At 40.2% G+C, this 134155-nt stretch overlaps 2 protein-coding genes and 3 pseudogenes across 3 annotated transcripts; all 5 read right to left on the bottom strand.

Annotated features, from left to right (window-relative positions):
* Positions 1-29599: 29599 nt before the first annotated feature.
* Positions 29600-30537, bottom strand: LOC125107384 (olfactory receptor 7C1-like). Its single transcript, XM_047742442.1, is given in 2 exon segments — positions 29600-30453; positions 30456-30537. Coding segments are annotated over 2 exon segments (936 nt in total).
* A 5096-nt stretch (positions 30538-35633) lies between these two features.
* Positions 35634-37179, bottom strand: LOC125083399 (olfactory receptor 7A17-like; annotated as a pseudogene).
* A 16322-nt stretch (positions 37180-53501) lies between these two features.
* Positions 53502-54425, bottom strand: LOC125083394 (olfactory receptor 7A10-like; annotated as a pseudogene).
* A 9015-nt stretch (positions 54426-63440) lies between these two features.
* LOC125107318 (olfactory receptor 7C1-like) lies at positions 63441-64033 on the bottom strand (annotated as a pseudogene).
* Positions 64034-81684: 17651 nt separating this feature from the next.
* Positions 81685-118149, bottom strand: LOC125083379 (adhesion G protein-coupled receptor E2-like). 2 transcript variants are annotated; one of them, XM_047699842.1, is made up of 20 exons: positions 118000-118149; positions 116004-116057; positions 109482-109631; positions 107450-107500; positions 107018-107152; positions 103082-103237; positions 102359-102523; positions 101812-101858; positions 101600-101677; positions 101000-101177; positions 93157-93264; positions 92776-92999; positions 92393-92572; positions 90914-91111; positions 90406-90641; positions 86425-86491; positions 85926-86017; positions 84783-84951; positions 84588-84698; positions 81685-83838 (listed from the first exon to the last, which is right to left on the bottom strand). In XM_047699842.1, the coding sequence occupies exons 1-20, from the start codon at positions 118133-118135 to the stop codon at positions 83788-83790; spliced, it is 2586 nt and encodes an 861-aa protein (XP_047555798.1). In that variant the 5' UTR covers positions 118136-118149; the 3' UTR covers positions 81685-83787. The 2 variants fall into 2 exon arrangements, with proteins under 2 accessions (XP_047555798.1, XP_047555804.1); XM_047699848.1 differs by having other exon boundaries at positions 85926-85969.
* Positions 118150-134155: the final 16006 nt, after the last annotated feature.

Raw genomic sequence — 134155 nt, 5'->3', positions numbered from 1 at the left:
TCAGAGAGCGTCAAATGGACCCAGCAGGAAGCATCAATGGGAAGATTCGAAGGTAGGTGTTGGCAAAGAAAGCAGTTGCTGCTTACTCTTGTAAGTGGGTTTTACTGGAACGACACTTATCTCTCCAGAATTGTCTATGGCCTTGTTTATGTTCTGAGGACAGAGCTGAGTGGTTGCCACAGAGACCATAGGACCCATAAATCTGGGAATATTGATTATCTGGCCATTTATGGAAAAAGTTTGCTGACCTTTATGCTTAACTCCGTAGGGAGAATAGATGGCCAGGGCTTGCTGATGCAGCTGAGCACTTGTGTCATCAAGATAGGCACATAGTGTGAGTGCCAGACTGGATGGGACCCCATTTCTGCCACCAACCAGCTGTGTGACCTCAACCACATTAGTTAATCTCCTTGTGCCTCAGTTCCTCATCTGTCACATGGTCCAATACCAGTTTCTACTGCACAGGTTGTTGGAGGGATGATTTGTGCTAACAGATGAAAACTATTTAGTACAGTGACTATACATCAGAAATGATTTTTGAATTTTAGCTATGGTCACAGTTATTTTGTCATCCAAATGACCATTTGTTTATTTTAAAATTAGGATAGAGAACCAATTTACACAAATCATTGTCTTCCTTTATGTCAATTTTGTTTCCTGGATTTTAAAAGAACCCCCTCAATTAATGCAATGAATATTTTATTAATAGGAATATACTAATATATGAGATTCAATTAATATTTACTAATATATAGTCATCTATATAATATACACTGAATATTTAAAATATTTGAAGAATAGAGAACCTAGAAATGGACCTTCAACTCTATGGTCAATTAATTTTTCAACAAAGTGGGAAAGAATATCCAATGGAAAAGGGACAGTCTCTTCAGCAAACCATGCTGGGAAAATTGGATAGCCACATGCAGAAGAATGAATGTGGACAGGTTTCTTTCTTTCTTTCTTTTTTTTTTTTTGGATTGATAATTTTATTTTATTTTATTTATTTTTTATGTTTTTAATCATTTTTAAAATTTATTTTCAGCATAACAGTATTCATTGTTTTTGTACCACACCCAGTGCTCCATGCAATCCATGCCCTCTCTAATACCCACCACCTGGTTTCCCCAATCTCCCACCCGCCCACCCCTTCAAACCCTTCAGATTGTTTTTTTTTTTTTTTCCCTTCAGATTGTTTTTCAGAGTCCATAGTCTCTCATTGTTCACCTCCCCTTCCAATTTCCCCCAAATGCCTTCTCCTAACTCCCCATGTCCTCCATGCTATTTATTAAGCTCCACAAATAAGTGAAACCATATGATAATTGAGTCTTTCTGCTTGACTTATTTCACTCAGCATAATCTCTTCCAGTCCCGTCCATATTGCTACAAAAGTTGGGTATTCATCCTTTCTGATAGAGGCATAATACTCCATAGTGTATATGGACCACATCTTCCTTATCCATTCGTCCGTTGAAGGGCATCTTGGTTCTTTCCACAGTTTGGCAACCGTGGCCATTGCTGCTATAAACATTGGGGTACAGATGGCCCTTCTTTTCACTCCATCTGTATCTTTGGGGTAAATACCCAGTAGTGCAATGGCAGGGTCATAGGAAGTTCTATTTTTTTTTAAATTTTTTTTTTATTTTTTCAGCATAACAGTATTCATTATTTTTGCACCACACCCAGTGCTCCATGCAATCCGTGCCCTCTACAATACCCACCACCTGGTGCCCCCAACCTCCCACCCCCCACCCCTTCAAAATTCTCAGATCATTTTTCAGAGGCCATAGTCTCTCATGGTTCACCTCCCCTTCCAATTTCCCTCAACTCCCTTCTCCTCTCCATCTCCCCTTGTCCTCCATGCTATTTGTTATGCTCCACAAATAAGTGAAACCATATGATAATTGACTCTCTCTGCTTGACTTATTTCACTCAGCATAATCTCTTCTAGTCCCGTCCATGTTGCTACAAAACTTGGGTATTCATCCTTTATTTTTTCTTTTTTTTTTTCAGCTTTATAAACATATATTTCTATCCCCAGGGGTACAGGTCTGCGAATCACCAAGTTTACACACTTCACAGCACTCACCATAGCACATATCCTCCCCAATATCCATAACCCCACCCCCCTCTCCCAACCCCCTCCCCCCATCAACCCTCAGTTTGTTTTGTGAGATTAAGAGTCACTTATGGTTTCTCTCCATCCCAATCCCATCTTGTTTCATTTACTCTTCTCCTACCCCCTCAACCCCCCATGTTGCATCTCCTCTCCCTCATATCAGGGAGATCATATGATAGTTGTCTTTCTCCCATTGACTTATTTCACTAAGCATGATACCCTCTAGTTCCATCCACGTCATTGCAAATGGCAAGATTTCATTTCTTTTGATGTCTGCATAGTATTCCATTGTGTATATATACCATATGGAAGTTCTGTTTTTAATTTCTTGAGGAATCTCCAGTGTTCTCTAAAGTGGCTGCACCAACTTGCATTCCCACCAACAGTGCAAGAGAGTTCCCCTTACTCCACATCCCCTCCAACACATGTTGTTTCCTGTCTTGCTAATTTTGGCCATTCTAACTGGTGTCAGGTGATATCTCAATGTGGTTTTAATTTGAATCTCCCAGATGGCTAGTGATGATGATCATTTTTTCATGTGTCTGATAGCCATCTGTATGTCTTCATTGGAGAAGTGTCTGTTCATATCTTCTGCTCAGTTTTTGATTTGATTCTCTGTTTTGTGTGTGTTGAGTTTGAGGAGTTCTTTATAGATCCTGGATATCAATCTTTTGTCTGTACTGTCATTTGCAAATATCTTCTCCCATTCCGTGGGTTGCATCTTTGTTTTCTTGAATGTTACCTTTGCTGTGCAGAAGCTTTTGATTTTGATGAAGCCCCAAAAGTTTATTTTGGCTTTTGTTTCCTTTGCCTTTGGAGACATAACTTGAAAGAAGTTGCTGTGGCTGATATGGAAGAGATTACTGCCTATGTTCTCCTCTAGGATTCTGATGGATTCCTGTCTCACGTTGAGGTCTTTTATCCATTTTTTTAAAGTTTTTTATTTATTTATTTGACAGAGAGAAATCACAAGTAGGCAGAGAGGCAGGCAGAGAGAGAGAGGAGGAAGCAGGCTCCCTGCTGAGCAGAAAGCCCGATGCGGGGCTCGAACCCAGGACCTGGGATCATGACCTGAGCCGAAGGCAGCGGCTTAACCCACTGAGCCACCCAGGCGCCCCTCTTTTATCCATTTTGAGTTTATCTTTGTGTACGGTGTAAGAGAATGGTCGAGTTTCATTTTTCTACATATAGCTGTCCAGTTTTCCCAGCACCATTTATTGAAGAGACTGTCTTTTTTCCACTGTATATTTTTTCCTGTTTTGTCGAAGATTAACTGACCATAGAGTTGAGGGTCCATATCTGGGCTCTCTACTCTGTTCCACTGGTCTATGTGACTGTTTTTATGCCAGTACCATGCTGTCTTGGTGATCACAGCTTTGTAGTAAAGCTTAAAATCAGGTAACGTGATGCCCCCAGTTTTATTTTGGTTGTTCAACATTTCCTTAGTGATCCGGGGTCTCTTCTGGTTCCATACAAATTTTTAGATTATTTACTGCAGCTCTTTGAAGAATACCGGTGGAATTTTGATCAGAATGGCATTAAAAGTATAGATTGCTCTAGGCAGTAGAGACATTTTAACAATGTTTATTCTTCCAATCCAAGAGCATGGAATGGTCTTCCATCTTTTTGTGTCTTCTTCAATTTCTTTCATGAGTGTTCTATAGTTCCTCGAGTACAGTTCCTTTACCTCTTTGGTTAGGTTTATTCCCAGGTATCTTATGGTTCTTGGTGCTATAGTAAATGGAATCGATTCTCTAATTTCCCTTTCTGTATTTTCCTTGTTAGTGTATAAGAAAGCCACTGATTTCTGTACATTGACTTTGTATCCTGCAACATTGCTGAATTGCTGTAAGAGGTCTCGTAGTTTGGGGGTGGAGTCTTTTGGGTTTTCCATATAAAGAATCATGTCATCTGCGAAGAGAGAGAATTTGACTTCTTCCTTGCCAATTTGGATACCTTTTATTTCTCTTTGTTGTCTGATTGCTGTTGCTAGGACTTCTAATACTATGTTGAACAAGAGTGGTGAGAGTGGGCATCCTTGGCATGTTCCTGTCTCAAAAGGAAGGCTGAAAGCTTTTTCCCATTGAGGATGATATTTGCTGTGGATCTTTCATAGGTAGATTTTATGAAGTTCAGGAATGTTCCCTCTATCCCTACTTTGAAGGGTTTTAATCAGGAACAGATGCTGGGTTTTGTCAAATGCTTTTTCTGCATCAATTGAGAGGACCATGGGGTTCTTCTCTCTTCTCTTATGATTTGTTCTATCACATTGATTGATTTGCGAATGTTGAACCATCCTTGTAACCCAGGGATGAATCCCACCTGGTCATGGTGGATGATCTTTTTAATGTGCTGTTGGATCCTGTTTGCTAGGATCTTGTTGAGAATCTTAGCATCCATATTCAACAGTGATATTGGTCTGAAATTCTCCTTTTTGGTGGGGTCTTTGCCTGGTTTGGGGATCAGGGTAATGCTGGGTTCATAAAAAGAGTCTGGAAGTTTTCCTTCTGCTTCAATTTTTTGAAACAGCTTCAGGAGAATAGGTGTTATTTCTTCTTTGAAAGTTTGGTAGAATTCCCCAGGGAATCCATCAGGTCCTGGACTCTTGTTTTTTGGGAGGTTTGATCACTGCTTGAATCTCGTTACTAGTTATCGGTCTATTCAGGTTGTCGATTTCTTCCTGGTTCAATTTTGGGAGTTTACAGTTTTCCAGGAATGCATCCATTTCATCTAGGTTGCTTAGCTTATTGGCATCTAACTGTTGATAATAACTTCTGATGATTGTTTCTGCTTCCTTGGTGTTAGTTGTGATCTCTCTCTTTTCATTCATCATTTTATGAATTTGGGCTTTCTCTCTTTTCTTTTGGATCAGCGTGGCCAATGGTTTATCGATCTTACTGATTCTTTGAAAAAACCAGCTTCTAGTTTCATTGATACGTTCTACTGTATCTCTGGTTTCTACCTCATTGATCTCAGCTCTAATCTTGATTATTTCACTTCTTATGTGTGCAGTTGGTTTGATTTGTTGTTGATTCTCCAGTTCCTTAAGGTGTAGAGACAGCTGGTGTGTTCTGGATTTTTCAATTTTTTTTGAGGGAGGCTTGGATGGCTATGTATTTCGCCCTTAGGACCGCCTTTACTGTATCCCATAGGTTTTGGACCGAAGTGTCTTCATTCTCTTTGGTTTCCATGAATTGTTTCAGTTCTTATTGATCTCCTTGTTGATCCAAGCATTCTTAAGCAAGGTGGTCTTTAGCTTCCAGGTGTTTGAGTTCCTTTGGAACTTTTCCTTGTGATTGAGCTCCAGTTTCAAAGCATTGTGATCTGAGACTATGCAGGGTATCATCTGTCTTTTGGTATCAGTTGAGTCCTGATTTGTGACACAATATGTGGTCTATTCTTGAGAAGGTTCCATGTGCACTTGAGAAGAATGAGTATTCTGTTGTTTTAGGGTGGAATGTTCTGTATATATCTATGAGGTCTATCTGGTCCATTGTGTCATTCAATGCTCTTGTTTCTTTATTGATTTTCTGCTTCGATGATCTGATCTGTCTATCTCTGAGAGAGGCATGTTAAGATCTCCTACTATTAATGTACTCATATCAATATGACTCTTTATCTTGATTAACAGTTTTCTTATGTAATTGGCTGCTCCCATATTGGGGGCATAGATATTTACAATTGTTAGATCATCTTGGTGGATAGTCCCTTTAAGAATGATGCAGTGTCCTTCTGTATCTCTGACTACAGTCTTTAGTTTAAAATCTAATTTATCTGATATGAGGATCACTACCCCGGCCTTCTTTTGAGGCCCATTGGCATGAAAGATGCTTCTCCATCCCTCACTTTCAGGCTGGGTGTATCTTTAGGTTCAAAATGGGTCTCTTGTAGACAACATATGGATGGGTCCTGTCGTTTTATCCAATCTGCAACCCTGTGCCGTTTTATGGGCACATTTAGGCCATTCACATTGAGAGTGATTATTGATAGATACATTTTTATTGACATTGTGTTACCTTTGAAGTCTTTCTTTCTGTAGATTGTCTCTATATTTCTGTTCAATGATATTGTTAGGATTTTTTCAGTTTTATAGAGCCCCCCTTAATATTTCCTGTAGTGTTGGCTTGGTGGTTGCATAGTCTTTTAAGCCTTTCCGGTCTTGGAAACGCTTTATCTCTCCATCCATTTTGAATGTCAGTCTTGCTGGATAAAATATTCTTGGCTGCATGTTCTTCTCATTTAGTGCCCTGAATATATCTTGCCAGCCCTTTCTGGTGTGGATCAGTTTCTTATGCCAGACACAAAGACAAGCTCCAAATGGATGACACACCTAAATGTGAGATGAAATTGATCAAAATCCTAGAGAAGAACACAAGCAGAAACTTTTTTGATCCAAGCCATGGCAACTTCTTGTTAGACACATCTCCAAAGGCAATGGAAACAAAAGCAAAAATGAACTATTGGGACTTTATGAAGATAAAAAGCATTTTGCACAGCAAAGGAAACAAGAAAACTGAAAGGCAACCTATGCAATGGGAGAAAATATTTTCAAATGTTTTATTAGGTAAAAGGCTAGTAGCCAAAATCTACAAAGAACTTATCAAACTCAAAACTCAAGAAACAGAGAATCCAGTCACGAAATCTGCAGAAAACAGGCATTTCTCCAACCAAGACATACAAATGGCCAACAGACACATTAAAAATATGCTCCACATCACTTGTCATCAGGGAAATACAAATCAAAACCACAATGAGATACCACCTCACACTGGTCATAATGTCTAAAATTAACAATTCAGGAAACAACAGAGTTGGTGAGGATGGGAAGAAAGGGGAACCAGTTTACACTGTTGGTGGGAATACAAGCTGGTGCAGCAACTCTGGAAAACAGTATAGTGGTTCCTCAAAAAGTTAAAAATAGAGCTACCCTATGACTCAGCAACTGTACTACTGGGTATTTATCCAAGGGATACAAACATAGTGATTCAAAGGGGCACTAGTATCCCAATGTTTATAGCAGCAATGTACATAATAGCCAAACTATGGAAAGAGCCCAGATGTCCACTGAAGGATGAGTGGATAAGGTAGAGGTGGTATACATATATATACAATGGAATATTACTCAATCATTGAAAATAATGAAATTTTGTCATTTGCACCAACATGGATGTAACTTGAGGGTATTATGCTAAGTGAAATAAGTCAGTCAGAGAAAGACTAATACCATATGATTTCAGTCATATGTGGAATTTAAGAAACAAAACAGATGAACACAGAGTAAGGGAAAGAGAAGTAAAATAAGATAAAAGTAGATAGGGAGGCAAACCATGAGACTACAAGAAACAAACTACAAGAAACAAACTGAAGTGGAGGGAGACAAGATGGTGGAGAAGTAGGAGGTGCTGTTTCAAGTGGTCTCCTAAAGTGATCTGATTACTTACCAAAGAACTCTGATCACCCATGAAATCAGCCTGAGATTAGAATTATATACTTTTGGATCTGTATGGGGGCAGAAGACAGGTAAAGTGGAGTGGGAACATCGGGCTGATATCAGAAGATAAACAAAAGGGGGGGAGCCACCAGAAGGGACCCATTGCGAAGTAATACCCCAATTCGAGAGTGCACTGTGATTGGGGACCAGCATTAACTTGGAGTCTGCTTGAAAGCACTCAAAAAGAGCATAAGAACTTAAGAAAAAATTGGCAGAATTGGGCGGTTAGGGACAGGGACTTAAGCCCATGGACCCAGGAAGGCCACCAGAGTTGAGGAACCAGAGAGTGCAGCGAAGAAGCCAGGTCTTGGTCCCTGAGCCACTGGTGTGCCTGAGAGCGTCTGGGTGGCAGTGCCCATGAGGGAATCTGGTGTGGACGCCAGCCTGCGCTCTCTAGAACCACAGCCTTTTGCACTCTACACGTGCACTGTGAGACCAGGGTCTAAGTCGTGCTTCATACCCTCCACTGAGAGAGGTCCTTGCAGGCGCTAGCTGGTGCTCTCTAGGACCGGGAGATTCTGAACACTTCCTCCCTGGGCCAGCATGAAAATCTCAGTGTGCTATTTCTGGTTGGGACCTCTCTGGCGGTCTCGACCTGCCCAGAGAACCACAGCTAGTATTTCTCGTGGTTTTGTGTACAATATGGAGTTCCTGTGACCCCAGAGAGCATGACTGGGGATGTGCTCTGCCAGTGGCAGAGGGGGAATTTATGTGCTCTGGAGCACCCAGAGGGGAATGGACTGAGGATTCTCTCCGAGATGGAGGTCTGGGTGCAGTTTGCTTTCCTCTAAACCTCCAAAGAACTGCCAAAAGCCACCAAGGGGAGAAACAAACAAACAAACAAACAAACCAAAAAAACCCTCCAGAGAATGAATGCCTGAAAAACCAGTTTCCTCAGAGCCCAAACCCTTGATGGGGTTGGGGGACTCAACTCTAGCAAGACTCCCTGAACAACCATGTGGCAGAAAGCCAGGCAAAAAACAAAACAAAACAAACAAAACAAAACAAAACAAAAACCCAAAAGAACTACCAAAAAACAAGAGGACAAGTACCATTACCTCATATATACAACTTCTATTTTTAACTCGATCCCACTATTCTTCCTCTTTTCATTTTTAATATAATTTTTTAACTATTTGCCATCACAATGAGATATTCAGTACATCAAATTCCATAATAACCTTTTAACCTGAACTTTTTTGATACATATACGTGTGTTTTTCTTTTGTTTTTTTTTTACTTTTTTATTTTATATTTTTATTTTTATTTATTTTTTAATAAATTTTTAAAAAGATTTTATTTATTTATTTGACAGACAGAGTTCACAAGTAGGCAGAGAAGCAGGCAGAGAGAGAGGGGGAAGCAGGCTCCCCACTGAGCAGACAGCCCAATGTGGGGCTCGATCCCAGGACCCTGGGATCATGACCTGAGCCGAAGGCAGAAGCTTTAACCCATTGAGCCACCCAGGCGCCCCCCCTTTTAATATTCATATAGAGATAAGCTTCAAAGTAATCCCCTTTCCCCAATCAATGCTATCCCTATGTAAACCAGTGTTAATCCCCCTTTATCTCAGGAAATTTGAGTCCTTTAACAAAGATATCAAGATACATCCAGGAAGAACGAAAATAACCTTCCTCTGGTCCCATTCAGGCTGAGTCTTCTCTTTTATTTTTTCTTTTTTTCCTGTCTCTCTCTCTCTTTTTCCTTTCTCTTTCTTTTTGGTGGGGACTCTCGATTGCTCAGAAGCATTCCAGGGTGCACCTTGCCTGCACCATGGTTGATACGTTCAGCTACACATCCGTTCAGCCATCTCTCCCAAAATGACTAGGAGGAGGAATGCCCAAGAGAGGAAAAATTCAGAGACTGGTCCCTCTCCATCCCAGCTATTGGATATGGACATAAACAGTATGTTGGAAAGGGAATTCATTCTAACAATTATCCAGGCAATAGCTAGGTTGGAGAAAGCCTTTGATGACAAAATGGAATTGATCAGGGCAGAAGTGAAAGCCACCAGGGATGATGTTAACAATGCTCTCAATGAGTTCCAATCTAATCTAAATTCTCTAACAGCTAGGGTAACTGAGATAGAAGATAGAATTAGTGATCTGGAGGACAAACTGATAGAGAAAAAGGATCAGGGGGAAGCCTGGAACAAACAGCTTTGGAGCCATGAAAACAGAATTAGGGAAATAAATGATGCCATGAAACTGGAATTACTGGAATCCCTGAGGTGGAGGAGAAAGAAAGAAGACTAGAAGATATAGTTGAACAAATTCTCCATGAAAGTTTTCCCAATCTCACAAATGGAACCGGCATTCATGTACTAGAGGCAGAATAGTCTTCCCCCAAGATCATAGAATCTACAAAAACCTCAAGACATCTGATAGTGAAAATGATGAATCATAATTGTAGACAGGAGCTCTTGAAAGCAGCTAGGGGGAAGAGATTCCTTATGTACAGAGGAAAGCCCATCAGAATAATGTCAGACCTATCCACAGAAACCTGGCAAGCCAGAAAGGGCTGGCAAGAGGTATTCAGGGCACTAAATGAGAAGAACATGCAGCCAAGAATATTTTATCCAGCAAGAGCAACATTCAAAATGGATGGAGAGATAAAGAGCTTCCAAGACCGGCAAGGTTTAAAAGAGTATGTGACCACCAAGCTGACACTGCAAGAAATACTAAGGGGGGTTCTATAAAAGAGGAAAAAAACCAAGAATATCCTTGAACAGAAATTTATGGAGACAATCTATAGAAAGAAAGACTTCAAAGGTAACACGATGTCAATAAAACACATATCTCTCAATACTCACTCTAAATATGAATGGCTAAAATGCGCCCATAAAACAGCACAGGGTTTCAGATTGGACAAAACAGCAAGACTGATCCATATGTTGTCTACAAGAGACCCATTTTGAACCTAGGGATACATCCAGACTGAAAGTGAAGGGATACAGAAGTATCTTTCATGCCAATGGGCCTCAAAAGAAGGCTGGGGTAGTGATTCTCATATCAGATAAATTAGATTTTAAACTAAAGACTGTAGTCAGAGATACAGAAGGACACTACATAATTCTTAAAGGGACTATCCACCAAGAAGATCTAACAATTGTAAATACTTATGCCCCAACATGGGAGCAGCCAATTACATAGGAAAACTGTTAATCAAGATAAAGAGTCAGGGTGCCTGGGTGGCTCAGTGGGTTAAGCCTCTGCCTTTGGCTCAGGTCATGATCTCAGTGTCCTGGGATCAAGTCCCGCATCAGGCAGTCAGCTCCACAGTGAGCCTGCTTCCTCCTCCTCTCTCTCTATGCCTGCCTCTCTGCCTACTTGTGATCTCTCTGTCAAATAAATAAATAAATAAATAAATCTGTTTTTTTTTACATTTAATTTTTTTATTTTTTCAGCATAACAGTATTCATTATTTTTGCACCACACCCAGTGCTCCATGCAATCCGTGCCCTCTACAATACCCACCACCTGGTGCCCCCAACCTCCCACCCCCCACCCCTTCAAAATTCTCAGATCGTTTTTCAGAGTCCATAGTCTCTCATGGTTCACCTCCCCTTCCAATTTCCCCCAACTGCCTTCTCCTAACTCCCCATGTCCTCCATGCTATTTGTTATGCTCCACAAATAAGTGAAATCATACGAAAATTGACTCTCTCTGCTTGACTTATTTCACTCAGCATAATCTCTTCCAGTCCCGTCCATGTTGCTACAATAGTTGGGTATTCATCCTTTCTGATGGAGGCATAATACTCCATAGTGTATATGGACCACATCTTCCTTATCCATTCGTCCGTTGAAGGGCATCTTGGTTCTTTCCACAGTTTGGCGACTGTGGCCATTGCCGCTATAAACATTGGGGTACAGATGGCCCTTCTTTTCACTACATCTGTATCTTTGGGGTAAATACCCAGCAGTGCAATTGCAGGGTCATAGGGAAGTTCTATTTTTAATTTCTTGAGGAATCTCCACAGTGTTCTCCAAAGGGGCTGCACCAACTTGCATTCCCACCAACAGTGTGAGAGGGTTCCCCTTTCTCCATATCCCCTCCAACACATGTTGTTTCCTGTCTTGATAATTTTGGCCATTCTAACTAGTGTAAGGTGATATCTCAATGTGGTTTTAATTTGAATCTCCCTGATGGCTAGTGATGATGAACATTTTTTCATGTGTCTGATAGCCATTTGTATGTCTTCATTGGAGAAATGTCTGTTCATATCTTCTGCCACTTTTTGATACGATTATCTGTTTTGTGTGTGTTGAATTTGATGAGTTCTTTATAGATCCTGTATATCAATCTTTTGTCTGTACTGTCATTTGCAAATATCTTCTCCCATTCCGTGGGTTACCTCTTTGTTATCTTGACTGTTTACTTTGCTGTGCAGAAGCTTTTGATTTTGATGAAGTCCCAAAAGTTCATTTTGGCTTTTGTTTCCTTTGCCTTTGGAGACATAACTTGAAAGAAGTTGCTGTGGCTGTTATCGAAGAGATTACTGTCTATGTTCTCCTCTAGGATTCTGATGGATTCCTGTCTCACGTTGAGGTCTTTTATCCATTTTGAGTTTATCTTTGTGTACGGTGTAAGGGAATGGTCGAGTTTCATTCTTCTACATATAGCTGTCCAGTTTTCCCAGCACCATTTATTGAAGAGACTGTCTTTTTTCCACTGTATATTTTTTCCTGTTTTGTCGAAGATTAACTGACCATAGAGTTGAGGGTCCATATCTGGGCTCTCTACTCTGTTCTACTGGTCTATGTGTCTGGTTTTATGCCAGTACCATGCTGTCTTGGTGATCACTGCTTTGTAGTAAATCATGAAATCAGGTAACGTGATGGCGCCAGTTTTATTTTTGTTTTTCAACATTTCCTTAGCAATTTGGGGTCTCTTCTTGGAAATCAATGAGAATGAAGACACTTCGGTCCAAAACCTATTGGATACAACAAAGGCAGTCCTAAGGGGGAAATACATAGCAATCCAAACCTCCCTCAAATAAACTGAAAAATTCAGAATACACTAGCTGTCTTTATATCTTAAAGAACCTGATAATCAACAACAAATTAAGCCAACTCCACACACAAGAAGGGAAAATAATTAAGATTAGAGCAGAGATCAATGAGATAGAAACTAGAGATACAGTAGAATGCATCAATGAAACTAGAAGATGGGTTTTTGAAAGAAATCAATAAGATCAGTAAACCAGTGGTCACACTAATTAAAAAAAAAGAGAGAAAGCCCAAATTCATAAAATTATGAATGAAAAGGGAGAGACCACAACTAACACCAAGGAAATAGAAACAATCATCAGAAATTATTATGAACAGTTATATGCCAATAAGTTAAGCAACCTAGATGAAATGTATGCATTCCTGGAAAACTATAAACTACCAAAACTGAACCAGGAAGAAATTGACAACCTGAACAGACTGATATCTAGTAACAAGATTGAAGCAGTGATCAAAACCCTCCCAAAAAACAAGAGTCCTGGACCTGACGGATTCCTTGGGGAGTATTACCAAACTTTCAAAGAAGAAATAACACCTATTCTCCTGAAGCTGTTTCAAAAAATTGAAGCAGAAGGAAAACTTCCAGACTCTTTCTATGAAGCCAGCATTACCTTGATCCCCAAACCAGACAAAGACCCAACCAAAAAGGAGAATTTCAGACCAATATCCCTGATGAATATGGATCCTAAGATTCTCAACAAGATCCTAGCAAACAGGATCCAATAGCACATTAAAAAGATTATCCACCATGACCAGGTGGGATTCATTCCTGGGCTACAAGGATGGTTCAACATTCGCAAATCAATCAATGTGATAGAACAAATTAATAAGAAAAGAGAGAAGAACCACATGGTCCTCTCAATTGATGCAGAAAAGCATTTGACAAAACCCAGCATCCGTTCCTGAATAAAACGCTTCAAAGTGTAGGGATAGAGGGAACATTCCTGAACTTCATCAAATCTATCTATGAAAGACCCACAGCAGATATCATCCTCAATGGGAAAAAGCTTGCAGCCTTCCCGTTGAGATCAGGAACACGACAAGGATACTCTCACCACTCCTGTTCAACCTAGTATTAGAAGTCCTAGCAACAGCAATCAGACAACAAAGAGAAATAAAAGGTATCCAAATTGGCAAGGAAGAAGTCAAACTCTCTCTCTTCGCAGATGACATGATTCTTTATATGGAAAACCCAAAAGACTCCACCCCCAAACTACTAGAACTCATACAGCAATTCAGTAATGTGGCAGGATACAAAGTCAATGTACAGAATTCAGTGGCTTTCTTATACACTAACAAGGAAAATATAGAAAGAGAAGTTAGAGAATGGATTCCATTTACTATAGCACCAAGAACCATAAGATACCTGGGAATAAACCTAACCAAAGAGGTAAAGGATCTGTACTTGAGGAACTACAGAACACTCATGAAAGAAATTGAAGAAGACACAAAAAGATGGAAGACCATTCCGTGCTCTTGGATCGGAAGAATAAACATTGTTAAAATGTCTATACTGCCTAGAGCAATCTATATTTTTAATGCCATTCCAATCAAAATTGCACCGGTATTCTTCAAAGAGCTGGAGCAAATAATCCAAAAATTTGTATGGAACCAGAAGAGACCCCGAATCGCTATTTTATTTCTTTTAATTTCTTTTCAGCATAACAGTATTCATTGTTTTTGCACTATACCCAGTGCTCCATGCAATACGTGCCCTCCTAATAGCCACCACCTGGCTCCCCCAACCTCCCACCCCTGCCCCTTCAAAACCCTCAGGTTCTTTTTCAGAGTCCATAATCTCTCATGGTTCACCTCCCCTTCCAATTTCCCTCAACTCTCTTCTCTCCATCTCCCCTTGTCCTCCATGTTATTTGTTATGCTCCACAAATAAGTGAAACCATATGGTAATTGACTCTCTCTGCTTGACTGAATTAACATAATATATTATTTATTTCAAGGGTACAGTTCTGTGATTCATCGGTCTTACACAATTCACAGCACTCACCATAGCACACACCCTCCCCAGTGTCCATACCTCAGCCACCACATCCCTCCCAGTCTCCTCCCCTCCAGCAACCCTCAGTTTGTTTCCCAAGATTAAGGGTCTCTTATGGTTTATCTCTCTCTCTGGTTTCATCTTGTTTCATTTTCCCTCCTTTGCCCTATGATCCTCTGTCTTGCTTCTCAAATTCCTCATATCAGTGAGATCATATAATAATAAGCTTTCTCTGATTGACTTATTTCACTTATTGTAATCCCTCTAGTTCCATCCATGTCTTTGTAAATGGCAGGATTTCATTCTTTTGATGACTGCATAGTATTCAATTGTGTGTGTGTGTGTGTGTGTGTGTGTGTGTGTATACATATGTATACTCCACATTTTCCTTATACATTCATCTGTTGATGGACATCTAGGCTCTTTCCATAGTTTGGCCATTTAGCTCTATTCTTAATCACTTCAAACTGGACACAATCCAACGTTCCCTCAATGGATGAATGAATAAATCAACTGTGGTACAACTGTACGATGGAATATTATTTAGCAATAAAAATGAGTGAACTAATCACCAAAATTTTCATTGAAACTTTAAAGAAATACACATATTGAGCTCCATGTCTGGGCATGATTCAGTATATCTCAGGAGGGATGGTCCAGGCATCTATATTATTAAAAATACAGGATGATTATACCAAAGAGCCAGAAATGAGGGTTACTATATCCTTCTCTCTAAAACAATGGTCTGTGGAGTAATGTGATGTGTGTATCTAGCAACAGATTATAATTTTGCAGTCCACATAGGGGAAATAACTTTATGCAATTGTACTATTAACCAAACCCAAGATTCAGATAAATAGGAGAAAAAAACAGTCACTGTAAAGCCAGGCTAACTGTAGGCAATTTTCTTTCTGGAAAATAAAAACGTCAAAAATGGAGGAAAAAAGGAATAAACTATCGGTACACAAAACAATATGGATGAACCTAAAAAATGTTACACTTAGCAGAAGGAATCTGACTCAAAAGGCTACATATTGTATTGTATTTTTCCATCCATATAACATTTAGAGACAGTGTTACAGGTGTAAGAAAACATCTGTAGGTTAGGGGTTGCCAGGGCAGAGGGGTGGGGTGACTATAAAGGAACAGAAGGTAGGAGTTTTTCGAGATAATGGAAGTAATGAGTCTGGATCCCGAATATAGTGGTGGTAATCTGAATCTGTACATGTGTGAAAATTCATAGAACTTTTTGGGATACCTATCTGGCTGAGTTGGAAGAACACATGATTCTTGATCTTGAGGTTGTACATTTGAATCCCACTTTGGGTATAGAGATTACTTAAAAATAAAATCTTTAAAAAATTCATAGAACTGCCCATCAAAGAGAAAAATACGTTGATAAAAAGGCTCTGCAAAGTGAATTGGGGGAAATCAGAGGGGGTGATGAAGCATGAGAGACTGTGGACTGTGAGAAGAAAACTGAGGGTTTTGGAAGGGAGGCGGGTGGTGGGATGGATGAACCTGGTGGTTGGTATTATGGAGGGCACGTATTGCATAGAGCAGTGGGTGTCGTGCATAAACAATGACTCTTGGAACACTGAAAAATAAAATAAAAAGAGGCAGGCTCTGAAGTGGCATTGGTACAGTGGGCATTCTGTGGGTATAGAGCACAGGGAGCTGTGGAGAATGGATATAGCGATTTGAAGGCCCTTAGAAGATGCCAACTCCCAGATGAGAACACGAGATGGAAGGAAGAGAAGGATGCAATGCCTGTCTTCATACAAGGAATTGTCTTCAAAGTTTGGGGGAGAAGCAGGGTCAAATTCTCAAAGCAGAGAAAGACTATTCCCAAGAAAAGACCTTTGCTAGTGTGAAGTCCCTTTCCTCAGCTTCAGGTTATGGATGGGGTTTGTTACACCTACTCACTTCTGTTCTTGTGAGCAATAGTTCCCAGTGATATTAACAGGACACAAAGCCCTAGAACAGAGAGAGAAGGTAAGTATGGTTGAGAAATGAAATTCAAACCATCCACAGACATAGCTACTACAATCTGGTTAAGGCAACTCTCCCTTATAACCCCATGGCTTTTAGAGCAGTCCAGTGTTTCCTTCTGGTCAGTCTCCTAGACTTTCCCAGAGGACCTAGGGGGGCACATGTTTTCTCTCTCTTTTATATTCCAGAAGTCTCCTGAGGAATTGATAGCAGCAGGCTTTTGGTATAGGGATCAAAATCTGCACAGATGGAAAGTAATAGACACAGGTTTTAGAACCTCTTTCCCCATCCATTTTATGACATACCCGTTATGAAGAAAATTCCAGATCTGTTTGTCTTTATTCAGATACTAATATTAGTTTTTTACAGTCAGGATCTTTCTTCTTTTCAAGTGGCTTAAATCCATTTTCACTTCCTAGCTGGCCTGAGAGTACAGCCCTGGTCTTGGAGTTGAATGCAATTAAATTTGAATTTTAGTTCTGCCACTCATTGGCTCTGTGACTTTGTGCAACTTGATCTTTATTTAAAATTTTTTTTAGTACTTCAAAAAATAATGAGGTACTGTATAATGATTAACATAACATAATAAAATATTTTTTCAATTTAATAGAAAGTTCCAAACACAGTAAAATGTAGAAAAACAGTCAACTCAACCTGTGTGTATTAATTAGCCTGCTACAATAATTATAAACTTATGGTCACTTTTATTTCATCCAAACTTTTACTCAGTCCCTGACCCCACTGGATAATTTGGGGGCAAATTACAGACACCATATTATTTCATATGATTTATTCTAAGAACAAAATTATTTATAGGTATTAATAACAAAAAATATAATCATAAATTGAGGAATCCCAAAATAGGTCCCATATTTTCCCTTGGCTGCAGATTCAACCACTTTCTTCTTGAAAAAAAAAGTCTTAAAAAAAAAGTCTTTTTTGGTTATAATCCTTCCGGAGAATAGTGCAAGAACAAGCTGTGAATTAAGCAGAGGAAAAAGACATTTCTCCAAAGGCACAGAGAACACTAAAATGGTTTTAGTTGAAGATTCTCACAATTCTACCTACCTGAATGAAATGCAAAATTCCTGCCCCTCATGGTACAGAAACATGAAGCCTCAGCAGTGGGGGAATTTGATCTTGGGATGTGGACTAATAATATTTCCTGTTGAAGAAAATATGTATCCTAGAAAAACTGACTTGGCAAACAGCTAGCCTGAATGCTTTCTTCCCCTTTTCCCCACCAATTTAAAATTACCAGATCTCCCTGTTCTGCTTTTTATTCTTTGCCTGGTATTACCACTCTTGCACTGCGAGCCACTTTGCTGATGTTTCTTAATTTCTAATGATGAGAGTGAGTGATGGTGAATCTATTTAGAGGGTCTTTCTAGAAGAGTAAATCTGCTGGTCCCTGGCCAATGATGCAGTTCAGGATTATTGAATAAGACCACTGCCTGGCTAATACCACTGAGTACCTTCTACAACCTGAGATTTGAGCCATATAGGTTACTCTTCTTCATTTTTAATTTTATTTATTGCTTTCACTCTAGTGACTCCAATCAAACAAGAATGCCTAGAGGTGGGAAGGCTAGCGAATTTATGTTACTAGTTATATAATACCAGGCACATATACCCCTTAAGATTTTTGTAAGTTGAAAATACTTATTCTCACTAAGATATTGGGATCATTCAATGAGATAAAAGAGGTAAAGCTTGGACCACTGGGTGTGGTGCATAAACAGTGAATCTTGGAACACTGAAAAAAATAAAATTAAGATGCTAAAAAAAAGAGGTAAACTACATGGCACATTATATGGTCTACTGGAAATACCTAATAAACAACATTCTTCATATCTTCCTTTGTGAAAGTTAATCATGCAAATGTTTGTTATTCCCATTAATTCATTATATTACCTTTATTAATTTTTTCTTTTTTTGAAGTTCCTTAAAATTACTGAGCTGTCCCCAAATTATAATTCCAAGATAAATATACCTGATATTGATATTCCACTTAAATGGCTTAAAATATTTATTTAAGATAGCTTTTCATTGACAAATTATATAACTACACATTTGATTGTTAAAAAATTTCTTTTTAAAAAATTATTTATTTTTAAAAGTTATTTATTTATTTTTAAAGATTTTATTTACTTATTAGACAGAGGCACAAGTAGGCAGAGAGGCAGGCAGAGAGAGAGAGAGGAGGAAGCAGGCTCCCCATTGAGCAGAGAGCCCAGTGCAGGGCTCGATCCCAGGACCCTAGGGTCATGACCAGAGCCAAAGGCAGAGGCTTAACCCACTGAGCCACTCAGGCACCACTTAAGCCTTATTTTAAACTGTTTCCTTTGCTGTGAAGAAGCTTTTTATCTTGATGAAGTCCCAAAAGTTCATTTTGCTTTTGTTTCCTTTGCCTTTGGAGACATGTCTTGAAACAAGTTGCTGTGGCTGATGTCCACGAGGTTACTGCCTATGTTCTCCTCTAGGATTTTGATAGATCCCTGCCTCATGCTGAGGTCTCTTATCCATTTCTAGTTTATCTTTGTGTATGGTGTAACAGAATGATCAGGCTTCATTCTTCTGTACATAGCTGTCCAAATTTCCCAGCACCATTTATTGAAGTGACTGTCTCTTTTCCATTGGATATTTTCCCCTGCTTTTATGAAGTTGAGGATGTTCCCTCTATCCCTATACTTTGAAGCATTTTAATCAGGAACGGATGCTATATCTTGTCAAATGCCTTTTCTGCATCAATTGAGAGGACTGTGTGGTTCTTCTCTCTTTGCTTATTGATTTGTTTTATCACACCGATTGATTTGCGAATTTTGAACCACCCTTGCAACCCAGTGATAAATCCACTCAGTCATGGTGGATAATCTTTTTAATGTGCTATTGGATTCTATTAGCTAGGATCTTGTTGAGAATCTTAGCATCCATATTCATCAGGGATATTGGTCTGAAATTTTCCTTTTTGGTGAGGTCTTTGCCTGGTTTGGGGATCAGGGTGATGCTGGCTTCATAGAAAGAGTCTGGAAGTTTTCCTTCTGCTTCAATTTTTTGAAACAGCTTCAGGAGAATAGGTGTTACTTCTTCTTTGAAAGTTTGGTAGGATCTCCTAGGGAATTTGTCAGGTCCTGGGCTCTTGTTTTTTGGGAGGTTTTTGATCACTGCTTCAATCTTGTTACTAGATATTGGTCTATTCAGGTTATAAATTTCTCCTGGTTCAATTTTGGGAGTTTATAGTTTTCCAGGAATGCATCCATTTCATCTAGGTTGCTTAACTTATTTGCAAATGACTGTTGATAATAATTTCTGATGATTGTTTCTATTTCCTTGATGATAGTCGGGATATCTCCCCTTTCATTCATAATTTTATTAATTTGGGTCCTCTCTCTTTTCTTTTGAATTAGTTTGGCAAATGGTTTATCAATCTTATTGATTCTTTCAAAAAGCCAGCTCCTGGTTTTGTTGATTCATTCTACTGTCTGACTAGTTTCTATCTCCTCGATCTCTGCTCTAATCTTGATTATTTCCCTTCTTGTGTGTGGGGTTGGCTTAATTTGTTGTTGATTCTCCAGTTCTTTAAGGTGTAAAAAAAAGTTGGTGTATTCTGGATTTTTCAATTTTTTTGAGGGAGGCTTAGATGGCTATGTATTTCCCCCTTAGGACCGTCTTTGCTGTATCCCATAGGTTTTGGACGGAAGTGTCTCCATTCTCATTGGTTTCCATGGATTGTTTAAGTTCTTTGATTTCCTGGTTGATCCCTGCATATTCTCAGATCACAATGCTTTGAAACTGGAGCTCAACCACAAGGAAAAGTTTTGAAGGATTTCAAACACATTAGGAATGCTTGGATCAAACAGGAATTCAAAGAACTTAAACAATTCATGGAAACCAATGAGAATGAAGACTCTTCGGTCCAAAACCTATGGGATACAGCAAAGGCAGTACTAAGGGGGAAATACATAGCCATTCAATCCTCCCTCAAAAAAATGGAAAAATCCAGAATACACCAGCTGAACCAAACATTCTTGACCAAGGTGGTCTTTAGCTTCCAGGTGTTTGAATTCTTTCTGAACTTTTCCTTGTGGTTGAGCTCCAGTTTCAAAGCATTGTGGTCTGAGAATATGCAGGGAATAATCTCAATCTTTTGGTATCGGTTGAGCCCTGATTTTTGACCCAGTATGTGGTCATTCTGGAGAAGGTTCCAGTTGCACTCGAGAAGAATGAGTGCACGTGGAATGTTGTTTTAGGGTGGAATGTTCCATATGACTATGTTTTAGGGTGTAATGTTCCATATGACTATGAGGTCCACCTGGGTGGAATTTTTTTTTAGGGTGGAATGTTCCTTATGACTATGAGGTCCATCTGGTCCAACGTATGTTCAATGCTCTTGTTTCTTGATTTTCTGCTTGGTTGATCTATTACTGAGAGTGGTGTGTTAAGATCTCCTACTATTAATGTATTCATATCAGTATGACTCTTTATCTTGATTAACAGTTGTCTTATGTAATTGGCTGCTCCCATATTGGGGGCATAAATATTTACAATTTTTAGATCTTCTTGATGGATAGTCCCTTTAAGAATGATGTAGTGTCCTTCTGTATCTCTGACTACAGTCTTCAGTTTAAAATCCAATTTATCTAATATGAGAATTGCTACCCCAGCCTTCTTTTGAGGCCCATTGGCATGAAAGATGTTTCTCCATCCCTTCACTTTCAGTCTGGATGTATCCTTAGGTTCAAAATGGGTCTCTTGTAGACAACATATGGATGGGTCCTGTCGTTTTATCCAATCTGCAACCCTGTGTCATTTTATGGACACATTTAGGCCATTCACATTGAGAGTGAGTATTGAGAGATATGTTTTTATTGACATCATGTTACCTGTGAAGTCTTTATTTCTAAAGATTGTCTCCATAATGGAATGGGAAAAGATATTTGCAAATGACAGTACAGACAAATGGCTGATAGCCAAAATCTATAAAGAACTCGTCAAACTCAACATTCAAAAAACAGATAATCATGTGAAAAAATGGGCAGAAGACATGAACAGACACTTCTCCGAAGAAGACATACAAATGGCTAACAGACACATGAAAAAAATGTTCATCATCACCAGGCATCAGGGAGATTCAAATCAAAACCACATTGAGATACCACCTTACACCAGTTAGAATGGCCAAAATTTAACACGACAGTAAACAACGTGTGTTGGAGAGGATGTAGAGAAAGGGGAACCCTCTCACACTGTTGGTGGGAATGCAAGTTGGTGCAGCCACATTGGAAAACTGTGTGGAGATTCCTTAAGAAATTAAAAATAGAGCTTCCATATGACCCTGCAATAGCACTACTGTGTATTTACCCCAAAGATACAGATGGAGTGAAAAGAAGGGCCATCTGTACCCCAATGTTCATAGCAGCAATGGCCATGGTCGCCAAACTGTGGAAAGAACCAAGATGCCCTTCAACGGACGAATGGATAAGGAAGATGTGGCCCCTATACACTATGGAGTATTATGCTTCTATCAGAAAGGATGAATACCCAACTTTTGTATCAACATGGATGGCACTAGAAGAGATTATGCTGAGTGAAATAAGTCAAGCAGAGAGAGTCAATCATCATGTGGTTTTGCTTATTTGTGGAGCATAAGGAATAGCACAGAGAACATGGGGAGCTGGAGAAGAGAAGTCACTTGGGGGAAATTGGAGGGGAATATGAACCATGAGAGGTAGTGGACTCTGAGAAACAAACTGAAGATTTTGGAGGGGAGGGCGGTGGGAGGTTGGCTGAGCCTGGTGACAGGTATTATGGAGGGCATGGATTGCAGAGAGTACTGCGTGTGGTGCCTAAACAATGAATTCTGGAACCCTGAAAATAAATTTAAAAAATAAATAGAAAAAAAAAAAAGAGAAATGATAACATGTGTTGGCAAGGATGCAGAGAAAAAAGATCCCTGGTGCGCTACTGATGGGAATATAAATTGGTAGAGCTCTTATGAAAAACTGCATAATAATTTGAAAAATGTATAGCTACCATAGGATTCAGCATGATAATTTTTGCATATGTATCCCAAGGAAATTATGTTGGTATCTTAAAGAGATATCTGTACTGCCATGTTTATTGCAACATGACTCACAGTAGTCGAGATATGGAAACAGCCATGTGTTCATTGATGGATAAATGGATAAAGAAAATATGGATATATATGTATATTTATGTGTACACACACTCACTCATACACACACACACACGCACACAATGGAATATCGTTCAGTGTTAGAGTTGAAGGAAGTCCTGCCATTTGTAACAACATGGATAAACCTGGAGGACAATATGCTCAGTGAAGTAAGCCAGACACAGAAAGGCAAATACTCCAAGATCTCATTTATATGTGGAATTTAAAAATGTTGATCTCTGAGAAGCAGACAGTAGGCAAGTGGGTAGCAGGATCTGGAGGGAGGGGCAAAGGAGAAATGCTTGTTAAAGTGTATATGACTGGATATCAATCCTTTGTCTGTACTGTCATTTGCAAATACCTTCTCCCATTCTGTGGGTTGCCTCTTTGTTTTCTTGACTGTTTCCTTTGCTGTGCAGAAGCCTTTGATCTTGATGAAGTCCCAAAAGTTTATTTTGGCTTTTGTTTCCTTTGCCTTTGGAGACAAATCTTGAAAGAATTTGCTGTGGCTGATATCGAAGAGGTTACTGCCTATGTTCTCCTCTAGGATTCTGATGGATTCCTGTCTCACGTTGAGGTCTTTTATCCATTTTGAGTTTATCTTTGTGTACGGTGTAAGAGAATGGTCGAGTTTCATTCTTCTACATATAGCTGCCCAGTTTTCCCAGCACCATTTATTGAAGAGACTGTCTTTTTTCCACTGTATATTTTTTCCTGTTTTGTCGAAGATTAACTGACCATAGAGTTGAGGGTCCATATCTGGGCTCTCTACTCTGTTCCACTGGTCTATGTGTCTGTTTTTATGCCAGTACCACGCTGTCTTGGTGATCACAGCTTTGTAGTAAAGCTTGAAATCATGTAACATGATGCCCCCAGTTTTATTTTTGTTTTTCAACATTTCCTTAGTGATTCAGGGTCTCTTCTGGTTCCATACAAATTTTTGGATTATTTGCTCCAGCTCTTTGAAGAATACTGGTGGAATTTTGATCAGAATGGCATAAAAAGTATAGATTGCTCTAGGCAGTAGAGACATTTTAACAAAGTTTATTCTTCCGATCCAAGAGCATGGAATGGTCTTCCATCTTTTTGTGTCTTCTTCAATTTCTTTCATGAGTGTTCTGTAGTTCCTCAAGTACAGATCCTTTACCTCTTTGGTTAGGTTTATTCCCAGGTATCTTATGGTTCTTGGTGCTATAGTAAATGGAATCGATTCTCTAATTTCCCTTTCTGTATTTTCCTTGTTAGTATATAAGAAAGCCACTGAATTCTGTACATTGACTTTGTATCCTGCCACGTTACTGAATTGCCGTATGAGTTCTACTAGTTTGGGGGTGGAGTCTTTTGGGTTTTCCATATAAAGAATCATGTCATCTGCGAAGAGAGAGAGTTTGACTTCTTCCTTGCCAATTTGGATACCTTTTATTTCTCTTTGTTGTCTGATTGCTGTTGCTAGGACTTCTAATACTAGGTTGAACAGGAGTGGTGAGAGTATCCTTGTCGTGTTCCTGATCTCAACGGGAAGGCTGCAAGCTTTTTCCCATTGAGGATGATATCTGCTGTGGGTCTTTCATAGATAGATTTGATGAAGTTCAGGAATGTTCCCTCTATCCCTACACTTTGAAGCGTTTTATTCAGGAACGGATGCTGGGTTTTGTCAAATGCTTTTCTGCATCAATTGAGAGGACCATGTGGTTCTTCTCTCTTTTCTTATTAATTTGTTCTATCACATTGATTGATTTGCGAATGTTGAACCATCCTTGTAGCCCAGGAATGAATCCCACCTGGTCATGGTGGATAATCTTTTTAATGTGCTATTGGATCCTGTTTGCTAGGATCTTGTTGAGAATCTTAGGATCCATATTCATCAGGGATATTGGTCTGAAATTCTCCTTTTTGGTTGGGTCTTTGTCTGGTTTGGGGATCAGGGTAATGCTGGCTTCATAGAAAGAGTCTGGAAGTTTTCCTTCTGCTTCAATTTTTTGAAACAGCTTCAGGAGAATATGTGTTATTTCTTCTTTGAAAGTTTGGTAGAATTCCCCAGGGAATCCGTCAGGTCCTGGACTCTTGTTTTTTGGGAGGTTTTGATCACTGCCAGGATCTATAAAGAGCTCCTCTAACTCCACACACACAAGACAGATAATCATATCAAAAAATGGGCAGAAGATATGAACAGACACTTCTCCAATGAAGACATACAAATGGCTATCAGGCACATGAAAAAATGTTCATCACCACTAACCATCAGGGAGATTCAAATTAAAACCACATTGAGATATCACCTTACACCAGTTAGAATGGCCAAAATTAGCAAGACAGGAAACAACATGTGTTGGAGAGGATGTGGAGAAAGGGGAACTCTTTGCACTGTTGGTGGGAATGCAAGTTGGTGCAGCCTCTTTGGAGAACAGTGTGGAGATTCCTCAAGAAATTAAAAATAGAACTTCCCTATGACCCTGCCATTGCACTACTGGGTATTTACCCCAAAGATACAGATGGAGTGAAAAGCAGGGCCATCTGTACCCGAATATTTATAGCGGCAATGGCCACAGTCACCAAACTGTGGAAAGAACCAAGGTGTCCTTGAATGGATGAATGGATAAGGAAGATGTGGTCCATATACACCATGGAGTAGTATGCCTCCATCAGAAAGGATGAATCCCCAACTTTTGTAGCAACATGGACGGGATTGGAAGAGATTATGCTGAGTGAAATAAGTCTAGTAGAGAGAGTCAATTATCATATGATTTCACTTATTTGTGGAGCATAACAAATAACATGGAGGACAAGGGGGAGATGCAGAGGAGAAGGGAGTTGAGGGAAATTGGAAGGGGAGGTGAACCACGAGAGACTATGGACTCTGAAAAACAATCTGAGGGTTTTGAAGGGGCGGGGGTGGGAGGTTGGGGGAACCAGGTGATGGGCACTAGGGAGGGCACAGATTGCATGGAGCACTGGGTGTGATGCAAAAACAATGAATAGTGTTATACTGAAAAGAATAAAATATTAAAGAAAATAATCCTAGAGGAGAACATAGACAGTAACCTCTTCTATACCAGCCATTGCAAGTTCTTTCAGGATATGACTCCAAAGGCAAAAGAAATAAAAGCAAAAGGGAACTTTTGGGACTTCATCAAGATCAAAATCTTCTGCACAGCAAAGGAAACAGTCTACAAAACAAAGAGTCCACCCATGGAATGGGAGAAGATATTCACAAATGACACTAAAACAATATTTAAGAAAAGAGAAAGAACAACTGTTGGCAACGATTTGCTGAAAAAGAAACTCTCTTGCACTGTTGGTGTGAATGGAAACAGGTGAAGCCAATATGGAAAACAGTATGGAGGTTCTTCAAAAGTTAAAAATAGAACTAATTTATGATCCAGTAAACACTTCTGGTTGGGTAACTACCCCCAAAATTCAAAAAAAAATTATTCAAAGGATACATTTTTATAGCAGCATTATTTACAGTAGCTAAGCCATAGAAGCAAACCAAAAATCCATTAACAGATAAATGGTTAAAGAGGATGTCATATAATTATACATAAAATAGAATATTACTCAACCATAAAAAGAATGAAATCTTCCCATTTGCAATGCATGGACAGAGCTACAGAATGTAATGCTATGTAAAATAAGTCAGCAATAGAAAGACAAATACCATACGATTTCACTCATATGAAGAATTTAAGAAACCAAGCAAATGAGCAAAGGAAAAAGAGAGAGAAAATCAAACTGGAAACATTCTCTTTACTCTAGAGAACAAACTGATGGTTACCAGAGGGGAAATGGGGGGCATGGGTGAAGTAGGTGATGGGGATTAAGGAGTGCAATTCCTCTGACCAACACTGGGTGATCTATGGAAGTATTGAATCACTATATTGTACAACTGAAACTAACATTACCCTGTATGTTAACTACACCAGATCAAAACTTAAAATAATTTAAAAAATAAAATTAATGGTGAAAAAAAACAGGCAATGGACTCAAATAGCTATTTCTCCTAAGAAGATAAGGAATTGATACTTAACACAAAAACGGTGTGCAACATCATTAATTATTGGGGAAATGTAAACCAAAACCATAATGTACTACCACTTCACACAAACAAAGGGACACTTCTCCAAGGAAGATACAGGAGTCAATACTTAGTACATGAAATATGGGTAACATGACTATCTTTAGGGAAATGCAAACCAAAACAGTAATGTAACACCACTTCACAGACACTAGGATGGCTATTTTCAAAGCTAAAACAGAAAATAAGAGTTGGTGAAGACGTGGGGAAATTGGAACTTGGTGATGTTTAGCTGATGAGAATTTAAAAAGTGGAACAGATTCTGTGGGAACCCGTGTGCCAGTTCCTCAAAAACTGAAACATGGAATTATCATATGATCCAGTAGTTTCACCAGTGGGTATATGCCTACTTATATGCCCCCTAAGAATTTATAACAGTGACTAGAACAGATATTTGGACACCACTTGTCATAAAGCTTTATTTACAGTAGCCAAAATGTGGACACAACCCCAATCTCCATCAACAAAATCACAGATGAATAAAGCGTGGTGACCACAGAGAGTGGAATACCATTTGTCATTCATTCTATTCTGTAAAAAGAATAGAATTCTGGTACCGGCTATGACATAGATGAACCTCTCCAACATTATGCTAAGTGAAAGCAGCCAAACACGAAAGGACAAATAGTGTAAGTTTGATCTATATGTGGCACCTACGGGATGCACTTTTATTATTATTATTATTATTATTTTTTAAAAGATTTTATTTATCTGACAGAGAGAGATCACAAGTGGGCAGACAGGCAAGCAGAGAGAGAGAGAGAGGAGGAAGCAGGCTCCCTGCAGAGCAGAGAGCCCAATGTGGGACTCGATCCCAGGACCCTGAGATCATGACCTGAGCTGAAGGCAGAGGCTTAACCACTGAGCCACTCAGGTGCCCCTTATTATTATTTTTTAAAAGATTTTATTTATTTACTTGACAGAGAGCGAGATCACAAGTAGGCAGAGAGGCAGGCAGAGAGAGAGAGGAGGAAGCAGGCTTCCTGCTGAGCAGAGAGCCCGATGCGGGGCTCAATCCCAGGACCCTGGGATCATGACCTGAGCTGAAGGCAGAGGCTTAACCCACTGAGCCACCCAGGCGCCCCCAGGATTCACTTTTAGAGAGAGAAGTTAAGATGGTGGGAGTCAGGGGATAGTCAGAGAGGCAGTGGAGAGTTAGTGTTCTATGGGACCAAAAGGGTCAGTTTGAGATGATGAGAAAGTTCTGGAGATGGATAGGGGCTGTGGTTGCTTAATAGGGAGAAAGTCTTTAATGCCACATAACTGAATGCCCCAAAATGTTCAAAATAATAAATTTAATTTATATTTTACCATGACAAAAAAAAAAGGGATGAAAAAATTTGGCATACTCTAAGAATGTCAATGCCATAAATAGCTTTATATGATGTAGAGGGAGACAAGGGTGTTGTGATGTGATAAACCTATGTTATGTGATTCAACACCTCAATCCCAAAGTATACCCAAAATAAGGGTTCAGAGGTCATAAAATAAAGTCATTGAGAAATGACTTGGTGAGGCTGTAATGGCCTCCTTGACAAGCTCTACAGAACTTCTCCCCTGTAGGATAGTTGCCATGAACATGCTCAAATTGAAATGGATTTGTCCTGTGGTCAGCCCATCCTGAACAGGCGGATGTCAATAGTCAATGTCAACAGCCCACAACTCTCTGAGGTTTGATATTCATAGTTCATGTAAGAATTCATCATTCTCATCTAAATTGTGAGAGCCACATGGATTTCTCAAAATGGCAAATTATTCATGGTGTCTCCATAAAACAAAAATGATGGGCAGCTTACTAAAGACTCATCCAATTTGTGTAACTAAGGAAAACAAAACAAATCAAAATCCCTCTAAAAATAATGAAAAAAAGAGTGACTGTATCACTGCACTGCACTGCACTGAAATCTCCATTTCACTCTCAGACCTGAGATCAATCACTGACCCAGATCTTCAATTGATGGATCCAGTTTCCCCTGAGTGAAGATTGTAAAATAGCAATAAATGCAGTACTTTTTCCTCCAAACTGAACCCAAAGACGCTAAGGTGATGTTGCTGGCCAAGTTACTATGGCCCACTAAGACTGTGATTGGAAATAAAATTGGTAGCTTAAAATTGGGCAAGATATGGGGCATCTGGATGGCACAGTCTGTTAGGCAACTGATGCTTGATTTTGGCCTAGGTCATCATCTGCAAGTGGTGAGATCAAGCTCCGCAAATGGCTCCACATTCAACATGGAGTCTGGTTAAGATTCTCTCCCTCTCCCTCTGCCCCCTCAACTCATGCTATTTCTCTCTCTCTCTGAAATAAATAAATAAATCTTTTAAGAAAACTTAAAAAAAAAAAAAACAGACCACAATCAGACTCTTAAAAACGGAGAACAAACTAAGGGTTTCTGGAGAGGATATGGGGTTGGATGCACTAAATGGGTGATTGGGATTGAGGAGGACATTTGTTGTGATGAGCACTGGATGTTTTAAGTAACGGATAAATTAATGAATTCCATTCCTGAACCTAATATTACACAATCTGTTAACTAACTGGAAAAATTTTTTTAAACTTTGAACTGAAAAAAATAAACAGATAGTTGCTTGTTATGTATGAAAAAAATTAAAGACTGAATAGTGTAGAAAGATGAACTGTAGATCATCTTTCCATGAACTGATACAAAAATCATGATCTGGGTCATCTAGGGTCTTGAGCCCTGTTACTCACATCTTTATCTTGAAACAAAGGATCCTTCTATGCAGAGACTGTCTTCCTGCTCAAGAGCTTACTTAGTGCCAGCTTTATGTCTCTGTTCCTCAGACCATAATTGAAGGGGTTCAGCATGGGTGTGATCACTGTGTACATCACTGAAGCTATGGCCGTTGTCCTCGAGTTTTGCAAAACAGCAGAACTAAGATACACCCCAAAGCCTGTACCATAGAATAAAGAGACAACCAAGAGGTGAGACCCACATGTGGAAAATGCCTTATACTTGCCCCCGGAAGATGGAATTTTCAAAATAGAGGTTACAATTTTAGAGTAAGAAAACAGGGTACCTATGAGTGAAACAAAAGCCAGAGGTATATTTGTAAGATAAATTGCCAGGTTATTGAAGAAGGTGTCAGAACAAGCAAGGTGGATCACCTGATTAAGTTCACAAAAAAATGAGGGATTTCTAACTGCGTACAAAAGGACAATTGCAAAACCAGTTAAGTCATGTAATAGAGAGTCCAGAACACTCAACACCCAGCACGCCAGAAGCAGGCTGCCATAGAACTTGGGGTTCATGGTAACTATGTAGTGCAGTTGGTGACAGATGGCCACAAACCAGTCATAGGCCATCACTGTCAAGAGAAAGTTGTCTACTCCCATAAAAACCATGAAAAAGTATATCTGGCTGAGGCAGCCTGCATAGGTGATCACTTTGCTCTGTGTCTGGAGGTTCAGCAACATCTTGGGGATGGTGGTAGAGGTGAAACAAATGTCTACAAAGGACAGGTTGGAGAGGAAGAAGTACATGGGTGTGTGGAGGCGGGAGTCTGTGACAATGGCCAGGATTATGAGCAGGTTCCCACTGAAGGTGAGCAGGTACATGGACAGGAACTCCACAGGAGCAGTGGCTGCAGTTTTCCCTCCTCTGAAGGTCCCAGGAGGATAAATTCTGAAACAGCAGTTTGATTCCTTTGTTCCATGTAACTGCTGAAAACAGCTGGAACAGAGACAAGAGCACAATAAAGTCACAAGCAGTGAGCACAGAATTAAAAGAAATGCCATGGTTGGGGTTCCTAGGGGGCTCAGTCAGTTCAGCAACCAACTCTTGATTTCAGCTCAGGTCATGATCTCCTAGTGATGAGTTCAAGCCCCATACTGGACTCTTCTGGGAGCAGAGGCTATTTCAGATGCTCTTCCTCCCTATCTCCTCCTCTACCCTCACTATAGATAGATGAGAGAGAGAGGGAGAAATGCTTGTATTTCTCTGCTGAAATTTTTGTTTTCAAATTGCTTCACTCATTAATTCTACATTACCTATCCATCTAGAATAATTAGCTAAAAATTTCAAGGACTTCAAAAGCTCCATGTTTTCCATGATACTGAAAAAAGTTGCAGTCCCGAATTGAAACATATACCCAAAGCAGTGCTGTCCTCTATAAATTTCCTGACATGTTTTTTGTTCATTTAACAAATATTTTCACCAATTATCTTGTGGCAAGCATTGTTGAAAGCATTATAAACTGGTGATGTGTGTTTGACCTTAACAAGATTGAGTCTGATATGTGTGTGTCAGAGGGAGCAATAAAATATTAATGAGTGAGCAAATGACATTTCAAGTGTTGGTTTTCACTAATAAGTAAAATAATACAAGACAAGGTAGTGCCACACTGAGGAGAAAACTTTCCATTGTATCTTCTCTGATAAGGGGATTTTGAGCAGGAAAGCTGAGGATAGTGGATTCGTGAACCATGCACATAATTTTGAGAAAAACATATAAGGCAGAGAAAGAGCCTGTGCGAATAGCTGTAGACAAGAGCTCACCAAAACCACAGGGCAACATCAAAGAGAAAGCTGTGAGCAGAGTAGGTAACACAACAGAACAGGTGCTGGATGTAGGAGAGAGAGGATGTCAAAGTCTCCTACTTCTTTGGAAACATTCTAAGGAAATGGACACTCACTTTATACATGTGTGTGTGTGTGTGTGCACATATGTATGTACCTATATGTATGTGTATATATGTGTATATATGTACATATATATAAATATAAGTGTGTATATATATATATATATATATGATGTCTACAACAGCAAAAATTTTCTGTCATATATACAAATGGAACAAAATTCATTCCTCTATAATTCTCTCTCTTTCTTTCTCTATCCTCAGTCTATAGTTGGTCTATACTCTGCATTTTTTATTGCCTAAGACAGCTTCGGCTTGCTCTAAATGTTTAACCAGTGTGTACTATAATGATAACTTCTCTACTCCCTACACACAGACACACACACAGACACACAAGCATGCATGCATGCAAGCACAGAGTGCAGAGAAGGATTAAGGCAGTGTTGTCCATTATTGCAGTACTGTGTACCCCTTGTAGCTGAAGCATAACTGTATTAGAAAGCAGAGGAAAGGTATACCATGAGTCACAGAGCTTCTTTCTCCTAGGAGGATTGCATTTTATAATGTCAACTATGAGGTCCATCTGGTCCAATGTGTCATTCAATGCTCTTGTTTCTTTATTGATTTTCTGCTTTGATGATCTATTTCTGAGAGAGGCGTGTTAAGATCTCCTACTATTAATGTATTCATATCAATATGACTCTTTATCTCAGTTAATAGTTTTCTTATGTAATTGGCTGCTCCCATATTAGGGGCATAGATATTTACAATTGTTAGATCATCTTGGTGGATAGTCCCTTTAAGAATGATGTAGTGTCTTCTGTATCTCTGACTACAGTCTTTAGTTTAAAATCTAAGTTATCTGATATGAGAATCGCTATCCCAGGCTTTTTTGAGGCCCATTGGCATGAAAGATGCTTCTCCATCCCTTCACTTTCAGTTTGGGTATATCTTTAGGTTCAAAATGGGTCTCTTGTAGACAACGTATGGATAGGTCCTGTCGTTTTATCCAATCTGCAACCCTGTGCCATTTTATGGGCACATTTAGGCCGTTCACATTGAGAGTGATTATTGATAGATACTTTTTTATTGACATTGTGTTACCTTTGAAGTCTTTCTTTCTGTAGATTGTCTCTATATTTCTCTTCAATGATATTGTTAGGATTTTTTCAGTTTTATAGAACTCACCCTTAATATTTCCTGCAGTGTCGGCTTGGTGGTTGCATAGTCTTTTAAGCCTTGCCGGTCTTGGAAACTCTATCTCTCCATCCATTTTGAATGTCAGTCTTGCTGGATAAAGTATTCTTGGCTGCATGTTCTTCTCATTTAGTGCCCTGAATATATCTTGCCAGCCCTTTCTGGCTTGCCAGGTCTCTGTGGACAGGTCTGACGTTATTCTGATGGGTTTTCCTCTGTCAGTAAGGAGCTTCTTTGTCCTAGCTGCTTTCAAGAGGGTCTGCCTACAATTATAATTCCCCATTCTTACTATTAGATGTCTCGAGGACTTTTGAGAATCTATAATCTTGGGGGGAAACTGTTCTGCCTCTAGTATATGAACGCTGGTTCCATTCGTGAGATTGGGAATATATTCATGAAAAACTTGTTCCACTATATCTTCTAGAATTCTTTCTTTCTCCTCCCCTTCAGGGATTCCAATAATTCGGATATTGGAATGTTTCATGGCATCATTTATTTCCATGATTCTGTTTTCGTGGCTTCTAAGCTGTTTGTTCCAGGCTTCCTCCTCATCCTTTTTCTCTATCTGTTTGTCCTCCAGATCAATAATTCTATCTTCTGTCTTAGTTACCCTAGCTTTTAGAGAATTTAGATTAGATTGGAACTCATTGAGAGCATTTTGAACATCGTCCCTGGTGGCTTTCCATTCTGTCCTAATATTGTGAACATCATCCCTGGTGGCTTTCAGTTCTGCCCTAATCAATTCCATTTGGTCATCCATGGCTTTCTTCAACCTAGCTATTGCCTGGATAATTGTTAGCTTGAATTCCCTTTCCGACATATTGTGTATGTCGATAGCCATTAGCTTTGTTGCAGAAGGCCCATCCTCTATATTTTTCTTCTGTTGGGCATTCCTCCTCCTAGTCATTTCGGTGAGAGTTGGCTGAACGGATTTAGCTGGATGTATTGACATGGTGCAGACAAGGTCCACCCAGGAACGCTTCTGAGCAATCAGGATTCCCCACCCAAACAAGAGAAAAAAGAAAAGAAAAAGAAAAAGAGAGGAAGATACAGAGAGAGAGAGACAGGAAAAAAAGTGAAGATAAAAGAGAAGGCTCAGCCCAAATGGGCCCCAAGGTATGATATATGAAGTATATAAACAACACCAGACAAACAAAAAGAATGATAAAGTATATGCCAATAGAAAAAAATATATATATAAAGCAAAAAATGGAAGAACCTCGTCAAAAAGAACCCCAAGTATAAGATTTATATACTATCTGGACAAACACAAATGCACAGAAACAATGGAGGATGAAAAAGAGGGGAGAGTGGTTGTAAATTCTCAGTGTGGGTGAGGAAGGTTATTTTGATTCTTCCTGGATGTATCTTGATATCTTTGTTAAAGGACTCAACTTTCCTGAGATAAAGGGGGATTAAAAATTGGTTTACCTATAGGGGTAGCATTGATTAGGGAAAGGGGATTACCTGGAAGTTTAACTCTATATGAATATTAGAAAATAAAAATAGAAAAAGAATAAACTAGACTAAATTAAACTAAAATTTAAAAAAAATTTAAAAATATAGAAATGCAACAGAAAAACACAGGTGTATGTATCAAAAAGTTCAGTTTAGAAAGTTATTATGGAATTTGATGTACTGGACATCTCACTGTGATGGTAAATAGGTTAAAAAATTATCTATGTAAAAAAAAATGAACCAGAATTGTGGGAACGAGTTAAAAATAAAAGTTGTATCTGTGAAGTAGTGGTGGTTGTTCTCTTGTCCTCTTTTTTTTCCTGGTTGGTTTTCTGAGGGAGGGGCCTGACACTTGAGTTTTCAGTTAATGATGTTCCCTGAGTTAACTCCCCCCCACAAGGGGGTGGGCTCTGACAAAACCAGTTTTTCAGGCTATTATTCTCTGGAAGTTTTTATGTTTGTTCATTTTGTTTTCTCTCGCCTTGACAACTTTTGATGGTTTTTGGAGGTTTAGAGGAAAGAAAACTGCACTCTGACCTCCCTCTCAGAGAGAAGCCTCAGTCTACTCCCCTGTGTGTGCTGCAGGGCACATAAGCTCCCCCTCGGCTGCTGGCAGAGCAGGTTCCGAGTCACGGTCCCTGGGGATGCAGGATCTCCTGCTTGTATGCAAAATCATGGCAGCGGCGGCTGTCTGGGCAGCTCCAGACCACCAAAGAGGTTCCAAGCAGCAATCACACACTGAGATGTTCCTGCTGGCCTGTGCTGGGAGTGCCTGGTCTTTCTGGGTCTGAGAGCACCGGGCTATTGCCTTTGTGCACCTCTCTCAGGGGAGGGTCTGGGGCGCACGCGTCTCAGGCTCTAATAGTTTGGTGCAGCATTCTGCCGGCTGGCGAGGGCCCCAGGCCCTCATGGGAGCCAGACCCCATGCATTCTCAGGCGCACTGCTGGCTCAAGGACCAAGACCTGGTTTCTCTGCCTAACTCTCTCTGGATCAGCGCCAGGGGAGGCTGTCCTGGGTCTGGGGACTTAAGCCCCTGTCCCTACTGCCCCGATTCCCACAATTTCCCCCGTGATCCTTTGCTCTTTTAGAGTGCTTTCAACCAGACTCCAAGTTAATGCTGGTGCCCAGATGCAGGGCACTCTTGTATTGGGGTATTACTTTCCAATGGGTCGCCTCTGGTGGCTCCTTCCCCCTTTTGTTTATCTTCCGATATGAGTCCGACGTTCCCACTCCACTTTACCTGCCCACTGGCGTCTTCTGCTCCTGTAGAGATCCAGATGTGTACAATTCTGATCTCAGGCTGATTTCATGGGTGATCAGAGTTCTTTGGAAGGTAATCAGCTCACTTTAGGGTACAGGTTGAAATGGTGTCTCCTCCTACTTCCCCGCCATCTTGTCCCCCCATGAATTACATTTTTCTTTCTTTTTAAAAGTTTTTATTTATTTATTTGACAGAGAGAGATCACAAGTAGATGGAGAGGCAGGCAGAGAGAGAGAGGGAATCAGGCTCCCTGCTGAGCAGAGAGCCCGATGTGGGACTCGATCCCAGGACCCTGAGATCATGACCCAAGCAGCTTAACCCACTGAGCCACCCAGGTGCCCGTGAATTACATTTTTAACAATAACATGAAAATGCAGATGCTACTTCCTGTGGTTCTTTTCAAGTTATGACAAATGAACCCACACAGTGTGTATGTTTAATTCAAGTATAATCCTTTTAATTCAGTAAATGTACATTTAATATATGTGCAGCTTACTGAATGTAATTATATTCCAAAAATTAGTGAGAATTTAAATTCTGATGGTGCAGGACTCATGTTGAATCAAAAGCACATGTAGCGTTTTGAAGGGGCAGGGGGTGGGAGGTTGGGGGATCCAGGTGGTGGGTATTAGGGAGGGCACAGAATGCATGGAGCACTGGGAGTGGTGCAAAAACAATGAATACTGTTATGCTGAAAATAAAAAAATAAAAATAAAAAAATGTGTAGAGAAGTTGAATTCAAACAAATGGAATTTCCAGAAAATAAACGGAAGGAGCAGATTCTATTTCCACAGGCTGGTCAATGAATAGCAGTTCCAGCTCTGAGACTGTGAGCCCTGAAGTTATGGTTGCTTCGTCAGTCACAGGACCATTGGCTCTTATGTTACTGGAACCCCAGTGATTCTTTTTAGAGCCCTCTTTATTTCTCTGTTCCTCAGGATGTAGATAAAGGGGTTCAGCATGGGTGTGAACACTGTGTACATCACTGAAGCCACCACACTTGTATGGGAGCTCTGGGTAGCAGCAGAGCTAAGATACACTCCTAGGCTTGTACAATAAAATAAGGGGACAACTGAGAGGTGAGATGCACAGGTGGAAAATGCTTTATATTTGCCGTGATCTGATGATATTCTACATATGAAGGAAATAATCTTAGAGTAAGAGTAAAGGATCCCAGTCATGGGAACACCAGCCAGCAGCACAATTACAAAATACATCACCATGTCATTAAGAAAGGTGTCAGAACAGGCAAGATGGATCATCTGATTGAGTTCACAGAAAAAGTGGGGTATTTCCACCTCTGTACAGAAGGACAGCTGAAACAGCATTGAGCTCTGTAATGAGGAATTAAGAACACTGATGACCCAGGACACCAGAACCAGCTGTCTACAGAGCTGGGGGTTCATGATGACTGTATAGTGCAGGGCATGACAGATGGCCACAAACCAGTCATAGGCCATCACATCAGGAGTAAATTGTCCAGGCATCCAAACGGAATGAAAAAAAAAATCTGGCTGAAGCAGCCCTCATAATTTATGACTTTGCTCTGAGTATGGATGTTCCATAGCATCTTAGGAATGGTGGTGGAGGTGAAACAGACGTCCACAAAGGACGGGTTGGCCAAGAAGAAGTACATGGGGGTGTGGAGGTGGGAGTCAAAATGGACAACCAGGATGATGAGCAGGTTTCCAAACACAGTGATCATGTACATGGAGAGGAAAAGCCCAAATATGAGCAGCTGCACTCCTGGTTCCTCTGATAAGCCCAGAAGAATAAATTCTGAAATCCATGTATCATTTCCCGATTCCCTGTGGTGTAGTTGACTACCAGGAAAGAAAGAAAAATAACATAATAATTTTCAACAAATGGACTTCATTTATTTATTTATTACATTTTTTTCATTTTTAGGTTTTTAAAAAATTTATTTTATGTTTTCAGTGTTCCAAGATTCATTGTTTATGCACCATATCCAGAGCTCCATACAATACATGCTCTCCTTAATACCCACCACCAGGGTCTCCCAACTCCCCATCCCCCTCCCCTCCAAAACCCTCAGCTTGTTTCTCAGAGTCCACAGTCTCTCATGCTTCGTCTCCCCCTCCAATTTCCCCCAACTCCCTCTCTCCTTCACCTAATGTCCTCCATGTTATTCTTTATGCTCCACAAGTAAGTGAAACCGTACAATAATTGACTCTGCTTGGCTTATTTCCCTCAGCATAATCTCTTTCAATCCTGTCCATGTTGATACAAAAATTGGGTATGCATCTTCTGATGGAGGCATAATACTCCATTGTATATATGGACCATATCTTCTTTATCCATTTTTAGGTTTTTATTTAATTCCAGTTAGTTAACAGAAAATGTAATATTAGGTTCAGGTTCATCATAAAGTGATTCAATACATCCATAAAACACCTGGTGCTCAGTACAAGTGCCCTCCTCAATCCCCATCACCTATTTTCCCCCATCCTCCACCATCTTTCCTCTAGTAACCAGGGGTGTGTCTCTCTAATTAAGAGTCCATTTCTTGATTTTCCTCTCTCTTTCCTTTTCCCTTTGCTTATTAGTTTTGTTTCTTAAATTCCACGTATGACTGAAATCATGTGGTCTTTGTCTTTCCCTGACTGATCTATTTCACTTAGCATGATACTCTCTAGATCCATTGGTGTCATTGCAAATGGCAAAATTTCATTCTCTTTTAGGCTGACTACTATATATACAACTTCTTCTTTTCCATTCCTCTCTCCGTGGACACTTGGGATACTTCCATAATTTGGCTATTATAGATACTGCTGCTTTAAATACTGGGGTGCATGAATCCCTTTTGAATTAGTACTTTTGTATTCTTTGGGTAAATACCTAGCAGTGCAAGTTCTGGATCATAAGGTTATATTTTTAACTTTCTGAGGAAATCCCATACTGTTTTCCAGAGTTCCGACAACATTTTACATTTCTACCAACAGTGCAAGAGGGTTCCTCTTTTCCACTTACTCTGCAACACCTGTTGTTTCCTGTGGTGTTAATTTCAGCTTTTGCGACAGGTATGAGGTGATATGTCATTGCAATTTTGATTTTTGTTTTCCTGATGATGAGATATTTTGAGCATCTTTTCATGAGTCTGTTGTCCATCTGTATGTCTTTGGAAAACTGTCTATTCATTTTTTCTGCACATTTCTTAACCAGTTATTTGTGCTTTGGTTGTTGAGTTTCAAAACTTCTCTATAGATTTTGCATATTAACCCTTAATCAGCTATGTCATTTGCAAATATCTTCTCTTATTCTCTAGGTTGCACTACTTGGTATTTACCCAAAGGATACAAAAATACTAATTCAAAGCAATACATGCACCTTGGTGTTTCTATCAGTATTATCAACAATAACTAAACTGTGGAGAGAGCCCAAATGTCCACCATCTGGTGAATGGATAAAGAAGATGGGGCACAATGTGTACCCCAATGTTTATAGCAGCAATGGCCACGGTCACCAAACTGTGGAAAGACCAAGATGCCCCTCAATGGATGAATGGATAAGGAAGATGTGGTCCATATACACTATGGAGTATTATGCCTCCATCAGAAAGGATGAATACCCAACTTTTGTAGCAACATGGACAGGACTGGAAGAGATTATGCTGAGTGAAATAAGTCAAGCAGAGTAAGTCAATTATCATATGGTTTCACTTATTTGTGGAGCATAACAAATAGCATGGAGGACAAGGGGAGATGGAGAGGAGAAGGCAGTTGGGGGAAATTGGAAGGGGAGGTGAACCATGAGAGACTATGGACTCTGAAAAACAATCTGAGGGTTTTGAAGGGGCGGGGGATGGGAGGTTGGGGGATCCAGGTGGTGGGTATTGGAGAGGGCACGGATTGCATGGAACACTGGGTGTGGTGCAAAAATAATGAATACTGTTACGCTGAAAAAATAAAAAATTAAAAAAAAAAGAAGATGGGGCATATATATATATATATATAATGGAATAATACTCATCCACTAAGAGGAATGAAATCTTGCCATTTACAATGACCTGGATGGAGTTAGAGAGTATTATTGTAAGTGAAATAACTCAGTCAGAGAAAGACAAGTACTATATGATTTCACTTGTGTGTGGAGTTTAAGAAACAAAGAAAATGAACATAAGGGAAAAAGGAGAGGAAAATCAGGAAGAAGACCCTTAACTATAGAGAACAAACAGGGTTATTGGAGAGATGTGGGTTGGGGGATGGGTGAAATAGTTGATGGTGATGAAGGGCACCTGTGGTTATGAGCACCAAGATGTTGTACAGAAGTATTGAATCACTCAGTTCTATATCTGATACTAATATTGCACTGTATTCTTACCAACTGGAATTTAATAAAAACATGGAGAACAAAGAAATGTCTATAGAATCCAATGATGAAGAAAGAAGATAGAGAAAAAAAATAAAATCATCTACCATGTCAGATGGTGACAGGTGGTGCTATGGAGGAAAAAATAATCAGTATAAAAAGGAGTATATGGGAAGAGTGCTAAGTTTTAATAGGAGTTCAGGAAGATCCACAAAGAAGGTGGCATTTTAACAGGGGTTTCCAGAAAGACAAAGCATGAGGCAGGAGGATATCTAGGAGAGGTGTGTGTCAGCAGAGAAAACAGAGCAAAGACCCTGCAGAAGGCACTTACTTCACATATGCAAATATCAAAATGAAGTCAATGTGTGAGAGAATGAGCAAGAGGGAGAGTGATGACAGGTGGTGGCAGAGAATGTTGAGGAAGGAGATGGCTTTCCTGCCAGAGGGAATACTTCCTTCACACGATGTTCTTTGCATTTTATTAATTGTGTTTCAAAGAGTTCTGGGAATGGAGATAGATCCCTTCCTTATCTCCATCTGTTGGTTAACATTATGGCATTTAAGGGTCACATACTGCAGTATACAAACTCAGGTATCATTGCCCTGATGATTGTTTAAGCCCCACAACACACACACACACACATGCACCCACACACACACGACTCACACACAGATGCACAAAGTGCATTCTGACCTCCTGGCACTGTGTTACTATCATGCTTTTCTCACCCCGGGCACAATAATGTTGAAAGAAATGGCACAAGGCAAGCTGTCAACATCAGATTACCGTTACTCTGAAGAATGTGTAAATAGTACATAAATTCTAGTTAATAAGCCTCTGAAGGACATGGAAACATGAACTCCATTTTAATACAATAATCTTGTGTCCTGTACTTACAGAACATAAAAAAGCAATTCCAGAAATACAGAGAGGAGGAAATGGCCACAAGGGGGAAAAGAAATCTAATAAGTTCGTGGAGTCCCTGAGAGACTGTGATGTGCAGAAATCTTCCCTGGTTCTGGCAGCATTCCAGCCCCGGGTCATATCCCCTGATGCTCAGAATAATTAACAACGAAGGAAAAAAGTGCATCCAAACAAGGAAAGAGTTGTATTTTTATGATGTCAAAATATATTACTCTAGAAAAATGTGCAAAAGGAATAAACCTGCAATTTAGAACAGAAAATACACAATGTAGGACAGTAACGGGGATTTTTTTTTGTCATTATACATATATATTTTTTTCAATTTTTTTAAATTTTTAAATTTTTATTTTTTATAAACATATAATATATTTTTATCCCCAGGGGTACAGGTCTGTGAATCGCCAGGTTTACACACTTCACAGCACTCACCATAGCACATACCCTCCCCAATATCCATAACCCCACCCCCCCTCTCCCTCCCCCCATCAACCCTCAGTTTGTTTTGTGAGATTAAGAGTCACTTATGGTTTGTCTCCCTCCCAATCCCATCTTGTTTCATTTACTCTTCTCCTACCCCCTCGACCCCCCATGTTGCATCTCCTCTCTCTCATATCAGGGAGATCATATGATAGTTGTCTTTCTCCGATTGACTTATTTCGCTAAGCATGATGCCCTCTAGTTCCATCCACGTCCTCGCAAATGGCAAGATTTCATTTCTTTTGATGGCTGCATAGTATTCCATTGTGTATATATACCACATCTTCTGTATCCATTCATCTGTTGATGGACATCTAGGTTCTTTCCATAGTTTGGCTATTGTAGACATTGCTGCTATAAACATTCGGGTGCACGTGCCCCTTCGGATCACTACGTTTGTATCTTTAGGGTAAATACCCAGTAGTGCAATTGCTGGGTCATAGGGTAGTTCTATTTTCAACATTTTGAGGAACCTCCAGGCTGTTTTCCAGAGTGGTTGCACCAGCTTGCATTCCCACCAACAGTGTAGGAGGGTTCCCCTTTCTCTGCATCCTCGTCAGCATCTGTCATTTCCTGACTTGTTAATTTTAGCCATTCTGACTGGTGTGAGGTGATATCTCATTGTGGTTTTGATTTGTATTTCCCTGATGCCGAGTGATATGGAGCACTTTTTCATGTGTCTGTTGGCCATCTGGATGTCTTCTTTGCAGAAATGTCTGTTCATGTCTTCTGCCCATTTCTTGATTGGATTATTTGTTCTTTGGGTGTTGAGTTTGCTAAGTTCTTTATAGATTTTGGACACTAGCCCTTTATCTGATATGTCTTTTACAAATATCTTCTCCCATTCTGTCAGTTGTCTTTTGGTTTTGTTCACTGTTTCCTTTGCTGTGCAAAAGCTTTTGATCTTGATAAAATCCCAATAGTTCATTCTTGCCCTTGTTTCCCTTGCTTTTGCCGATGTTCCTAGGAAGATGTTGCTGCGGCTGAGGTCGAAGAGGTTGCTGCCTGTGTTTTCCTTGAGGATTTTGATGGTTTCCTTTCTCACATTGAGGTCCTTCATCCATTTTGAGTCTATTTTCATGTGTGGTGTAAGGAAATGGTCCAATTTCATTTTTCTGCATGTGGCTGTCCAATTTTCCCAACACCACTTATTGAAGAGGCTGTCTTTGTTCCATTGGACATTCTTTCCTGCTTTGTTGAAGATTAGTTGGCCATAGAGTTGAGGGTCTATTTCTGGGCTCTCTATTCTGTTCCATTGATCTATGTGTCTGTTTTTGTGCCAGTACCACGCTGTCTTGATGATGACAGCTTTGTAATAGAGCTTGAAGTCCGGAATTGTGATGCCACCAACTTTGGCTTTCTTTTTCAATATTCCTTTGGCTATTCGAGGTCTTTTCTGGTTCCATATGAATTTTAGGATTATTTGTTCCATTTCTCTTCAAAGTTTAGGGATAGAAGGCACATACCTCAATATTATCAAAGCCATCTATGAAAAACCCACTGCAAATATCATTCTCAAGGGAGAAAAACTGAAAGCTTTTCCACTAAGGTCAGGAACACGGCAGGGATGTCCATTATCACCACTGCTATTCAACATAATACTGGAAGTCCTAGCCTCAGCAATCAGACAACAAAAGGAAATTAAAGGCATCCAAATTGGCAAAGAAGAAGTCAAACTATCACTCTTCGCAGATGATATGATACTATAATTGGAAAACCCAAAAGACTCCACTCCCAAACTGCTAGAACTTGTACAGGAATTCAGTAAAGTGTCAGGATATAAAATCAATGTACAGAAATCAGTTGCATTTCTCTACACCAACAACAAGACAGAAGAAAGAGAAATTAAGGAGTCAATCCCATTTACAATTGCACCCAAAACTATAAGTTACCTAGGAATAAACCTAACCAAAGAGGCTAAGAATCTATACACAGAAAACTATAAAGTACTCATGAAAGAAATTGAGGAAGACACAAGGAAATGGAAAAATGTTCCATGCTCCTGGATGGGAAGAATAAATATTGTGAAAATGTCTATGCTACCTAAAGCAATCTACACATTTAATGCAATTCCTATCAAAGTACCATCCATTTTTTTCAAAGTAATGGGGATTTTTAAAGATGAAATAATAAAAGACAATTTCAAATGTTTTTAAATTCAAAACTTTTGGAACCAGAAAACCAGGTTTTGAATGTCATATCTACCACATATAAGCTCTTTGAACTTGGGAGAGACAACCAATACATTCCAAATTGAATGTCCTTACTCAAATAGTGGGGATAGCAGTATCCATCCTCCTAGGGTGGCAGACATCATTAATCAGTATATGTAAAGAGCTTACCATATAGTTCTTTCTTGAAAGTAAATGAGTGGTTATCACACCAGTAAAGAGATTTGGCTGAATTTTTTTCTTCCACCTCACAAATGTCCCCATTGTTTCAACAACCCTTGGTAATGAAGTATTGCAAAGTGAAGCGAGTTAGCATACCCTTTTTGTATATTAAATACAATTTTTATGTGAATACTCACCTTTATTGAGATGCTGAGAAATGGATGTAAATATAGAACTGCTGTTGCAAAGAAATAGCTGCCTGCATGGGTCTGGGGCTTTCTATAAATACAGAACGTACTCAAAACCACCACATGGTAAAAAGCTCACAGCTCACATCTCCAATCCTAATACTCTGTTTTCCTGCTCCACTTACCTGCAAACTCCTTGGATATATTCTAATTTAATTGTAACAACTTTAGGTCTTCTATTCCCTTTCTCTGTCTCATCTAACTGGTCTTCCATTCTAACCACATATTGTCAACAATGTCTGTATTGCTGAGTCCAATGAACACTTCTCTTTTCAACACACTACATAAATAATTATAAATGAGTCTACCTTATAAATGAGTCCTAGGTGACCTCAGGCAAAACTTATTCGACTCCTTTCTCTCCAACCTTTTCCTGAAATACCTGCTGAGCTCTCAGACTCAACTGGATGTTGTCTATAATATGAAAGTCTCTATGTGAAGGCCCCAATTTCTCCCCGGATGGGTGATGATGGAGATCAAAGTTCTGTTTCCAGAAGGGATAACAGGAAGCAGTGAAGCATGGGTCCCCCAGCCAGACTTAGGAACCCAAAAGCAACAACCATGTCCTGGTGAGTCCAAGGATTCTCTTGCTTAAGGTCTACAGCAGAGGAGATATTTATAGCTCCCTGTGTCTGATCATTAGGCACTGTTTCCATTGTTACTTCCACCACAGAACACTTCATTCTCAGTGGGCCACTGATGTGGACATAAAGGAAACATTCCCTGCTGAGACTCTGCTCCAAGAAGGCCAGATTAGAAGTCAGATGAATTCAGTTTTGTAGTCCTCATTCTCGCGAACTTGCCTGCCTTCTGGAGATCTAAACTCCTTGCACATGCCTTTAACCTTGAGATGATATTGAATTGTTTTAGTTGAGGGTTTACTTTACCAGTTATATCTTTGGGGTGATATTAATAAATAAGCCATGTGTTCCTTTTCATGTGTGGTTTTGAATGAAAAGTCTAAGTATTCACCCTGGAGTCTGAAATAAATTCTGTGTTTGATTCTTCAAAATGAAGATTCCTAAGTGGACAGAAAATATACCTCTAAAAAAGACTTTCAGTAGGCAGAATAATGTCCCCAAAATATTTCCACATCTTAATCTACAGACTCTGTGGATATGTCTTTTGTCATGGCAAGAGAGAATTGAAGTTGCAAATGGTATTAACATTAATAGTCAGCTGACCCTAAGATAAAGTTATTCTGATTACCCAGGTGGACTCAATAGATTACAGAGACAATAGAAATGTGGAAGTGGGAGACAGAATCCTTAGGGTTAGAGAAAGATTTTGAGGTGCTGTGTTGTTGGCTTTGAAGATAAAGGGAAGACACATGAGCCAGGGAGTACAGGTGGCTCTACAGCTGGAATAAACAAGAAAACATATTCACCCCCAAAGCTCCAGACTGAACACTCTTCTGCAGACAGTGATTTTAGCCCAGGGAGACCTATTTCAGACTTGTGACCTCCAGAACTATGAGAAAATAAATTGATTTTTTTTTTAAGGCAGCACCATGGTAGTTTGTTACAACCACAACAAAAATCGAATCCAGATATTTATCCAATAACACTTTGTTCAAGGGCAATGAATTCTGCCTTGGCTCTTATTCATTTATATTATCTTGTATAAGGATATTTGGTATTGAGATCCCAGTTTAAGTAGAAGAAATCTGAAGTCACTTTGGAGTTGTTCAACCCCAATAGCTGGTACAGAAAAAAAATCTTCCATGCCATGAATCATACTCACTTACAGGAATTAAGATAGAAAAATTGAATCATTAGGGCCACTTGTTCTATGTTAAATCTTTGTGTCCAAATTTTTACACAGTTTTACTTTCACATTAATCCAAAATTTCATTATTTTTATTCTTATCCTATCTTAGTTTCTCTAAAGTTTGCTTGTGATATGAAAGATACCCTAATAATGAATCTCTGTGTGTGTATATGAGTGCCAGCGTTTATTTGAAAGAAACGTGTATAAACACACACACACACACACACACACACACACACACATCATGCGCCTCCACATTGAATATTTTGATTTCAGCAAAGGCAGTCCTAAGAGAGAAATATATTGCAATGTAGGCTTTTCTCAAGAAACAAGAAAAGTCTGAAATACAAGACGTAACATTACACCTGATGGAGGTGGAAAAAAAAACACAACAAATAAAACCTATATTCAGTAGCAGAAGAAAAATATGAAGGATTAGAGCTGAAATCAATGATACATAAATCAAAGAAATATTAGAATAGATTGATGAAACTAGGAATTGGTTCTTTGAAAGAATTAATAAGATCAATAAAACCCTAGCCAGATTGATCAAAAGGAAAAAAAGAAAGCACCCAAACAAGTAAATCATGAATGCATACAAAGGGCCAACAGACACATGAAAAAAGTGTTCAACATCACTTGGCATTGGGGAAATACAAATCAAAACCACAATGAGATACTACCTCACACCAGTCAGAATGGCTAAAATTAACAAATCAGGAAACAATGAATGTCAGTGAGGATGAGGAGAAAGGGGAATGTGGAATTATTCTTAGAAAATATATTGTAAGCCCTAAGGGGTGATTGTGGAAGCAGCTGAAATGTCAGCAGTGTTCCCGTTTTTGGGCTATTGAATGCAATGGCCTGGCAGGAGCAGGATCCCTAAATCCCCAGAGCCCAGGCATAGATTAAGAGCTATTAAGGATTGTAATCCTCAGTACTCCTTCCTGCATTTGGCAACTGCTAGCCCAAATATCCTGCTCCTCCCTTATCCCATGGTTGGCTCCCTGAGTGCCTACACATTGGACAGAGTCCTGGCCTGCTTTACGGGTTCAAGATATTTACTATCCATTTGTACTTCTTTCCCATGCTTTGAAGTATCTCTCCTTGCTTTTCAGATAAAAAAAAAAAAAGCTCTGCACAGGATTCGGCTGCTGGTGCTCTCCCTTGCAGAGGCAGCCCTCCACAGCCACTCAGATTGGTGTCTGAGAACTTTATTTCAGTGCATGATGACAGGGGAATCCTCCTACACCTTTGGTGGGAATGTAAGCTGGTACAGCAACTCTGGAGATAGTTTGGAGGTTTCTCAAGAAGTTAAATATAGAGGTACCCTATGACCCAGCAATTGCACTACTAGATATTTACCCAAATGATACAAGTGTGATCTGAAAGGACACCTGCACCACAATGTTTGCAGCAACATTATCCACAATAGTGAATCTATGGAAAGATCACAGATGTCCATTGAAAGATGAGTGGATAAAGAAGATGTGAGATTGTATATATATAGCCATCAAAAGGGATGACATCTTACCATTTACATCAACATAGTTGGAACTGGAGGGTATTATGCTAAGCAAAATAAATTAATCAGAGAAAGACAATTATCATATGCTCTCAGTGATATGAGGAGCTTGAGAAATAAGACAGAAGATCATAGGGGAAGGGAGGGAAAATGAAACAAGATGAAAGCAGAGAGGGAGACAAACTATAAGAAACTCTTAATTTCAGGAAACAAACTGAGGGTTGCTGTAGGGGAGAGGGGTAGGAGTGATGGAGTAGCTGGGTGATGGACATATGTGCTATGGTGAGAAAAAAAATACCCATCACTAAAAAAAAAAAAAATGTCAGTCAGAGAAAGACAATTATCATATGGCTTTACTCATATGTGGAATTTAAGAAACAAAACTGAGAATCATAAGGGTGGGTTGGGAAAAATGAAATAAGATGAAATCAGAGAGGGAGACAACCCATAAGAACCTCTTACCTACAGGAAACAAAAAGTGTTGCTAGGGGGGATATGGGTGGGAGAATGGGGTAATTGATGGGGTTTAAGGAGGATACATGATGTAATAAGCACTGGGTCTTATATGCAACAGATGAATCATTGACCTCTACCTCTGAAACTAATTGTACACTATATGTTAACTAATTGAATTTAAATGAAATGATTAAAAAAAATAAAATCATGAATGAAATTGGAGAGTTCACAACCAACATCGAAGAAATACAAACAATCATAAGAGAATATTATGAGGAATTATTTGCCAACAAATTAGGTAATCTGGAAAATTGGATGCATTCCTGGAAACATTAACTACCAAAACTGAAACAGGAAGAAATAGAAAACCTGAACAGATCCATGACCAGGAAAGAAATTGAAGCAGTAATAAAAAATCTCTCAACAAACAAGATTCCAGGGCCAGAAGGGTTTACAGTGGAATTCTAAAATGTTTAAAGAGTATCTATTCTTCTGAGGCTGTTTCAAGAAAAAGAAATGGAAGGAAAACTTCCAAACTCATTCTATGAGGGCAGCATTACTGTGATCCCCAAACCAGACAAAAAACCCACCATAAAAGATAATTGTTTGTTTTAGCAAGCTCCATGCACAGCATGAAGCTGAAGGCAGCACTTGAATTCAGGACCCTGAGATCAAGACCTGAGCTGCGATCAAGTGTCAGGAGGTTAACTAACTGAGCCACCCAGGGGGCCCAAGAAATTTGGTCATTGATATGGATATTAATAACAAACAATAACAATAGCACTCCACCAGCACTGTTTAAGTGTTTATACCTATTATCTCATGTAAGTTTTCAAATTACACTTATGTGATTAGTATCATTCCCCCCTTTTTTTCTTTTTTTAATATGTTCAAGTAGCCAACATAGAGCACATCATTAGTTTTTTTTTCATTTTTTAAAATTTATTTTCAGCGTAACAGTATTCATTGTTTTTTGCACCACACCCAGTGCTCCATGCAATCCGTGCCCTCTCTAATACCCAAACACCTGGTTCCCCCAGCCTCCCACCCCCCCACCTCTTCAAACCCCTCAGATTGTTTTTCAGAGTCCATAGTCTCTCATGGTTCACCTCCCTTTCCAATTTCCCTCAACTCCCTTCTCCTCTCTAACTCCCCTTTTCCTCCATGCTATTTGTTATGCTCCACAAATAAGTGAAACCATATGATAATTGACTCTCTCTGCATGACTTATTTCACTCAGCATAATGTCTTCCAGTCCTGTCCATGTTGCTACAAAAGTCAGGTATTCATCCTTTCTGATGGAGGCATAATACTCCATAGTGTATATGGACCACATCTTCCTTATCCATTCGTCTGTTGAAGGGCATTTTGGTTCTTTCCACATTAGTTTTTGAAGTAGTCATTCCCATTTTATTACAGAAGAGGAGGCACAGTTTATGGTATCTGGCTGACTCACTCAAGGTCACAGGTGTGCTGAAAAGTCTCACCCCTTCTAAGGTCTGTGGAGGGCTGCCTGATTCCGATGGTCTCCTAGGGATCACCTTATGTTGCCTCCAGCCAAATTATATAAAGAGAAATGTTCTCTCTCTGGGGGCTGCAGCCTTAGAAGTAAGTCCAACCCCACAATGATATTTATTAAGGTTTCCTTAATATTATAATTTCACTTCATTTAATCCTTACTAAGATTAGCACATTTTCATGTTTATATATTTATTCCCATGTATTCTTCCTATAGTTTTGGTTTGCATCCTTAGATCATTCCTCATCTTAGGTATTTTTATTTTAATTGATTTAAAATAACTTTTTTTTTGGAGAAGTGTCTGTTCATGTGTTCTGCCCATTGTTTGACGTGATTATCTGTTTTTTGGGTCTTGAGTTTGAGGAGTTCTTTGTAGATCTTGGATATAAGCCCTTTGTCTGCAGTGTCATTTGGGAATATCTTCTCTCATTCCATGGGTTGCCTCTTTGTTTTGTTGACTGTTTCCTTTGTTGTGCAGAAGATTTTGATCTTGATGAAGTCCCAAAAGTTCATTTTTCTCTTTTGTTTCCTTTGCCTTTGGAGACAGGTCTTGAAAGAAGTTGCTGTGGCCCATGTTGAAGAAGTTACTGCCTATGTTCTCCTTTAGGATTCTGATAGATTCCTGCCTCATGTTGAGATCTTTTATCCATTTCGAGTAAGAGAATGGTCAACTTTCATTCTTCTACACATAGCTGTCCAATTTTCCCAGAGCCATTTATTGAAGAGACTGCTTTTTTTCCATTGGATATTTTTTCCTGCTTTATCAAAGATTATTTTATGATAGAGTTGCGGGTCCATATCTGGACTCTACTCTGTTCCATTGGTCTATGTGTGTTAGTTATCATATTGTTTCACTTACTTGTGGAGCATAAGGAATAACATGGAAGAGATTAGGATAAGGAAACAAAGATTGAATTGGGGGAAATCAGAGAGAGACAAAGCATGAGAGACTGTGGAGTCTGAGAAACAAACTTAGGGTTTTGGAAGGGAGGGGTCAGGGGCTTAAGTGAGTCTGGTGGTGGGAATTAAGGAGGGCGTGTATTGCTTGGAGCACTGGGTGTGGTGCATAAACAAGGAATCTTGGAGCAATGAAAAAATAAAGTAAAATTTAAAAAAAGTAAAAGAACTTTTTACATGTCTACACTTCATGCTTTGTAGTAGACCATGTGTTCCAAATATTTTCCTGGTTTCACACTTGCTTTGAAACTTTCTTAATTGTTGGACCTATGGGTTTTAACAAGCTGGAATTTGTCAATTAATGCTCTCATTTCCTTTACTTCCACCTGGCTTATGCTCAGAGGATTAATCTAATTTTTCTTCTTGAAATCAGCTGATATTTCACTTTTAAAGGATCAGTACTCAAGGAACTACAGAACACTCATGAAAGAAATTGAAGAAGGCACAAAAAGATGGAAGACCATTCCATGCTCTTGGATTGGAAGAATAAACATTGTTAAAATGTCTATACTGCCTAGAGCAATCTATACTTTTTATGCCATTCTGATCAAAATTCCACCGGTATTTTTCAAAGAGCTGGAGCAAATAATCCTAAAACTTGTATGGAAACAGAAGAGACCCCGAATCGCTAAGGAAATGTTGAAAAAAAAAAAAAATAAAACTGGCGGCATCAAGTTACCTGATTTCAAGCTTTACTACAAAGCTGTGATCACCAAGACAGCATGGTACTGGCATAAAAACAGACATATAGACCAGTGGAACAGAGTAGAGAGCCCAGATATGGACCCTCAAGTTTATGGTCAAATAATCTTTGACAAAACAGGAAAAAATATACAGTGGAAAAAAGACAGTCTCTTCAATAAATGGTGCTGGGAAAACTGGACAGCTATATGTAGAAGAATGAAACTCAAGCATTCTCTTACACCATACACAAAGATAAACTCGAAATGGATAAAAGACCTCAACGTGAGACAGGAATCCATCAGAATCCTAGAGGAGAACATAGGCAGTAACCTCTTCGATATCAGCCACAGCAACTTCTTTCAAGATATGTCTCCAAAGGCAAAGGAAACAAAAGCGAAGATGAACTTCTGGGACTTCATCAAAATCAAAAGCTTCTGCACAGCAAAGGAAACAGTCAACAGAACAAAGAGGCAACCCACGGAATGGGAGAAGATATTTGCAAATGACAGTACAGACAAAAGATTGATATCCAGGATCCATAAAGAACTCCTGAAACTCAACACACACAAAACAGATAATCATATCAAAAAATGAGCAGAAGATATGAACAGACATTTCTCCAATGAAGACATACAAATGGCTATCAGACACATGAAAAAATATTCATCATCACTAGCCATCAGGGAGATTCAAATTAAAACCACATTCAGATACCACCTTACACCAGTTAGAAAGGCCAAAATTAGCAAGACAGGAAACAACATGTGTTGGAGATGATGTGGAGAAAGGGGAACCTTCTTACACTGTTGGTGGGAAAGTAAGTTGGTACAGCCACTTTGGAGAACAGTGTGGAGATTCCTTAATATTCCTTAATTTCCTTAAGAAATTAAAAATAGATCTTCCATATGACCCTACAATTGCACTACTGGGTATTTACCCCAACAATACAGGTGTAATGAAAAGAAGGGCCATCTGTATCCCAATGTTCATAGCAGCAATGGCCATGGTCGCCAAACTGTGGAAAGAACCAAGATGCCCTCCAACGGACTAATGGATAAGGAAGATGGGGTCCCTATACACTATGGAGTATTATGCCTCCATTAGAAAGGACAAATACCCAACTTTTGTAGCAACATGGATGGGACTGGAAGAGATTATGTTGAGTGAGATAAGTCAAGCAGAGAGAGTCAATTATCATATGGCTTCACTTATTTGTGGAGCATAACAAATAACATGGAGGACAAGGGGTGATGGATAGGAGAAGGGAGTTGAGGGAAATTGGAGGGGGAGATAAACCATGAGAGACTATGGACTCTGAAAATGAATCTGAGGGTTTTGAAGGATCGGGGGGTGGGAGGTTGGGGGAGTCAGGTGGTGGGTATTATGGAGGGCATGGATTGCATGGAGCACTGGGTGTAGTGCAAAAACAATGAATTCTGTTATGCTGAAAAGTAATAAAAAATGTCACACAGGAAGACTATGATAAAAGTACCATCAAAAAAAAAAAAAAGAATTCAGCTTAAGGAATATCACGGAAGACATGGGAGCTTACAGCGGAGAAGGGAGTCGGGGAAATTGGAGAGGGAGATGAACAATGAGGGATTGTGGATTCTGAGGAACTAACTGAGATCTCTGGAGGGAAGGGGGGTGGGAGATTGTGTGAGGCTGGTGGTTGGTATTGTGGAGGACATGTATTGCATGGAGCACTGGGTGTGGTGCATAAACAATGAATTCTGGACCACTGAAAAGAAATTTAAAAAATAACAAAAATAAAAAAAAAGAATTCTAACTTGCTGCATACAAGATGTAGAATTTCCCCAGCATTTTTGACCAAAAGGGGGAAAATTATGGGATTGCACGAAAATGGACAAAGGGAAAACTGTGTATATATAAGATAGTGCAGATACTTAATAAAGTAAGAAGGGAATGTGATGTGACAAGCACTGGGTGTATACACAACTAATGAATCATTGAACACTACATCAAAAACTTCTCCAATGAAGACATACAAATGGCTATCAGACACATGAAAAAATGTTCATCATCACTAGCCATCAGGGAGATTCAAATTAAAACCACATTGAGATATCACCTTACACCAGTTAGAATAGCCAAAATTAGCAAGACAGGAAACAACATGTGCTGGAGGGGATGTGGAGAAAGGGGAAACCTCTTACACTGTTGGTGGGAATGCAAGTTGGTGCAGCCACTTTGGAAAACAGTGTGGAGAGTTCTCAAAAAATTAAAAATAGAGCAACCCTATGACCTGGCAATTGCACTACTGGGTATTTACCCCAAAGATACAGATGTAGTGAAAAGAAGGGCCATCTGTACCCCAATGTTTATAGGAGCAATGGCCACGGTTGCCAAACTGTGGAAAGAACCAAGATGCCCTTCAACAGACGAATGGATAAGGAAGATGTGGTCCATATACACTATGGAGTATTATGCCTCCATCAGAAAGGATGAATACCCAACTTTTGTAGCAATATGGACGGGACTGGAAGAGATTATGCTGAGTGAAATAAGTCAAGCAGAGAAAGTCAATTATCATATGGTTTCACTTATTTGTGGAACATAACAAATAGCATGGAGGATATGGGGAGTTAGGAGAAGGCAGTTGGGGGAAATTGGAAGGGGAGGTGAGCAATGAGAGACTATGGAATCTGAAAAACAATCTGAAAGGTTTGAAGAGGTGGGGAATGGGAGGTTGGGGGAACCAGGTGGTGGGTATTAGAGAGGGCATGGATTGCATGGAGCACTGGGTGTGGGACAAAAACAATTTATACTGTTATGTTGAAAATAAATTAAAAAAATGATTAAAAAAATGTAAATTCCTGGTTCTGGGGCTCTGATCCCTGCAATCATGGGCACTTCTTCATGCCTAAAACAATTTTCTTTTACATCAGTGGAACTCCAATGATTCTTTTCAAAACCCTCTTTATGTTTCTGTTCTTCAGACTGTAGATGAAGGGGATCAGCATGGGTGTGATCACCGTGTACATCACTGAGGCCACTGCACTTGCTTGGTAGCTCCGGGTAGCAGCAGAGCTAAGGTACACTCCTAGGCTGGTACAATAAAATAAGAAGACAACTGATAGGTAAGACACACATTAGAAAATGCTTTATAGTTGTCCTGAGCTGATGAGATCCCAAGTATGGAGGAAACTATCTTACAATACGAGTAAAGGATCCCAGTGAAAGGTCCACCAGCCAGCAGTGTAATTGCAATATACATCACCATGTCATTAAGAAAGGTGTCCGAACAGGCAAGTCGGACCACCTGATTGATTTCACAGAAAAAGTGGGACATTTCCACCAATATACAGAAGGACAGCCATGATACCATTAAGCTTTGTAATAAGGAATTCAGAGCACTCATGATCCAGGATACTAGAACCAGCAGTGCACAGACCTGGGGATTCATGATGACTATATAGTGCAGGGGGTGACAGATGGCCACAAATCAGTCATAGGCCATCAAAGCAAGCAGAAATGGATCCAATCCTGCAAAGAGTAAGAATAAGTATACTTGAGTGATGCAGCCTGCATAGGTTATAACTCTGCTCTGAGTCTGGATGTTCCACAGCATCTGGGGGATGGTGGTGGAGGTGAAGCAGATGTCTACAAAGGATAGGTTGGCCAGGAAGAAGTACATGGGAGTGTGGAGATGGGAGTCAAAGCTGATGGCCAGGATGATGAGTAGGTTTCTAAACACAGTGATCAGGCACATGGAGAAGAAAAGCCCAAATATGAGGGGCTGCAGTTCTGGTTTCTCTGGAAATCCCAAAAGAAGAAACTGAAATTCTGGTATCATTTCCTGGTTTTATGTGGTAGAGGTGACTCCCAGGAAACAAAAACTAACATGACTAATTTTTTCAATAATGAACATTAAAAATATCATTGAAATTACACAGTTTGTATTTTACATTCAAAAGTGAATATACACAGGTTTTGTACAGAAATTGTCCCTTGTTGGGACGCCCCCTCCCATGCCAGCTCTGATTAGGAATGGACATCCCACACATGCTCTTTTCCCCAAGTAGTCATGTGTCCTATACTTTCAAATACAAATTCTGTCACATGTTTGAGGAATAAACTTGAGTACTCTCTCATGTCCAGGCAAAGAGTATAGGTGTCCCCAAAATTAAAAAGTCTGCACAGTTTAAGGATGGAGAAGGTAAGCAAATAGAAGATCAGATAGAATATCAGAAGGTGATAGGTGCTATGAAGAAAATGTTGGTATGAGGGAAAGTGCATGGAAGTGTTGTTTTCTTACTGGTTTCTCGGGTAGACAAGCACACGTTTCCACAGAGGTTCCAAAGGAGAAACAGCAGGAGAAACAAGATTATCCAGGGAAGTATGTGCCAAACAATGGAACAGTGTGAAGGCTTTGAGAAAAGATTGGTGTTTTTAAAATTAATTTTTAAAACTTGAGTGTGGTTGACACAGTATGTTATATTACTTTCGAGTGCACAACACAGTGATACAACAAGTTTAAACGTTGCACTGTATTCACCACATGTGGAGCTTCCATCTGTCACCACACAACACTATGTTGATATCACTGACTATATTCCCTAGGCTGTGCCTTTTATTCCTGTGATTCATTCACTCTTTAACTGGAGGCCACTCCTCTTCACCATTCTGCTTTTCATTTGTTCATTTATTATTTTAAGAAAATCAGGGGCGCCTGGGTGGCTCAGTGGGTAAAAGCCTCTGCCTTCGGCTCAGATGATGATCCCAGGGTCCTAGGATGGAACCCCGCATTGGGCTTTCTGCTTGGCAGGGAGCCTGCTTCCACCTTCTCTCTCTCTGCCTGCCTCTCTGCCTACTTGTGATCTCTGCCTCTCAAATAAATAAATAAAATCTAAAAAAAAAAGAAAATCAAAGCTCAAGCTATGAGGAGGCAAGATGGCAGAAGAGTAGGGGACCTCTTTTCATCTCGCCCATTGAATTTACTTAGATGACTATCATATCATTCTGAACATCCATGACTTCAACCTGGGATGTAAGTAAAGAATACTGGAACTCTACAAATAGAAAAGTGACCACTTTTTGAAAGGTAGGAGGTGCGGAGAAGTGAATCTGAGGGGAGATATCAGAAGATAAATGGTGGGAGGAAGGAGTCTCCTATTCCAGCTTCCAGAAAGTGATATAGCCCCAGGGGCCTAGGTTAGAACCCTTATAAATCTGCTCCATCCCTGTCCCCAGAGAGACATCCCTGTCTGAAAGGTGCTCAGGTAGAAATGGGCAGAATTCTAGGTGGGACAGCATGGTCTCAGGATTCCTGGAGTCACAGAATTAGCCAGGGTGTCTGAGCCATTAGGGTTCCCAAGCATTGGAGCAGGAAAACTGGTTATAGTCAGCGAATGCATGAGGGGGTTCTTGGCTGGGTTTGTCATAAACTGTGACCTGGGGACTACTGGGAGACTGCTCTCCACCTCAGGACCCTACAGAGGACTGGAACATGTGGACCCTCTACCATCCCCAGGGCAGGCTGGGATGGTGATGAACATGGAAGCAAAAATTCTCACCAAGATTCTAGCCAATAGGGTCCAACAGTACACTAAAAGGATTATTCACCAAGACCAATTGGGATTTATTCCTGGACTGCAAGGGTGGTTCAACTTCTGCAAATTATTTAATGTGATACTACATAAAGAAGAGAACAGAACAGAACAGAGAAGAGAAGAAAAGAAAAGAGAAAGGAAAAGAAAAGAAAGGGCAAGAAAAGTAAAGGAAGGACAGGAATCATACGATCCCCTCAACTGATGCAGAAAAAAACATTTGGCAAAATACAATGTCCTTTCTTGATTAAAACTCTCCAAAGCTAAGATAGAGGTAACATACCTCAATATCATAAAAGCTCATAGGGAATATAATTCTCAATGGCCAATAACACAGCGGTTTTCCCCTAAAGTCAGGAAGACGATAGGGATGCCCATTCTCAACACTTAAGTTCAACACATTACTAGAAGTTTGAGCCTCAGCAATCAAAGATATAAAAGGCATCTGAATTGGCAAATAAATAAAACTCTCACTCTTTGAAGATTACATGATACTTTATGTGGAAAACCAAAAAGACTCCACCCCAAAATTGTGAGAACTCACACAGCAACTCAGCAACATGGCAGGATACAAAATCAATTCACAGAAATCAGTTGCATTTCAATTCTCACCATCTTCCCACTCATGCCACCTCACCCATATCGATTTCACAAACATTGAACATGAGTTGTGAATTCATCTGAAGCCCCAGTCTCCAGGCTCAGAGACTCAATATACCTGCAGCCCTCTGCTGGGAGTCACCCACTGATCTATCTGGGATCATTCACCTCCTCTCTAATTTCACAATCCCATTGCCCCTTTCAGACTCCAATGGATCATCTCCCTCATTAATCTGTTTTTGTTTTGCTGTTTTTTTAAACATTCCCACAGAAAAAGGACACTTTCTCTTGAAATAAGTTAGATGTAGGAGTTATCAGTGTGTAATTTTTATTTAATTCTATGTATGTTTCCCTGCTAGAATGTAAGTGCATGGTGCATGTTATACATAACTCCAGACATCATTTGGTTAGGACCAGTAAGAATAAGAATAAATACATATTCTGCATAGGAATGAAAGAATCTGTGCCCATGAGAGATTCTGTTGCCAGTTTACAGAAGCAGGGAGTTAGCCCAGAAATGGAGGATGTGGGAAAGGAATTTTCCATATTCTGAGCTTGGGACCATTTGTGGGCCAGGCTGTGGTTTGTAAGAATAAAATAGAACAGAATAAATAGGCATAATAAAAAAATATCAGAGTGCACCATATCTAGGGTGTATAGCAAATCATTTTTGTGCCAAATTAAACAGATATTTCTTTAACATATTAAATTATTTGACTATAAGTGAATGAGTTGACCCACCAACAAACACAATGATCTCTTGGTTCTGGGCTAGGCTGGGTAGGGTTCGAGGCGAACACTGATAAAAGCTTTCAGCTTCCATTCTCTCTGAACCTTTCCTGAAATACCTGCTGAGCTCTGAGACTTACCTGGATGGGGTCTCTGAGAGGAAAGTCTCCATGTGGAGGTCCAAACTCCTCCCTGAATGTTTCATGATGGAGACCTAATTTCTGTCCCCAGACAGGACGGCAGGAAGTAGTAAAGCATGGGTCCTGCAGACAGACTTAGGTATCCAAAAGCAAAAACTATGTCTCCTCCAGCTCAAGTTTGAACAAGCTCAGGGGCTGCAGTAGAGGATATATTTACAGTTCCCAATGTTTGCTGTAACTGTTCCCTATCCTTAATCATTAGACACATTTCCCATTATTACTCCAACCCCTGAGTACATCATCCCATTGCAATTTATCTGTACTGGATGAAATTCTTTCCTGTAGATTTTCTGTTCCCAAGAGACCAGGTAGCATTCAGGCACATGCAATGTTTATTACTACTCCCTGAAATTCCCCGGCTTCCAGAACTCTAACATTGAAACTTTCCACAGACCTGAGTGAAAATTTTTTCTCCCTCAAATCTAAGACTGAGAAACCTGCCTTGACTATATCCTTTGGGTCTCCAAGCCATTGACATGTGGTGGGAGCACAACTCCTTACAGCTCCAAAAATTTGTCCTTCCTTCTTCAACAAGCAAGAGTGTGTTCCTTTGCTATAAAACCACAGGTAAAACAAATCCTTGGATTCATAATTCTTTTTACAAATCAATTAGGAACTTTGTATGTTTAATACAAGTTAAAAGTTGACAGTTAGTCTTTCACTTTTAAAATATTTGATATAAGAAATCTACTTAGACTACTTAAGGCACTAAGGGATGAGCTTAGAATCTTATTGGATTTCTTTTATTTTGTGCAAAAACCATTCTATGAGGACCATAAAATGATGAGCCTCTTTCCACATCTATAGAAATGTGGTTTGGAATGGTTGAGTGTCTGACTCAGAATTGTGAACTGGGTCATTATGAACTAATGTACTTTGATTGGAATGCAACAAGATAGTCCGGGGGTTCTCAACCAGGGATGATTTTGCCTCCAGAGGACATTTGGAATTGTCAAGAAATTTTTGGTTGTCACAGTGTGGGAAGTGCTACTACTAATTTGGCATATCTAGGGTGGCCCAGAGAGTTTGCATTTGTAACTAGCTCCCAGTAATTGATGTGCCTTATCTTGGTGTGTAGACACATTTGGTTTTCAAGGCTGCAGTCCAGTATCAGAATTAGTTGTGTTCTTCTTCTCCCAGAATCCCCTACCCACTTCAGGTCTGACCTTAGGTGGTCAGGAAAGTTGACAGATATCTCTTTTCCCTCATGACAGGAAATGAACCTCTAAAGTCTTTGTTTCCTGCCCATAGAAGAGAGAAATTTCATATAACGATTTTGTCTGAGAACTTAGTAATATTTTAGAGTTCACAGGAAATTCTGTGAAACAGAGCAGGTACTCTATCCATGAGGACTATTATGACCATCTAAGTACCACGTTTCCTAAGCTCATGATGACACCAAAAAAGGTCTCTTGGGATAGGAAGTGAATCCAGGATTACTCTGCCTCTGGGACAGTTTTCTGTGTGGGTTGAGAATGAAGTGGGTGTCACTGACAGCATCCTGCACAGCTGGGAAAGCCAAGGACTCACTCACACACTCACATTCATCCATAGGAGAAATTCCTGGCCAAGAAGATCTCCTGTTGCACTGAGTGTGTTGCCTTGAGTTAGAGGGTAGGTGGGTAAAGTGTAATTGTTCCTCTCAGTCTCCTCAACATGTTCAATATTGGTTGTTTTTTGTGCCATGTTGGGATTGTTTCTTCATCAGACCCCTGGACTTCCATGAAGGACTCTAAACCATGAGTTACTGTCAAAAGTGGTACTTTTTGAGAAAAAAGATTAGAAAACACCTATTCACCATTTTGAGGATCTATTTTTTTTTGTGATGAATCATCTTTTTTCATTTATTTTAAATGTGGCTTAATGACTACACCATAATTTATTAATCATTATGGACTATACTATATTTTTACATATGTATAATACAAATATATGTATGTGTGGGTATAATTGCATTTATTTTTTATAAACATATATTTTTATCCCCAGGGGTACAGGTCTGTGAATCGCCAGGTTTACACACTTCACAGCACTCACCATAGCACATACCCTCCCCAATATCCATAACCCCACCCCCCCTCTCCCAACCCCCTCCCCCCATCAAACCTCAGTTTGTTTTGTGAGATTAAGAGTCACTTATGGTTTGTCTCCCTCCCAATCCCATCTTGTTTCATTTACTCTTCTCCTACCCCCTCAACCCCCCATGTTGCATCTCCTCTCCCTCATATCAGGGAGATCATATGATAGTTGTCTTTCTCCGATTGACTTATTTCGCTAAGCATGATACCCTCTAGTTCCATGAGGATCTATTTCTTTTTCCAATTTGGAAAATGCATATTTACCTAGAAACTCCACTAACAGATTTCAGCTCACGTATATTTGGGCACATTTGTGTTCAAACACAGATAGTATATTGTGTCCAAACATGGTATGATAGGGAGAATAATGGCCCTCCCAAACTGTCCACATCCCAATCCTTAGAACATGTGAAAATAGGTTACCATAAGGTTATCATAAGAAAAAGGAAGTAAAGTTATAGAAGGAATTTGGTTTTGCTAATCACCTAACATTAAAATAGAGATTAGCTGAAGTTATCTGTATGAAGCCAGTGGAATTATATGGGTCCATGAATGGGAAAAGGTGGCAACATCAATAAGAGTCTGAGAGATGAGACATGAGAACAACTTAGCCTGCCAATGCAGGCATTGAAAATGAGGGTGGGGCTATGGGAAAAAGGATGCAGGCTTCCTCTAGAAGTTGAAGGCAAGAAGGTGGGTTTCCCCCTAGAGACTCTAGAAAGATATACAACCATGCAGACAACTTGACTTTCATCCCAGAAAGACCCATTTTGGACTTCTGATTTCCAAGACTGTAAGGTATTTTCTTTGTGCTCTTTTTAAGCCACCAAGTCTGTGGTCACTGGTTATCATAACAACAGTAAACCAAGGCACCTGATCACCCCTATATTGATGTTTTCATCTGAATATATTGCCAACCTTATCAAATCACTGTCCTGTCACTAGGAAAAGCAGAGAATCCATATTAGAAAGTAACCTTGCCTCTGTTTAAGAAACAAAACAGAAGAACATAGGGGAAGGGAAGGAAAATAAAATAAGGAGAAAATTGAGAGGGAGACAATCCATAAGAGATGCTGAACTGTAGGAAACAAACTGAGGGCTGCTGAAAGGGAGATGAGTGGAGGAATGGTATAATTGGGTGATGAGCATTAAGGAGGTCACTTGATCTAATGAGCACTGGGTGTTATATGCCACTGATGAATCCCTAAATTCTACTTCTGAAACTAATAAAAAATTGTGAAATTGGCTTAAGCTTAAATTGGTGTCATGACAAGAGAATGAGAAAAGACAAATCTTATAAAATAAAAAGTTGTTATATTATAAAAGTGGTATTGAAAGCAGTAAGTAAACATGCTTGGGTAGCTCAGTCAGTTGTTTCCAATTCTTGATTTCAGCTCAACTCACATGTTCTCAAGGTTGTGAAATTGAGCCCTTGGTAGGTTTCCCTGCTGGACTTGGGTCCTTCTTAGAATCTGTCTCACCCTACCACCCCTCTCCACCCCCCTCTCTCTTCTCTCTCTCTCTCTGTCTCTCTGAAGAAGAAGAAGAAGAAGAAGAAGAAGAAGAAGAAGAAGAAGAAGAAGAAGAAGAAGAAGACAACAACAACAACAACAAATGAATAAAAACCAATGGTCTTCTACATATAGCTATCCAGTTGAAAGCAAGTTTTTGAAATAAATGGTGCTTGGACATTTTTTATTAGTTGAAACCAAAATAACATTAAATTTCTCTCTTTAATGACAATCACTTGTTGGCATAAAGTAAGTGAACTTGTAGAAAAGTAAACTGACTAAAATAAGCTTGCAGAAAAAATATAAAATTTGTTGCTGATATCTGGAAGACAGATTAGATTAATACTCTGAGCATAAACCAAAGGGAAATAAAAGAATTGAGAATAAAAATGAATGGATTCTACCACATGAAAACTATATGTCCAAAAATAAAGAAAATTTAACAACAAGTGTAAAACTAGGGAAAATATTTAAACACTTTGCCTATCACAAAGCATAAAGTGTAGAGATGTAAAAAAGTTCTTTTAAACCAATTAGAATAAAAATACCTATGATGCAAAATGATCTAAGGATGCAAACAAAAAATGTGGAAAATACATGTGAATAAGTATATAAATATGAAAATGTGCTAAACTTTATAACAATCAAATGAAGTGAAATTATAATATTAAGGAAACCTTAATATATCTCAGTGTCATGTTGGTTTTATTTCTAAGGCTGCAGCCACCAGGAACAAAACACTTCTTAGCTGGGGAGCTGAACTTCTAGAAGTGGACATTTATGTGTTAGAGCTTAAACTGTTATTATAATAACATTTGGCGGAGGCAACATAAGGAGATGCCTGAGAGAGCATCTCAATCAGGCAACCTTCCACACATCTCAGGAGAGGGGAGGCTTTTCAACACAGCCTTGACCTTGAGTGAGTCAGCTGGATGTCATAAACTCTGCCTCCTCCTCCATAATAAATGAGGAATGATATTAATTCCATAAGTATTTTGGAAAACTTACATAAGATAATGTGTACAAACACTTAAACAGCATCAGAAGAGTGCCACTGTTATTTTTTGTTAACAAGATCCATGTAAATAACCAAATTTTCTTTAGGCACCTAGGTGGCTAAGTCAGTTAAGCAGAGGACTCTTGATTTCAGCTCAGGTCTTGATCTCAGGGTTGAGAGTTCAATCCACAGTGGGCATGGAGGCTACTAAAAACAAACAAACAAACAAATAAACAAAAAAAAAAAAACAAAAAACCCCCACCAAATATCTTTTCTAGCTCAAAAATTTTCAGTTCATCAGTACATTTTTTTTCTTGTCCTGACTGTATTCAACTACCCACCCATCTATTTTTCACTCAACAAATACTCACTGAGCGTAAATTCATTCTGAGAACTATACTAGGCCCTGAAGTTTCAAAGGTAGGTAAGAGACAGTTCTGAAACTCAAGGATTATATTTTGTGGACTAGTAGAGAAATTCAGTAAAGTTGATGTGACTGGATGGAAAGTGCATCAGGTCAGGAAAAAAAAGGGTTTGGGCGCAAATCTTTGAGTTCATTTTATTCACATGATGCAAGAAAACATTTCTGTGGGTGCCTGGGTGGCTCAGTGGGTTAAGGCCTCTGCCTTCAGCTTGGATCATGATCCCAGGGTCCTGGGATTGAGCCCCGCATTGGGATCTCTGCTCGGCGGGGAGCCTGCTTCCTCCCTCTCTCTCTCTCTCTGCTTCTCTGCCTACTTGTGATCTCTATCTGTCAAATAAATAAAATCTTAAAAAAAAAGAAAACATTTCTGTAAATGACTTTTCAGGACATTTCCAAAGTTGGCACACATCCTATCACTATGAGGTTCAATACATCAGATTTCACTTACTTTTTTAAGAAATCCAAACATTTACCAAAGATAACTGAGAAAATACCAGGTTGTATTCATACCAAGTGAAAATGACTGGTTATAAAATGAAAGGGGGAACCCAGGTGATAACCTGAAGAAAAATAGAGAAGACAAGGAAACCCCAAGGAAAGAACTGCTTTAAAATGTGTACACATGGGGTAGAAAATAAAAATATTGTTTGAAAGAAGCCAGGATCTCTGGGCCTCCATATTGTGTGATGAGCTACTCATGAGAGTCCTGTAATGATCCCAACACTGAGAGTCACCACCCGGCTGAGGAGCTGCAATGAAAGGGAATGACAATGGTGTACATCACCGATGCCACCAGACTCATCCTAGTGAATGAAGTTGCTGCAGAACTGAAGCCAACCCCAAAGCCAGTGCCATAGAAAAAGGAGACCACTGAGAGGTGAGACCCACATATGGAAAAGGCTTTGTACTTCTCCACAGCTGAGGAAATGCTGAGTATGGAGGAAACAATTTGATAGTAAGACAACAGTATTTCATGGAAAGGAATCGTGGCCTGAAGGCCAGTTGCAGAATACACCACTTCATGAAGGTGTCAGAACAGGTGAGTTTCAGGACTTGAGGAAGATCACAAAAAAAAGATGTGGAATTTCCATGTTTGTATTGAATAACAATCTCAAAAGGGTCAAGGTCTCAAGCAGAGAGCCCCTGACACTGATGCAGTAGGACTCCAAGGCCAGCAGCCAACAGACTGGGGGTTCATGTGACTGAGTAGTGCAGGGAGTGACAGATGGCCACAAAGCAGTCATAGGCCATCATGGTCAGGACCAAATTGTCCAGGATTCCAAACACAATGAAAAAAAAATATCTGGCTGAAGTATCCTTCATATTTACTGGCTTATACATTAATAGTGGGGGATCTTAACATGCCACTCTCAGTAATAGATCATCCAAGCAGAAAATCAGTAAAGAAACAGGAGCATTGAATGACATATTGGACCAGATGGACCTCATAGATATTTACAGAACATTCCACTCTAAAACAAGAGAATACTCATTCTTCTCCTGTGCACATGGAACCTTCTCCAGAATAGACCATATACTGGGTCACAAATCAGGGCTCAACCAATACCAAAAGATTGAGATTATTCCCTGCATATTGTCAGATCACAATGCTTTGAAACTGGAGCTCAACCACAAGAAAAGTTCGAAAGGAATTCAAACACCTGGAGCTAAAGACCACCTTGCTTAAGAATGCTTGGATCAACCAGGAAATCAAAGAACTTAAACAATTCATGGAAACCAATGAGAATGAAGACACTTCAGTCCAAAACCTATGGGATATGGTAAAGGCGGTCCTAAGGGGGAAATATATAGCCATCCAAACCTCCCTCAAATAAACTGAAAAATTCAGAATACACTAGCTGTCTTTATACCTTAAAGAACTGGATAATCAAAAACAAATTAAGCCAACTCCACACACAAGAAGGGAAAATAATCAAGATTAGAGCAGAGATCAATGAGATAGAAACTAGAGATACAGTAGAATGCATCAATGAAACTAGAAGATGGTTTTTTGAAAAAATCAATAAGATCAATAAATCACTGGCCACACTAATCCAAAAGAAAAGAGAGAAAGCCCAAATTCATAAAATTATGAATGAAAAGGGAGAGACCACAACTAACACCAAGGAAATAGAAACAATCATCAGAAATTATTATGAACAGTTATATGCCAATAAGTTAAGCAACCTAGATGAAATGTATGCATTCCTGGAAAACTATAAACTACCAAAACTGAACCAGGAAGAAATTGACAACCTGAACAGACTGATATCTAGTAACAAGATTGAAGCAGTGATCAAAACTCTCCCAAAAAACAAGAGCCCAGGACCTGACGGATTCCTTGGGGGAATATTACCAAACTTTCAAAGAAGAAATAACACCTATTCTCCTGAAGCTCTTTCAAAAAATTGAAGCAGAAGGAAAAGGCTTCCAGACTCTTTCTATGAAGCCAGCATTACCCTGATCCCCAAACCAGGCAAAGACCCTACCAAAAAGGAGAATTTCAGACCAATATCACTGATGAATATGGATGCTAAGATTCTCAACAAGATCCTAGCAAACAGGATCCAACAGCACATTCAAAAGATTATTCACCATGACCAGGTGGGACTCATCCCTGGGCTACAAGGATCGTTCAACATTCGCAAATCAATCAATGTGATAGAACAAATCAATAAGAGAGGAGAGAAGAACCACATGGTCCTCTCAATTGATGCAGAAAAAGCATTTGACAAAACCCAGCATCCGTTCCAGATTAAAACACTTCAAAGTATAGGGATAGAGGGAACATTCCTGAACTTCATCAAATCTATCTGTGAAAGACCCACAGCAAATATCATCCTCAATGGGAAAAAGCTCACAGTATTCCCGTTGAAATCAGGTACACGACAAGGATGCCCATTCTCACCACACTTGTTCAACATTGTATTAGAAGTCCTAGCAACAGCAATGGGACAACAAAGAGAAATAAAATGTATCCAAATTGGCAATGAAGAAGTCAAACTCTCTCTCTTCGCAGATGACTTGATTCTTTATATGGAAAAGCCAAAAGACTCCACCCCCAAACTACTAGAACTCATACATCAATTCAGTAATGTGGTAGGATACAAAGTCAATTTACAGAAATCAGTTGCTTTCTTATACACTAACAAGGAAAATACAGAAAGGGAAATTAGAGAATCAATTCCATTTACTATAGCACCAAGAACCCTAAGGTACCTGGAAATAAACCTAACTAAAGAGGTAAAGGATCTGTACTTGAGGAACTACAGGACACCCATGAAAGAAATCAAAGAAGACACAAAAAGACGGAAGACCATTGCATGATAATGGATTGGAAGAATAAACATTGTTAAAATGTCAATACTGCTTAGAGCAATCTATACTTTCTTTATATATATATATATATATATATATATATATATATATATATATATATATATATATTTATAATTTATTTATTTATTTTCAGCATAACAGTATTCATTGTTTTTGCACCACACCCAGTGCTCCATGCACAATCTATACTTTCAATGCCATTCTGATTGAAATTCCATGGCATTTTTCAAAGAGCTGGAGCAAACAATCTTAAAATTTGTATGGAATCAGGAGAAACCCCAAATTGCTAAGGAAATGTTGAAAAAGAAAAACAAAACTGGGGGCATCATGTTGTCCTATTTCAAGCTTTGCCATGAGTCTGAATGTTCAGCAGAATCTTGGGGATGGTGGTAGAGGTGAAACACATGTCAGTAAAGTACAGGTTGGAGAGGAAGAATTACATGGGCGTGTGAAGATGGGAGTCTGAGCAGATGGCCACGATGATGAGCAGGTTCCCAGTGAAGGTGACTATGTATATGGACAGGAACAGCCCAAAGAGCGTGAACTGAGCCTCCAACTTCATTGAAAATCCTAGGAGGAGAAATTCTGAAGCACATGTTTGATTTCCTGATTCCATGTGGATGAAATAATAGAAGGAAAGAAAAAAAATCAGCATTCAATGATCACCACATTGATAGCAGAGAAATGTGACTGCCTTTCATTTCCAGTGAATGGATTAATAAAACTACCCTGTTTTGCCATGGTTGGTGAATTTGAAATGATTCGGTCCTTCCCTTGGTACCACTGCCATATGGAAATGTAGTCCTAGGTCCAAAGCACTCATGACCCTAATAGCCCAGTTACTAAGAGTGCAGTCCATGGACCAGCAGGATCAGTATTGTCCAGAGCTTCTTTGCAGTCTAAGGTCACATTCAGACTTGCTGAATCAGAATCCACATTGTGTCAAGATCAAGGGGGATTCCCCTGCTTATTCATGACTGAGTAGCATTGTTCTAGAACATCTCTGGCTTTCAGTCCTTCAACTTTTATCTCCTCATATTTTCCCTTACTACTTTCCTCAAACCTCCTTACTTCATATGTGGACAAGTAAAGGAGGACAATAATGAATTCTTTTCAATGCCATCTGTGTGGAGTCAATAATTTTCAACCAACAGTCTAACTATTCCAAACACTGTGTATGACTTACATTCGGTTTTTCAGTGCAAATATCTTTAACTTTCACAGTGATTTGCATTGCTTATGTGGCCAGATTATATTATTTTGCATAGTCATTTTGTGGCACTCTTTTCTATGTCATTGGAAAGCTCACATTATGTATTCTTTCATCTTTCTGTAGAATTTCTTTAAATATAATTTTTAAAAGTCTTATAAGTACCACATCTTAGGCTGATACTATATTTCAGCATTTTTTTTGTTCATTTTCAAGGTAAGGATTCAGAGATTGAGGGGTCCCTGGGTGACTCAGTTGTTAAGCATTTGCCTTTGGCTCAGGTCATGATCCCAGGGTCCTGGGATCCAGCCCTGCATCGGGCTCTGTGTTCTGCAGAAGACTGGCTTCTCCCTCTCCCACTCCCACTGCTTGTGTTCCCTCTATCGCTGGGTCTCTCTGTCAAATAAATAAATTAAATAGTAAAAAGAAAAATAAAAGGATTCAGAGATTGGTACACATGTGTAATCACACACCCACACTTCAAAAAGACCTGTCTGGGTACCTGGGTGACCCAAGTCAGTTAATTGTCTAAGTCTTGTTTTTGGCTCAGGTGGTGATTTAAGGGTCATGAGATAGAACCCAGTGTCTAGCTGGGCTATCAGTGTGGATATTAAGACTATCTCTTCTCTACCTCTGCCTCTACCCACATGCTCTCACTTAAGTAAATCAATAAATCTTTAAAAAAACTTTAAAAAGAAAAAGTGCCCACAAAATAGTTAAATAATTAATGTCAGAAAATACTGATGGAGTAGGGAACTCCAACTCACAAAAGCATTGAAAATACTGGGGACAACTGTCAGTATCAATATTATCAGGAATCTTAAATATAGTTGATGGTTTTAAATGAGGAAGTGAACCTTTAGTTCCTCATTAAGTTCCCTTACTACATGTGTGAATCCACAAACAGAGGAGTTCGTTTATAGAGGGAGCAACCTTCTTCAGCTTTGGCCTCTCCTTTGAAGAATGCCTAAAGAAACAATCCCAGAGTCCCTGAGATGGGGTTTCTCCACACCCAGAAGGAATGAAATACACATTGGTTTGATGCCCAATGAAATCCTGGTACCTTGGTTCAGAGCTATGCTGATGCCCCCTGAATGCACCCAACCTCACCTAAAACAATCCCAAGAACATTTCCATGTCTCTTATGTTGATCCAGTAAGGGAGAACCCCAAAACAGAAATTGTTTCAGGTTGAGAGACAAAGAAAAATGACACCCATCCAGAATCTGATAATGTTTTCAGGTTATAAACTACAGGGTGCTGAGATCTGTCTTGTCAAATTCAGGTAGGATCAGTATATAAAAATTACAACAGTTCCAGGCTATATTAATTTGAATATCAAAGTAGGATCAGAAGGTGACTTGTTATTTGGAGCCACCAAAATTAATATTCATGCAGCTAACCAAGAAGGCACCACTAGTTGTTACAACTCAGGAATCTGAATACTCTTCTAGCTCAGATGCAATAGGTACCTTTATTTTATTATTTTTTCTTCATTTTATTTTATTTTATTATTTAATTTAATTTAATTTCTTTTCAGTGTAACAGAATTCATTGTTTATGCACCACACCCACTGCTCCATGCAATACGTGCCCTCCATAATACCCACCAGCAGGCTCCCCCAACCTTCCATCCCAGACCCCGCCAAAACCCTCAGATTGTTTTTCAGAATCCACAGTGTCTCATGGTTCATATCCCCCTCCAATTTCCCTCAACTCCCTTCTCCTCTCCATCTCACCATGTCCTCCGTGTTATTTGTTATGCTCCACAAATAAGTGAAACCATGTCATAACTGACTCTCTCTGCTTGACTTATTTCACTCAGCATAAATCTCTTCCAGTCCCATCCATGTTGATACAAAAGTTGGGTATTCATCCTTTCTGATGGAGGCATAATACTCCATAGTGTATATGGACCACATCTTCCTTATCTATTCGTCCATTGAAGGGCATCTTGGTTCTTTCCACAGTTTGGTAACTGTGGCCATTGCTGCTATGAACATTGGAGTACAGATGGCCCTTATTTTCACTCCATCTGTATCTTTGGGGTAAATACCCGGTAGTGCAATTGCAGGGTCATAAGGAAGCTCTATTTTTAATTTCTTAAGGAATCTCCACACTAGGACAAAAATACACAGAAACACTGGTGGAAGAAAAAGATGGGAGAGTGGTTATAAATTCTCAGTGTGGGTGAGGAAGGTTATTTTGATTCTTCCTGGATGTATCTTGATATCTTTGTTAAAGGACTCAACTTTCCTAAGATAAAGGAAGATTAAAAACTGGTTTACCTATAGGGGTAGCATTGATTGGGGAAAGGGGATTACCTTGAAGTTTAACTCTACATGAATATTAAAAAATAAAAATAAAAAAAGAATAAACTAAACTAAACTAAAATTTAAAAAAATTAAAAAATAGAAAAGCAAAAGAAAAACACAGGTATATATATCAAAAAATTCAGGTTAAAAGGTTATGGAATTTGATGTACTGGACATCTCACTGTGATGGTAAATAGGTTAAAATTTATCTATAAAAATGAAACAGAATAGTGGGAACGAATTAAAAATAAAATCTGTATCTATGAAGTAGTGGTGGTTGTTCTCTTGTCTTTTTTTTTTTTTAAAGATTTTATTTATTTATTTGACAGAGAGAGATCACAAGTAGATGGAGAGGCAGGCAGAGAGAGAGAGAGAGAGGGAAGCAGGCTTCTTGCTGAGCAGAGAGCCCGATGTGGGACTCGATCCCAGGACCCTGAGATCATGACCTGAGCCGAAGGCAGCGGCTTAACCCACTGAGCCACCCAGGCGCCCCTCTCTTGTCTTTTTTATTCTTTTTTTTTGGTTGGCTTTTTTGGGGAGGGGCCCGCCAAGTGGTTTTTCAGGCAGTGTTCCTTGAGTTAAGTCCTCCTGCCCCCATTAAGGGGGTGGGCTCTGAGGAAGCCGGTTTTTCAGGCCTTTGTTCTCTGGAGGTTTTTTGTTTGTTTGTTTGTTTGTTCCTTTGTTTTCTCTAGCTTTGGCAGCTTTTGATGTTTTTTGGAGGTTTAGAGGAAAGCAAACTGCCCCCAGACCTCCCTCTCAGAGAGAAGCCTCAGTCTGTTCCCTTCTGGGTGCTCCAGTTCACATAAATTCCCCCTCTGCCACTGGCAGAGCACCTTCCCAGTCAAGGTCTCTGGAGTCACAGGAACTCCTGCTTGTACCCAGATCCTCTATAGCCATGGCTGTCTGAGCAGCTCCAGACTGCCAGAGAGGTTCCAAGCAGTGATATCACACTGAGATTTTCCTGATGGCCCAGGCTGGGAGTGCTCAGACTCTCCAGGTCTGAGAGAGCACAGGCTGGTGCTTGCAGCACCTCTCTCAGGAGGGGTGTGGGGCTCGACTCAGACTATGGTAGCGTGGCACACATGGAGAGTGCAAAAGGCTGTGGTTCTACCAGCTGGAGAGGCTCCCTGCCCCTCAAGGGAGCCACCACAGAGACACTCTCAGGCGGGCTAGCAGCTCAGGGACCAAGATGGGGATTATTTGCTGCACTCTCTCTGACTCAGTACCAGGGGTGGCAGTCCTGGCTCTGGGGACTTAAGCCCCTGTCCCTAACCACAATTTTGCCCCAAGATCCTTTGATCTTTTTGAGTGCTTTCAACCAGACTCCAAGTTAATGCTGGTCCCCAACCACAGGGCACTCTCGTATTGGGGTATTACTTTCCAATGGGTCGCTTCTGGTTGCTCCCTCCCCCTTTGTTTATCTTCCAATATCGTCTGATGTTCCCACTCTGCTTTACCTGCCCACTGGCATCTTCTGCCCCTGTAGAGATCCAGAAGTGTATAATTCTAATCTCAGGCTGATTTCATGGGTGATCATAGTTCTTTGGTAGGTAATCAGCTCACTTTAGGGTACAGGTTGAAATGGTGCCTCCTCCTACTTCCCCACCATCTTATCTCTATCCATTTTGGACTTTCTTATAAGAATGCCTGATATTTCCAGAATCCTCCAGCCACTGGGAAACCAGGAAGGAAAAGCAGTAATGATATGGGAAAATTCATGGGGATGGTTATACAGAACCAACACTTACTGTCTCAGATTGAACCGAGTTCTTTACCTGTGGTTTCTCACCTCTTCCATTTTCTGTTAAAGACTCCCCTGAGTCTCCCTTCCTATCTAAAGGAGCATACTGTGCTGCCAGGAAGTCGTCCTGCATGACCTTGTTCCCCCAAACTCCATTAGCACTGGTTCTGCCACTGAATCTTCTGTGTTCTTCCCCTTTCTCAACAAATGTTCTCATCACCTATTTCACAGAGAAAATCGGAGTCCTCAGAATGACACCTTGTGAACTGTATGCCATTTGCCATGCCACCCACATTTCAGCATACATCCTGTCCACATTCCTGGATCATTACTGCAAATTTCTATGTTCCCCGAGGAAGAGTGCTTTCACCTGGTCTTTGGATCCCATCCTTCATACTTTATCACTTATCTTTAAATTGTTGTTCACACATTCTCCCCCTCTCTCTTCCCTTCCCTCTGGGACCATCTCAACAGTATTCCTCCCATAGTCATGGAAACATGTTTGATTCTCTTCTATCTTAAAAACATATACTACTTGCCTCCCCTTTAGCTACCAGCCAAGAGTTGACTTTTCTCTCTGTCTCCATTTCCTTGCCTGAAACTTACTCCTCCCTCCCACAACCCTTCCAAATATGGCTTCTTTACCTCATGATGCCACCCTAACAAACAACTCTTTTTTTAAAAAAAATATTTTTTTAATTAACATATAATGCATTATTAGCCCCAAGGTTACAGGCCTGTGAATCACCAGGATTACACACTTCACAGCACTCACCATAGCACATACCCTCCCCAATGTCCATAACCCCACCACTCTCTCCCTAACCCCTCCCGAAGGCAACCCTCAGTTTGTTTTGTGAGATTAAGAGTCTCTTATGGTTTGTCTCAACTCCCGATAGCATCTTGCTTCATTTATTCTTTTCCTACCCCCCAAACCCCCACATTCCATCTCCACTTCCTCATATCAGGGAGATCATATGATAATTGTCTTTCTCTAAGCGTAATACCCTCTAGTTCCATCCACATGATCACAAATGGCAAAATTTCATTTCTTTTGATGGTTGCATAGTATTCCATTGTATATATATACCACCTCTTCTTTATCCATTCATATGTTGATGGACATCTAGGTTCTTTCCATAGTTTGGCTATTGTGGACATTGCTGCTATAAACATTTGGGTGCATGTGCCTCTTCAGATCACTACGTTTGTATCTTTAGGATAAATACCCATTAGTGCAATTGCTGGGTCATAGGGTAGCTCTATTTTCAACTTTTTGAGGAACCTCAATGCTGTTTTCCAGAGTGGTTGCACCAGCTTGCATTCCCAACAAGAGTGTAGGAGGGTTCCCCTTTCTCTGCATCCTCGCCAGCATCTGTCATTTCCTGATTTGTTAATTTTAGCCATTCTGACTGGTGTGAGGTGGTATCTCATTGTGGTTTTGATTTGTATTTCTCTGATGCCGAGTGATGTGGAACACTTTTTCATGTGCCTGTTGGCCATCTGGATGTCTTCTTTGCAGAAATGTCTGTTCATGTCCTCTGCCCATTTCTTGATTGGATTATTTGTTCTTTGGGTGTTGAGTTTGCTAAGCTCTTTATAGATTTTGGACACTAGCCCTTTATCTGATATGTTGTTTGCAAACATCTTTTCCCATTCTGTCAGTTGTCTTTTGGTTTTGTTAACTGTTTCCTTTGCTGTGCAAAAGCTTTTGATCTTGATGAAGTCCCAATAGTTCGATTTTTGCCCTTGTTTCCCTTGCCTTTGGCGATGTTCCTAGGAAGAAGTTGCTGCAGATGAGGTCGAAGAGGTTGCTGCCTGTGTTATCCTCAAGGATTTTAATGGATTCCTTTCTCACATTGAGGTCCTTCATCCATTTTGAGTCAAGAAAATGGTCCAGTTTCATTTTTCTGCATGTGTCTATCCATTTTTCCCAACACCATTTGTTGAAGAGGCTGTCTTTTTCCATTGGACATTCTTTCCTGCTTTGTCGAAGATTAGTTGACCATAGAATTGAGGGTGTATTTCTGGGCTCTCTATTCTGTTCCATTGATCTATGCTAATTAATGTACTCTTGTTCATACAATGATCTCCTTGTTCCTAAGTGTCTCGATAACTTGTGACACTCTTCATCCATTCTCATGAAATACTGCATCCTCACGCCATCTAGATCTACTCACACAACCTTTTACATCATTCTCCCATTTTTCTAGGTTTTCCCTCTTTGTTTCCTTTATAGCTCCATCCAATGGATCAGCTCCAGAACAACTTTGGTCCTCATTAAATTCTTTCCTCCTGGACAGTAGCATCTATTCTTTAGATTAGTCACCACTAGATACAAATGATGGCCATTGGGACTCTGAGATCTAGACCGGTATTTCCAGCTTGTTTCTCATATCTTGAAGACACCTTTAGCTCAGGCTTCTGGTAGAAGACTGGCATCTTTACCCCAATTTAATCCTTTCCCATGATGTTTTTCTCTCTCTGGATGGCACTACAACCATCCCACGGCACAATTTTGGGCCATAAAAGTTACTCTCAACAATGATTTTATTTCCCACCACAGCCTATCCATTATACAATCCTTGTTTTACCTTCTCAGTATGTTCCCAGTATGTCCTGCTGACTCAGTCTTCCTCATTCCTCATAGCTGGCTGCCATTTTACTTGGGTGAACAACTGCAGTATTCTCCCAATTGACAACCCCTTTTTATTCTTCTTACCTTTCCATGCGTCCTTTACACACAAGTCAGAGGGATCTTTTCAAAACACACAAAAAATCATGTCACTCCTTTGTTAAACTCATTTTGTGTACAATCAAACCGCAAATCCATAAACCAATGAGTATTTGGTTGGGTTATCTCATGTTTTCCTCTCCAGCTTCATCTATTACAAAGTCACCATTACTCTGGCCAATTGGATTTCTTTCAATTTTTAAAAGATTTTATTTATTTATTTGATACACAGAGAGAGAGAGAGTACAAGCAGGGGGAGTGGCAGTCAGAGGGAGAATCAGGGTTTCTGCTAAGCAGAGTGCCTGGTGTGGGAATAAGTCCAGGACCCTGGGATAATGACCCAAGACGAAGGCAGATGCCCAACTGACTGAGCCACCCAGGTGCCCTTCTTTTAATTTTTTAAAGTCACGGTGCCACTTTGGAGCAAAGGTTTTGCACATATTCCCTGTCCTTGAACCACTCTTGTTTTTCTTGATGCAAAATATGTAGGTCTTCAGATCTTAGTTTGTGTCCATTCCTCCAAGAAGCCCTCTCTTCCTGCTTAGATTTGGTCAGGCTCTCTTGTTTTTCACTCTGATTGCCCCTTACCTTTCCTGTAGAGCAATTGTCAGAGTCACTTGCTCTTGGTTTTCACTGTTTGATTAGTGCCAGTCTTCCCTCTGGGTGTCAGCTCAACAGGCACCATGTTGGTTATTCCCTCTAATGTATCCCCAGCATTTCACACAGGGCTAGGCACATAGAAATACATACTTAATACGTAATTGCTGCATGACTGATTAAATTAAATGAACAAACTTCAGCTGCAGAAGGTGCTTGAACTGTCATGCTCACCAATCTCTTTCCAACTTTCCAAGTGGTCAGTTTACTAGAAAATAAACTTTCTAGTGAGCAAATAAGTGAATGAATAAATGAATGAATGAATTGCCTGACCACGAAGGGAGTAAAACAGCCAAATAAACTACTGATTAGTTTAGGATGCTCCTTTCTTTTGTGAATTTCAAGATAACACTCCTCTGTGTATTACTGACCATGACGTCCTATTAAGACCCATATAGTTCCTGATGAGTCAAGAGCATCATGTAGATCATAGTTCTCAGACTGAAGCAAGTCTGGAATGAAATGCCAGCTCTCTCAAGTGTTTGCTATGTTAACTTGGTCAAATCATTAAAAATTTCATATATATATATTTATTTATTTTAAATATTTTATTTATTTATTTGATAGAGAGAGAAAATGTGCACAAGCAGGGAGGAGAAGCAAAGGGAGAGGGAGAAGCTTGTTCCCCACTGAGCCAGGAATCTGACGTGGGGCTCAATCTCTGGACCATGGGATCATTACCTGGGCTGAAGGCAGATGCCCAAATGACTGAGCCACTTAGGTGCCCCTAAAAATTTTAGATCACCCATTGCCACCTTCCTCTTTTCCTACACATGAGACAGTTTTCTTAGATTACCTCAATCAGTACTTATTACTTGCTTCCATGTGTGGGTTTTTTAGGTGGCTCATGCTTTGGTGGTGGGGGGCTGAACACCTCCCACACACATTGTAGATGTTGTTTCAGCCAAGATGGGGAATATACCAAGCAGGAGCTAATGTAGCATCTCTCAATACCGCTGACGCCATCACACAAGCAGAGGGATCAGGACATACATCCTGAAACAGATAGATCATTTTTTTTTGTAGCACATTTAACTGCTCTTATCTTCTGTAACTTGAGGGTTAGGAAATGTAGGGAGATGGGACTTCTGGGGAAGACCAGGGTCTCACTTAATATAATCCGCTATGCCCTTTTGATCTTACTCTAACATATTCATCTGGCAGGTAAATTTTGTGATTGAAGGCTTCTTAAATTTATTTCTTTTTTTAAAGGAAATTTTAAACAAGATTTTTAAATCTATTTGAAAGAGATAGAGAGCATGAGTGGGAGGAGCAGAGTGAGAGAGAGAGAGAGAATTTCAGGCAGACTCTGAACTCAGCATGGAGCCCAATGTGGGGCTCATTCTCATGACCTTCTTCATGACCTGAGCTGAAACCAAGACACATCATGTAGCTGACTGAGCCAAGAGAAACCCAAAGGAAGCTTTAAAATCATCTTTCTGAAGTCCCAAAAGTTCATCTTTGTTTTTGTTTCCTTTGCCTTTGGAGACATATCTTGAAAGAAATTGCTGTGGCTGATATCAAAGAGGTTACTGCCTATGTTCTCCTCTAGGATTCTGATGGATTCCTGTCTCACGTTGAGATCTTTTATCCATTTTGAGTTTATCTTTGTGTACGGTGTAAGAGAATGGTCGAGTTTCATTCTTCTGCATATACCTGTCCAGTTTTCCCAGCACCATTTACTGAAGAGACTGTCTTTTTTCCACTGTATATTTTTTCCTGTTTTTTTTTTTTTTTTTAAAGATTTTATTTATTTATTTGACAGAGAGAGATCACAAGTAGACGGAGAGGCAGGCAGAGAGAGAGAGAGAGAGAGAGAGAGGGAAGCAGGCTTCTTGCTGAGCAGAGAGCCCGATGTGGGACTCGATCCCAGGACCCTGAAATCATGACCTGAGCCAAAGGCAGCGGCTTAACCCACTGAGCCACCCAGGCGCCCCTATTTTTTCCTGTTTTGTCGAAGATTAATTGACCATAGAGTTGAGGGTCCATATCTGGGCTCTCTACTCTGTTCCACTGGTCTATGTGTCTGTTTTTATGCCAGTACCATGCTGTCTTGGTGATCACAGCTTTGTAGCAAAGCTTGAAATCAGGTAACGTGATGCCCCCAGTTTTATTTTTGTTTTTCAACATTTCCTTAGCGATTTGGGGTCTCTTCTGATACCATACAAATTTTTGGATTATTTGCTCCAGCTCTTTGAAAAATACTGGTGGAATTTTGATCAGAATGGCATAAAAAGTATAGATTGCTCTAGGCAGTATAGACATTTTAACAATGTTTATTCTTCCGATCCAAAAGCATGGAATGGTCTTCCATCTTTTTGTGTCTTCTTCAATTTCTTTCATGAGTGTTCTGTAGTTCCTCGAGTACAGTTCCTTTACCTCTTTGGTTAGGTTTATTCCCAGGTATCTTATGGTTCTTGGTGCTATAGTAAAGGGAATCGATTCTCTAATTTCCCTTTTTGTATTTTCCTTGTTAGTGTATAAGAAAGCCACTGATTTCTGTACATTGACTTTGTATCCTGCCACGTTACTGAATTGCTGTATGAGTTCTATTAGTTTGGGGGTGGAGTCTTTTGGGTTTTCCATATAAAGAATCATGTCATCTGCGAAGAGAGAGAGTTTGACTTCTTCATTGCCAATTTGGATACCTTTCATTTCTCTTTGTTGTCTGATTGCTGTTGCTAGGACTTCTAATACTATGTTGAACAAGAGTGGTGAGAGTGGGCATCCCTGTCGTGTTCCTGAGCTTTTTCCCATTGAGGATGATATTTGCTCTGGGTCTTTCATAGATAGATTTGATGAAGTTCAGGAATGTTCCCTCTATCCCTAGACTTTGAAGTGTTTTTAATCAGGAACGGATGCTGGATTTTGTCAAATGCTTTTTCTGCATCAATTGAGAAGACCATGTGGTTCTTCTCTCTTCTCTTATTGATTTGTTCTATCACATTGATTGAGTTGTGAATGTTGAACCACCCTTGTATCCCAGGGATGAATCCAACCTGGTCATGGTGAATAATCTTTTGAATGTGCTGTTGGATCCTGTTTGCTAGGATCTTGTTGAGAATCTTAGCATCCATCTTCATCAGGGATATTGGTCTGAAATTCTCCTTTCTGGTAGGGTCCAGAAAGAGTCTGGAAGTTTTCCTTCTGCTTCAATTTTTTGAAATAGCTTCAGGAGAATAGGTGTTATTTCTTCTTTGAAAGTTCTTTCTGTTATGTTTTATGTCATTTCTAAAATATTATCTTTTCTAGGTTTATTAAAAATTTTTTTTTTCCAAAGATTTTATTTATTTATCTGACAGACAGAGATCCCAAGTAGGCAGAGAGGCAGACAGATAGAGAGAGAGGTGGAAGCAGGCTCCCTGCAGAGCAGAGAGCCCGATGTGGAGCTGAATCCCAGGACACTGGGACCATGGCCTGAGCCAAAGGCAGAGGCTTTAACCCACTGAGCCACCCAGGTGCCCCTATTAAAAAATCTTTTAAATTATATCTTCTTATCCCATGGAAATTTGGAGGTATTATTATCTGAGCCCTTGAGAGGATAAACAAGACTTCATTGTGTGTGTTTCAAGAAATTCACCATGTCAACAATGTGAAAGAAGTCAACCATGTTTGACACTCAAGATCTGCAAAATCTGGAATTTTCTGTGTACTTCAGTGTGCTCAGAAAACTTTAATCATATAAAGGGTCAGCTGTGGCCCAATTTCTTGGTTACTCTTGGTTACACCCTTTTCTGAGGCCTCTCCTTCCTACAAAGACTCTTCCAGACTGAACATCTATGAGCAGGAAAACCCAGCTCAATGGATTTTCCTATGAGCAACATCCACAAGAATGGAAATGTTCACACCAGTGTCTGGATTTTGTCATTTCTTTCTTCTGTTTTCTGTGTGTTTAGTTATTTACCCATTGAAAGTTATTATTTTTCTCATTAAGTCCAAGGCAGAAATCAAGAGAGACACAGGTTTCACTTTCATTGAGATTTCAGGGGGAAATAAAGTGTTTTTTTGTAGCTAGAGTTGACTCAGAGGCTGAAAGATATCTATAATACATGTGTCTATAGCCAGATAATTGAAATATAAACCGTTTTACAGACACATCTTATTTCCTTCTCACATGATTACGCAGATAGTTTGAAAACTTAGATGATGACATGTATATTTTAGGCTTTGTGGGCCAGTATATAAGCCAGGGATGTCCAGAGGAATAGAACCAACAGGACACACACACACACACACACACACACACGTTTTTATGCAGGGATTTATTTATTTATTTATTAAATTTTTAAAATTTATTTTCAGCGTAACAGTATTCATTGTTTTTGCACCACACCCAGTGCTCCATGCAATCCGTCCCCTCTCCAATACCCACCACCTGGTTCCCCCAACCTCCCATCCCCCGCACCTTCAAAACCTCAGATTGTTTTCAGAGTCCATAGTCTCTCATGGTTCACCTCCCCTTCCAATTTCCCTCAACGCCCTTCTCCTCTCTAACTCCCCTTGTCCTCCATGTTATTTGTTATGCTCCACAAATAAGTGAAACCATATGATAATTGACTCTCTCTGCTTGACTTATTTCACTCAGCATAATCTCTCCCAGTCCCGTCCATGTTGCTACAAAAGTTGGGTATTCATCCTTTCTGATGGAGGCATAATACTCCATAGTGTATATGGACCACATCTTCCTTATCCATTCGTCCATTGAAGGGCATCTTGGTTCTTTCCACAGTTTGGCGACCATGGCCATTGCTGCTATAAATATTGGGGTACAGATGGCCCTTCTTTTCACTACATCTGTATCTTTGGGGTAAATACCCAGTAGTGCAATTATTCAGGGATTTATAATGAGGTATTGGCTCACATGATTATGCAGTTAAGTCCCACAGTTTGCTGTATGCAAGCTGGAGACCCAGGAAAGACGGTGGTGTAGTTTGAAGGCCTGAGAACCTGAGATGATGCTGTAGATTACACTGTGTGTCTGAAGCCCTAAGTGTTGGGTGTGTGGAGGCTAGAAAATAGATGCCCCAGTCAAACCATCAAGTTGAGTTAATTCAACCTTCCTCTATGTTTTTATTTTATTTAGGCCCTCAAGGGACAGGATGATGCCCATCCACATTGGAGAGGGCCTTCTGTTTTACTCAGTCCAACTCAAATGCTAATCCCTTCTGGAAACACCCTTATAGATTCACCCAGAATTCATTTCTAACCAGCTATCTGGCATCCTGTGGCCCAGTCAAGTTGACATATGAAATTAAGCATCACAGCTAGAATCTCTAATGACAATTTAACTCTGCCATTGGAGCATGAAAACTGCTATAGACACTCATAAATGATGATCATGACAGTGTTTTTTTTTTTAAAAGATTTATTTATTTATTTATTTGACAGATAGAGATCACAAGTAGGAAGAAAGGCAGGCAGAGAGAGAGGAAGGGAAGCCAGGCTCCTTTCTAAGCAGAGAGCCCGACTTGGGGCCCGATCCCAGGACCCTGAGATCATGACCTGAGCCAAAGGCAGAGGCTTTAACCCACTGAGCCACCCAGGTGCCCCATGACTGTGTTTTAATAAAACTTTATTTTTGGAAGTTATGTGATCTTAACATTACGTAATGTTAACATGACATGAAATATTCTTCTTTTGATTTTTTTTCACTTTTTTAAAAATGTAGAGACTCTTCTTACCTTGTAGGGTGTACAAAACCAGGCAGTCAGCCAGATTTGGCCCATGAGCTGTAGTTTGTTGAGCTATATCCAGGATGTTCTCGGGAGCTCTTTATCCCACATCAGTTAATTCAGGCATTTTCCAAAATATGTTATAAGTACTTATTCTTTTTTTATTATGTTCATCACCATACAGTACATCATTAGTTTTTTATGTAGTGTTCCACATTTCATTGTTTGCGCATAATACCCAGTGCTCCATGTAATCTGTGCCCTCCTTAATACCCATTACCAGGCTCACCTATCCCCCCCCCCCCCCCCGCCCTTCCTTTCTGAAACCCTCAGTTTGTTTCATGGAGCCCATAGTCTCTCATGGTCCATCTCTCCCTTTGATTTTCCTCTCTTCAGTTTTCCTGTCCTTCTCCTAGTTTCCTTATGTTCCACAAATAAGTGAAACCATATGATAATTGACTTTCTCTGCTTGACTTATTTCACTCTGCATAATCTCCTCCAGTCCCATCCAGGTTGATATAAAAGTTGGGAAAGTTCATCTTTTCTGATGGCTTGGTAATATTACTTTATGTATGTGGACCACATCTTCTTTATCCAGTCGTCTGTTGAAGGGCATCTTGGCTCTCTCTACATTTTGGCTATTGTGGATATTGCTGCTATGAACACTGGAGTGCATATGGCCCTTCTTTTCACTACATCTGTATCTTTGGGGTAAATACCCAGTAGTGCAATTGCTGGGTTATAGGGTAGCTCTATTTTTAAGTTTGTGAGGAATATCCACACTGTCTTCCAAAGTGGCTGCACCAACTTGCATTCCCACCAATGGTGTAAGAGGGTTTCCCTTACTCCAAAACTTCTCCAACATTTGTTGTTTCTTGCCTTGCTCATTTTTAAAGTAGCTGATCCTTGATTTCAGTTCAGATCATTATCTGAGGGGTTGTGGGATCAAGCCCTGAATTGGGCTCTAAGCTCAGTGCACAGTCTGCTTATCCCACTCCCTCTGCTCCTCCCCTCCTGTCCCAGCTTGTGTGCTTTCTCTCTCTCTCTCTCTCTCCCAAATAAATAAAAAAAAATCTTAAAAAACATTCATTCGCAAAGTTAATTTTGTGCAGAGGTGAAAGCATTTTATCTGGACATCTAGGAATTTATGAGGGCATATATCTTTATGAATTAATAACTAATTGATATATTTATTTTCTTCTCTGACACCTTTTGTTTACCATTTTAAACATAGAGAGAATTTGGAAAAAACATACAATAAACACTCATATTCTCCACCAAGAGTCAACAATTGTTAACATAGTGCCACATTATAACACTTTTCTCAATTTATTTCCACACATGGATACATTTTCTTGCTAAAACATATGATACTCAGTGGTAGACATCATGACACTTCATTCTTCAATCCTCCTTCAACAAATATTTGAGAATTCAAGGAATGTTCTCTATATAACCACAATACTATTACTATACCCAAGAAAATTAATAAAAATTTCATAATAACTTTCAATGTTTGATACATATTCAAATTATCCTAATTGCCTCCAAAATGTCATGGATAGCTGTTTTTCTGAACCAGAACTCCACTAAAATTGACAATGAGTTTGTTTGTAATGTCACTTCCATTTCTTTTTTTAAGTAATGAAATATATTTATATATTTATTTAATTTTATTATTTAATTTTATTTTTTCAATGTTTTAAGATTCATTGTTTATGTACCATACCCAGTGCTCCATGCAATATGTGCCCTCCTTGATACCCACCACCAGGCCTTCATTTCTTTTAATGTAGAGCAGCCTTTAGTCACTTGTAAAAATGGTATTGATTTTAGAAGGGGCCAGGCCAATTGTCTTGTTGAATGCCTGCATTCAGGATTTGCCTGACGGTTTCTTCATGATGTCATTTAAATTGTTTTGTCTTCTGTATTTTGTATATATTGAAAGTTAAGTCTAAAATTACAGAGACCAGCAAGCTTCTTCTATAAAGGGCCAGGTAGCAAATATTTTTAGCTTTGTATCCTTACAGCCTCTGTCACAACTCAACTCTGACATTGTAGCATGAAAGCAGCCTAGACAATGAATGTGTATGGCTGTGTCCCAATAAAAGTTTATTAACAAAAACAGGCATCTCCCTGCATTTGGCTGGAATGTTATACTTTGCCAATTCACAGCCTAAAGTTTGGATTAGATTTCAATTAGAGTGATTTGCTAATAATTCTTTTTTACAAAAAATGGGATGTTGTAACCTCATGACATATCAGGAGATACATAAAGTCAGTTTGCCCACCACTGATGATATTAAGCTTCATCATTAGTTTCCGATGGTGGCTGTCAGATCTCCATGTTGCCAATGTACACTTTGTCCCTTGTAAATAATTGGTAGTCTGTGAGGTGATTCTTTGAATCTGTGGTCCCACCCTGTTCTCCAAAGACTTTCACTCAATGTTTTCAGTGGCCACTTATTGGATATTGAAAGAATCATGCTCTTCTAATTCTGTTGTATTTTCTGCATATATTTGATGGTCTTTTAAAGTATCACTATGGACTCATGGTTAAGTTATTTAAAACATGATCATGTACAGTCATTTTCTTTGATGTTCAAATTGATACAGAATTGGTCAGAGGGAGCCCTCGGGAAGTTTCTTGTAGGTGTAACTTCTCTGGATTTAGATTTGGCTTAGACTGCATGATGAGAGTGAAATAATATGTTATCTATAAATACATCTCACAAAATGTGCAGTAGCCATATACACCTTTTCCCACAACTCAACTTATAAATATAAAGACGCAGAGACTCTAGTCCCCTAGCTCTGATTTTATTCTGATGAAACCTTCCCTTCCCACATTTAAATTCTGTGAAATCAGGAATTGGATCTCCTTGATCTATTCCCAGCACATATTTTTGGAATGAATAAATTAGTAAGTCTTTAGAAATGGAGAGTGAAGAAGTTGAGGCATGTATGTATGTATGGGGACCAACTGATCTACTTTGCCTGTGACCAAAGTGTTTCCTGGGATATAATATTTCCGGTACTAAAACCAGGAAAGTCTTGAGCAACTGGGACTAGTTGTTTATATTACATGCAGGCATGTGAATATTAGTTTTCCCTCTTATGTCATTTCAGGAAAGTCCTTTGAGGCTGTTTTTCCTTGTTATATATCATTAACCTGAGGAAGAACGTTTGTAGAAGAGGTTTCTACTGGGATATTGGGTCATAGCTCCTAATTATACTGGGAGTGAGATGAACATGTTGTATGCACCAGAAAACTAAAAGTCTCCAGCAACTGAATATCAAATGTTTACTGCTTACTTTCTCTTACAAGTGGTGCCAAGAAGAGTTATTTGTGATAAACATGAAAAAGCATCTTTTATACTCTTCCCAAAGGATGGCAGCCAGCATTTTCTTCATTTTCTAAGAGACAAGTTCGTCAGCCTTAGCTGTTCATTATAATTCTCCTAAGAAGGAAGGCATAAACATGATTTTGTGTTAGAAGGTGCATGATGTGCACAGAAAACTACAAAATATTATCAGAAGAAGTCTAAGAAGAGAAAAGGTTTTGTAAATTGGAACATACAAATTCTTGGTACAATTCACATTGCCAGGATCTCTCCTCTGCCTTCTGTGGCTCTCTATTGAGGTTTTGCAGGGTTTGTGTATTTGGAAATACTAGGAATGAAAGCAGACTTTGATGAAAAGTCTCCAATCCATCCTAGTATTTATTTCACTTGAGTTTTGTGACTATATTTACACACATTTATTGTTTGTCATATACAGGGCTGGTGTGGAATGATGAGGGATAAAGGATGTGCAGTGACTACATGCAGCGTGTGCACCAGGGGTACAGATCTTTATTCCTGATTACTTGGTCGATCACAACATTGTTCTCTGCTTATAGGTACTTTGTATCTTGCTCCTAAGTACAGTTAAAAAGGGGATGCACCCATGCCACACTAAGTGATGCTCTACATTGTGCGGAAAGAGGACAGTCATGTGCAAGGGTCAACCTGAGCATAGAAAGTGAGTGAAAGTATAGGAAGACCTCCTTTCAAGATAGGGAAGTGTCTTCAAGTGAGTTTAGGTGAAAACCAAGTGTAAGTCATCATAGAGCATCTCCTGCTGTATACCCAGGTTGTCAGTGAAGTAGGCATGAGCTTCTCAAGAGGACTGGTTAGTGAAGTGCTCTGGGAACACTGGATAATCTTACCACACTGTGTTTGGAGTCATCAGACATGGTCCCACTTGAGAGAGTGTACTTCTCAGACTCAGCTTTGGTTTTTCCAACCCCTTTGAACCAGTTCTTGTATTGTTCCCGGACCTGTAGAGACAAAACATGCTTGGGTCAGCTCACTGAAGGGAGTGAGCATAGAGAAGGGTCCTGGGTGGGAATGGGCAATAGTACCTGCTGGCTCAGGATGCAGTACACCAGGAAGATGAAGACGCCCTGCAGGCTGTTGATGACAGTGAAGAGGTAAGCCATGACATGGGCAGCTGGACCCACTTGAAGGATGCCCAGACACCACGTGCAGCCCAAGATGAGCAGCTGAGCTGTGGCTTTAAATGTCAGCATCCTGGGTAGGAGGAAGAAGGAGGTCAGGATGCATCCAGAACAACAACCAGGGCTGGTTTCATGTCCACTCCATGATGCTTCTGACTGAATTGTGATCAATTTTGACCTTTGTTGTCAATGTTTCCCTAAAGAGAAACACTATTTGGGTCCAAGATGGCATTTGACTAGGGCTGAGGATAATGGTGACATTCAAGAATGTGAGTTTTGAAAAGATCATGATGTTTCATGAAGATCCCTAATTTTGTTCAACTGACATTGTTGAGAATATTCTATGCACCTGGCTCTAGGCTGGGGCTAGGGCATTCAAAACAAAAAAGAACAAGACATCTGTTCTTACAGACCTTAAAATCTGGTGGAAAGACAAGAACAAATGACCACTTATAACATTTGCAAAGTGAGGTACTTCTTTCCATCTGGGGCTATTCCTGTCCTCACCCTCTCCATGAACTGAGCCAGGATATGCTTTGCCCGGAATAGAGGCCATTGATTCTGGGTAAAGTTGAGGAAAGCAAAGGACATCCCCAAACTCTTAGAGGATGTGATATGTGGATGACAAAACCGAGTTCACCAGGTGCAAGAGAAGGGGGACAGCAGAGGGCAGAGCATGCTTGAAGGCGTGAGCATGGTGGGGTGTGCTGGTTCTGAAAACTGTTATGTGATTTCCTGAGTGTGTTATAAAGATATGAATTTTCACAGGATCTTTTTCATAGATCCCTGATAGCATCTCTGCTTGTCAGAACAAAGTCATTTCTCTCTGCAGCTGAAGTAGTTTGTTGTTGAGGGTATGCAAAGATGGAATGTTTTTGGTATGGGTGTCAGCAGCAAACCACAGAATCTGAGCTGGCAGCCAAGGAGGGTTGCTGCCCTTTTATCTTCCTGTCCCCTCAGGAGTCCTATGAAGGGACACCAGAGCCTTGGAGGCATGAGGACAATGTTCTTTCTGGGGCATGGTGTGCCCCTGTGACCCATCCTCACCTTGTGTTCTGGAGCGTGGACATGTCGCTGTTGAGTGAGGAGAGCTTGTTTTTCACAATCCAGAAGGTCATCAGAAATAAAGCCAAATTAATCTGCAGAAAACCCACAGGCATTTTAATTACACTCCACATTTAGAAAACCTTCTTCCTAGCTCATCCAGCTCCTAATGTGGCAGGGAAGAAGCTTTTGTGTTTCATAACAGTCCTAGAGAAGCAGACCAAACACCCCCTAAATCAGGCCCATGTTTATCCTGTAACTTCAATGACCACTTCAATTCAGTTTGCAGGGAATTCCAAATTTTAGCACTGAAAGTGCTACGTCTCAGGAAACACCTGATTCCTGGTTTTACAGTGGGAATTCCCACCTCCTGGAAGCCCCTCATCCGTCCTGGGCCAACTGGAATGATTGCTCACCCTGACTGTCACCCTCCTGATACGCCTGGTCTTTGAATGACCCTCAGCTGGGCAGGTGGGCTGCTCTGATGTCATCCATTACTCACAGAGAAGATGGTGCAGACAGGGCCAAGGAAGGTCCATATGAATCCTTTGTCTGTGTGGAGCCAGCATCTAAGAGAAAGATGGGAAGAGATTCAAGAAAATATTGGCTTTCCTGGATAAAAGATTTATAAATAAACACCCCAATGTTTTCTCCTGCCTTCTTCATCATTATTATTATTGCTTTTTTGTGTGTGTAAACATTTAACATAAGCTCCTAGTCAATTTTAAGTATGCAATACTTAACTATTGTTAGGGAAAACCACTATGTGGTATAGATCTTCTAAACTTACTTATTTTGCAGAACTACAACTTTGTATATGCCTTTGATGGTGGCAATAGTTTCATGAGTATTAGCCCCAAACTTAACAGGTTTTGTACACTAATTACATACAGTGTTTTACATGTCAGTCATACCTTAATAAAGTGGTCTTTAAAAAAAGATAAGTTCCTTTTAAAAAATTTTCCTATGTCTTGGAACCCAGACATACTAGCAAAAATAAATATAATTTTTAAGCAGAAAATTGCAGTATTGACTTATAAATTAATTTATGGGTTTTTTTGGTAAGTATTGAGTGTCTCCTCTGTGTCAGGGTCTGTGCTTGGCTCCGAAGATTGGCTGGGATTAGGGTGGAGTGGTCTCAGTCCTCAGGGAGACATCAGCAAGGTGGGAGAGTCAACAATTGGTAGACAAAATCAAGGTAATTAATTTTATGATCAAGTATGAAGAGCTATGAGGATATGTAGCTGGATCCATAACTTAGTCTGGGGTATAGGAGATCCAGATAGTCAGGAAGTGTTTCTCTGGAAGAAGTGACTTGTATTTAAGGTGAAATATGAGTGATGAGTGGTTATAGACAGGTGAAAATTTTGGACCATGCAAGAAGTGAGTAAAAACCCAAATTAGACAAAACAGTGAGGCTGCTCCAGCCTTAAGGCTCATGTGTGTTACATAACTTATGGAGACAGGTACTCACACACTCACAGATGAGGCATCTCAAGGCCACACTGAGAGCAAGGACAGAGCTGGACTTTATCCCCAGTGAGATGGGAGGTGTGAAGATGGGGATAGGGTCAGATGGACCCAGCAGGAAGCATCAAAGTGTAGCTTCGAAGGTAGGTGTTGGCAAAGCAGGACAGCTTCCACTTCTTCTTGAAACTGGGTTTTACTGGAACACATACTCATCCCTCCCAAAGTGTCTATGGCCTTATTTATGCTCTGAGGACAGAGCTGAGTAATTGCCGCAGAGACCATAGGACCCACAAAGCTGGAAATATTGATTATCTGGCCATTTATGGAAAAAGTTTGCTGACTTTTATGCTTAACTCCCTAGGGAGGCCAGATGGCCAGCGCTCGCTGATGCAGCTGAGCTCTCGTGTCATCAGGATAGTCACATAGTGTGAGTGCCAGACTGGATGTGGCCCCAGTTCTGCCACCAACCAGCTGTGTGACCTCAACCACGTTAGTTAATCTCCTTGTGCCTCAGTCACTCATCTGTCTTGTGGCCCAATACCAGTTTCTATTGCACAGGTTGTTGGGGGGATTATTTGAGCTGACACATGAAAAATATTTAGAACTGTGATTGTATATCAGAAGTGATTTCTAAATCTTGGCTGTTGTTACAGTTATTTTGTCTTCCAAATAACCCTCTGTTTCCTTTAAAATTAGGATAGAGAAGGAGTTTACACAAATCAGTGCCATCTCGTCATTTCAGTTTTGCTTTCTAGATTTAAAACTGTCCCCTCAGTTAACGCAATGAATACTGTATTAATATGTATTTACTAATGCATAAGATGCTATTTATATTATAGACTATAGTCATTAATATAATTTAGTTATTTATGTAATATACACTTAATATTTAAAATAATTATATATAAAAGATTAAAAAGTCACCGCATTTATCTTAACTAGATCAATTTGTAATTATTAAACATCATTAATATTATATTAGTGTATAGTTAGTAACATAATGCATGATATTATTTAAATAGATAATTATTAACACATTTTATAGTTAACATTTAAAACAATTATGTCTTAATGACTTAAGAATGGGCCTCGTGGTGGGTATTATGGAGAGCACATATTGCATAGAGCACTGCCTGTGGTGCATAAACAATGAATTCTGGAACACTGAAAAGAAATAAAAAAAAATAAAAAATTATACTCCCAAACTAATCCTCTTACACTGTTGGTGGGAATGCAAGTTGGTGCAACCACTTTGGAAAACAGTGTGGAGATTCCTTAAGAAATTAAAAATAGAGGTTCTCTATGACCCTGCAATTGCACTACTGGGTATTCACCCCAGAGATACAGATGTAGTAAAAAGAAGGGCCATCTGTACCCCAATGTTCATAGCAGCAATGGCCATGGTTGCCAAACTGTGGGAAGAACCAAGATGCCCTTCAATGGATGAATGGATAAAGAAAATATGGTCCATATATACTATGGAGTATTATGCCTCCATCAGAAAGGATGAATACCCAACTTTTGTATCAACATGGACGGGATAGAAGAGATTATGCTGAGAGAAACAAGTCAAGCAGAGAAAGTCAATTATCATATGGTTTCACTTATTTGTGGAGCATAAGAATAACACAGAGGACATGGGAGATGGAGAGGAGAAGGGAGTTGGGGGTAATTGGAGGGGGGGAGACGAACCATGAGAGACTGTGGACTCTGAGGAAATAACTGAGGGTTTTGGAGGGGCAAGGGGTGGGAGGTTGGGTGGGCCTGGTGGTGGGTATTGTAGAGGGCACATACTGCATGGTGCACTGGGTGTGGTGCATAAACAATGAATTCTGAAACGCTGAAAAAAAATAAAAATAAAAAAAGAAATTATTACCAGCAACTATATATCAACATATTAAGCAACCTGGAAGAAATGGATGACTTCCTGGAAACCTATAAACTTCCAAGACCCAAACAGAAGAAATAGACAATCTGAATACACCAATAAGTAGTAATAAGATTGAAAGGGTGATCAAAAACCTCCCCCAAAACAGGAATCCAGGGCCAGATGGCTTCCCAGGAGAATTCCACCAAACATTTAAAGAAGAAATCATACCTATTCTACTGAAAGAGTTTCAAAATAATAGAAATAGAACGAAAACTTCCAAACCTCCTGTGGACGTGAAAACATGGGCTCCATTTTCATACGATTACTCTGTGTTCTCTTTAAGTAAACACAACAGCGAGGTTCCAAAAACAGAGAAAGGAAAGAAATGGACACAAGAGGGAAAAGAAATCTAATAAGCTCAGGGGTTCCCTGAGAGACTGATGAGCAGAAAGCTTCCCTGCTTCTGGCAGCATTCCAACCCCAGTCCACATCCTCTTGCTGCCCAGACTAATTAACAAAGCAAGCAAAAATAATGTATCTAAACAAGAAAAGAGTGGTATTTTTATGATGTCAAGACATTTTACTTTAAAAAAAAAGATAAGTTCCTTTTAAAAATTTTTCCTATGTCCCTCTAGAAAAAAGTGCAAAGGGAATAAACCTGCAAATTGCAAGAGAAAACACACAGTGTATGACAATAGAAGGGGATTTTAAAAGATGAAATAATAGAAGACTTTTTTGAATGCTTTAAATGCAAAATTTTTGGAATCAGACAACCAGATTTTGAATATCTGATCAACCACATATATGTTTGAACTTAAGAGAGACAACGAATCCATTCCAAATGTGAATATCCTCTCTCAAATAGTGGTGATAGCCGTATCCATCCTCCTAGGGTGGCATACAATGATTGTCATTAAATGTAAGAAGGTTACAATATAATTCCTTCCTGTGAGGAAATGAATGATTACACCGGTTAAAAAAAAAAAAAAAAGGCAGTTCAAGGAACACGATCTTCCACCAGGTAGATGTCCTTGGAGTGGTCACTGACTTCTCTATCATGTTCTAGTGGAATTAAATATCTATTGGTTCTATGATGGCCATGGTCATGCTGGAGAAGATGAGGATGTGGGAATTTGTGTTTACCGGGTGGGTGTTCCGTACAGGTGAGGCCTAGATGCAGCAGAAATGGCCACAATTATAGCTGGGACTCCATAGCCCACAGGGAACATGAACTTCTTCATGATACTGCTCACACTGGAGTAGTTGACCACCGTCAGGTTGCGTGCAGTGAGGAAGAGATTCAGACCCTCCAGCAGCATCCAGGTGAAAGAGGCCAGGTAGAGATAGTGTAGGGCACCTGCAATGATGGCACACAGCACCTGGGGGAGAATGGTGTCACCAGGAAGGATCATCAAGGAGGAAGGTGACCCCAGGACCTGTCCCATACTTTGCCATGAAGGAACTCTCAAGTATATGGTCAAGTTGTCAGAAGAGGATTTGTGTTCTAGTTAATTAGTCAATGTGAAATAGGCTACTTACCCTCTAACCTCCCAAGAACCCAATGTCATTTTATTAAGGTATCAGTGCAGCATGGCTCCATGAACTGAGCACCACTGGGTCAGCAGGAGCTCCTCTGTGACAGTGTTAGTACCTTGATCTCAGTCCGGTCAATGGCCATGAGGAAGAGCAGGTGGGCCAGGAGGAGGCAGATTGAGAGCTGCAGGTGGAGGGAGGTGCTGGTGTTCTGGATGGTTTTGCACAGCAGGAAGGTGAGGGATGCCAGGAGGAGGCAGATCAGAGAGAGGCCCAGCCCCAGGTATGTGATCACAGCCAGCCAGGTATCCTTCTCCTGGGATCCAGCAAAGAGAAGCAAAAAGGACATCACAGTCATATTTCCCTAAATCTTCCATCTAAAAGTTTTAAATTTAATTTTAATTTTTGCTGTAGCCAAATGAGGAAAGAAGGAGATAGGTAAATATGTTATGTTATTGGATAACATAACCTACAGGTTTAGAATGCTAGAATTTTATGGAAATCTGAATTGATTAACTCAGACCTTGGAAGAATTGATCAATAAGAGTCCTTACTTAAGACAGAACCCAGGGGGGAACCTGGGTGGCTCAGTGGGTTAAAGCCTCTGCTTTAAAAAGGGTCCTGGGATGGAGCCCCATATTGGGTTCTTTGCTCAGCATTGAGCCTGCTTCCTCATCTCTCTGCCTACTTGTGATCTTTGTCTGTCAAATAAAGAAATAAAATCTTAAAATCTTAAAAAAAAAAAGACAGAACCTAGGAACTCACAAGGGTTTATTTTACTTTACACGTCAGGTAAGGAAGTCTTTGATGTGGTGATCTGGAAAGTATCTCATCTGGCTAAGGGAGCAGGCAAGCATAGTTCCTAACTCACCTGTACTCACTGGCTTTCTTGGCCCCTTTGCCTCTGTTATCACCAAATCTTCCTTTCTACAGCTCCTGAGAGCCACTTTCTACAGACTTCCTGTCCTGAAGACCCCTGTCATAAGCAGAAATCTAATTTGTCAATAATAGGTGTGCACACACTTTCTTCTGGATTTTCAGTTAAATGCCATTTTAGGTGCTGCTGTGAAGGGATTATGCTGATGGAATTCAGATCCTATGTCTCTGAGAGGGAGTTTATTGTGGGTGGGCCTGGTCTAATCAAGTTAGCTCTTAAAAACTCTGGGCTCTTGGAGAAAAATGAGTTGAAGTTTGAGAGCAATTGTGGTCAGGGAGCTCCTCCTGCTCATCTCTGAATAGAAATGCTGAGACGCTGTGTGAGGGCTGCCAGAGAAGGAATGCATGCAGCCCCGAGGAGCTGAGCAAGGTCCCCTGCTCACAGCTACCCAGAAAGTGGAACTCCAGCCCTATGACTGCAAAGAACTAAATCCTGCCAGCAACCAGGGAGCTCCCAGGAGGACCCTGAGCCACAGAGGACAATGCAGCTCTGGTCACTTTCAGGCTTGTAAGACTCAGAACAGACAACTCAGCCCCACGATGCCCAAGATGCCCCAAAGAAACCACAGATATAAATTTCTGTTTATTTAAAGCCCCTACATATGAAGAAACATGTTACAGAACAATAGGCATGGAATGCAGCCCCTTCCAGTGCTCTCACCTGCACATCATAGTGGGCCATGAGGACAGCAAAGCTGCTGAGATGGGTGCACTGGCAGGTGGTGCTGGTGTCTTCAGTGGTCACCATCCTGCATCCTGTGGTGGACCAATGACCATATCCATCCAGACTGTGCTCCCAGAAGACGCAGAACACCTTTTGCATTGGCCCAGGGGTCACTGACTGCAGGACGAGAATGTAGGTAGGAACTGGTGGTTCTGGTGTTCAGAAATGCTTATCCAAAGCTGGTTTGCAAAGGGCTTTCCTGAGGAATGATGCACCCATGGGGCAACCCCCTGAAACCTCAAGACTGAGCTAGGCAGCAAGGCTGTGCCCAGGACCTAGGCTCATTCCACACCCACAGCCTATCTCACCCCAACACTCACATGGTGAGAGAAGATGAAGGTGATGGGGGAGCTGAGGTTCTGGGTGTCCTTGTTGCTCATAAAGGCAGAGATGACATCTGAGAGCAGGACAGAGGAGACTTCTGGCAACACGCCCTTGTGTGCCCCATGCAGAACTGCCTGTTTCTCAGGCTCCAGGACCAGGGGGGCCTCCGCCAGCAACTTGCCCATCCCTGGAGTGGAGACGAGGCCCACCACAGAAGGACCTGCAGGATGAGGCCAATGTTGATACCTTGGGGTACCAATAGGGCCCTTCCTCCTCAGATGGACTCTTTGTGGCTCCACTAGACCCCCGTTTCCCTTTAATTTTCGGTTTCCTGTTTGTCACATCCTTGGGCATCTTCCTCCCATTTCAGCCATTACCTGAGTCCTCAGATTCATGCACCACATCCCAGTTCAGCATCATCTTCACCTGATTCTGTCTCAAGATGACAGTTTTATCTCCTTGCTCCCGCACCTTCAGGGACAGGTCTATGAGATTCCAGAGTTGTGTAAGGGAGATAGATTAGTATTTGTTACAGTAGTGGTTGATATAATGCTATTCTATGTATGTATATATGATGTATGTATAAAAATATTTTATATATTACCTAAATATATAATATAAATACTTTATATGTAATATAAATACATACAGAAGTCATATATAGTATAATATATAATGTTGAATATTATGTAATTTATAGAACACACACATAATATATGCATATAATATAAGAAATAAATTCTCTAAATCTAATATATATTATATATTAATAATAGTATTATATGACACACATAATAACAATATTGCACATATTTGGTGTACACAATAATTTTATATATGTGTAAAATTTGAATTTATCAAGGGTTATAAGAGAATATTATCAGCAATTATTCAACAGTAGGTTACATAACCTAGAAGAAATGAGAAAATTCCTAAACAGTCACAAAACTACTAAAACTGAATTTTTCAAAAAATTTCTTTTCAGCGTAACAGTATTCATTGTTTTTGCACCACACCCAGTGCTCCATGCAATACATGCCCTCCTTAATACCCACCACCTGGCTCCCCCAACCTGACTTCTTTAAAATTAAGTTTAGTTAGCCAACATATCATAACATGTCATTAGTAAAACTGACTTTAGAAGAAACAGAAAATCAGGACAGACCAGTAGGTAGTGGCATTGAGTTGTTTATCAAAACCTTCCCTGAACAAAAAGCTCACGTCAGATGGTTTTGTTGCGGAATTCCATTTAAAGATGATATCATCCATTTAAAAGACTAATCCTTCCAACAGTGTAGGAGGGTTCCCCTTTCTCCGCATCCTCGCCAGAACCCTCCTACACTGTTGGTGGGAATGCAAGCTGGTGCAACCACTCTGGAAAACAGCATGGAGGTTCCTCAAAATGTTGAAAATAGAACTACCCTATGACCCAGTAATTGCACTGCTGGGTATTTACCCTAAAGATACAAATGTAGTGATCCGAAGGGGCACGTGCACCCGAATGTTTATAGCAGCAATGTCTACAATAGCCAAACTATGGAAAGAACCTAGATGTCCATCTACAGATGAATGGATAAAGAAGATGTGGTATATATACACAATGGAATACTATGCAGCCATCAAAAGAAATGAAATCTTGCCATTTGTGACGACATGGATGGAACTAGAGGGTATCATGCTTAGCGAAATAAGTCAATGGGAGAAAGACAACTATCATATGATCTCCCTGATATGAGGGAGAGGAGATGCAACATGGGGGGTTAAGGGGGTAGGAGAAGAGTAAATGAAACAAGATGGGATTGGGAGGGAGACAAACCATAAGTGACTCTTAATCTCACAAAACAAACTGAGGGTTGATGGGGGGAGGGGGTTGGGGGGGTGGGGTTATGGATATTGGGGAGGGTATGTGCTATGGTGAGTGCTGTGAAGTGTGTAAACCTGGCAATTCGCAGACCTGTACCCCTGGGGATAAAAATATATGTTTATAGATTAAAAAAAATTTAAGAAAGTAAACAATATACTACAGAAACACAAACACTGCAAGATTATCTAGTCAGATGGAAGTGGTTCCATTAAGCTTGCAATTAATCTGCTAGGAGATGCTATAAAGTGTATAAAAGGGGAATAAACAAAACAATAAAGGGGAAAATACTTGAAAGTTCAAAAAAAAAAAGACTAATCCTTTGTAAACTCCTCCATAAAGTAAAATAAAATAAAGTAAAATAATATAGGAAGAAATACTACCTAAATAATTTTATGAGGCCACCATTACCCTGCAAACAAAACTAGATAATGATATCACAAGAAAAAAAAAACAACTACTATAGACCAATCTTTTAGGAACATAGATGCCAAAAGAGTCAACAAAATATATGGAATAATTTTATTCAAGGGAGCTCAAGACTTGTACATAGAAAACTGTTAACTGTGCTTATGGATGGGTGACTCAATATTGTTATGATGGCAATGTCCCTGCAGAAATTTACAGAATCAGTGCCATCCCTACGAGGATTCCAAAGCAATTTTAGATATTTAAGTTTTTGCGGAAATGGAAAAGCTCAACCTAAAATTCACAGGGCATTGCAAATACCCAAATACTATCTTGAAGATGAAAAAAAAGTTGGAGTACTTAATCTCCTAATTTCAAAACTGACTACCAACCTACAATAATCAGAACAGGAGGACATTGGCATAAGGATAGGCAAACAGACCAGTAAAATAGAGTTTAAAGTCCAGAAACAAACCCATACATCTATGGTTAATTAATTTCCAAAAACTGGTGCCAAGACCCTTCAGTGGAAAAAATAAGTGTCTGTAACAAATGGTCCTGACACACCTGGCTATCCACACACAAAGGAAAGAAGCTGGAAACCTACCTCACACAACACACAAAAATTAGTTCAAAGCGGGTCAAAGACCTACATTAAAATTTACCCCAAAGATAGAGATGTAGTGAAAAAAGGGCCGTCTGTACCCCAATGTTCATAGCAGCAATGGCCACGGTCGCCAAACCATGGAAAGAACCAAGATGCCCTTCAACAGACAAATGGATAAAGAAGATGTGGTCCATATACCCTATGGAGTATTATGCCTCCATCAGAAAGGACGAATATCCCACTTTTGTTATCAACATGGACGGGACTGGAAGAGATTATGCTGAGTGAAATAAGTCAAGCAGAGAGAGACAATTATCATACGGTTTCACTTATTTGTGGAGCATAAGATATAATACGGAGGACATGGGGAGATGGAGAGGAGAAGGGAGTTGGGGGAATTTAGAGGGGGAGACAAACCCTGAGAGACTATGGATTCTGAAAAACAATCTGAGGGTTTTGGCGGGGTCTGGGATGGGAGGTTGGGTGAGCCTGGTGGTGGCTATTATGGAGGGAACATATTGCATGGAACACTGGGTGTGGTACATAAACAACGAATTCCAGTACACTGAAAAGAAATTTTAAAAATAAATAAAAATTGAAAGGTTTTTCTAGAATTTATTTTATTTTTAAATTAAAATTCAATTAATTAACATACACTGTGTTAGTTTCAGCAATAGAATTTAGTGATTCATCAGTTGTGTGTAATACCCAGTTCTCTTTACATCAAGTGCCCTCTCTAATGCCCATCGCCCAGTTATCCCATCAAAAAATAAATAAAAATTAAACAAAACAAAAACAAAAACATGTGAACCAATATTCGTACTAGGATTATTCTCAACAATCAGAAGGTGGCAATAAGCTAAATGTCCATCAGTGGATGAAGGGTGGATTAAAAGGTGCTGCAGCTATATGCAATGGAATATTATACAGCCATAAAAATAACAAAACACCTATAGATGCTACAAAATGGATAAGCCTTGAAAACATTATGCTAGGTGGAAGAAGACACATATTAAGCAACACAGTGTATGAGTCTCTCTATATGAATGTCCAGAATAGGCACATCCATAGAGACAGAAAACAAACCAGTGATGTCTAGGGGCTGGGGGAGGGGATGAATGAGGAATGACTCCTGAGCAGGGGTACAATATTTATTGCAAGGGTAAAGAAAATATTTTAGAAATAGAGGCAATGATTGCAACTCTGTGAATATACTAAATGTCACTGAATGGGGGCACCTGCGTGGCTCAGTGGGATGAGCATTAGACTCCTGGTTTTGTTCAGGAGATTATCTCAGGGTCATGGGATCAAGCCCCGCCTTGGGCTTGTGCTTAGCCAGAGTTTGCTTGAGGTTTCTCTCTCCTTCTTCCTCAGCCCCTCCCCTCTGCCCTTATTCTCTTTCTTTATAAAATCAATCAATCAATCAATCAATCTTAGAAAAATAAATGCCACTGCATAGTATGCTTTGCTTAAATGGTGAATTTTATGGTACATGAATTTTACCTGAAATAAAACAAATAAAACACTTAAATATCAGATAATATTAAATTCATATTATTCCAAGTTAAATAAATTATTTTCTTGGGAAGCCATTTCTATTTTATCTTAAATTCTTCTTTATCAATTTCTCTGTTCATAATTTATTTTTTATTAACATGTATATTATTTATAGTTTTATTAATTTCTTTTTTTATTTTTAATTTTTTTCAGTGTTCCAAGATTCATTGTTTATGCACCACACCCAGTGCTCCATGCAATACGAGCCCTCCTTAATACCTACCACCAGTGTCACCCAACCCCTCACCCCCTCCCTTCCAAACCCTCAGTTTGTTTCTCAGAATCCATAGTCTCTCATATTTCATCTCCCCCTCTGATTTCCCCCAATTCACTTTTCCTCTCATTCTCCTAATGTCCTCCATGTTATTCCTTATGCTCCACAAGTTAAGAGAAGCCATATGATAATTGACTCTCTCTGCTATACTTATTATACTCAGTATAATCTCCAGTCCCGATGTTTGATACAAAAGTTGGGTATTCATCTTTTCTGAGAGAGGCATAATATTCCATTGTATATGGAACATATCTTAATTATCCATTTGTCTGTTGAAGGGCATCTTGGTTCTTTCCACAGTTTGGTGACCATGGCCACTGCTGCTATGAACATTGGGGTATGGATGTTCTTTTTACTACATCTGTATTTGGGGTAAATACCCAGTAGTGCAATTGCAGGGTCATAGGGTAACTCAATTTTTTAATTTCTTAGGAATCTCCACACTGTTTTCCAAAGTGGCACACCAACTTGCATTCCCACCAATAGTGTAAGAGAGTTCCCCCTTCTCCACATTCTAACAGTTGTTTCCTGTTCTGAAAATTTTGGCCATTCTAACTGGGGTAAGGTGGTATCCCAATGAGGTTTTGATTTGAATATCCCTGATGTAAGGTGGTATCTCAATTAGCAAAACAGGAAACAACATGTGTTGGAGGGGATGTGGAGAAAGAGGAACCCTCTTACACTGTTGGTGGGAATGCAAGTTGGTGCAGCCTCTTTGGAGAACAGTGTGGAGATTCCTCAAGAAATTAAAAATAGAGCTTCCCTATGACCCTGCCATTGCACTACTGGGTATTTACCCCAAAGATACAGATGGAGTGAAAAGAAGGGCCATCTGTACCCCAATGTTCATAGCAGCAATGGCCACGGTCGCCAAACTGTGGAAAGAACCAAGATGCCCTTCAATGGACGAATGGATAAGGAAGATGTGGTCCATATACACTATGGAGTATTATGCCTCCATCAGAAAGGATGAATACCCAACTTTTGTAGCAACATGGACGGGATTGGAAGACATTGTGCTGAGTGAAATAAGTCAAGCAGAGAGAGTCAATTATCATATGGTTTCACTTATTTGTGGAACATAACAAATAGCATGGAGAAATGGGGGAGTTACAGAGGGGAAGGGAGTTGGGGGAAATTGGAAGGGGAGGTGAACCATGAGAGACTGTCGACTCTGAAAAACAATCTGAGGGGTTTGAAGGGGCAGGGGTTGGGAGGTTGGGAGAGCCAGATGGTGGGTATTATGGAGGGCACGTATTGCATGGAGCACTGGGTGTGGTGCAAAAACAATGAATTGTTACGCTGAAAATAAAAAAAAAATAAAAAAAATGAATATCCCTGGTGGCTAATGATGATGAAGAGATTTTCATGTGTCTGATAGCCATTTGTATGTCTTCTTTGGAGAAGTGTCTGTTCATGTCTTCTGCCAATTTTTTGATGTGATTATCGGTTTTGTGTGTGTTGAGTTGAAGGGGATCTTTATATATCTTGAATACCAGCCCTTTCTCTGTAGTGTTATTTATGAATATCTCCTCCCATTCTGTGGGTTGCCTCTTTGTTTTGTTGACTGTTTCGTTTGCTGTGTAGAAGCTTTTGTTCTTGATGAATTCCCAAAAGTTTTTTGCTTTGGTTTCCTTTGCCTTTAGAGACATGTCATGAAAGAAGTTGCTGTGGCCGATGCCAAAGAGGTTACTGCTTATGTTCTCCTCTGGGATTTTGATAGATTCCTGCCTCATGTTGAGGTTTTTCATTCATTTTGAGTTTAACTTTGTGAATGGTGTAAGAGAATGGTCGAGTTTCATTCTTTTTTTTTCCCTTTCTTTAAAAAATTTTTTTTTTTAATTTTCAGCATAACAGTATTCATTGCTTTTTTGCACCACACCCAGTGCTCCAGGCAATCTGTGCCCTCTCTAATACCGTAAGTATCCAATTTTCCCAGCACCATTTATTTTTTATTTTATTTTATTTTATTTTATTTATTTTTTCAAAAGATTTTTGCTAATTTAATGACAGAGAGAGATCACAAGTATGCAGAGAGAGAGAGAGAGAGGGAGAGAGAGAGAGAGAGGGAAGCAGGCTTCCCACTGAGCAGAGAGCCCAATGCAGAACTCGATCCCAGGACCCCGTGATCATGACCCGAGCTGAAGGCAGTGGCTTAACCCACTGAGCCACCCAGGTGTCCCATCCCAGCAACATTTATTGAAGAGACTGTCTTTTCCCCAGTGGATATTTTTTCCTGCTTTGTTGATTACTTGAGCATAGATATTCATTTCTTGTTTTGTTGAGATACAATTGACATTAGTTTCATGTTTACAAGATAATGATTAATTATTTATTTATATTGCAAAATGATCACCACAGGAAGCCTAGTTAATTTCTGGCACCACAAACAGTTAAAAATTATTTTTCCTGAGATGAGAACTTCCTAGATTTAAATTTTTTTAATTAACATATAATATATTATTTGCCCCAGGTGTACAGGTCTGTGATTCATCAGGCTAACACATTTCACAGCACTCACCATAGCACATACCCTCCCTAATGTCCATGATCAAGCCACCCTATCCCTACGCCCCCACCCCCCAGCAACCCTCAGTTTGTTTTGTGAGATTAAGAGTCTCTTATGGTTTGCCTCCTTCCTGATCCCATCTTGTTGAAATTTTTCCTTCCCTACCCCCCACTACCCCCACTCTGCCTCTCAAATTCTCATATCACAGAGATTATATGATAATTGTCCTTATCTGATTGACTTATTTCACTCAGCATAATACCCTCTAGTTCCTTTCATGTCGTTTCAAATGGCAAGATTTCATTTCTTTTCATGGCTGCATAGTATTCCATTATATATATATATATATATATATATATATATATATATATCACATCACATCTTCTTTATCCATTCATCTGTTGATTGACACCTAGTCTCTTTCCATAGTTTGGCTATTGTGGACATTGGTGCTATAAACGTTTGGGTGCATGTGCCCATTTGGATCACTACATTTGTATCTTTAGGGTAAATACCCAGTAGTGTGATTGCTGTGTCATAGGGTAGCTCTATTTTCAACGTTTTGGTCAAGATTTACTCTTGTAGCAACTTTGAAATATGTAACATAGTATTATTTACTATAGTCACATGGTACCTTACATACCATCACTTATTTATTTTATATCTTTGACCCCCTTCACCCATTTGGCCTACTGACCTACCCCCACACACCTCACAAGCACCCCACTAACCCCCATCTATGGCAACCACCCATCTGTACCTCGTGTTTGTGTTTTATTTATTTATTTTTCAAAGATTCCACATATAAGTGAGATCACCCAGAATTTGTCCTTCTCTGACTTAATTTACTTAGCATAATTTATTCATTTCTTTTTAATCACTTATTTTAATTTGTTTATGAGTATAATACTGAGATACAAGCATGGTCACACACTCCACTGAGGCTGGGGAACAAATGTGGGAGAACAGGCAGAGCAGAGCCTGGGGAAGACCCCAGTACTTACCTGTGCCTGCAGATGCATTGAAGGTCAATGTCCCATTGGGCAGGGCCTGGCTTAGGTTTCTCAGCACATTCTCCAGGCCAGCGAGCAGGTTCGTGGCCACACAGTGTTGCTTTGAGCGGGGCAGGGCCTCCAGGTCCTCAGGGGTCTGCAGCAGCTCATCCACCCCCTGTACGACATCCTGGGGGAAAGCAGACACAGAAGTAGTGCATCATGGGCCTGACAGACTGCATGAAGTGGCTGTCCACTTAGCCTCAAAGTAAAGGTCCTAGAGACTATCTGTTTGGGGGAAAAGGTGACACTGTTTGAGATTTCCTGGGATTGCCCCTGGAATCCAGCCACTCACAGTCAATCCTGCTCATGAATGCCAAGGATGACATAAATCCAATTTCCATAAAAGTAAGATGAAAGGTTGTTAGTCGGTGCAGGTGGGTGTCTAATGGTGAGTACAAATACCTGGATGTCTGCTCTTCCCACCCACCTCAGGAGAAGCAGTGCCTCAGGGAGGCCACCATTGTGTTGGGGGTGACTCTTTCCACACCAAGGCTCTCCTGGGCCTTCATGAGATGCCTCCAACTTGTCTCCCCTGGATTCTGACCTTACCTGGATGGTGTCCTGGACAAAGGCTGGTATGAAATTTCTGCCCAGATCTTCGAATCTTTTAAAGAAGCGGGAGAGTCTCTGGGGAGAGGGAAGATGAGGAAGTCAGAGATCCTCAATATGGGTGTGGAATCTTGGGGAAAATGGCAACCAGGAGAGGTGGGGGGCTTTGAGGAAGGATTTCCTGTCTCCTAGTCCCTGCTGGGGCCACTCACCCGGCTCTTGATTCCACGGGGTGGGTTCCAGGTGGGGAAAAAGATGCCTGCAGGGGACAACAGCAGCTCATTAGGTGTGAAAGCATCTGTGTGTGTGTGTGTGTGTGTGTTAGGGGAAGGGGCCTGGGGTCAGGTCAGACCAGGTACTTTCCCAGGTGGTCATTTGGTTATTCAGGGACCCTAGTTTGGGCATAGATGCATCAGGAAGGCCCCACTGAGTCCTCCCTCGTGAGTGGGTGCCTTTTCTTATTCACATCGAGGTGTGCTATGGGTGAATGTGGTGCCCAGATGCTCAGCTGCCCAGATATGGATGGAATGGGCCTGAATTCTCCCTGTCTTCAGCTCCATTCTCTCAGCCTCCCTGGGCAGCTTTTAGCCAGGGTGGGGACAACATGGCAATCTGTGTCCCAGCCTGAGCATTTGGACAAAGACCACAGTGGGTCTTCTCGGGAACCACATTCAGGGAATATACCATATTTCCCAACCAGGATGCTGTCTGGCTCCCAGTGACAGCTTTTGTTTTAATTCCCTCAGGGCAACTGCTCACCTGCTTGTCCCCCATATCTCCCACTGCTATCTGGTCTAGATGAGAGCCCCTTCTCATCACCCAATTCTCCACGTGTATATGGGGGTGCCTCCGTGTTATTCTGCTTAGACTCCACACAACATCCTTCTGGGTCCTGGTCATCTGGTCTTCTCTCAGGATTTTGAACTGAAATTATTTGGGAGAGTCACAGTCAGCCTTGTGCAGGGAGACAGACAGAGGCCGAGCAGCTGAGATGGGGGTTCAGGATGCTGAAATTGTTGGCCAGGGAGAGCACAGACCCAGGAAACAGGGCTGGCCCTCCCATCTTCCCCTTGTAGTGTTTCTGGAGGGGTTCCCTGGGTCCAACATGGCCCAGAAGATCTGAGAGTTTTCCTGGCATGGCCAAGCCCATCTGGGCTCTGGTGGGAAAGGTCTCATCCTCACAGTCACTGATGATGGTGAAGTGGAGGGATTTTCCACTAGAAACTGCTGTAAGCTCCTGAAATATCTTGAGTGCCATCCTTTTTTTTTTTTAAATGTCACAAAAGTAAAATGCCAAAGAGCAAAGGGGATTCTTTGAACTTCCATAAGTGACCCTCTACAGAGAGTTCTGAGCCTTGGGGTTCAAAGAGGTACAGAACTCTGGGTAGGTTCTGAGGATGGTTCTCTGATGCCTGGGGAAAGTGTGCTGCATGACTCCAAACCTCATGGAGGAGGCGATGGAAGACACAAGTGAATTCTTACCTTGACATGTGTTCTCACTCTCATTCCTGAATGTTCTTGGCCCCGAAGCAAGCTTGTAACCTGGAATGCATGTGCAGTAGTAGCTCCCCTCTGTGTTCTGGCAGTCTGCAAATTTCCCACAGGACACTGTCGATTTGGGACCACACTCGTTGATGTCTGGAAAACAATAGGGCAAAGGGTCACCTCCCAAAGATGTGAGTTCCCATAGGGCAGAGACCCTGGCCTCCAGCCTGACTCAGTCATAGGTACTGGAGAGAACTCAGATTGCTGATGGCATTCCTGGGACAGGTCTGAGCTGGAGACAGCTGCTGCAGAAAGCCTGCTCACTGCTCCACTCATCTTTGCTCTCTGGCTGGGTCTGAGGGCACCTAGATTCAGATACTCTGCTGTGCCATCATAGGGGCAGGAAGGAGGTCAGCATACCCTTCTGCAGGGGTTGTGGGGTGGACTGAGGCACTGAGTCTCTGCTTGCACTATTGCGGATCTGGGGGTGGGCTCCAGTTAGTGTGACAGTGGCACTGAAGGCCACTTTCAATGCTGAGTCAGTGAGGGGAGTCACAGCTAGAGTCTGTACAGAGTAACACTCTTTCCTACCTGAGGGTAAAGCCAAGTGGTCTGGCCACTGCCCATTGGCAGCTTCTACCTCCCATTACTCACGGTGGCCCAAGATCCCCCCAGAGTCCTCATCACCCACTGCCTCAGGCTCCCAATGTCAGGTACTTTTATGATCCCCAAGGATATTTCTGTGAAAGTTATACTATCTCTGCTTCTGAAGGAGGTCCCCTCTTGTCAGAGACATTGGGAATGTGAAATGAACCTGCACAAAGTTCCTCACAGCTGAGTCATTGGTGATGTCTTCTGGCATCTTATCTCTCCCTATTTTTTAAACGACTGGAAAGATGTCTGTTAGCCAGGTCCTCTTTGAGTAGCTCAGGGAGCTAGAGCTGGACACTATCAGCTGAAAATAGCAACAGTTTTATAAAAACCATGGACACAAGAGTGAATCCAAATGCAGGCACAAATATTTGGTCCTATACATTCCAAAACTTTCAAAGTTTCTTCTCTGCACCTGTGGACATTCCTTCTAAGACCCCATACCAGGCTGTGGGTGTCAGTACAAGGACATGACAGGATGTTGGAAGACACACACCTGATGCATTCGTGTTCACCCCCACCTGGGCAATGGGATTGCCCTCCTCTCTTCTCAGATGGTGACAATGGCAAGAGAACTATCTTCAATGTTGCAGGTTGGGGTGGAGTTGAGTGGGTGTTGACTGAGAAGGAGGTGCAAGGTGTGGAAGGCATGAGGACAGGAAACTCCTCAACCAGACAGACATGCTTCCAGAAAGGAGCTGAGATCCAGTTACATTAGTGGTAGGATCTCCTTGTCATACTTACTCAGTCAGAAGTCTCCATAAAACACACATGCAAATGCACCAAAGCTGGCTAATAGTCACAACATCTCTTTTTAAAATTCTGATAGCATCTTTCCCCCAAGTACTAAATGACACCTGGATCTTAGAAAATATGAAAAATGAGAAAATATGAAAAATGAGAACAACGAAAATACACCTACAAGTCCAGTATATATTGACTACTTGAAGATTGAGGATATTTTTTTTCCTCAGCTTTTCAAACATACTAGGAACATTGTCCTTTATTATCAATAAATATGCATCCTAGATGATTTTGAGTAGATGAAGAATATTTCTTGGTATGAAAATTGTTTATTTCCCCTTTTCTCCACTAATTTTCTTATTGTGGTGAAATGCCCATAACATATAATATACCATGTTAGCCATACTTAAGTCATGTAAATTTCTTTTTTAATCTTGCATTGTTGAAGAATAAAAACTCTTCTGTTTGAGACGTTGATCTAGGTTCTACAATCTTATTAATTTTGATTTGGATAAACCAATCTCTTTGATCCCAATTATGATAAAAAATGAATCCATAAAATTCATAGAAAAAAAACAGGGGATAAAGTCTTTGAAATCGGTCTCAACACAGATTTTTTGGATTTGACTCCAGAAAACAAAGATAAAGAAGAGGAAATATGCCAAATCAGAAAGCTTTTGTAAAGCAAAGGAAACTATCAATAAAATGAAAAGGCAATCTATAATTTAAAAGAAAATATTCACAAATCATATATCTGAAAAGTGATTAACATCCAAAAAATACAAAGGACTCATTCAACACAATAGAAAAACCTAAACAATCCAATTTAAAAAATGGGTAGAGATCTGAATAGACATTTTCCACAGAAGACATCCAAATGGCCAACAGGTACATGAAAAAGTACCCAACATCACTCATCAGCATGGAAATGTGAATCCAAACCATAAGGTGGTATCATCTCACACCTGTTGGAATGGCTACTATAAAAAAAAAAAGATAAGGAACTGCAAGTATTGGTGAGGATGTGGGCAAAAGAGAACCTTGCTCCCTATTGGAGGGAATGCAAGTTAGTGCAACCACTATGGGAAAAAAATCTGGAGATTCTTCGAAAAAATTAAAAACAGAACTACTGTATGATCTAACAATTCCACTCCTGGGTATTTATTTGAAGGAAACAAAAACACTAATTTGGAAAGATATCTGCATCACAGCATTTCTAACAGGCAAGTTCATCGCAGCATTTATGACAGGCAAGGTAGGGAAAAAACATGTTTCTACCAACGCCTGAGTGAATGATGGAAAGTGGTGTAGGTGCACAGGGGACTATCATTCAGCCATAAAAGGGAAGGCAATCTGGCCATTTGCAACAACACATATGGATCTTGAGGGCATTATGCTGAGTGAGATATGCCAGAGAGAGAAGGACAAATGACATATGATTTCACTTCTATGTGGAATCTAAAAAGAGATTATGCTGAGTGAAATAAGCCAAGCAGAGAGAGTCAATTATCATATGGTTTCACTTATTTGTGGAGCATAACAAATAGCATGGAGGACAAGGGGAGTTAGAGAGGAGAAGGGAGTTGAGGGACATTGGAAGGGGAGGTGAACCATGAGAGTCTATGGACTCTGAAAAACAATCTGAGGGTTTTGAAGGGGTGGGGGGTGGGAGGTTGGGGGATCCAGGTGATGGGTATTGGAGAGGGCACGTATTGCATGGAGCTCTGGGTTTGGTGCAAAAACAATGAATACTGTTATGCTGAAAATAAATTTAAAAAATTAAAAAATAGAAACAAAACAGAACTCAGAACAGAGGAATGTAGGTGGGAAATAAAAACTGTGCCAGCTCATGGAACACTACACCAAAAACTATTGATATACTGTATGGTGACTAATGTAACATTATAAAACAAAAACAAAAACACACACACACACAAAAACCACCCAAAAAACAAACCGTGTTAGTTCTGTCTGCCTCATGAGGCTGCTGTGAGGAGTGAGGTGGGAAACCATGACCACGAAGGGGAAGGAGCTCCCAGTGAGCTTATGCTAGAAGGAGACCCTGAGCTTCCAGGTTGCTTCCTCCTGCTGCTTCCATTACTCTCCCCTTTCCTTGTGTTATGAGTATAATCACAGTAATAACAGCAGTGACCATGATAATAGCTTGTGTTTGACAGTGTGCCCTGTACTAGTCTTTGCCTGTTCTTCACACATGTGAATTTTAAATCCCCAATTTATCGACAAGCAAACTGGAGCACAGAGAGGAGAAATAATTTCCTACATGTCGGATGTAATTGGCAGTGAGCTGGACTTTGAACCCACGTAGCTCAGCTCTTCTGTGAAAGCTATCAAAAATCTACCTACTGATCATGAAAACCAGATTGTTCACTTCCCTTGTACTCCTCCTGCCCTGTCACCTCTCTCTTTTCTTTGATGAAATGCTGGGTGCTCTTCTCAGTGATGCTGAAGGCTTGGGAATGCCCCACCATCTCCCAACCCCTGGGTTCTTTGCCCCTCCACCACCCCAAGGCCCTGTACCATCACAACTCTCTGACAGGCTGGTGAAGATCACCCCAGATGACGAAATGAATCCTGGGGAGCAGCGACAGGCAGTGGCATTGACACACGTGGATTTTGGAGGGCACCACTGGGCACAGTCTGTGGGGGCAGAGACTGAGGGGATGAAGACCACAGTCAGAGGGTTCAAGAAATGGAGGGAGCTAGATACCAGCTGAGGGTCCAGGGATAGAGCAAGGGGCGGGGTGTAGGGAAGGGATGGCTGTTACTGGAAGAGCTCAGAGAACTCGACATTTAGGGAGGAAGAATCAGCTTCTTGTATACCCAGAAAGCATCTCTGAGCGTCACTTGTAGAATAAGCCCCCTTCCCTACACATTGATGGTGAGAAAGCCCAGATCCCAGAATTCACTCCCCAGCTTATGTCCCCAGTGGGGTAGTCTGGGCAGACTAACCTTTCAGTTTCTGTGCAGGCCCCAGTGTCAACAGCAGCAGCACCAAGATCCCTGGGACAGAAAAGCAGATGACACAGAGATAAGAGTCAATCCCAGTTTCAACCCATGACTGCATGGCCATTGCCTTCTGCAGCCCATGGTTTTCCAGCAGGATCCATGAGCCTCCTCTACTGCACACAATGCCAAGACTCAGTCTGCATCCCCTCCATCACCCTGGACCCCCCAAGAAGTCAGTCAAGGATAACCACAAAGAAAACCTTCATGGAACCCCAGGTGCTACAGGTAAGGGGACAGAGTATACATGGACAGCTGATGTCATTGACACAACATAGAAATTGAAACCTCTTCCAAAGGAGGGGAGAAAAATTTTGAAGGAGAAACTCTTCCAATCCATGTGTCTTGCCCTTATATAGGTTCTTTGTTCTCCGGCAATAGCAGAAATCTGCTTGGAGAAGGCCTGCTTTCTCTTCCGTGGCTAATGTGTGCCTTTTCTATTTCACATGGATTATGTTATGAGATAAGAGTGTGGCTAGATGTTCTGTTGTCCAGATGTGGATGGAACTGGTCCAAGCCCTCTCAGTCTGTCAAGCCTGGTACCCTCAGATTTCCTGGGTGACTCCTAGAGGGGTGGGGACATCAAAGCTACCCAACCTGAGGATTTGAACAAGTCCAGGGTGGGCCTTCCTGGGAACCAAGTGCAGGGGAAATGCTATGTACCCAACCAGGAACTGTCATGGCTCCCAGCATTGGCCTTTGTCCTGACATTTCCCAGGTAGATTCTCACTGCCTGTGTAATTCTTGGAATCCCAGCTGTCCTGGCAGACAACATGCTCCCATCCACGTTAACTCTGAGACTCCAGCTCCACGGAGATGGGCAAAACCCACACCTGAGCCAGGCCCTTTAAGGGGCTTGAGGGCAAGAGTCAAGAGAATGAAGGTGAAGTTGGACAGGCAGCGTCACCTGGACAGTGGCCACCAGGGCTGTGGTAGACAGTGAGGCTGACATTCAGTCAGGCAGCTTTGGGGCAGTGAAGTTTCCTTTTCTGATCCCCATGAAGGAATCTCTGGACTAAAAGATGGTGGTGAGAATCTGCATCTGAGCAAGGTCAGTGGTGGATGAGGGGAAGGTGGCTGGAGAACGGAGCAGGTGCTGATGGGCGAGAGGTGGCAGATTCTTCTGTTTTCTTGGCCCTTGGACTTCCACCAGTGACATAGACCTGTGGGCACTGCCAAATGGGGCTCACCCTCCATCTTCTGTCTCTGAGTGGTCTGGGTTAAATGGGGCCTGGGTTGGCCTCCTTGGAAGAGGGTCAGGACTCTGAAATGGTCCCCTCTCTTTCCATCTGGTCCAGATGGAAGACTCTTCCATTCACCTCAATCTCAGAGTGTGTGTAGGGTGGTCCACATTACTCTGCCCACCTCCATACAACGTCTTCCAGGTCCCAGTCACCTGAGTTACCTATAGGCCTATAAACTAAAATTATCAGGGAGGTTCAGGGCAGAGCTTGCAGGGGGAATTAAAGTTGGAAGGCCAAGAAGCCAGTTCACCATGTCAGGAGGTGTCTTCTCCAGGTGGGGTTGTCGGCTAGGGGAGCGCTGGCCAGGAAAGGTGTGCCCACCCTCGAATCTCCCCCCTTCCTACAATTCTAGACAGGGTTCCTGGGTCCATTCTGGTGTGACCAAGTCTGTGTGGATTCTGGGGCAGGGGGCGGTGGGCAGGGAAGGTCTCATCCTGGCCACCACTGATGAAGCAGAAGAAGACAGATATTGCACTGAAACATAATGTGCTGTGAGCTTGTGAAGTCTCCTGAATGCCACCCCTTTGTTTTCTGAAAATAAAGTGCTATGTGGGAAGGGAAGATGTTCCAAAATTGTGTGAGTGGCACTTTGTGGAGGTATCAGAGCCTTGGGGTTTGGAGAGGGATAGAACTCAGATAGGTGCCCAGAACAGCTCTCTGATGCCTGGAAAAGTGAGCTTAGTGACCCCAAAACCTCATGGATGGGGATATAGAAGGTGCAAAATCTTTCTTACCTTGACACATGTTCTCACTCTCATTCCTGAATGCTGTCTCAGAAATGAGCTCCTGTCTTGGGCCACACATGCAGTACCTGTCGTCCATGCTCCGGCAGTCAGCGTAGGCTGCACAGGACTTTCTCAACGGTCGTTCACACATGTTGATGTCTAGAATACAAGATAAAGGATCATATCCCAAAGGAATCAGTTCTCATAAGGCAGAGACCCTGGCCTCCAGCCTGACTCAGCCATAGGTACTGGAGAGAACTCAGATTGCAGGTGGCATTCCTGGGGCAGGTCTGAGCTGGGGACAGCTTCTCCAGAAAGCCTGCTCACTGCTCTGCTCATCTTTACTCTCTGGCTGGGCCTGAGGGCACCTAGATTCAGATACTCTGCTGTGCCATCATAGGGGCCGGAAGGAGGTCAGCATACCCTTCTGCAGATGTGGCGTGGACCGAGGCACTGAGTCTCTGCTTGCACTATTGAGGATCTGGGGCTGGGCTCCAGTCAGGGTGATGATGGCACTGAAGACCACACTCGATGCTGAGTCAGTGAAGGGAGTCACAGCTGGAGTGTGTCTAGAGTAACACTCTTTCCCACCTGAGAGTAAAGTCAGGTGGTCTGGCCACTGCCCATTGGCAGCTTCCACTTCCCATTACTCAATGGTGGCCCAAGATCCCCACAGAGTCCTCATCATCCACTGTCCAAGGCTCCCAATGTCAGGCATTTTCAAGAAGCCTGAGGATGTCTCTGGAGGATTCTTGCTACCTCCAACCCTGGAGGAAGTTTCTCTTATCAGAGTCTGTCACACATATGAAATGAGGAAGCAGCATGCAGGTTTTCACAGCTGAGTCACTGGGGGAGGGGGTTTGGTCTGGTCTCTTACCTCTCCCTCTTCTCTACACATGAGAGGAAAGAGTTTCATGAGCCAGGGTCACTGAGTATCTCAGGGACCCAGAGAGCAGGGGCTCTGACTCATCCCTGGCTAAAAATAACAGTTGAATGAGAACTAGCAAGTCAAGAATGCATCAAAATGCAGGGACAGAATGTTTGGTCCTGTACCTTCCAAACAGGGCAATAAGACTTTAGAGCCTGAAAGAACTCATGGCATCATGCAGAGTCAGGGCAGGCAACTGGGTCCCCCAGAGCAGAGTGTCCTACCTGAACTCGTGGATGTCCCTTCTAAGGCCCCAGGACAGGCTGTGGGTGTCAGCACCAGGACATGACAGGATGTGGGAAGACACACACATGATGCATTCGTGTTCACCCCCATCTGGGCAATGGGACAGCCCTCCTTTCTTCACAGATGGTGGCAATAGCTGGACACCTGCCTTCAAGGTTGTTGGGTGGCATGGAGTCAAGTGGGGGACAGGTGGGAATGACGAGTGCAGGAGGGGAAGACATGATATGAGAAATCTTCAACCTGACAGGTGTGCTCCCAGGAAGGAGCTGGGATCCAGGCGCACCATCAGCAGGGCTCATTGCCATGCTCACCCAGCCATGAGCCTCCATGGGACACACATGTACAAATGCAGGGGATCCATTAGGGATACCTCTCAGGCATAGAGGGGCTGGGCGGGACTCCCAACACCACCTTTTATTCCATGGTAAATTACCTTTCTCCCAAATATTAAATGACACATGGATACTTAGAAGGACAAAGAAAATATAAAAGTAAAAATGAAAACAAAGAAAACCATGTATAAGTCCACTACACAGACTACTGGTAAGTTTTAGGGTATTTTTTCTTTTCTTTTCAAAAATATTAGAAAATTTTCCTTTACTTATCAATAGATATGCATCTAAGCCTATTTTGAGTACATGAAAATATTTCTTGTTGTAAAAACTGTATATTTTCTTGCTTTTTCCTATTTTCTTATTGTGGCCAAATGCATACAACAAAATTTTCCATCTTAACCATTTTTAAGTATTAGAATTTCCTTTTATGATCCTATTTTTGTTGAATAAAAACCTCCTCAGTGTCATTATAAAATGTTTTTTGAAGCAAACTTTAGTTTCAGCTTCCATTATTCAAGTTGTATTTATTTTCATCTTAAAGGAAAAGCAATTTTTATTTATTTAAAGATTTTTATTTTGTTTATTTGACAGAGAGAGAAAGAGAGGGAGAGAGCACAAGCAAGGGGAGCAGCAGTCAGAAGGAGAGGGAGAAGCAGACTTCTCACTAAGCAGGGAGCCTGATGCGGGGCTCAATCCCAGAACCCTGGGATCAAGACCTGAGCTGAAGGCATATGTTTAACTGACTGAGCCACTCAGATGACCCAATTTTTTGCTTTTCTGATTTGAGAAAAATAGTTGATTTTCTTTATGAGATTGAAATTAGTTTCTTTCTTTCTTTCTTTTTCTTTCTTTCTTTCTTTCTTTCTTTCTTTCTTTTCCTTCTTTCTTCCTTTCTTTCCTTCTTTCTCTCTTTCTTTCTCAGTATATTTTAACAACTGTGTTGTTTTAAAGTTAAGGTTATTTCACCAATCCATTATTATATTTATTCGTTTATTATTATTATTACTATTTTTTATCATATCACATGACCTCTTTAATTCCCATCACCCAGTTACCCCATCTGCCCACCCACCTCCCTTTCTGCAACCCTTAGTTTGCTTCCTGAGTCAAGAGTCTCATATGGTTTGTCTCCCTCAATGATTTCTTCCCATTCAGTTTTCCCTCCCTTCTCTTATCATCTTCTGCCTTATCAACATTGCTTATGTTCCACATTTGAGTGAGACCATATGATAATTAGGTATCTCTGATTGACTTATTTTTTTTAAGTTAAAATTATGTTACCTTTATTTAAATGTTTTGAAAAGATATTCAGATATAACAAGATTTTTAAAAGCATACCTTCTAGTTTTGTATCATTTCTTAAGCAGATACGTAGTAATTTAATTCTTGGATTTTGAAAATATTTTTAAAAGAATGTTTATTTGAGGGAGAGAGAGAGTGCAAGGGGAGGGGCAGAGGGAGAGGGAGACAAGCTGATTCCCTGCTGAGAAGTTGGCTTGTCTCCTTCTCCCTTGGGGTTCCATCCTAGGACCCTCAGATCGCAACCTGAGCTGAAATCAAGAGTCAGGTGTTTAACTGACTGAGCCACCCAGGTACCCTGAAAGTTTATTTAAGTATCCTTAAAAATACTTAAAAAAATACTTAAAGATACTTTAAAAAATACTTACAAGTAAGTATATTTAAAGATACCTAAAAAATAAGTATACTTAAAAAGTATAAGTATACTTAAAAAAGTATACTTAAAGGGCGCCTGGGTGGCTCAGTGGGTAAACCGCTGCTCAGGGTCCTGGGATCGAGCCTGCATTGGGCTCTCTGCTCAGCAAGGAGCCTGCTTCCTCCTCTCTCTCTACCTGCCTCTCTGCCTGCTTGTGATCTCTGTCTGTCAAACAAATAAATAAAATCTTAAAAAAAAGTATACTTAAAAATATTTCAGGGGAAAAATAAATGATTTAAACAGTGCTAAACAATACTATCTTATTTTCTTGCATAGGGATCTTTAGCTTATTTTTTTATTGTTGTTTATTACAGCATTATTATAATAGCCAATATATGTAGCAACCTGAGTACCTGTCAACAGATGAGTGGATAAGGGACATGTGGTACATACACAATGGAATGTTACAGAGCCATAAAGTGGATGAGATTATGCCATTTGAGACAATATGAATGGACCTAGAGAGTATTATGTTAAGTGAAATAAGATTGAGAAAGAAAAATACCATATGATATCACTAATAAATGATATCTAAAAAAAGAAAACCCAAATGAATAAAACATACAAAAAAAAAAAACCCAAAAAGCAGAATCAGACCTATAAATACAGAAAGCAAATTCTAGGTTGCCAAAGGAAAGTGGGGCCGGGGTTTGGGTGAAGGGGAGTGGGAAATGTAGGCTATCAATTATGGAATGAATAAATCGTGGGAAGAAAAGACACAACATAAGGAATATAACAGCAATCTGTTGATTTATGGGGGCAGATTGTAGCTACACTTGTGGTGAACATAACATAATGTATAAATTTGTCTAATCATTATGTTGTACATCTGAAACTAAAGTAACATTGTGTGTCGAATATACCCAAATATAAAAGACTTTAGAAATGTTTTCTTTCTTTTTTAAGATACATTTTCACTGAAGTATAATTAACATAGAGTGTTATATTAGTTTCAGATGTACAACACAATGATTTAACAGTTCTAAACATTTCTCGGTGCTCACCATGGTGAGTATAGTCATCGCTTGTCACCAAACAATATTATTATAGTATTATTGACTATATTCCACATGCTGTGATCCTCGTCTCTATAACTTATTTATTTTATAGCTGGAAGTTTGTAACTCTTAATCCCATTTACCTATTTTGCCCATCTCCCTGCCACTTCCCCCTGGCAATCATCAGGTTGCTCTCTGTATTTAAAAGTCCGGTTTTATTTTACATTTTATATTCAACATATATGTGAAATCATACAGGATTTGTCTCTTTCAGACTGACTTATTGCACTTGACAGTATGCCTTCTAGGGCCATTCATGTTGTTGCAGATGGCAAGATCTCTTTTTAATGGGTGAGTAATCTTCCGTTGCAGATGGATGCCACATCTTATTTACCATTTCAATTACGGACGAACACTTGAGTTTCCTCCATATCTTGGCCATTGTAAATAATATTGCAATAAACGTTGGTGCATCTATCTTTTTGAATTAGTGTTTTTGTTTTCTTTGAGTAAATACCCAGTAGTGAAATCACTGGATCATATGGTGTTTCCATTTTTAATTTTCCGAGGAACCTCCATACTGTTTTCCACAGTGGCTGCACCAATTTACATTCCTACTAACAGTGCATGAGGTTTCCTTTTCCCCCACATCCTCACCAATACTTAAAATCACCTTAGGTTTATACCTGGACATTCTTCTATCACTTTATTAGTTGTAAGACTTTGGGTAAGTCAACTGATCTCTTTGAGCCTAAATTTGATAATTTAAAAATGATGCTACTCTGAAATCATGAAATTCACAGAAGAAAACCGGGAGTGAGCTTTTTGACGTTGGTGTAGGCAGTGATTTTTTGGACTCAACACCAAAAGCAAAGACAACAAATGCAAAAATAGACTAGTGGGACCATATCAAACTAAAAACTTCTGTACAGTAAGGGAAAGCATCAAATATGAAAAGCCTATTGACAATTTGGGAGAAATTATTTGCAAATCATATTATCACATAAAGGATTAACATCCAAAATATATAAAGAATTCATACAGCCCAATAGCAACCTCCCAAATATTATTATTTTTAATCAATTTAAAGATGGGTAGAGGACCTGAATATATATTTTTCCAAAGATGACCTCCAAACATCCAAGAGGTACATGAAAATGTACTCAACACCACTAATCATCAGGAAAATGCAAATCAAAACTACAATGAGATATCACCTCACACCTGTCAGATTGGCTGTTATAAAAAAGACAAGAAAACTTTTGGTGAGGATGTGGGAAAAAGGGAAATTTGTGCATTGTTGGAGGAAATTTAAATTAGGAAGCCATGATCCTGATGGGGCAGGAGTTCCTGGTGAGCTCATTCCAGGAGGAAGCCCTGAGCTTTGAAGACGTCAGTATTTCTTCTCTCCTGTTGCTTCCACTTCTCTCCCCTTTCTTTGTGCTATGAGAATAATCACAGTAATAACAGCAGTGACTATAATAATAACTTGTGTTTGACAGTCTGCTTTGAACTAGTCTTTACCTGTTCTTTATACATGTGAATTTTAAATCTTACTCAATCTATGGGGGGTAGGACAATGATTGTCCCCAATTTACAGACAAGCAAACTGAGGCAGAGAGGAGAAATAATTTCCTACATGTCAGATGTAATCAGCAGTGAGCTGGACTTTAAACTCACATAGCTCAGTTCTGCTGTTTAAGCTCTCAACAGTCTACCTACTGATCATGAAAACCTTCCACTTCCCTCATAATTCCCCTGCCCTGTCACCTTTCTCTTTTCCTAGATGAAGTGCTGGGTGCTACTCTCAGTGAGGCTGAGGGCTCAGAATGCTCCACCATCTCTCCTCTCTGTTTCCCTGGCTCTTCAGCACCCCATGACCCTGTACCATCAAAGCTTTCCAACAGGCTGGTGAAGATCTCCCCAGATGAAGAACTGAATCCCAGGGAACAGCGATGGGTGGTGGTATTGGCCCATGGAGAGTTCATAGAGCACCAGGGAGCACAGGTGTGGGGGAACTAGCAGTGGGGATGGAGACCACAGCCAGAAGTTTCACAGAATTGGATGAAGTCAGCTGCCAGCTAAGAGTCCATGAGTAGAGCAGGCGAAGGTAGGGAAGGGATGGCTGCCATCAAAAGAGGAAAAGACCAAAGACTGGACATTTGGAGATGAAGAAATAGTTTCTCTTATCTCCAGAAGACCATCTTGGAGCTTCACTTGGAGAATAAGCCTCCTTTTCCCCTTGTCAGTGTAGAACCCAGACCCAGCATATGCACTCCTTAGCTTATGTCACTAAGTCTGCAGACTCACCTCTACTGTACTGGGCTACAGCTCCCAGTGTCAACAGCAGCAGCATCAAAAGTCCTACAGCAGAAAAAAAAACCCAGTGAGAGAACAAAGGGAGGAGAGTGGAATTCCAATTTCAACTCCTGGTGGCATGGTCATTGCCTCCTAGGGATGTGGCTCTCACCATGCAGCTCACAGCTTTCCAGCAGCATCCATAAGACTCTTGTACCTTATATAGGACCAGCCCTATTACCTCCCTCTCCCTAGATTCCATAAGGAATCAGTCACTAATGGACACCATCCTCATGAAATCTCAGTGTTACAGGTAAGGGGACAGAATATACACAGACAGCTGATATCAGGGACACAACTTAGAAATTATGGCCTCTCCCGATGGAGGGGATAAATCTTGAAGCACAAAGTCCACAGATTGGTGTGCTCTGCCCATAGGCAGGTCCTTTGTTCTCTGACAATGTAGAAATCTACCTTGAGGATTTCTCTTAGAGGATTATTGCCCCCTGTTTAACCCACATATTTTGGGGCACACAAGAGGAGCATGGGTTTAGGAGTCAGCCAGCCCCAAGTTTGAGTCCACCTTACAGTAGTATTGGCGGGGCAGGAAGCCCAGGAAACACAAGAGGGGAAGCTGAGGTAAGTAAGTGGTAAGAACTAAGGCGCCAGCAGGTAGAGCCATCGTTTCCTGGTTAAGTGGCCTCTCCAGGTGCAGTGCCCATGGCTTCTACGGTTCATAACAAGTGAGCTCCTGGCCATCCTACAGTGCATCGAGGGCACAGCCTTTCCCTTTATCCCCTAAGCTGGCCCTGAGTGATGAGTCACTGGACAGGCTTCATGGTATCAAAACCACTACAAGTGTGAAGGGACTACTCTACAGGCAATCACCTGCCCACCTATTAGAGTTTCATTCCATTCATGGGAGGCAATGAACTCTATGAAAAATCTTTCCATATCTCAGTGCCTTCATACTATTTTCTAAAATGTGCCCAGCATTAAAACTAATCACGTTCCACACAGCAGATGATAAGAAATGTGACTATTTTCACAAAAACAAGGGAACAAATTACAACCAACAAGGACAATATATAAGGAACGCTTAACTTGCTATGTAACAGGTATTATCCTAACCATTGAGGGAAATAAAGACCAATCAGCATTAAGCTGTCCTTTCTATTATGCACCGTTATTGCCCTTTCAACCATTCCATGACCCACACAAAGCCCATGGACTAGAGGATGATGTTTTTCTTAGTTCATTAGAGTTTTCAGAGAATTTGGTTATGTACCCTTGTGAAAAAAAATAGTATAGGCAGTATGAGGGTTAATTTCATGTATCAATTTGGCTGGACCCAGATATTTGGTCAAACACCTGCTGGGCAGGTGTCTTTTAGATGTGATTAATAATTAAATCAGTAGACACAGAGTAAAGCAGATTATCCTCCATAATGTGAGTGGACCTCATCTAATCAGTTGAGGACCTCAGGCGAAAAAAGACTGCCCTCCTCTGAGGAGGAGGAAATTCTGCTTTCAGAATGACTTCAGACTTGAGATGTAACATCGAGTCAGTCTGCTGGCCTGCCCTACAGAATATCAATTTCCCAACCTCCACAATTGCATGAACCAATTCCTTAAAATGAATGAATCTCTCTCTTTCTCTCCTTCACCCCCTTTCTCTCTCTCTCTCTCTCTCTCTCTCTCTCTCACACACACACACACACACTCACACACATTATATTCATTCTCTTTCTCTGAAGAAACTGAGCCAATATAGCTGATAAAATGAGAAATCTCTGTTGGATTGGCTCCAGGAGTAAGTTTTACTGATTTTCTGCTTTGAGACTAGATAAAAATGAGCCAACATCCTTCTTAAAAATCTCTTCCCTTTGTCCTTTAGAGAGAAAGGGGGAAACAAAACAGATTATCAAGAACATAGAATATTCTCTAACTGGATAGAGAGCTCCCAGATAGCTTTAGTTATCTGTCATTATTGTTATAATTCTACCTACCTGGCAACAGTAGATTTTTGTTTCTCATGATGCAGACAACTGTGAGCCCAGGCACAGAGGACATCTTGTCTTGGTCTGTGTGTGTTACAAAGACTTCCTGTTTTAAGTCTGACTTGGGCTCCAGAGGGACTGCCATAGGAAACTACCGGTCTGTATCCTTTCTTTCCTGAGACTCTGTCTTGTGATTAACTTCTCAGAAACTTCACTTCTATTTTTTAAGTATTTGCATAGCATTAGTGGTGTTTCTACTGAAAGCCTCCCTGAAGGTGGTTTTTAAATCTTTGTGGTATAAGAAGATGTGATCCTGTGTATTATAAGAACTTCCCAACATGAAGAATTACTCTGCTCATTTTTCTACCCCATGAAAACTTTGGATCAGAGTCAACAGAATTCATTATTTAGTATCTGTTAAAAGACAGTTTTAAAAAAATATTTTATTTATTCAATTTATTAATTTTATTTAAATTCAATTAGCCAACTTTTAGTACATCATTAGTTTTTGATATAATGTTCAATGATATATTAGTTGCATATTTATTTTAGAGAGAGAGAGAAAGCAAGTGAGAGAGTGTGTGAGTGGGGGGAATGGCAGAGGGGAGGGTGGGAGAGAAGCTCAAGCAGACTCGCTGCTCAGTACAGACTCCCCTGTAATGTGGGGTCTGATTCCAAAACCCAAAGATCATGGCCTGAGCAGAAATCAAGACTTGGATGCTTAACTGCCTGAGCCCCCCAGGTGCCCCTAAAAGATAATTTTATTGAGGTGTAATTGCCATACAGCACTATATTAGTTTTAGGTATACAACATAATGATTTGATATTTGTAGATATTGTGAAATAATCACCACAATATATCTTCTTGACATCCATTACCATACATAGTTGCAAATTTCGTGTGTGTGTGTGTGTGATGAGAACTTTTTAAAAAATTATTTTTTCAGTGTTCCAAGATTCATTGTTTATGCACCACACCCAGTGCTCATTGCAGTATGTGCCCTCCTTAAGTGATGAGAACTTTTAAGATCTTTTCTGTTATCAACTTTCAAATATGCAATATGATATTATTAATTGTAGTTACCATGTTGTACTTTACAACACCATGACTTATTTATTTTGTACCTGGATGAATAATATTCATATATGTATATATATAATTCCATTGTATATATATGGACACTACATTTTCTTTATCCATTCATTCATGCCATGAAAATGTTGTGCTACATTCCACTGGCATCCATGATTTCATTTTTTTTAAATTTAATTTTATTTTTTCAGTGTTCCAAGATTGATTGTTTATGCATCACCCCCAGTGCTCTAGCAATATGTGCCTTCCATAATTTCTGATACCTGAAATGTTTGTTCCCATAGGGATGAGGTATCATAATCTCTCTTTGCTTTCTTTTTTTTTCCTTGGTCATTAGTTATCAGAAGTTTTATTATACTGTATCTTGGCCCTGATTTGTTTAAGTTGATTCTGCTTGTAGTTTCCTCAACTTCTTGAATCTATGTTTTTGTCTTTTGGAAATCTGAGAAATTTTAACCAATTTTTCCCTCTGAAGAATTTTTCAGTTCCATATTCTCTATCTCCCTGTGGAATTCATTTTTTTTCTGCCAAAATAAATTGAATGTTTATTACTTTTTCTTCTGGCAGCAATGAAAATCACTAGGGGAATTCATTTTTTTAAAAAAATTTAAATTCAATTAGCTAACATATAGTACATCATTTGTTTTAGATGTACAGCTCAATAATTTATCAGTTGCATATAACACTCAGTGCTCATGACCTAGTTACCCCATTCCCCATCCACCAACCCTCCAGTAACCCTCAGCCTGTTCTCTAGAATTAAGTCTTTCATGGAATTAAACTGCAGAAATGTTAGATTTTTGGGGGTAGCCCTATAGGCCCCTGAGATGCTGATAATTTTTTTGTAGTTTATTTTGTCTTATTCAGATTGCATAAATTATATTGTTTTGTCTTCAGGTTCACTGATATTTCCATTCTTTTGTCCCCATTTTGCTAGTAAGCCTGCCCAATAGAGTTTTCATTTCACTTTTTGTATTTTTCAGGTCTAAATTTCCATTAGGCCTTTGAAATCATCTGTTTCTTTATCAAAGTTCTCTTTTCTTTTCTAAGACTTTCTATTTTTTCATTTGTTTCAGAAAAGTTTGCTTGTAATTACTCATTAGAACTTTTTTTTTTTTTTAAAGATTTTATTTATTTATTTGACAGAGAGAGATCACAAGTAGACAGAGAGGCAGGCAGAGAGAGAGAGAGAGGGAAGCAGGCTCCCTGCTGAGCAGAGAGCCCGATGCGGGCCTCGATCCCAGGACCCTGAGATCATGACCTGAGCCGAAGGCAGCAGCTTAACCCACTGAGCCACCCAGGTGCCCTCATTAGAACATTTTTTATGATGGTTGCTGTAAGATATTTGTCAGATAATTCTAACATTTGTGTCAACTCAAGTTGAGGTATTCCTGGTTCTTGGTATGACACTGATTTCTTAAATTGTATCCTTGGTCTTTATTGTATTGTGTTTTGAACGTAGATTTTATTAAACTCTTCTGTTTTGGAAGACTCTTCTGACATTATGCTTGGAGTTGGGGGAAGAGTGGCCATGTTGTTGCTGGCAAGAGAGGGAATAAATTCCCTCTCAGCCTGCTGACGCTCCTGTGTTGGAGGGATACCTTGTTCCTGGTGGAGTTGGAAGTTCTCCCTCCATGCCAAACCTCTGTGTACATCACCCTGATGAGGGATTGTAGGGATGCCTTGTTACTGCTCCCCACATGGCCTCTTCTGACACAATGGAAGACCCAGCTCCTTCTCTGCCACAAACCCAAGGGATGGGAAGGAACACTTCATCACAGCTGGGCAAGGGCAGAGGTCTGGGCTTCCAGACTTGATCTTTGCTGAGGAAAGGAAGCGTGGGGTCAGTTTTTCTCTGCTTTTTGGTTGGAATAGGGCAGTTACTGCTGAAATACTTTCTGTTTTGCCAGGAGCTCCCTTTCCTGGTTCTTTGGATAGGGAGAACTGGCTTTTCTCGGGGACATTTCTTTGTTGTCTGCACGTGTTGGCATTTCTGGGCTGCCAGCCTCTTCGGTTCCAAGCCTGGGATAGATGAAGCCAAACTAAAGCTTGTGGGAATCGCCACAGCAGAGTTTTTTGGTCCCAAGGTCCTTGTTCTATCTTCCTTCCCTGTATGTTTTAGAGTGGTGTTTTTGTTTTGTATAAAATTGTTTATATATAATTTAGCTGAAGTTACGTTTTTAAAATAAAGTTTTTCCGGGGCGCCCGGGGCGTGATCGAGCCCCACATCGGGCTCTCTGCTCTCTGCTCCGCAGGGAGCCTGCTTCCTCCTCTCTCTCTCTGCCTGCCTCTCTGCCTGCTTGTGATCTCTCTCTGTCAAATAAATGAATAAAAAAAAAAATCTTAAAATAAAGTTTTTCCTACTATGTACTTTGTTCTCAACTTACTCTTTAGTCAGCAATATTTGGAGAGGTTTTACATGTCACTGTATAGAGATCCACGTCTTTCTTTTCAGCTGCTGTTGTATACATGTGGATTAGAAATTTATTTTGCTTTTCTCCTTTTTAATGCACATTTAGATGGCCTCCTGTTTCCCATCTCTAAAATAATGCTGCAGTGAATGTCTCAAAATACCATAAGGAGAACATTTTTAAATTTTCTTAGACTAGGTGGCTTCTATACTGGGTTACAGAGGATGTGTATTTTACATTGTAATAAATTCTGCAACTCTTCTATGTAATGAGATTGTATCAAATTACCCAGGTGCTATAGGAGAGGATCAATTTTCCACATGCAATCCACACTACTGCTATCACATCTTTTTTAATTTTTCATTTTTAACATGAATAATTTTGTTGATCCGTGGCTTAAGTAACCCTTAGGCTCTTGCTAATCATTTATCTCATTTAGAAGGAAATTAATAGAAGAAAGACACAGGAATTTAAAATTGTCAGGAAGGCATGTCCATTATATATTGTTGACAGGAAAAAAATGAAAGACTTCAAGAATATAAGCCAGTCTCTCTGAAGGATGGACAGGTTTTTTTTATTGATAGAATGACACAACCAGTTTAGATGATCTGTAAAAGACATTTCAACTTTACAATTCTAAGTTTCTATTTAATTATTAGGAGGCTTAGGGTCTACAGATGTCTTGGAATCTTAAAATTATGTATTATCAAATGTTTTTATTTATCTTAATATATGAATTAGTATCTCATTAACAGGGTTGCAATTTTTATATGTCTTTGTATTTTCACAGTCATCTCTGTGAATTATATACTCCTATATTTGGCATGCCTTATTTTATTCACTGTATTTTTCTCTTCTTTTTCTTTTTAAAGATTTTATTTATTTGACAAAGAATACTATTATGCTGAAAAAAAGAAAGGATAAAGAACAACAAACACAATAGCAACAGATGGAGGTTTAACAGAGGAAATAAGGCCAAATTTCTCCTTTCAAATACAAAATTTTAATTAAAATATGTTCATAAATCAAAATTATATTCTCTCTTTTTTAAAAAAATCTTATTTTTTAAAGTAATCTCTCTCTTTTTATTTTATTAATTTATTTTTAATCATTTTAAAATTTATTTTCAGCATAAGAGTATTCATTGTTTTTGTACCACACCCAGTGCTCCATGCAATCCATGCCCTCTCTAATACCCACCACCTGGTTCCCCCAACCTCCCACCCCCCCCACCTCTTCAAACCCTTCAGATTGTTTTTCAGAGTCCATAGTCTCTCATTGTTCACCTCCACTTCCAATTTCCCCCAACTGCCTTCTCCTAACTCCCCATGTCCTCTATGCTATTTGTTAAGCTACACAAATAAATAAACCATATGATAACTGACTCTCTCTGCTTGACTTATTTCACTCAGCATAATCTCTTCCAGTGCTGTCCATGTTGCTACAATAGTTGGGTATTCATCCTTTCTGATGGAGGAATAATACTCCATAGTATATATGGACCACATCTTCCTAATTCATTTGTCCGTTGAAGGGCATCTTGGTTCTTTCCACAGTTTGGCGACCGTGGCCATTGCTGCTATGAACATTGGAGTACAGATGGCCCTTCTTTTCACTCCATCTGTATCTTTGGGGTAAATACCCAGTAGTGCAATTGCAGGGTCATAAGGAAGTTCTATTTTTAATTTCTTGAGGAATCTCCACAGTGTTCTCCAAAGTGGCTGCACCAACTTGCATTCCCACCAATAGTGTAAGAGGGTTCCCCTTTCTCCACATCCCCTCCAGCACATGTTGTTTCCTGTCTTGCTAATTTTGGCCATTCTAACTGGTGTCAGGTGGTATCTCAATGTGGTTTTAATTTGAATCTCCCTGATGGCTAGTGATGATGAACATTTTTTCATGTGTCTGATAGCCATTTGTATATCTTCATTGGAGAAGTGTCTGTTCATATCTTCTGCCCATTTTTTTGATACGATTCTCTGTTTTGTGTGTGTTGAGTTTGAGGAGTTCTTTACAGTCCTGGATATCAATCTTTTGTCTGTACTGTCATTTGCAAATATCTTCTCCCATTCCGTGGGTTGCCTCTTTGTTTTCTTGACTGTTTCCTTTGCTGTGCAGAAGCTTTTGATTTTGATGAAGTCCCAAAAGTTTATTTTGGCTTTTGTTTCCTTTGCCTTTGGAGACATATCTTGAAACAAGTTGCTGTGGCTGATAGACAAAATGTCAGAAAGAGAATTCAGGCTAACAATTATCCAGGCAATAGCTAGGTTGGAGAAAGCCATGGATGACCAAACGGAATTGATTAGGGCCGAGCTGAAAGCGACCACACAGGATGTTCACAATGTTAGGGCAGATCTAAAAGCTACCAGGGCTGAGATTCACAATGCTCTCAATGAGTTCCAATCTAATCTAAATTCTCTCAAAGCTAGGTAGGATAACTGAGACAGAAGATAGAATTAGTGATCTGGAGGACAAACAGATAGAGAGAAAGGATCAAGAGGAAGCCTGAAACAAACAACTTAGAAACCATGAAAACAGAATCAGGGAAATAAATGACACCATGAAACATTCCAACGTCAGAATTATTGGAATCCCTGAAGGGGAGGAGAAAGAAAGAAGTCTAGAAGATATAGTGGAACAAGTTCTTCATGAAAATTTTCCCAATCTCGCGAATGGAACCAACATTCATGTACTAGAGGCCGAACAGTCACCACCCAAGATTATAGATTCCAGAAAAACATCAAGGCACCTGATAGTCAAACTGAGGAATCATAATTGTAGGTATAATCTCTTGAAAGCTGCTAGGACAAAGAGGCTCATTACTTACAGAGGAAAGCCCATCAGAATAACATCAGACCTGTCCACAGAGACCTGACAAGCCAGACAGGGCTGGCAAGATATATTCAGGGCACTAAATGAGAAGAACATGCAGCCAAGAATACTTTATCCAGCAAGACTGACATTCAGAATGGATGTAGAGATAAAGAGTTCCAAGACCAGCAAGGCTTAAAAGACTATGCAACCACCAAGGCGACACTGCAGGAAATATTAAGGGGGGGTTTGATAAAAGAGGAAAAATCCTAAGAAAGGCATTGAACAGAAATATAGAGACATCTACAGAAAGAAAGACTTCAAAGGTAACACGATGTCAATAAAAACGTATCTATCAATAATCACTCTCAATGTGAATGGCCTAAATGCGCCCATAAAATGGCACAGGGTTGCAGATTGGATAAAATGACAGGACCCATCCGTATGTTGTCTACAAGAGACCCATTTTGAACCTAAACATACACCCAGACTGAAAGTGAAGGGATGGAGAAGCATCTTTCATGCCAATGGGCCTCAAAAGAACACTGGGGTAGGGATTCTCATATCAGATAAATTAGATTTTAAACTAAAGACTGTAGTCAGAGATACAGAAGGACACTACATCATTCTTAAAGGGACTATCCACCAAGATGATCTAACAATTGTAAATATCTATGCCCCCAATATGGGAGCAGCCAATTACATGAGAAAACTGTTAATCAAGATAAAGATCCATATTAATATGAACACATTAATAGTAGGAGATCTTAACACGCCTCTCTCAGAAATAGGTCATTGAAGCAGAAAATCAATAAAGAAACAAGAGCATTGAATGACACATTGGACCAGATGGACCTCATAGATATATACAGAACATTCCACCCTAAAACAACAGAATACTCATTCTTCTCAAGTGCCCATGGAACCTTCTCCAGAATAGACCATATACTGGGTCACTAATCAGGACTCAACCAATACCAAAAGACTGAGATGATTCCCTGCCTATTCTCAGAGCACAGTGCTTTGAAACTGGAGCTCAATCACAATGAAAATTTTGGAAGGAACTCAAACACCTGGAAGCTAAAGACCACCTTGCTTAAGAGTGCTTGGATCAACCAGGAGATCTAAGAAGAACTGAAACAATTCATGGAAACCAATGAGAATGAAGACACTTCAGTCCAAAACCGATGGGATACAGCAAAGGCGGTCCTAAGGGGGAAATACATAGCCATCCAAGCCTCCCTCAAAAAAATTGAAAATCCAGAACACAGCAGCTGTCTCTACACCTTAAAGAACTGGAGAATCAACAACAAATCAAACCAACTCCACACATAAGAAGGGAAATCATCAAGATTAGAGCAGAGACCAATGAGGTAGAAGCCAGAGATACTGTGGAATGTATCAATTAAACTAGAAGCTGGTTTTTTGAAAGAATCAATAAGGTCGATAAAGCATTGGCCACACTAATCCAAAAGAAAAGAGAGAAAGCCCAAATTCATAAAATTATGAATGAAAAGGGAGAGATCACAACTAACACCAAGGAAGTAGAAACAATCATCAGAAGTTATTATCAACAGTTATATGCCAATAATCTCTCTCTTTTTAAATCCAAGTTTAATTTATTGTTATTAGATTCAACAAACATAAAATATACATTTCAGTAGATATAGAAGATACATAACCAAAAGGGAAAGAAGAATTACAAAGAATTGCAAAACTAAACATGTTTTAAGTGTATACACAGACAATTAATATGGAGAATTAATACAATTGTTATTTTTATTTCACAACAATACTAAAGAGTATGCAAGGAAATAGTGATGTTTCATATGAAATGCCTCTTCACACAATTTATTTATTTACCTTTTTACCCAATGTGGTGGTTGAAGTGACCAGCCCAAGATCAAGTGTCACATGCTCGACCTACTTAGCCAGCCAGGTACCCCTAGTCATAGTCCCTCTTTTTTTTTTTAATTTTAAATTTATTTTCAGTGTAACAGTATTCATTGTTTTTGCACCACACCCAGTGCTCCATGCAATCTGTGCCCTCTCCAATACCAAACACCTGGTTCCCCCAACCTCTCACCCCCGCCCCTTCAAAACCCTCAGATTGTTTTTCAGAGTCCATAGTCTCTCATGGTTCACCTCCCCTTAGACTCTCTTGATTCATCCTTGTCTTGTTCTTAACAGGAGCCCTAGGAATCAGAAGAACAGATTGTAATCAGATACAATCCAGCTGCCCCTTCCAAACAGGACTCTGATGGCTAATAGACTGGCCTCTCTCACGACTTCCCCAGGGATGGGACTCTTAACAAGTTTGCAGGTGGGACAGACACTGAATATGCGTCAGTCGAATAGTCACCTGCTGTGGTGGGTCCTCGATGACTTGCACACCCTGTTCACTGTATGGCTTTGGGGGGTATCTTGGAAAACCCATGTCACTTGATGATTCTGCATGTCCATGCTCACATGGATAACGAACAGGGTAAATATCAATCCTATTACAATCATAATAAAGATGAGTTAAGGGTGGTATCACTATAAACTTACAATTTCATTTTGGTCCAGGTTTTCAATTATTGACTATATGCATTTTGCTTTAATCTTGCCTAGGAGATTGCCCCTCATTTTCTAATATTCTAATAATTTTAGTAGATTTTAATATGTCTGGAATTTGTTCAGTAAATAATTTGTTTTAAATGAATAGGCTGTTGTCCTGACACCATTTATTGAGGAAATCTGTGACTTCCCTGACTTCACATGCAATGCTTCACACACTGATTTGAAATGTCATTTTTATGAAATGCTACATTGCTATATGTGATGTGTCCTTTATTTTGATTCATAGACTCAACTTCTATTCCTGGAACATTACCACACATTAAGAAATGCCATGGTTTTTTGGGTGTTGAGTTTGCTAAGTTCTTTATAGATTTTGGACACTAGCCCTTTATCTGATATGTCATTTGCAAATATCTTCTCCCATTCTGTCAGTTGTCTTTTGGTTTTGTTAACTGTTTCCTTTGCTGTGCAAAAGCTTTTGATCTTGATAAAATCCCAATAGTTCATTTTTGCCCTTGCTTCCCTTGCCTTTGGTGATGTTCCTAGGAGGATGTTGCTGCGGCTGAGGTCGAAGAGGTTGCTGCCTGTGTTCTCCTCAAGGATTTGGATGGATTCCTTTCTCACATTGAGATCTTTCATCCATTTTGAGTCTATTTTCGTGTGTGGTGTAAGGAAATGATCCAATTTCATTTTTCTGCATGTGGCTGTCCAATTTTCCCAACACCATTTATTGAAGAGGCTGTCTTTTTTCCATTGGACATTCTTTCCTGCTTTGTCGAAGATGAGTTGACCATAGAGTTGAGGGTCTATTTCTGGGCTCTCTATTCTGTTCCATTGATCTATGTGTCTGTTTTTGTGCCAGTACCATGCTGTCTTGATGATGACAGCTTTGTAATAGAGCTTGAAGTCCGGGATTGTGATGCCACCAACTTTGGCTTTCTTTTTCAATATTCCTTTGGCTATTCGAGGTCTTTTCTGGTTCCATATAAATTTTAGGATTATTTGTTCCATTTCTTTGAAAAAAATGGATGGTACTTTGATAGGAATTGCATTAAATATGTAGATTGCTTTAGGTAGCATAGACATTTTCACAATATTTATTCTTCCAATCCAGGAGCATGGAACATTTTTCCATTTCTTTGTGTCTTCCTCAATTTCTTTCATGAGTACTTTATAGTTTTCTGGGTATAGATTCTTAGTCTCTTTGGTTAGGTTTATTCCTAGGTATCTTATAGTTTTGGGTGCAATTGTAAATGGGATGGACTCCTTAATTTCTCTTTCTTCTGTCTTGTTGTTGGTGTAGAGAAATGCAAATGATTTCTGTGCATTGATTTTATATCCTGACACTTTGCTGAATTCCTGTACAAGTTCTAGCAGTTTTGGAGTGGAGTCTTTTGGGTTTTCCACATATAGTATCATATCATCTGTGAAGAGTGATAGTTTGACTTCTTCTTTGCCGATTTGGATGCCTTTAATTTCCTTTTGTTGTCTGATTGCTGAGGCTAGGACTTCTAGTATTATGTTGAATAGCAGTGGTGATAATGGACATCCTTGCCGTGTTCCTGACCTTAGCGGAAAAGCTTTCAGTTTTTCTCCATTGAGAATGATATTTGCGGTGGGTTTTTCATAGATGGCTTTGATAATATTGAGGTATGTGCCGTCTATCCCTACACTTTGAAGAGTTTTGATCAGGAAGGGATGCTGTACTTTGTCAAATGCTTTTTCAGCATCTATGGAGAGTATCATATGATTCTTGTTCTTTCTTTTATTAATGTGTTGTATCACATTGATCGATTTGCGGATGTTGAACCAACCTTGCAGCCCTGGAATAAATCCCACTTGGTCCTGGTGAATAATCCTTTTAATGTACTGTTGAATCCTATTGGCTAGTATTTTGGCGAGAATTTTTGCATCAGAGGACAGGAACAGACATTTCTGCAAAGAAGACATCCAGATGGCCAACAGACACATGAAAAAGTGCTCCATATCACTTGGCATCAGGGAAATACAAATCAAAACCACAATGAGATATCACCTCACACCAGTCAGAATGGCTAAAATTAACAAGTCAGGAAATGACAGATGCTGGCGGGGATGTGGAGAAAGGGGAACCCTCCTACACTGTTGGTGGGAATGCAAGCTGGTGCAACCACTCTGGAAAACAGCATGGAGCTTCCTCAAAATGTTGAAAATAGAACTACCCTATGACCCAGCAATTGCACTGCTGGGTATTTACCCTAAAGATACAAACATAGTGATCCGAAGGGGCACGTGCACCCGAATGTTTATAGCAGCAATGTCTACAATAGCCAAACTATGGAAAGAACCTAGATGTCCATCAACAGACGAATGGATAAAGAAGATGTGGTATATATACACAATGGAATACTATGCAGCCATCAAAAGAAATGAAATCTTGCCATTTGCGACGACGTGGATGGAACTAGAGGGTATCATGCTTAGCTAAATAAGTCAATCGGAGAAAGACAACTATCATATGATCTCCCTGATATGAGGGAGAGGATATGCAACATGGGGGGTTGAGGGGGTAGGAGAAGAATAAATGTAACAAGATGGTATTGGGAGGGAGACAAACCATAAGTGACTCTTAATCTCACAAAACAAACTGAGGGTTGATGGGGGGAGGGGGTTTGGGAGAGGGGAGGTGGGGTTATGGATATTGGGGAGGGTGTGTGCTGTGGTGAGTGCTGTGAAGTGGTAAACCTGGCGATTCGCAGACCTGTACCCCTGGGGATAAAAATATATGTTTATTAAATTAAAATTAAAAAAAATTAGCAATTAAAAAAAAAGTAAATCGAGGCAAGTTAACAATTGGAATAAGTGTGGAAATTTTTTAGATATTATAAAAAAAAAGAAATGCCATGGTTTTGCTTTTATAGATGTTATGAGGTAATTTCTGTGTTTTATGTCCAATAAATTTAAATCTGGGCTTGAATAAAGAGACAAGTTACTTAGAAGGACTATTGCAGCAGGGAGAAGTTTCTGATCTCAGAAATCGATGAGCATCTCAAAATACAGAAAAATGTTTTTATTTTATAGGGTAAAGGAGGAAGCAGACAGAATAAGCAGCATTTTTGGAGAGGAAGCTGGACAAATAAGGGGAAATTATCAGTGTGTTGTGACAAAAAGAGGGTCTTGCTGTGGTCAGCTAATTCCCAGGAAAGGTTGATGGGGTGGGCATGTTCCACTTTTTTGGTACTTGCTCAGATTTGAGGGTAAGCAGAATTCAGGGGCCTGTAGGAAAGAGAGAGACCTGATTAATGTTTGGTCAAGACAAAGTAGAGAGTAGAAATAGGCCATTGTGAGCACCTGTTCACCTATTCTTCAAGTGAACTGTCACTTCTGTCACATTTTTTCTTCTATACATACTTTATGGCTAGTTTACTAAATTCCAAAAAATGTCTTGGGACTTTTATTGTGATTGCATTGACTGATGAGTTTGGAAATAATAACTTCTTTTTTAAAAAAACCATTTTATCCATTTATTTGTGTGTGAGAGAGAGCACACAAGAAGAGAGCAGGAGCAGAGGGAGGAAAGGCAGAAGGAGAGGGACAAGCAGACTCCCACTGAGCAGGAAACTGGACATGGGGCTGGATCCCAGGACCCTGGGATCATGACCAGAGCTGAAGGCAGATGCTTAACTGACTGAGCCACTCAGGCACCACAGAATTCATAGTCTTTGTGGAACTGAAAATTTATAATTAAGAGTAAATGTGCTTCAGTATTTTTTGTAGTTTAATTTTTTATTTTTTTAAATTTAATTTTATTTTTCAGTGTTCCAAGATTCATTGTTTATGCACTACACCCAGTGCTCCATGCAATACATGCCCTCCTTAATACCCACCACCAAGCCCGCCCAATCCCCCATTCCTCCTCCCATCCTAAACACTCAGTTTGTTTCTCAAGCCCAGTCTCTCATGGTTTGGAAATTATAGCTTCTTTTTAAAAAAGATTTTATTCATTTGGCAGAAAGAGAGAGAGAGAGAGAACACACAAGCAGGCAGAGAGCAGGCAGAGGCAGCAAGAGAAGCAGGCTCACCGCTGAGCAAGGAGCCCAATGAGGGACCTGATCCCAGGACCCTGGGGTCATGATATGAGCTGAAGGCAGTGGCTTAACCAACTGAGTCACCCAGGCGTCCCTGGAAATAATAGCTTCTTAATAATATGAAGACTTCTCCACCCCACCAACATAACTCTTTCTCTAGGTTATGATTTCTTATTACTTATTTTACACTTGACAGTTTTCTTCTTGAGAAACTACACGCATTTCTTGTAGGATGGTTCTCAGGTACTTAGAAGTTTTAGTTTTAAATTTTATTTTATTTTTAAATTTAATTAATTAATTAATTAACTTTATTTATTTTAATTTTTAAATTTTATTATTAAAATTTATTATGTTATGTTAGTCAGCATACAGCACATCATTAGTTTTTGATGTAGTGTTCCATGATTCATTGTTTGAGTATAACACCCAGTGCTCCAGGCAATATGTTCCCTCCTTGATACCCAACACTGGGCTTTTGCATTTTAAAGTTTTTCCTTTGATAGGAAAATGATTGCATCTTGAATGTTGACTTTGTTATCCAGATGTGATTAGACTGTCAGTATTTCCCAGTGAATTCTCTGAAGCTTTCTCAGCAGACAGTCATGCCTTCTCTAAATAATGACTGCTTTATTCTTTCTGGTACCTCTTCTTTTTGGTACCTCTTCTTTTTTCTGTACCTCTTCTTTTTTGTTTCCATTCCATGGGGTTGAGCTTGGAGGTAGCATAAAGAATTGTGACCCAATTCAGGTATGGACTTTCAAAGTATTTTGAAATGAGTATTTAACATGGATACCATGAGATTGTTCCCCAAGTCCTGCTTACCATTTACAAAGGTAAATGTCCTACGGCTACTCACTCAGAATCCACAGCTTAAGAAGAGATACCAGATGTTCCATATACATCAGGAATTTCAAGAAGTGTTGTGGGCAGAGAACTAATTAAGATTTAGAGTTGGAATATGTTATGCCTTATATTTTGCTTTTTAAAAATTTTTTTTTTAAATGAGAAGCTCAAAATTTTCATTTTTTAAATTTCTTCTCAGTGTAACAGTATTCATTGTTTTTGCACCACACCCAGTGCTCCATGCAATCCGTGCCCTCCATAATGCCCACCACCTGGCTCCCCCAACCTCCCAACCTCCACCCCTTCAAAACCCTCAGATTGTTTTTCAGAATCCATAGTCTCTCAGGGTTTGTCTCCCCCTCTAAATTCCCCCAACTCCCTTCTCCTCTCCATCTCCCCATGTCCTCCATATTATTTCTCATGCTCCACAAATAAGTGAAACCGTATGATAATTGTCTCTCTCTGCTTGACTTATTTCACTCAGCATAATCTCTTCCAGTCCCGCCCATGTTGTTACAAAAGTTGGGTATTCATCCTTTCTGATGGAGGAATAATACTCCATAGTATATATGGACCACATCTTCCTAATTCATTTGTCCGTTGAAGGGCATCTTGGTTCTTTCCACAGTTTGGCGACCGTGGCCATTGCTGCTATGAACATTGGAGTACAGATGGCCCTTCTTTTCACTCCATCTGTATCTTTGGGGTAAATACCCAGTAGTGCAATTGCAGGGTCATAAGGAAGTTCTATTTTTAATTTCTTGAGGAATCTCCACACTGCTTTCCAAAGTGGCTGCACCAACTTGCATTCCCACCAACAGTGTAAGAGGATTCCACTTTCTCCACATCCCCTCCAACACATGTTGTTTCCTGTCTTGCTAATTTTGGCCATTCTAACTGGGGTAAGGTGGTATCTCAATGTGGTTTTAATTTGACTCTCACTAATGGCTAGTGATGATGAACATTTTTTCATGTGTCTGATAGCCATTTGTATGTCTTCCTTGGAGAAGTGTCTGTTCATATCTTCTGCCCATTTTTTGATATGATTGTCTGTTTTGTGTGTGTTGAGTTTGAGATATTCTTTATAGATCCTGGATATCAACCTTTTGTCTGTAGTGTCATTTGCAAATATCTTCTCCAATTCCGTGGGTTGCCTCTTTGTTTTTTTGACTGTTTCCTTTGCTGTTCACAAGCTTTTGATCTTGATGAAGTCCCAAAAGTTTATTTTGGCTTTTGTTTCCTTTGCCTTTGGAGACATATCTTGAAAGAAGTTGCTGTGGCTGATACCAACGAGGTTGCTGCCTATGTTCTCTTCTAGGATTCTGATGGATTCCTGTCTCATGTTGAGGTCTTTTATCCATTTTGAGTTTATCTTTGTGTATGGTGTAAGAGAATGGTGGAGTTTCATTCTTCTACATGAAGCTCTCCAATTTTCCCAGCACCATTTATTGAAGAGACTGTCTTTTTCCAACTGTATATTATTTCCTGCTTTGTCGAAGATTAATTGACCATAGAGTTGAGGGTCCATATCTGGGCTCTCTACTCTGTTCCACTGGTCTATGTGTCTGTTTTTATTGCAGTACCATGCTGTCTTGGTGATCACAGCTTTGTAGTAAAGCTTGAAATCAGGTAAGTGATGCCCCCAGTTTTGTTTTTGTTTTTCAACATTTCCTTAGTGATTTGGGGACTCTTCTGATTCCGTACAAATTTTAGGATTATTTGCTCCAGCTCTTTGAAAAATACCAATGGAATTTTGATCAGAATGGCATTAAAAGTATAGATTGCTCTAGGCAGTAGAGACATTTTAACAATGTTTATTCTTCAGATCCAAGAGCATGGAATGGTCTTCCATCTTTTTGTGTCTTCTTCAATTTCTTTCATGGGTGTTCCATAGTTCCTCATGTACAGATCCTTTACCTCTTTGGTTAGGTTTATTCCCAGGTATCTTATGGTTCTTGGTGCTATAGTAAATGGAATCGATTCTCTAATTTCCCTTTCTGTATTTTCATTGTTAGTGTATAAGAAAGCCACTGATTTCTGTACATTGACGTTGTATCCTGCCACGTTACTGAATTTCTGTATGAGTTCCAGTAGTTTGGGGGTGGTGTCTTTTGGGTTTTCCATATAAAGAGTCATATCATCTGCAAAGAGAGAGTTTGACTTCTTCCTTGCCAATTTGGATACCTTTTATTTCTCTTTGTTGTCTGATTGCTGTTGCTTATATTTTGCTTTTTAGCAATGGTATTCTTGTCTTTATCAGGAGAGGGCACCTTATTTAAAAACATTCTACAATTTGTTTATTTATTAAAGATTTTATTTATTTATTTGATCGAGAGACACAGGAGGCAGGTAGAGAGAGAGGGGGAAGCAGGCTCCCT

This window comes from Lutra lutra, chromosome 1 (assembly GCF_902655055.1).
Source record: "Lutra lutra chromosome 1, mLutLut1.2, whole genome shotgun sequence".
Classification (NCBI taxonomy): domain Eukaryota; kingdom Metazoa; phylum Chordata; class Mammalia; order Carnivora; family Mustelidae; genus Lutra; species Lutra lutra.
This window is presented reverse-complemented; position numbering and strand designations above follow the sequence as displayed.

Coding starts and splice junctions, on each gene's coding strand:
- LOC125083379 (XM_047699842.1), bottom strand. CDS start 118,135: ATGGCAGTCCCTCTGGAGCCCAAGTCAGACTTAAAACAGGAAGTCTTT. Junction 109,632..116,003: donor TGTAGCCCAGTACAGTAGAG/GTGAGTCTGCAG, acceptor CTTGTATTCTAG/ACATCAACATGTGTGAACGA. Junction 91,112..92,392: donor TGGCCCACTATGATGTGCAG/GTGAGAGCACTG, acceptor GCTGGATCCCAG/GAGAAGGATACCTGGCTGGC.